This window comes from Notamacropus eugenii, chromosome 3 (genome assembly GCF_028372415.1).
Source record: "Notamacropus eugenii isolate mMacEug1 chromosome 3, mMacEug1.pri_v2, whole genome shotgun sequence".
Lineage (NCBI taxonomy): Eukaryota > Metazoa > Chordata > Mammalia > Diprotodontia > Macropodidae > Notamacropus > Notamacropus eugenii.
The window spans coordinates 303,031,373-303,175,551 of record NC_092874.1 but is presented as its reverse complement, the minus strand read 5'-3'; the positions used below and the strand labels follow the sequence as shown (position 1 = coordinate 303,175,551).

General features: G+C 44.5%; 2 protein-coding genes across 4 annotated transcripts; one reads left to right on the top strand and one right to left on the bottom strand.

The window, feature by feature from the left end:
* Window positions 1-56,302: 56,302 nt before the first annotated feature.
* Window positions 56,303-58,960, bottom strand: LOC140532113 (nonsense-mediated mRNA decay factor SMG5-like). The gene has a single exon (XM_072650658.1). It carries the CDS (start codon window positions 58,958-58,960, stop codon window positions 56,303-56,305), a length of 2,658 nt encoding a protein of 885 aa, XP_072506759.1.
* A 19,048-nt stretch (window positions 58,961-78,008) lies between these two features.
* Window positions 78,009-134,838, top strand: SHISAL1 (shisa like 1). Of its 3 annotated transcripts, none has more exons than XM_072596385.1 (5): window positions 78,009-78,206; window positions 85,792-85,891; window positions 92,890-93,103; window positions 108,193-108,519; window positions 134,439-134,838. In XM_072596385.1, coding segments are annotated over exons 2-5 (609 nt in total). In that variant the 5' UTR covers window positions 78,009-78,206; window positions 85,792-85,824; the 3' UTR covers window positions 134,440-134,838. The 3 variants fall into 3 exon arrangements, with proteins under 3 accessions (XP_072452486.1, XP_072452485.1, XP_072452487.1); XM_072596384.1 differs by lacking the exon at window positions 134,439-134,838 and adding an exon at window positions 108,680-108,783; XM_072596386.1 differs by lacking the exons at window positions 78,009-78,206; window positions 134,439-134,838 and adding an exon at window positions 108,680-108,784 and having other exon boundaries at window positions 85,805-85,891.
* The last annotated feature ends 9,341 nt before the right edge of the window (window positions 134,839-144,179 follow it).

Here is a 144,179-nt window from a genome sequence, read left to right as displayed (position 1 = left end):
AAATGGTCAGTGGGGGCCACTGGGTTGACTTTTGGGAGTTGGAACATTTCCACAGAACTTTACAGTCTACAAAGTCTATTCTTAACAACCCTGTGAGCTGTATATCATGCCTGTTTTGCAGGTGAACAAACTGAGACCCAGAGAAATTAAACATACGGAGTAAATCCCAGCCCAGGATTTGAGTCCTTGTGATGACTCCACCACATGGCTCTCTCCTCCCCTTAGAGTGGTCCCTCAATGAGCCACATTCACATCAAGTTTCCTGTCACCAAGAAGAAAGATTAGCTTAATTGTCATCCCACCAACAGGGTGGATATGACCATCCCTCCTGGGTAATTAGAGCCACAGCTGGTCCAGGGATCTGCAGTGTGGGGAGAATGCTTGGGGGTGGCTGCCTTTAGGAGGCCATTCTGGAAATACTGGGACCTGAAGATCAGAGGGAATTTGGATATGCAGAGAGGAGGGAGGGAGGCTTTCTAGAATGCGGAATGATAGGGGCTGTGGAGACATCCAGGCACTTTTTTAAAGGTCTACTAGGCTTTTTCACTTGAAGTTTTGAGTTCCAAATTCTATCCCTCCCTTCCTCCCTGCCCTGCCCCTCCCTGGGGCAGCAAGCAATCAGATACAGGTTACACATGTGCAATTATATAAAACATTCCACATTAGTCATTTTGTATAAGAAGACTAGAATAAAAGAAAAAAAAGAAAGAAAATGAAAAACAGTATGTTTCAGTCTGTCTTCAATCAAAACCAGTTCTTTCTCTGCAGGCAGATAGTCTGCTACACCATGAGTCCTTTGGGATTGTCTTGGGTCATTGCATTGCTGAGAATAACTAAGTAGTTTACAGTTCTTCATTGAACAATATTCCAACTGTTTTTAGAAATGGTTTTTAGCCTTGAGCCAGTGTGGCTGGAACATAGAGAACCTGGGGAAAGAGGCGTGGAAGAGAAGCCTGGAAGCCCCACATTGCAGTGCCAACTTGAGGTCTGAGACTCTGATTCTGGTGTAACAGGGAGCCATGTGAGGTTTTTGAGCAGGCGATGTCTGGAAATGTAGGGAAAGATGATTGGAGGAGGAGAGACTGGAAGCAGGCAGAGATTCCCCACCTGGTGGGAGTTAAGAACAAGCCAAAGATAGAATGGAAAAATAACTGCTCCTGCCTAGACTGGATAGCCATTGGAATTAGACTTCATTCCTTATTCTTTATCCAGAAGAGATGCCTTGATTCCCCAAACCCAAATTACCAGCTGTTACCCTTGGTTATGTTACGGGTTTTGACTATCATCCTACAGAGCCACAGGAATTGGGTTCAAATCCTACCTTTGTTACTGATTCTCTGGGTAACCGTGGGCAGGTTATTTTGCCCCTCCCCTCCAGCCTCAAAAAAAAAATGAGGGGATTGGGTCTCTGGAGTCCCGTCCAGGCCTACATCGGTGTTCCCAGGGGCAGAGAGGAGTGGGGATGGCATGCCAAGCATCAGGAAGAGGAGGACAAGGAATGATGGAATCCTAGCTCTACAGCTGAGATGAAGCCCATGGAGACTGAGTGACTTGCAAAAAGTCATAGAGATAGGAACTGAATTTAAACCCAGGTTCCCTGATGGGCTGCAAAAAGCAGCTCTCTGCGGCAGAGGAAGCAACTGTTTGGAGTCCAAGGTCAGGGAATCAAGGCTACATCCTAGAATGGCTCTATGCTGAAGCTACTGCATCTGTATCCCAAAGGGGAAGAATTCAGAGCAAGAGTTAAGTGACTTTCCCAAGGCCTCTGAGAATCATAGAACTATATCTGGAATAAGCTTCAGCTATCCAATCTGTATATTCCCCTGCCCCTTCCTATGAGAGAGAGGTCATACAGAAAGTGAGGGGAAAAGCAGGAAACCACAGTGCTTCTGGCCCTCTGGTTGCTTCTCAGCCTTTCCTTTTGCACCCACAAGTCTCTTGATCATCAACTTCCTCCATTCAGTAAATCTATCTGAATGACTATGTCCATCCTGGCCCCTCCAGCCCAAGGGTTACCAGTTACACTTACCAATAAACCCGGCAGATGCCTGCCCCATAAAGATGCTCCAGCCAGGGAGGTTGGCTCGACCCTGCACAAATTCCCCTAGTAACTCTGGCCTTGACCCTGGCTGGGGCCCAGCATGCAGTCGAGTTTTAGCTGACGCTAATCGAAGCTGAATTGGGGCAGATGGTTGGAATCCCACCACAACCCTGGCCTCTTTCAACGTCTGGGAAGAAACGTGAGACTGTAATAACAAAAAATGCTTTAGTCAGCCAGCCCAGGCTGATAACGTGAGGCTTCCAGGCCTTTATGGAGAAGAGAGAAGGGAATCATGGGAGAGCTGGTGACAACTTGTCAAAGCCACCATCTTGGAGGCAGTAGCTCCAGAGGCCACTGGATGGGACCAGCCTGGAGTGTTGACATGTCACTGGTGAGAGAAAAGACCTGGGAAGATAGGGCACAGACTCAGAGCAAAGAAGGACCTTAGAAAAGGAGATGTCAGAGATGAGAGGGAGCTTGGAATGTGAAATGTCAGAGCCTGGATAGGTCTGAAAACTTAGCGTATCAAAGCTGGGAGGGGCTTTAGAACAGAGAATATCAGAACTGGGAGAGGCAGAAGGGATCTTATAACAGAAAACCAGCTGGCAAACTGAAAAAACAGGCTGTGGTTCCTCCCAGCTCTAACCTCTCCTGTTCTAAGGCCCCTCCCTGCTCTAGGTCAGATGCAGATAGTCCTGTCTCCCTACTGGCCCTTGGGGTACCCAGACACCAGTTCTCCTGGTGCTCTCCCTGCCTATCCTCCGGTGGTTTTGGGTCCATGTTAAAAGTAATAAAGAAATCTCTAATGCATTCCCAAGCCTCCTGGTTCACCTTCTCAATTTGCATAATATTAATTTTCGTGCTTTTGCAAGTTGCACCCAGAGCTCAATGTGGGGAAACATCATTACAGCTTCAGTGCAGCCAACTGTGGGAGATCCTGACCTGTATTAAATGACCAGCAGGGAGGGAGCAGAGTTTTCAATCAGCTCCCTTGTCACACTCACCTGACTCGATTTAAGAGTGTCTTGGAAGAGAAGAACTCAGCTCCCTTACTTCCCCCCACCCCAGCATGGGCCCAGGGGAAGGAGAATCCCATGCCAAGACTCCACTCTCATCTCCCCCATCCATGTGGATGTGGGTTCTAGCAGCAGAGCGCTGGCACTGGCACTTCCTGAGTGTCCCGTCCCTTCCCTGTGCCTCAGTTTCCTCCTTGGTAAAAGGAGGGGGCTGGACTCAATTTCTGAGGTCCCTTCTAGATTGAGAATTACCAGTCCAAGAGCCGTCCTTCACATCCCCCAAAGGTAAGTTTCCTCAGACAGAGAACTGGCCACTCCATCCTTCCGTGCTCACATCTGTAGCTCCCTACGGCCTGTCATCTAAGGCCCTCATGACTTTGGGGGACACACCACCCTGCCTTTCTGGCCTTTTCTCATATTACTACCCTTTACATACATTATGTTTCAGTCATCCTGGACAGCTCCCCTTTCTCTTAACAACCCTCTGCTTTTCTTGCCCTGGCTCATTCTAGTCCCTCTGCCTAAAAGGTCTGCCCTGCCCTCATGCCAACCCAAAGAATTCCTCCTCATCTTGGAAAGGTCAAGTCTGATGTTATCACTTCCAGAAAACCTCCCCCATCCTTTCCTGCACCCCCCAAAGTCAGAAGTGTCCCATCCCCCTGAATCTTGCACAGTACTTTGTCAGCATTTCTCTAAGCGCTCATGCATCATTTCCTATTAAGTTCATCAAAACACATCCCTCATATCTCCAAGGAAAAATTTGTGAGGGCAGGTTCCTATCATAACTGAATTTTGTATCTTTGCCTAATATAGTGCTCTGCACACAGTAGTTACTTAATCATTATTTGTCAAATGGAATGGAATGGAATGGAATTGGTTATCTATTGATCATGTCATTTGCCAGAGGGTTGCTAGGATAAATTGAGAATTGATAACAGGTACTCATTCAACATCTGCTTGGAGAGCTCCAATAATGGGGAACTCATTACCTCCAAAGACAGGTGACAGCCCAGAAAATTAAAATGACATTGGACTGAATTGAGGGCCTAGCATCTAAGAATAAGGAGGCAAGAATTTCTTTGTCCTCTGCCCTAGTCACATCACACATGGTGTATGGCATTTAATTCTGGGCTCTACATTTTAGGAAGAATGTGAAATGTTGGAAAGTGAAGGTTCTACACAGGGGAGCCTGGTACATGGTAAAGGACCTCAAGTCTGGGCCCTGTGAAGATTGACTGAAGGCTCTGGAAATATTGAGCCTAGAGAAGGAAAGACAAGGGCACAAGAAAGCCTTCTTTGGGAATCTGGATGATTCCTAGAAGAGGGAACTAGCCTTGTTCTATTTGGACCCTGAATGCAGAACTAGGTAAAGTGAGGGGGACATTGCAGGTAGGCTGATTTGGGCTGGATATGAAGAAGATGTCCTTAGGATTAAAAAAATGATCAAGTAGAATAGCTCAAGCCAGGAAGTAATGAGTTCTCCACTCTTTGTAGAACTTCAAGCACAGCCTTTTGGCCCCTTGTTGGGAGAGGAGGTAATTCCTTATATGCATGGATTTGACCAATGGCCACAGAAGTCTCTTCCAGTTCTGAAATTCAGTGATTCCATAAGATCTTCTCTCATCCTCCCTCTCCAGAGCTAACATCCCCTTTCTTCTCCCCCATTGTATCCCCTTGTATCTCTTCTGTATACATGCATGTGTAAGCCCCAGGAAAATAGTAAACTCCTTGAAGACAGAGATTGTTCTTTCTTCCTCTTTTCCTTAAGATGCTTAAGGGAAGCTTGTTGATGGTTTGATTGAGTGAATGATTGATTCCCTCACTGAACTTTATTTATAAGGAGCCCAAAGCTACCTCCTTTTCCCAGTCTCAGACACCGCATCCCTCTGGAGCCAAGGAGATGATATATGGAGAAGATGTATGGATGAGGATCTGAGGGTCTTATCTGGGAAAATGACTGACCCACTGGGGAAGTGAAGGGACCTATCATATTGATGCACCAGTCCAAGGAATTCATTTGATAGGTGTCCAGGTGTCCCGACCTTGGCAACCCCCTTGAGTGTGGGAATTAGGGTTGGCCTTGAGCAGAGAGGCCCCAGCAAGCTTCCCTTCCTGATTGCAGGAGGCCTGGACCTCCAGGCATCTCAGAAGCAAACCCCTTTTCATAGCTTTCACAAATAAGGCAGCGGATTAGACCTAGGAAGGCCCCATAATCACAGATGGAGAATGGCCTAACAAAGGAGGAAAGGAGAGATTAAACAAACAGACAGCAGTGATTCATCTTCTTCTATGCCCTTCAACTGGATGGAAGCATTGAGGAATAGGCAGTCACTAGTCACCAACACTCTGGCTGTGTTCAGGTGATCAAGCTTCCAGCCACAAGCTACAGAGGAAGATAGGGTGGGGTTGGGGGGAGTCTGGGGCTGCCAGGACAGCAGCAAGAGCCAAGCGGGAGCAGCAGCAGGTCAGGAAGGAAGAACTAGACCAGGCACCTGGCTTCTGCAGGAATGTGATTGGTTGGGGAGAGGCAGACAGGTGCTTAGATAGGTATAGGGGAATGTAGATTGTAGTATAAGGGAATGTAGTCCACCAATGTAGAATGGCCCTCACTTTCCCCTTAAAGCCTTAGAGAGCTGCCACTCAGGGTCAATTTGTGTCAGAAATGGAGTTTGAAGCCAGATCTCTCTGACTCCAAGGGGAGCGTCCCATTGCCTGTTGGATGCTACCATGGGGAGAGGAGAAAGAATGAAGGTAGGGATCAGAAGACCTGGGGGCCAGCTGGCTCTAGTATGTACAAAGATTTGGGCAAGTTGCTAAACTGTATCAGCTTGCCCATCTATAATATGAAGTATTTGGATGTAACATTCTCTGTTCTGTGTTCTGATAGCTTTCAGTTCTGACCATCCATATGTTATATTTTATGTTCTAAGCCCCCAATTCTGATATTCCACATTCTATGTTCTAAGATCTTTTCCAGCTCTGACACGTTTTGTCCTAAGGTCTCCCCTAGGTCTAAAACTCCGTATTTTAAGATCCCTCCCAGTTCTTACATTCCATGTTCTAAGGCCCTTCCCACCTTGACATTCTATGTTTTGAGTCCTCTCTCAGCTCTAATGGTCCTTATTCTATGGCCCCTCCCAGCTCTGACATCCTCTGTTCTAAGGCCCTCCTAGCTCTCCATCTTTCAAGTATAAACCCTAACTCTGAAACATGCTCGGATCTGAAAGGAATCCAGATGTGTCTGAAGGCAACCCTTTCTAGTCAGGCTGTTAACCTCTCTAAGTTCGTTGCTCTTCTGGCTGGTCTTGAACTTGAATGTTAAGAGGGTTCATTGATTGATGCCTTAACCCAAGAAGGATGTGATGGGGCATCTCACAGGAACCTGGAGCCTTCACCACCCAAAGAAGCCCATGACTAATGGTTGAATGGAGATGGGAGTGGGGGACAGGAAGAAGGGAGTCTGTCTTGAATAAAGTCATCCATAGCTTGGGCAAGCAGAGGCTAAGGAGGATAAAAGACAATGGAATTTAAAGCCAGAGATCCTACCCCCACTCCCATCCTGGCTCTATCCTTGAAGAGCTAGGGGACTTGCATTTGGATTTGAGTCTTGCCCCTGATGCTTACTACCTGTGCAACCTGGGGGAAGTTGCTTTCCCTCACTGGGCCTTGTAGAATGAGGGGCTTGGAATTCACTTTTAGCTTTAGATCCAGGATCCTAAGTCACTCCATCTCCCTGGGCCTCCATTTTCTCCTGTGTAGAATGAAGGGGGTGGGATTAGATGACCTCTGAGCCTATGATCCTGGTGATTTCCTCTCTCTGGGGCCTCAGTTTCCCTACCTAAGCCTCTGAAGTCCCTTCCAGTTCTGACTCCAGAAGCCCATGACCTGCCATTCTTCCCAAGGCTGCATCTGTCACACCAAGCTTCTCCTCTGATGCGGACCCTGCCTCCCAGCTTCCAAAGCTCCTTCTCAGGAGCAGAGAAAAGAAGAGGCAAACAGAGCCTTGGAAGGCATTGTGATCATCAGCGCTGGAGCCCAGGAGGCAGTTGGCCAAGAGTGGAATTGACCTGCACCTTTCAGAGCTTCCCAGGGAGCAAAGGTGGCTCCAAGTTCTTTGAGCACAGCAGATGGTTAGAGGAAAGACCTCTGGTCTGGAAAGTGGCCAAGCAGAATGAAGCAAGTCACAAAAATCTGGGACTCCCAGGGAAATGAGTCCTAATCCACTTGGGCCAAAGCCTGAGCCACCCTTGAGTCCAAGTGGAATGGATGATAAAATGGAGGCTTCATGTCAGAAAGACCTGAGTTCAAATACTGCCTCAGACACTTACTGGCTGTGTGACTGAGGAAGTCATTCTCCTCTCTGAACTTCATGTTTCCCATCAGTAAAATGAGGATACTAATAATCCCTGCCTCACAGGGTTGTGTGAGCGTTAAGTGAAGAATGCGTGAAAACATGTCACTGGCCTGAAAGCCCTACAAAAAAATAAGTTATTATTTGGGGGGCTTTTTGGAAGCAACTGGGGTTTCTGAGATCAAATTTGAACTCAAGTCCTTCTGACTCCAGGACTGGGGCTCTATCCACCTAGATACCCTGTAAATTATTACTGTTATGCCTCCAGTTGCTGGATGTGAAAGAAGACGATGGGGAGGGAAAACTCAACTCTACCTCCTCCTCTCTGAGCCTCAGTTTCCTCATTTGTAAAATGGGAGCCATGCTACTGGCTCTGTGCACAGGGCTCTTGGGCAAACTGCAAACCTCCACAGAAGAGCTGCCATTTACCCCATAGAGCTTGGTAGTTTTCTTTACCAATATTCTCCCATCTGAGTCACCAAAGAGGCAGGGGCTATGGCCATATCCATCAGCCTCAGTTTTCTCCTGTGGCCTTTCTGGTTGGCCAGGCCCCCATCACACATTTAGAATCATGATGGCTCATGCTCTTCTTGGTGTTTTCTGGTTTCCAGGCTTCTCTCCTCCTAACCACCCCATGACACAAATGGAATTATTGTCCTCATTTTTCAGGTGAAAAAGCAGGCTCCAAAAGGCCAAATGACTTCCCAGTGTGGGGAAGAGAGAGAAAATAAGCATTTCTGTAGCACTTGCTGTATGTCAGACACTATTTATGCTAAGTGTTGAATAAATGGTATTTCATTTGATCAAGTAGCAGAGGCCTTTCTGAGTCAGTACTCAAAGAATCTCAGAAGTTCTCAGGGATATCAGAGGTCAGCTAGTCCAATCTGCACCTAAATTAGTCATCTCTGTAACACAAAAGGTAACTTGACACTTTGGAGAGAGAGCTGGAAGACCCAGGATCAAGTCTTATGTCAGGATATATACTGGCAAACTGTTTCACCTCTCAGTGACAGTGACTCAGGCAGCTCTTTTCACTCTAGGATAGGAGGGTGATGAATTACTATTGAGCTGTAAGAAATGATACAGGAGATGGTTTCAGTATATCCTGGGAAGACTTGTATGAACTGATGCAAAGAGCAGAACCCGAAGATCTTTCTACATAGTAACAGCTACACTGTAATGATGATCAACTGTGAAAGACTTAACTACTCTGATCAGTGCAATGAAACACCACATTTCCAAAGGATTTATGATGAAAAATGCTGTCCACCTTCAGCGAGAGAATTGATGGACTCAAAGTGCAGACTAAAATATATTTTTTCCTTTGCTTTTTCTTGCCCCCTCCCAAGAATATGACTAAAGTGGAAATATATTTTGCATCACACAATATGTAAAGAGAGTTTCATATTGCTTGCCTTTTCAATAGGTAAGGGAGGGGTAGAGAGAAGGAGAGATCGTGGAGCTGAAAATTTTTAAAATGTGTCAAAAAAATAAAAGAAAGAGCACTGGAGTCAGAAGATCTGAGCTCCAGTCCATATGCTGCTTCCTCCTAGCTGTGTGACCTTGGTTGGGCAAGTCACTTGACTTCTCTGAGACCCAGTTTCCTCCTTACTAAAATGAGGATATTATCAGAGACCACTGAGTCCAACCTCCCTCATTTTATAGATAGAGAAACTGAGGCCCATGTAAGGGATGCAACTCACACTGTAGAGATCCTTAGAGGCCATCCAAGCCCACTTTTTTCACTTTACACATAAGGAAACTGAAGCCTTGGGAGGTAAGGTGAGTTATTCTGTCAATTCTCATTTCTGGAAAGAGGTTCAAAGGAGAACCAAAGGATACTTGTGACACTGCCAAGGACAGGGATTGATACTAATGCACTGAATCTCATCCAGGGGCACTAAGAGTATCCAAAGCTCCAGGATCTGGTTCTCTTTGCCAGGAGCCTGAGGGGTGTCCTTGCCAAAGAGAATGTGCATCCGTTGTAGAAGCTGGCATTGCCATGATTGCTCCAAGTGGAGAAAACCTGTTCCCATCAGCCACAAAGCACTTATTAAGTGTTTACTAGGTGTTGGGCACTGTGCTAGGCAGCTGGGAATATGAAGGAAAAAACATGGTCCCTGCGATCAGAGTTCACAGTCCAATGGGGGAGACAACTTGTGAACAACTATGTACAAACATGATCCCAGCGGAGAAATGAACTGAGAAAGGTCTCAGGGTAAAAGGGCCCAAGCCTAAGAAGGGTTCTAAGACCCTGCTCAGCCACAAACCTATGACCTAAAGCAAATTACATCCCACCCCTCTGACCCAACGCTCCTTTTGTAAAAAGAGAGGAAATAACCCTTCTACTCTCCCACCTCATACCTTTGCTGGAAGGATCTAAACAGAAATCTAGAGCACCATTCCCCAGCCCTGAAGTCATCGTCCATGCTTTCCTCTCTCTCATTCCCACAGACAATCAGCTGCCAAGTCCTGTTGCTTCTTCACCTACTTCTGTCCCCTCTCCTTCATGTCCCTTCCCACAACCACTATCCTTGGCGTAACCCTGATCATCTCTCATTCGGACTCATCTTGCCCTTCTAATTGGTCCCCCTGCTTCCAGTATTTCCCTCTCTGATCCACTCTTCACTTAGCTACTAATCAGTCAGTCTATCTGTTAATCAATAAACATTTATTAACAACCTACTATGTACCAGATACTGTCTGGTACAGAGAGAAAGAAAGAAAGAAAGAAAGAAAGAAAGAAAGAAAGAAAGAAAGAAAGAAAGAAAGAAAGAAAGAAAGAAAGAAAGAAAGAAAGAAAGAAAGAAAGAAAGAAAGAAAGAAGGAAGAAGAAGGAAGGAAGGAAGGAAGGAAGGAAGGAAGGAAGGAAGGAAGGAAGGAAGGAAGGAAGAAAGGAAGAAAGGAAGGAAGGAAGGAAGAAAGAAAGAAAGAAAAAGAAAGAAAGAAAGAAAGAAGAAAAAGAAAGAAAGAAAGAAAAAGAAAGGAAGGAAGGAAGGAAGGAAGGAAGGAAGGAGCAATTTACTCTCAGTGAGCTTACATTCCAGTGGAGGAGGGGGGCAGTAAGTGCCTGCATAACAGAGACAGAATAAACACAAATAAACCAAGGCAGTTTGGGAGACAGGGTGCAGGCAGGAGTAGGGGGAGGGGATCAGGACAGGCTTCGCAGAGATATAAAATGGCATTTGAGTTGCTGTTGAAGAAAGACAAGGAATTCATGAGACAAAGGTGAGGAAGGAGGGCATTTCAGGCAGGGGTGGGGGGAAGGCCAGGACAAAGGCATAGAGACGGTGTTGTGTGAAGAACGGAGAAGAGCCAGTCTGGCTGGATCACAGAGATTGGGAGTAATGTCCAATTAGGCTTGGAAAATAGGCTAGAGAGCAAGGTCATAGAGGGTTTTAAAAGCCAAACGGATGAGTTTTATTTTAACCTGGAGACAATAGGGAGCCAATGGAGTTTATTGAATAGAACAGTGACGTAGATGGATCTATTCTTAAAGAAAATCCCTTTGGCAGCTCTGTGGAGGATAGACGGGAGTGAGGGAGAATATTTATTTATTCACTTATAAATATTATGCACACTCAGATGAGCTGAGGCAGGGTTTGCCAAAGGCACAGCGTAGATAAGCTAGGAGACCTCATCGCCAAGACACGGGCGGGTTTGACCAAATGTCACAAAGCTAGTACAACCAGAATTTTAAAAAGGCACACCCTGCACACACCTGTGCCTCATAACCCCCTCCCACCCCCACCTCCCACCCCCACCAGACACACATGTATACATATTCACAAGTACATACACACACACTCGAGTGTACACATGCACACACATATACATACTGACAAGTACATATACATGCTCACATATACATACATGTACACATACTCACATGTACATACACACTCATGTGTACACTCATATACACGCACACACACACACGCAGCCCAGCCTGTTACTTGATGTCAGGTTGTAAAGGGAGACAGAAAGAATGTTTGGCTATGTCCTTTACTTTTTGTTTGGCATTCGGTGCATTCACAGTTATTTCCTGGCTTCTAAGTTGAGAGTCATGAAATGTCAGAGTTGAAAGAGACTTTAGAACAAAGGGTGCCAGCACTGGCTAAAGAAGAGGGGTGATGGTGGAGGTGGGGATGCGACCAACTAGAATCCTAGCACCTCTAGGCTGGAAAGAATCTGGGCAGGGGCATAGTACGGTCCCTACCACCAGAAGCATCTATGACCCTGCCAAGTAGTTCCAGACCAAATATTCCAGGGAGCTCATCAACTAATGATGCAGTTCATTTGATTGTTGGGCAGTTCTAATTATTATGTGGGAAGCTCTTCCTTCTTTAACTATCCTGTGACCCAGAACCTCAGACTTTGAGTTTGCATGGACTAGATTCAATTTTGAGGACTTCTCTAAATAAAAAAAAAAGCAGCTTTTCCTAGGAAATTCAGACTATAACTCAGACTATGTAAACACAAATATGGGCTAGAGGGTGCTCAGCTCCCATGCAAGCACTCAAGCTAACAATGCAAATCGAACACAGGATAGCTTTTATTTCACCTTTTAGAAAAAATGCAAAGAACTACAAAGGACTAATCATAACAAGTAAGATGCTCTTACTCCCCACAGTCCTATATTCCATTCTAAAAATCTGCATAGCCCTCAAGCCTTATAATACTATGGGAACGAATTGGTCTACCTCAGAAAGGGAACAAAGTTGGGGTTGCTAGAAAGGCAAATTTCTCAGTCCAAATAAGTCAAGATCTCCAGGATGGGAGGAGGGATATGTGGAAGGGCTGTTTTCAGGTCTCTAGTCTGTCTCCCCCACATTTTCAGTTGCCTTTTATGCGTTATCTTCCCCATTGGAATGGAAGCTCTTGAGGACAGGGACTATATTTCTTTTTGCTTTTATTTGCATTCCCATCACTTAGTACAGCATCTGGCACATAGTAAGGACTTCACAAATGTTTATTGACTTGACTTGCTTTGTCTGTCTTGGATCATTCTGGATTTCCTCTTGATCCATCTACTCCTCCCTTCCCTTTTTTGGTTTCAGTACAAAAGAGCATCTCTGACCCATAATATCAGAAGCATTAAGGTTACCTAATGGTTAGAAGGTTAGACTTGGCATGAGAAAGACCTGAGCTAAAATTCAGTCTCTAACACTTATGATGTGACCCTGGACAAGTCACTTAACCTCTGTCTGCTTCAGTTTCCCCATCTGCCAATTGGGAATAATAATAGCACCTAGCTTGAAGGATTGCCATAAGGACAAAGTTACTTTCTAGCCTTGAAGTGCTGTGTCCATGTTATCTGTCATTACCAAATCTTGAACCAATTAAATCTGTTCCAAAAGCAAAACAGAAACACACTATGGGGATTCTTATTCATCAGGAAGCATGGAGTTCTTTACCCAAAATCAAATGGCCCTTTAACACCACTAAGTTGCTGAGCAACATCCCTTAGACCTAACAGGAGGGCTTTGTTAGGAGAGAAAGGATCTTAGGTACCATGGTCTATAGCAGGAAGTTGGGCTGTTGGATGTCTTCCTATGATATTATATGGAGGAAACGGTTTTGAAACCTCGTTTCTGTAAAGTTCAGAAAAGAATCAACAAGCCAGTTACCAAGCATTGATTAAGTGCCTACTATGTTGCAGGCACTATGCTAGGCACATTGGGAATGCAAAGGAAAAGCAAAAATAGTCCCTGACATAAGGAAGTTTACATTCTACTGGAGAAGAAAACAGCAATCAATTGACCAACATATATTTATTTGGCACCTACTTTGTGCTGGGGTCTAGGTTTACAAAGACAGCAATGAAACTGTCCCTGCAGGACCTCAAGGAGCTTACATTGTGTTGACCATAAACACTATTTGTTATTCAACAAAAGTGTTATTGATTAATTAAGAATTCAACGTGCATTTATTAGGTGCCTACTCTGTGCCAAGTATTATCCTAGGTGCCAGAAAACAAATTCACAAAATGAAACAATGTGTACTCTGAGGACCTTATATTCCAAGTTGGGAAGGGCCAGGAAGAACATGGAAAGGATAAGAATCATAAAAGAGATTACAGACAAAATATCTTTGATTTCATCAGCTGGGGACAACTCTTGACCCAGAGTAAACTGATCTCTGACTTAGGTGATAAGTGCTAGATAGTTACGGAAGCACAGAGAGGCTAGTGACTGATTTGCCCAGGATCACACAGGATCTGGTTCCTCTACAATGTTCTAAAGAGTTAAACATGAATATGTAGAGGATTTGACAGTACTGAGAGATTTAGTTGAATGTGGGTCATGTTAGAAGGTGGCCTCCTTAAAGGCAGGGACTATCTCACATGTTAATATTTGTGCTCTCACTGCTTAGTACGGAGCCTAGAACATAGCACTTAATGAATGCTCTTTATAATAGTTTATTAATAAATTTAAATAAATAAATTTAATAAATGCTATTTCTAACCCATCTATTTATTGCATTATTATTATGTATCCTTTTATCTCTCTATTCATCATCTATTTATCATCCACCTATCCCTTCATCTCCCCATCCATCCATCATCTATTTATTTATGCATTGGATCATCTATCCCCCTACCTACCTATCAAATAGAACTCATCCTATTTCACATGGATCCCCAAATCATCCCCTATTTCCTTCCAGTTTCTCCAGGTTCCTAATCTTTGAGTCTTCCTTATCTCTTCCCACTCCCATGCCCTATCCCCCATCCAATAATCTGCCAAGTCTTACTGATTCTACCTTCATGAAATCTCTCATGTCCATCTCCTTCTCTCCACTCCCATCCCCACCTCCTAGTTCAGCTCCTCAGAAGCTCTTCCAATAACTTCCTAATTGGCTCCTCCTTCCAATCTCTCCTTTCTGCAACATCTATCTTTTCTGAAGCTATCAAATGGATAATCCTATCACATAGATGGGACCACACTGCTGTGAGGAGACATTGGTGCAGCGGAAACTTTTTGGGCTCTAGAATCAGAGAATGTGGGTTCAAATGTCACTTCTGGAAGGACCCTTCCTACTTGTATTCCTGCAGGCAAGTCACTTCAATTTTTTGGACCTCAGTTTCCCAAACTGTAAAGTAAGTTTGAATGACCTCTGAGATCTCTTCCTTTTCTGGTCCGTAATTCCTATTCAGATAAAACACAAAATCTTCTGCCTAGTAATTGAAATCCCCAAAATGTGCCTCCCCTACCTACCTTTACAGTTTTCTTTTCTATTATTCCTTTTTACGCATTCTCCATGCTGGTTTGCTGGCTGTTCCTCATACAAAGCATGCCTTGGTGCAGGCAATGTTCCTCGTCAGGAATGCACTCCCTTCTCTCCCCCAGCTCAGAGATTCCCCTGCTTCCTCTGCACAACTCAGCCAGCATCTTTCACACTGAGGATTTTCCTGATATCTCTAGTCATTGATACTCCCTCTTTCCCAAAATCAATTAATCAATCAACAGACATTTACTAAGTACATACTTCATGTCAGTCACTGGAAATACAAAATCAAAACTGAAAATACTTTACATTTACTTATTAATCTACATGGGATACTGGATCTAGAGTTCAGAGACCATATTTTCTAATCCCATCATCTTACTGACGTGGACATCAAAGATGAGTGACATGCCCAAAGCCGCATAGGTAGGAAGCATCATGACACTTTTGATATGAAGCCAAAAGGGTCTGTTGGGCTCATCTGGTCCAACTCTCCCATTTTACAGAAGGAGAAAATTCAACTTCTCTATGAAAGGTTGCATTTAAACCTAGGTCCTCTGCCTTCACAACTAAGACTCTCTACTGGGTTCCCAGAGCCTCCTCCCCTCCCCCCCCCAATCCTCCATCCCATCCTTGATGGTCAGACTCATTTCTTTTTTTTTTTTGATCTCCCAGAACACAGTACCATGAACAAGGTAGGCATTTAATAAATATGTGTTAGGATGACTTATGTATGGGTTTATATATTCTTTGGTCATGCTATAAACTAAAGGGTTTGGAATATGATATTCCAGAAGTCAAAGGAATTAGGTTTAAAACCAAGAATCACCTATCCAGCAAAACTGAGTATAATACTTCAGGGGAAAAAAATGGTCATTCAATGAAATAGAGGACTTTCAAGCATTCTTGATGAAAAGACCAGAGCTGAATAGAAAATTTGGCTTTCAAACACAAGAATCAAGAAAAGCATGAAAAAGTAAACAGGAAAGAGAAACCCTATGGGACTTACTAAAGTTGAACTGTTTACATTCCTACATGGAAAGACAGAATTTGTAACTCTTGAGACTTTTCTCAGTATTTGGGTAGTTGGAGGGATTATATACAAATTGACAATGGGCACAGGGTGAGTTGAATAGGAAGGGATGATATTTAAAAAAATAAAATTTAGGGGTGAGAGAGGAATATGTTGGGAGGACAAAGGAAGAAATGGAATGGGGCAAATTATCTCTCACAAAACAGGCAAGAAAAAGCTTTTTCAATGGAGAGGGGAAGGGGGAGGTGAGAGGGAAAAAGTGAAGCTTACTCTCATCACATTTGGCTTAAGGAGGGAATAACATGCACACTCAATTTGGTATGAAAATCTACCTTACACCATAGGAAAGTAGGAAAGAAGGGGATAAGTGGGGTGTGCGGGGGAAAGATAGAAGGGAAGGCAAATGGGAAGAGGAGGTAATTAGAAGTAAACACTTTTGGGGAGGGACAAGGTCAAAAGAGAGAATAGAATAAATGGGGGGCAGGATGGATGGAGGGAAATATAGTCTTTCACAACAGTACTATTATGGAAGTCTTTTGCATAACTACACATGTTTAACCTATATTGAATTGCTTGCCTTCTCAGTGGGAATGGGTGGGGAGGGAGGAAGGGAGAGAAGTTGGAACTCAAAGTTTTAAAAACGAATGTTAAAAATTGTTTGTGCATGCAACTGGGAAATAGGAAATACAGGTAATGGGGTATAGAAATCCATCTTGCCCTACAAGAAAATAGAGGAGATGGGGATAAGGGAAGAGAGGGGTGTGATAAGAAGGAGGGCAGATTGGGGGAAGGAGTAATCAGAACGCATGATGTCTTGGGGTAAGGGGAGGGGAGAGATGGGGATAAAATTTGGAACTCAAAATCTTGTGGAAAGTAAAAATAAATAATTTTTTTTAAAAAAGAAAAAGATGGGCAGGAATGGAGGAGTCACTATCTGCTTGGCAGAGGAGTCGTTATTTGAAACTATGAGTGTGGTGGGTCTGACTTTGTGGGAAAGTCTTATAACAATGAATTTTATAGTAAACAACATAATAAATTGGATATTCATGCCCTTCTCTCCCACTTAACTAGAATTTTAAGAAGCTTGATTCTTCTAGTCAGGAAACAGTTACCAACAAGGTAACACTGTGTGGAGGCAATGACTTGCCCAGGGTCATAGAAGTACAATGTATGAACCCAGGCCCTCCAACTCCACATCCATTGCCCTTTCTACTAGACCACACTTTCTGCCATCCCACCACTGCATCACAAAGGGGAAAGGAGATAATTGAATAGCTTAGTAGTCACCCATGTTCAAAGACAGATAATACAAAAAGACTTTAATTTGCAGACTCCTTAGATGAAGGCACATAGACTGTGACAGAAGAAGCTAAACTCCTGCAAGGAGAAGACTGTTTTTATGCTGATACTGTTTTGTTTCTCTGTCTCTAGCATCTAGGACAAGGTTATCCCCAGATTAGGCACTTAGCTTTAATGAACAAATGAAAGAGCATTTATTAAACACTTACTGTTCTCTAGGTATTGTACTAAATGCTAGGGCTACAAATACATGCAGGTCAGACAGTATTTGCCCTCAAAAATATTCCATTTTAAAAGAGGGAGGCTACACACTGAGGAGATTGCATTAGGAGGAGTCATGTAACTTCTCGGAATCTCTGTCTACTCATCTGTCAAATGGGAAGTGTATAGAGTAGAACCTTGTCAGATCAGGCAGTCTCTAAGCTCCCTTCCTATTCCAGAGCCTAGGATAAGATGCATTCTCCCAATTCTGCCATTCCATGGCTCTTCCATCCCTGTACTCTCCCAGGAAAGTAGTCAGGGACAGGTATAATCATTCCCATTTGATGAAGATACTGAGACTCAAAGATGGAAGGAGAATTGCATCATCACTGACCTAGTCTGTTGCCAAGGTCAGATTAGAAACCAGAGGTGCTGTTGCCTGGGCTGGGCCTTCTCCATCCCAGACGTTGGGGCTAGGGTTGGGTTAGTCACAAAAGAGGGAAGGAGCCAGGAGGGGGGCCCAGGCTTATAATTATGTGGAAATAATTTTGACTTTGTAGATTATATTATTAGGAAGCCTCACTTTAAATTTAGCTCCCTCCCCAAACATTGACTGGAGACGTTCTCATAGCTTGTGGGTGACTCATCAAAGCTGTCCCAGCCAGCGGTGTTTGTGTGGGAGCTGGCCATGCAGATGGCAGGAGAAATAGTAAATATGAGGAGGGAGAGACCTGCCTGAGACTGATCTGTGAATGAGAGGATGGCGGCCTCCTTGATGGCCTCTCCATCTATTTGGAGAAGGGCCTGTTCCTTCCTGAGGGGGAACAGTGGCTGGGGCACATCATGCCTTGTGCTTCTTACCCAGCAGAATCATGGCAGAATAACACATTGTATGGAATGATTTCTCCCAGCCCTGACATCCCCTGTTCTCAGGCCCCTCCCAGCCCTGACATCCCCTGTTCTAATGTCCCTCCCAGTTCTGACATTCTCTCACATGACCTTCACCTCCATCTTGGGCTGCTCTGCCACCAGCAATCCTAGGCTATCTAACCCAACTCATTCCATTTAGAGGGAAATTTAAAATTCAGAGAATTTAAGGTCAAATGAATTGGTAGCAAAGCTGTCACTCGTTCCTCACTCTTGGTTTAGGGCTCTTTCCCCTAAGCCAAATACCTCTCTTCAGGAATAAATCACTTTTCCATCATTCAGGAAACTGTTTCCCCAAATGGAAGATACAACAGGAAGAGTCCTGGCTCATTAGCTACAAGATGTGGGTGCTTATCATCTGTCACTTCACCTCCTGGGCCTCAGTTTCTTCATCTGTAAAGTCAGGGTATTGAACCGACTCTGTGGCCTCCACAGTCTCTTCCAGCTCTAAATCAATGGTCCCTGGATACTTTTCAGGGATCATGGAGAAAGCATTTGAGTTCCAATCTCAGTTGGAATGAGATCAATGGTCCTTTCCAATTCTGGAAGTCTCATGATATATGATTGGATGACCCCTATCATTCATGATATTCAACCCCATTTTCCAGATACTCAGAGACTGGCCTTCTCTTTGGGCATTTTCTGCCCCCTTTCCAGCCTCACTGCCCTCACTTTACCTTGTGGTAAATTGACTCTGACACTCGACAGTATTCCACTAAAATACTGCATCTGTGTGACCTTGGGAAAATCACCTCTACCTCTTTGAGTCTCAATTTCCTTTTCTGTGTAACAAGGATAATCTTGTGCACTGACTGCCTCAGAGGGTTGTTGAGAAGAAGGCATTTTGTAAGTGTAAAGTGCTAAAGAAAAGCAAACCACCTTCTTTGTTTTGTTTAGCATTAAAACAGCATCTCCTGATCTTTGTCAGACCTTGACAAGCTTGTAAACTTGCAGGCATTGCCCCAATCCCATCTCTCTTTTCCTTTCCTCCCTACTGATCCAACCAGCAGCTAGCCACGTCCTTCTCTCTCTCTCTCTCTCTCTCTCTCTCTCTCTCTCTCTCTCTCTCTCTCTCTCTCTCTCTCTCTCTCTCTCTCTCTGTCTCTCTCTCTGTCTCTCTCTCTCTGTCTCTCTCTGTGTCTCTGTCTCTCTCTGTTTCTCTGTCTCTTTGTCTCTCTGTCTCTGTCTCTCTCTCTCTCCTTCTCTCTCTTCCCCCTCTCTCCTCTCTCCTCCTCTTCCTTTCCCTCCCCCCCCCCTTTCTCTTTCTCCCTCTTACATCTTCTACTTTCTCACGAACACACACTGCCCCTTGTGGTTACTCCATTCCCATGCATTCTCTATTCATTCTCTTTCTTTCTCCCAAAATCTGTCTTTCCTCTCGTCTCCCTCATCCAATGTGGTTATGTGTATCTCTATATTCTTTCTCTCTCTCTGTCTCTCTGTTTCTGTCTGTCTCTCTCTCCCCTCTCTCCTCTTTCTTCCTTTCCCTCCTCTATCTCTCCATCTTTCTCTCTCACACACAGATACAGACTCCACTGTGATCACTTAAGTTCTCCACCACTAGGTCACATAGTTCAGTGGTCAGAGTCAAAGTCAGAAGACCCACCTCTGACACTCACTACTCACGTGACCCCGGATTTCCCTTAATTTCAATAATTCTCAGTTTTTTTCTCTGTAAAAAGAGGAGATTGGATTAGATACTCTCTGAGGTCTCTTCTAGCTCTAAATCTAGGCTCCTATACTTCCCCTACCAGAGCTCTGTTTTTCCCCTGGGCCTCAATTTTCTCAGTAAAATGACGAGGTTGGGCTAGATGACTTCTGTAGTCCCTTCATTGTGGACCCATTGTGGATCCCATGATACTATCATCCTAACAGCAAGAAATGGGCAAAAAAGGAAAGATACCTCAAATACAGACCATAGGTCTCTTCAAAGAACTAGGGATATTTATAGCTCAGGGCAGAGAAAAAATTGAGGAGACCTGAACCTTGGCATCCTGTCTCTGAAGGATTGTCATGTGGAGGAGGAATTATGCTTCCTCTTCTTGGCCCCAGAGGGGCTTTCCTGAGTCTCAATTTTTTTACTCTAAAGTTAGGGGGATAAATTATATGGTTTTGAGGTCTTTTCTAGTACAAATCAATGACCCTAAGAAGCTACAAAGAAGGCAAATGAAGGCTTGACATTCAAACAAAATCTTCTAACACTTACTGTTCTCCCAAAGTATATCAGGCTGCTTTGGGGAGAGGAATTGGGATACAACCCATTGCTGAGTGTCTTGGTGAAGAGGCTGGATGAGCGCTTCACAGGTACATTGTAGACCACTTAACTTCACAAGTTTATCATGAGTTAATTATTATAAGAGGACATTGCTATTCAGGTATGTGCTGAACTAGACTCTTCTGAAGTTTCTTTCAGCTCTCAGACTGATTTCATGAGGAAATTCAGGAAGCTGCGTATACTAAAGGCCAAGTACAGCACCTCATTCTTCCTCAAATGGAACAGAAGAGACAGATTTCCATCCAGTCTGATCCTTCCTATCTAGGTAAGCATTTTTTGTAGAGTGTTTTCCAACAACTGGTACACTGGGGAGTAGGCAATGTGAAGAATGCCATTTCTTTTAGTGGATGAGAAAATTGAGGCTCACAGTTTGGAAATGACTTGTTCAAGGTCACACAGGTAATAAATAGCAAAGTTGGGATTCCCTCACAGGTTCTCTTTCTGGCTTTTCTACTATCTCCCGAAGGGCATAAGCTTCTCCATCAAGGGCAAGGCCTGTGATATATTTCCAATATATTTCCAGTTTCCAATATATCACTCCAATGATGCAGTACAGTTCAACAAATCTCTTTTTGTCAGTCAATAAACATTCATTACATGAAGTACCTACAATGTGCTGGCCATTGTGCTAAGTGCTGGAATGTCAGACCTGCCAGGAGGAGCCTTAGGAGAGAGAACATCAAGCAAAGTGGAAGGGGATCCAGAGAGCTGTCCCAAAACTGCTGGAAGAAGAGACCTTAGAATGTGTAATACCAGAGCTGGGAGGAGCCTCAGAACTTCGAATCACAAACTTACCAGCCTAAGTGATCTTGAAGCTCATGCCATGGAAACCCTTCTCTCTTTCTCTTTTCCAAGACAATATTTATTGGTGTCCTTTGTTTTTTCTATCACCTTCAGTTCTAAATATATCCCTCCCCCTCCTCCGAATTAGTGGGCCACTTCTTATAACAAATGACCAAAAAGAAAGGTGGCAAGGCAGTTCAGCAAAACTGAACAAGCGTCAGCTAGTAGGACGGTATGTGGGATGTTCCATGAACTCCACTTAAAAACCAGCAAAGGTGGAAGGCACCCAGCATTAGCGAGGAGCAGATGGAGATTTGAATGGCGTCGTCTCTGGCTCCTGAGCCAGGCCTCTGACCATTACAATACAACTGTCTCCCAGCCGAGAGCCTGGAATGACAGCGGTGAAAGGAACCTTAGAATACAGAATGTTAGAACAGATCGTAGAACCGCCGGATAAAGAATTTTTAAACGGAGACCACACAGTGGCACAGTTAAAAGGAACCTTGGAAGACAGAATGGTGTCAGAACAGATTGGAAGAAACCAGAGAAATCACCCCCTTCGCGGTGTGTGTGTGTGTGTGTGTGTGTGTGTGTGTGTGTGTGTGTGTGTGTGTGTGTGTGTGCGCGCGCGCGCGCATCTTTGTATCTCTTTCCTCAGGGCACTCCACACAGTCTGATATTCTCTGTTCTAAGACTCGTGCCTGGCACATGCGTAGTAGGTGCTTAATAAATGTTTAGTGACTGACAATACAATATTTGTTCACCTGAACTTGGAAAAGGGGGAAAGGAAGTGAGACAAGAAGGAAAAAAGGAAAGAGGCAAAGAAAAAGACTTGGAAGAGAAAGAAGGCGAAAGAAGAGAAAATGAGGTTTGAAGAGGGGATAAGAGAAAAGGAGTGAGAAGAGAGGAAGGAGAGCAGAGAGAAAGGAAAGAACTGGAGGCAGAGAGGGAGGGGGAAAAGGGGGAGGTAGGGAGAGAGAGAGAGAGAGAGAGAGAGAGCGGAAGCCGCTCACCGGCCACCCAGCAGCCCGCCGAGGACTTAACTGGAGAGCGAGCCAGCGAGCGCTAGAGCGCGGAGGGGCAGCGAGTCGGCGGGGAGCATGAGCGAGGCCCCGGGCAGCCAGCGCGGCTGCTGCGAGGAACAGCGGTGGCCGCAGTGCTCAGGAGTCCCAGCCTCAGTCAGTCGGCAGCGGCGTCCCACTCCCGGGGCTCTCTAGGCGCCCGGGGGCCGCCTGTCTCCCTGCCTCTCTCCCTCAGTGCCGGGCCAGACCGGCTGGCGGCGCCCCATGTGGGACCCCCGAAACCTGGGGGCTGCTGCCCGTCTCTCGTAACGGGGGCCGAGGAGAGTCCTCCTAGCCCGGTCCCTGCAGCCGGCGGCAGAGGAGGAGGAGCAGCAGCCCCGGGCATCTGGCCCCGCCAGGACAAGGCTGGGAGGGCAGGGGCTCTGAACCCCGGCTCAATCCTGGGCGTCCCTCCAGCCCCCGGGCGCACGCGCTGGGGAGTCCCCGGAACTCAGAGCTGCGGGCGCCTAACGCGAGCCCGCGGAGCCGGCACAACTGTTGCAGGCGGCGGCGGCGGCGGATGCGCCCTTGGAGAAGCCGGCTGCCGGCGGCGGCCGCTGGGGCTGCCTGGCCACAGAGAAGTCGGGGAGCTGCGCCCAGGTAAGGAAGCCGGCCGGGCAGCACCCTGCTTTTGGACAGCTGGGACAGGCTACTGGGGCCCCAGGGCAGAGAGGGGGTGCCATCTGGTCCCGGGAGCCGAGCTCTGGGCTCCGGGAGGGGCGCGAGCCAGGATAAGTGGGGGTGGGGGAGGCGCAAGCCTGCAGGTCTCAGGCTTTAGGCTCTGGGAGCTCGGGAAAGGAGATCCCAGCTCGCAGAGGGGGCGAGTTCCAGCTTGTCCCAAGAACATGGAGGTGGGGGGGGCATACCTGCTCCACCAGAGCGCACTTGAGGGGGAGGGGTCCTTGCCAGCGGGTCGGGGACACATCTGGGGAGGGGAGCTCTTACCAGCTTGACCCAGGCGCACCTGAAGGGAGGTGCATACCAGCGGATCGAGGATGCACTTGGGGAGGCGGGGTGCGTATGCCAGCTTGACCTGGACACCTGGGGGGAGGGGCGCGTGCCAGCAGGTCAGGGACACACCTGGGGAGGGGGGTTGGGGAAGCTGGTAGCAGGTTCAGGGCACAGCAGAAAAACAAGGCGCAGGCAAACAGGTCCGAGGCGCTAATGGGTGGGGACGGTGCCAGAAGGTCCCAGCCGCGCAGAAAGAGATTAGGGTGCTGGCAGGTCCCGGGAGGTGGCGGGACCCGATTGTGGGTAGAGGTGCCCGCTAAGGCTGTCTAAGGACTCTGGAATCCAAGTTGAGGAGGGGGTACCAGGGTGGAAAAGAGGAAGGTTTCTTTTTCTCACATCCCTATAGTCCCTAGAAAAGCCAGCAACCCCTTCTCCGCCCCCGCAGCTCCCACCTTCCGCGAGCTCCTCTACTCCTGAGTCTGGGGCGGCGGGTACGAGGTTTGCTTTCGATCCGCGGCCAAATCAATATTTATTCCTGGCACAGAGGGCATTAGTTTTTAGCACCTTCGGAAGCTCATTAGTGCTCGCTGTTGCCATGACAACTAGTCCCGCAGCTTCATCAGATTTTATATACGAGTATAAATATACATATATATATTCAAGTTATTATTATTTGTTATTGAGCAAGACTGGGGTGGGGGAACGGGTTGGGGTTGCCCCTACCAGCCAGTAAAGCTAGGAGCTCATTATGCTACCGCTTGTTTAAAACGCCAGCCACAAGGCTTCCCTGCCCACTTGGGGGAAGGAAGGCAGACAAGGGATGTGTAATAAAAAGAGCTCCGGGATATTTAATTCTGTGATAAGCGGCTGTGTGGGAGAGAGCGAGAGCGAGCGAGAGAAGCTGCGTGTCCTGGAGATACGGCAAGCTAGCATGGAAGGGTCTTTTATACCGAGTGGGGGGTGGGGGGGGAGGAGATCCCGGGAGATTGTCCTCTTCTCTTCTTCCTTGTCTTCCGCCGAGTTCTGCTGGTTGGGAGGGATAGCCCAAGTTCTAATTCTGCCCCCCTCGCTCCCCCAGATCCCCTCCAGGGCCAGTCCCAGGAAGAGGATCCCGGACGATCCTTGAGAATGGTTTCATCCTTAGAGAATCCTCGGGGAGGGGGAGGGGACGGTGGGTCCCCCTTCAGGCTGATGCCAGGCACACTCATTCCAATGACCAGGAAGCGCCTGCTCCTACCACTCCTGCCTTCCCTGAAGTAGAGGGTCAGGGCTTATCTTTGTCTAATATAGACATGAATGTCTAAGAAACAACGGTTGTTGCCTGAAATGTGATAATAGTATAGGGAGCCCATTTGCTGCTCGATAATGTCAGATAACGTTCTCAGATAAGCAAATACACCAGGAGTTGACTGAAGGCCACTGCTTTGCAAGCTCGGGGCAATTTCCCCGTGTGGTCGACTACCCATACGAAGGGGCAGTCCGTGGAGACTCTCCCTACTCCCATCCCCAACCTACCCTCCTTTTTTATTCTCTAGTCCCACACCGTTAAAGCTGAGAGAGGAGTCTTAGAAGAGGAGCCTAAACCAGGCTTTACTCAGGGGGAAACTGAGGCCCAGCATGCCAGTGGAAAGATCAGGGGATTTGGAGTCATAGAAGCTTGACTTGAATCCTGACCTTAACCTCTCCCAACTCCTACCTTTTAGTTGTAAGACCTTGGGCAAATGACTTCCAAACTCTGGGACTTAGTTTCCTCCTCCATAAGATAAGGAAATTGTACTTTTTATCTCTACAGTTCCCTGCCCCTGTGATCCTGTCCCTGGGACTCAGCTCTTGACTACTCCACCGGAGCTCTGACAGAAGGATAGGAAATGCCTTAGAAAAAGCTGACCAAATGGACAGGAATCCTTTAACTTTCTCAGTCCTTGAGATGGCATCATAGAAGGAGCTTTGAATCTGGAACACAGAGAACAGAATTTTGATTTCTTGAGGACAGGGACTGTTTCTGTTTCGTCTCTCTTCTCTCAGGCAGGACCTAATAGCTTCTTAATGAATTCTTGCTGAATTAAATTGATGTCACTACCAACCGAGGCTCATCTGTGAAAGGAGGGGTTTGAACTTGATGATTCCTAAGGTCTCTTTCAGAGAGATCTAGATAAGAAATGAGTCTTTCAGACCCAGAAGAGAGTCAAGCTTCTGACTTAAGAAGGGGGTGATTGGAGGAAAGGGGCTGAATTTTTAATTTCCATAGCCCAGACTAGATGGCAGCATTTCTGATAAGATGGGCTCTGGTTGAGTTTCTCTGGGCCAGGGAAAATTCCCAGGGAGAAAAATACCAGCAGTGCTCATCCAGTCAAAGAAGTGCCATGTTCAGAACCAAACCCCCAAAATCAATTCCTGTTTTTAAGGCTGAGAGCCTTTCTGAGGGGCAGAAGTTATCTGAGAAGGCCCCCATTCACCTGAGCCTCCATCCTGGCAGGTTGTTGAACTGGGAAGGAAGGGAGGAAGGAGAGAAAAGGATTGGATTTTTTCCTCTTTGGGGACCCTAAAGGCAATAGTAGCCCCTTTCCCTGTTCCCCAGGGAGAGCCTGATCTAGAAGTTTGGGAAGGATTGAAGAGAGAAGAAAGGGAATGAGTTAATACTTTCTAGTTTGGAATCTGGTCTGGGAGAGACTTTCAACAGTCTATTCAAGTCATTAAATCCCTGCTCCAGCAGCCCAGGAAGAAAAGGGTGCTGGGTTGGACTGGGAATCCTAAGCACTTATCTATGAGATGTTTGCCATTTACTGGCTATGGGCAGTCACTTAACTTCCACATGCCTCAGATGGTTTCCTAGTTCTACTAAATTTTGGTGAATTTCAACTAAACCCCAGCATGGTGTCATGGAGAGAATACTGCGCTTTTCAGGCAGTGAAAATGGCTTTAAATCTTACTTCTAACGTTTTACTATTCCTGTGACTTTGGACAAGTCACAAATTTCCTGAGCTTTGGTTGCTTATTTCTGTAAACGAGGGTGTTATCCTAGGCAGTCCTTCTGATGCTAGATCTATAATCCTGTACTGACTTCTGCATAGCAGGAAGGAGTACCCATGCTGAAGAAATCACAGATCCTCTGAAGTGAGGGGAGAGAGAGATACCAAAAGAATGAAGGCATTGTCCTGATCCTTGGGAAGCTGACAGATGGAAATGATAATAGTTCTTTCTGGTGTTTCAAGGTTTACAAGGTTTCTGTGATGCGGGAATGTGGGGTTTTGTATCCCCATTTTACAGATGGAGAAACTGAGGTTGGAATGGCATGATTTATCTAAGGTGACATGACTTGCACTTGACTTTGTTTTTTTTTTTAAATTAAATTTATTTATTTAACTTTTAACATTCATTTTCACAAAATTTTGGGTTACAAATTTTCTCCCCTTTTATCCCCTCCCCCCCCAAACACCAAGCATTCTAATTGCCCCTATGACCAATCTGCTCTCTCTTCTATCATCCCTCTCTGCCCTTGTCTCTGTCTTCTCTTTTGTCCTGTAGGGCCAGATAGCTTTCTATACCCCTTTACCTGTATTTCTTATTTCCTAGTGGCAAGAACATTACTCGACAGTTGATCCTAACACTTTGAGTTCCAACTTCTTTACCTCCCTCCCTCTCCACCCCTTCCCTTTGGAAGGCAAGTAATTCAATATAGGCCAAATCTGTGTAGTTTTGCAAATGACTTCCATAATAGTTGTGTTGTATAAGACTAACTATATTTCCCTCCATCCTATCCTGTTCCCCATTACTTCTATTCTCTTTTGATCCTATCCCTCCCCATGAGTGTCGACCTCAAATTGCACTCTCCTCCCCATACCCTCCCTTTGACTTTGTTTTAAGTGAGGGAGGGCTGTGCAGGTCACCAGCCTCATTTCTCCTCCAAAGTCATCTGAATCCAGTGACCAGATATTCATCAGGATGACTGGAGATGGCCCAGGATGAGGCAATTGGGGTTAAGTGACTTGTCCAAGGTCACACAGCTAGTGAGTGTCAAGTTAGTGAGAACCCAAGCTGAGACTTAACCTCTGGGAATTATGCTAGTAATTAAGTTATATAAGTATTCATTAATACCTCCTGATGAGGTAGACAATGAGTCTTTGTGCTGTGTACCTAGAATATCTTCCCTTTCCTTCTTCCCAGCTGATTTCCTTCCTACTGATACTTTGAAAGACAGACTCAGATGCTCCTTTTTCTGGAAGTTTTCCTCAATTCACTTTTGTCAATATGAAAATCTGCTCTTATTCCCCTTCATCTAGCCCTAAAAGGGACCTCAAAGGGCATCTAGTCTAACCCCTTCATTTTAAAGATGAAGAAACTGAGGCACAGAGGACAGTACCTTATACAAGATCTACTTTTAGTAATGGGTATTATCAGAACTTGAATCCAGGTCCTCTGACTCACAATCCAGAGCTCTTTTCTGCCACACCCAGTTCAGGTAATATTTGGGTGTATGTGTGTGTATGTATTTGTGTGTGTGTGTGTGTGTGTGTGTGTGTGTGTAAAACTCATACACTAATCATGTAATATTGTTCTCCTTCTCTGGGTGGTACCCTTTTTTCCTACTTCACTCTGACCTTCATTCAAGCAGAGACTGTACGGCTTCTTCTACAATTGGGGTCTTTCCCCAGTGCCAAGTATAGAGTTCTGCACACAGTAAGTGTTTGGGTTGACAACCTACGTTTTATCATTGAAAGTGCACAGCAGTTGGAATCAAAAACCCAGATCCTAGTTTGAGCTCTGGGCATCCACTAACTTAGTTGTATGGCCCTGAACAAATGTTTGCTTCTCTAGACTTGAGTTTCCTCCTCTAAAATGAAGGGGTGACAGTTGAAGGAGAGAATCTTTATGGCTGGATTGAATTGAGTGTAGTCTCTGTCTTCAGAGAGTTTTCATTTGACAGTGGATGGAAGACGTTTGTGAGACTGAGCCCTAAGAAGAAAGTAAGAAATGGAAACTATTTGTCCTTAGCCTCCTAGCCTTTCCTACTTCCCAATCCCACACCCCCTTCATCGCCACCTGGAGCTGTAACCTAACACCTCTGGAGCTCAGAAATGAATCAAAACACAGTTTCCCAGTTCTTACTACTATTTACTAGCTGAATGATTATAACAATGACAACCACAATAAAAATAATAGCTAGCATTTCCATGCTGTTTTAAGGCTTGCAAAACACTTGACACATTTATATCATTTGATCCAACAGTCCTGGGAGATAGATGTTATTATTACCATCCCATTTTACAGATGGGTAAACTGAGGCAGGTAAAGGGTTTTGTTGTTGTTGTTGTTGTTTTGTTTTGTTTTGTTTTTTTGTTTTTTTGTTTTTTTTAGTGTATTATCAAAGCTCATATAGCTAGCAAGTATCTGAGGTCAGATTTGAACTTCGGGCTTCCCGAGTCCAGGTGCAGTGTTCAACCCACTCTAGCACCTGGCTGAGTAACCTCGAACAAGACCCTTTCCCATCTCTGGGTCTCATTTTCCTCCTCATCAGATAGATTATCTTTCAAGCCCCTTCCAGTCCTAAATCCTCTGCTGAGGTCTTTCAGGTCCTAATATGTGACCGAACTTAATACGATAAATCACTTTCCACAAGGAATTCATGGATTTGACTTGGCACTAGGGGGCAGAGTGAGCAGTAATGGCAGGAAGACATCTTTAAGCTCAGTAAGGATGAAGGGTTTCTTAACAGACAAAGGAATAGATAACAAAGGAACAGCTGCCTTGGGCTGGGGCTGGGGTGGGGGGAGGGGGAGTGGCTGCCCTGTCCGAGGATGCTCACACCGAGCGGTGGATGCTGTTAGGCTCTTCTCTGCCCAGAGCTTAATTTATTCTTCTAGGAAAGTGCAGAAAAAACAGAGGAAGAAGAGAGGTACCCTGGTAGGTCCTAGGTCTGGAAGCAGAGGATGGGAATAGGAATCTGGGCTTTGCCACTTTCTACCTTTGAACCTTGGACACTAACCTCCCCTTTCCAGACCTCAGTCTCCTCATCTCTAAAATGAAGGAACCAGGTTAGAAGCTCTCCAAGGTTCCTTCCAGTTGTTCTGAAACACATCTGAATATATTTGAGTAGCCAAGATGGTGATGACTAAAGACCAATATGCCAGATGTTGAATGATGAGTGAAAGAGCCAGAGATATTTAAATGGAAAAGAGAAAGTTGGAGAGTGCAGAGCTCCCACATAAGAACTTTCCTTCATGTTTCTCAGGAGCCCATATACAGAAGAGAATTAGGTTAGTGCTTGGTCCCAGTAAGTAGTAGAAACAGTAGAATCTGAAAAGAGATAGGACATGCCTTAAAATAAGAATAAAATTGCCCACCCATTAGATTGTAGGATTGGAGATTCAGAGCTGGAAGTAACCTTAGAAGCCCTTGAGTTTAATCCCTTCATTTTACAAGAAAACTGAGACTCAGAAGTTAAGTGATTTGCCAAGGATCATATAGTTAGTAAATGTAGGGATCAGGATTTGAACCAGGATCTTTCTGACTCCAAGTCCAGTGCCCCTCTCCATTATTCTGTGCTGCCTCTCTGGTTCACAGTAAACATACTGCCTCTGGAGGTAATGAAACGCTTATCATTGGCAGTTTTCAGGGAAAAGTTGAATGACAACTTGGCAGGGAAGTGGAGAGTATATTTCTGGTCAGGTATGAGTTGGACTCCATGCCTTCGAGGTCCCTTTCATCTCAGGGATTCAGTGATGTTCCTGATTGGCTGGAGCTCTCTCTGCAATCTGACGAAAATAGCAAGGTGGGTTACAGATGAATTTTACTCCTGCTTTCAATTTTGGCCAATATTGAAGAACGTATGATGTTATTTTAGGTGTATCATGGGACTCCCACTTCAAGACTGGAGAAAGAGAGAAACACTTTCAAAACCCCATTTTTGAATGCAGCCCTTTGTAGGGATAACAGACTTCTGACCTGCCACTCTATCCCACCCATACCCCTCACCACAAATAGTCAGTTACTTTGCTTTCTCAGTACTGAACAATCAGATGTGATGGCATTGGACTCTAAATGATCACGGTTTGTCTCATTTTTCAGAGATGTGTGAATAATTTTTCCCAAGCCCTCTTAAGAGCTTCTAGGACTTAATGCAGTGTTAAATGAGTGTAATTTAGGAAACTCACAAATTATTTGTTAATTTCTGGAAGGCAGTTTTCACATCTGCCAAAGGAGGTGCAGACATATGGATATGAGTTCCTATGTATTTAAGATGGGGAAGAGGAAAAGGAAGCCATTGAAAAGACAGGAGATTTAAAAAAGAAAAATCTCTTTTCAAATTCAACATGAACAGAATAGGGACAATAAGACACCTGCATGGGGTAGTGAGGTGGACTCCCAAGAGGGAGAAACAGGCTCAAATCACTGTTTCCACATGTACTGTGTGATGATGAGCACTTCCATAGGGACCACAGAGCCAGGGCTGGAGGGGACCTTGGAGGCCAGCTGGTTGAAGTCTCTCATTTGACAGCAAAGGAAATTGAAGCTCAAAGAGGTTTTGATTTGCTCAGGCTCTCACAGGTAGTGAACTACTTAATAGTTTAACTTAATAGTTTCTACCTCAGTTTCCTCATTTGCAGAATAGTGTAAAAAGTCACATTAGATGTTGGTAAGGTGCTTTGTCAGTTCTATGGTGCTATAGCAATGTCAGATCTTACTGTGTTGGACAGATAGGGACAAATATTTAGAATATTTTATGTGGTGAAAACTAATAGGTTTTTGGCAACAACTTCAATCTCAAATATCCCTCCATCTCAATATGTAGATTTTGAGGAACCTAATAAAATATACATATGTCCAACAGACTTGTAACTCACTGGAGCCCCTCCAGGCAAGTTTGTAGCAGGGTGTGGTGTCTCCCCACAATAATGTCCCATTGAGACCCAAGCTGGTGTGTGTATTAGAAGTCCAAAGAAATCCCTACTGTGACAGCAGTTCTCTGTGAGCCTGGGCAAATCGGTGCCTCTCTATAAACCTCATCTGTAAAATGAAGCAGTGATGGGCACAATAGTCTCCAGGGTCTCCTCTTTGATCTTCTGATTGTCTCCGTGTTTCAACCTTCATCTGTACAATGGAGGTGACAGTTGTGAGAATCAGATGATTCAGAGAAAGGGAAGGTTGGAGCCTATGGTCTAAAATTCTGCAGTGGGAAGTCAACCCAGGAGAGATGGGAAGTTGTCAAGAATGTTCTGAAGACCGAAAGAAACACAGTTCCATTTAAGGAAGAAAGGGGGAGGGAATAAGAGATCCTCTCAATGCCCTCAGTGAGTTCAAGGTTCCAGGCACAGAAAAACTCCATCCCTGCTTCCAGGGCACCAAAAGAACTGATACTCCTGATTGCCAGTTTCTTCTCAACGATCTTTTCAACATTTTAGAGAAGAGGAGAGCTATAGGAATGGAGAATGTCCCTCTTTTTCAAGAAAAGGAATATGGAGTATGAAAACTATAAGCCAGTGAGCTTGTCTTGCATTCCTGGCAAAATTCTAGCATATGTTATCAAAGGGATGATTTGTGAGTATTTAGCAAAGTAGTGACATCTAGGAGCCAACATGGAATCATTAAGAGCAAGTCACAGTAGACTGGGTTCTTTTAATTTTTTAGTGGGGTTACTAAACTGGCAGATCAAGGGAGACCACAAACAGAATACACCCGGGTTTGCATAAAACATTTCACAAAGACCCCCATGATGTCCTTGTGGACAAGGCAAAGAAATCTGGGTTAGCTGATAACACAGATGGGATTGAGTGAATGAACTCAAAAAGTGGTCACTAATGAATTGATCTATAGCTACAGTGCACAGTGGACAGAGTGCCAGGCCTGGAGTCAGGAAGACTCATCTTCCTGAGTTCAAATCTGACCTCAGACACTTACCAGCTGTGTGACCCTAGGCAAGCCACTTAATTCTTCTTGCCTCAGGTTTCTCATCTGTAAAACGAGCTGGAGAAGGAAATGACAAATCATTTCAGTATCTTTGCCAAGAGAACCCCAAATGAAGTCACAAAAAGTCAGATATGACTGAAACAACTGAATAGCAACAATGCATTGATGTCACTTTGGTGGGGAGGGGGGGTCCAATGTAGAATACCCTAAGGATCCTTCCTTGGTTTTGTGCCATTTAATATTTTTGGCTAAAAAGTACAGAAGACATCAATCATAGAGAACATGTAGAGCTGAGATGGATACTTCACACAGTGGATGACAAAGTCAAGATCAAATAACATCTTGACAGGTTAGAAACCACTGGGCTGAATATAAGAAGATGGAATTTTAAAGGGATAAATATTCATTTGTTCACTTGGATTTAAGAAAATCAGTCTTACAACTGTAGAATAGATGAGGTGCAGTTGAAAAATTGCTCTTCTGAGAAGATCAATGGGGTTTTCTGCCTGTTCCATATAAGTCAATTGTATGAGATGGAGCCCAAAATAATAATAGAATTATATAAATGCGATCTTAGGCCACATTAAAGGCTCCATATGTGGAAAGAGGAAGGTACTCGTTTGGTATTCTGTCCTGCTCAGACACAATTGGAGAACAAGGACACATTTGAGAAAGGAGAGTCCATAGAAAAGCAACCAAGATGGCAGGGAGACTGTGCCACACAGAGACAGGAATGGGGATCAGAAATGGACTGGTGATATCATTGGTTTGGGAAACTCCATCCACCAATGCACATGGGCACTTCCTCTTCCACTTAGATTAGGCTAGGAGAGTTATCAGGAGCACCGAGAGTGATTTGCCCAGGGTCACCCAGTCAGTATGTGGTGGGATATGGACCAGGTCTTCCTAACTCTGAGACCAGCATTCTGCCTTCTATGACATACTACCTCTGTGCCCTATAGGGATCAATGGAAATGGTTAGCCTGCCGAAAGACTTAGGGAGGGGCATGGTAGGTCCTTATGTGGAAGAAGATTGGTCTTGTTTTCCTTGACCCTAGAGCAAGGAACAATGTGGGAAGGGAATGGAAGAGGGAGGGGGGAAATTGCTGGGAGATGTTGGTTCCATAAGATCATAAGATCCATAAGATCAACTTCCTATCCAAAAGTGGAACAAGCTACCACAGTAGGTAATGAGGTTCCCTTGTCTGTAGGTCTTCAAATAGAAGCTAGGTGACCATTACATGGAGAGTTTGCAGAGGGATTTCCTGTTTATATTCAAGTTAACCTCTTCCAACTCTGAGATTCTGTGAAGTGATCTTGTTTAGCCAAAGCAAAGGATATGTGAACTGGAGAGGTATGTTGCATGGGGGAAAGAACCCTGGTTTTGGATTCCAAAGATCTGGTTTTGAATTCCCACTCTATTTGTCAATGGTGTGGCTTTGGGCAAGTCCCTTTCCTCTCTGGGCCTTCTGTCTAAAATTAAGAGGAGACATGATGGTATTCTCAGGGGTCTTCCAGTTCTAGAGTCTATGAATACATTCTTCCTCTACCCCTAGCTATCCCCTCAACAATCTTCTCCTTCTCTCAAATTGTCTCATAAGCTTTAATGACAGTACCACCCTCACTCTTACCCAGATTCACAACTGCAAGCTCTTCCATCTCCCTCCACCTCCCAAATCAAATACTTGGCAAGGAGTGGCAGCGAGAGAATAAGGAGCCTGGATTTGGTAACCGCCAGGACCTCTCTAAATCTATGAATATTGAATCTCCTTCTATAATATTTCTCACATCTATCTCCTCCCCATCCCCATGGCCATCCTCCTTGCTCAGACCCTTATCACTCTCCTCCCTTGGACTATTTAGTTAGCCTCTAATTGGTTTCTCTGTTTCCATTATCTTTCCTTAACAGTCTGTCCTTCATACTGTCTAAAAATCTTCCTAAAGCACAGGTCAGACCATATAATTCTGCTACTTGAAATATAAATAATAATATACAGATACATAAATAATGCGAACACCCCTTAGCCTGGCACTTAAGGCCTTCCACAGTAGCTTCAACCTACCTTTCATCTTTATTCCACGTTATTCCCCTTCATTCATTCTATATTCCAGTCAAACAGTTCCACTGGCTAGCTGTTTTCTGATCTTTTCCTACTGTCAAGCTGTCTCCAAGCTGAGGAGAGTGCTAGAAATCTTTCTCTTACTTCAAAACTCACCTGAGGGATCTCCTCTTCCAGGAAGTCTTCCCTTACTTCCTGAATCCCCCTTGAATCTATACAGGTGAAAGTGAGCTCCATTTCCTTAAATTTCCCCAAAGCCTTTTTGTCTGGGCTTCTCTTTTGCCCCTCTTCCCCACGGTAACACTATAAGTGCCTTGAGGGCAAGGACTGTATCATTCCTCATGTGTGAACCTGGAGTCCCCAGTCCTATGTCTTTACACAGTGACTAGATGCCTATTATTGGACTGGGGATAAAACTCATTCTTTAGTTTGTCTCCCATCTCTTCAGAGTGATACAGTGTTACAACCAGAATCAAATAAGACTGCCAGGCTAGTGTCTTCTGAGGAGATAAGGGGGCCATCAATAACCTAACGGTCTGCCTCCTATCCTGGAACCCTCATCAGCGGTGTTTATGGCTTCATCACAACATCCTCAGTCTAGAGTTGGAAGGGATTTCAGAGGCCACCTAGTCCAATCTTCTCATTTTACAGGGAGATTACATAACTAGCAAAGTCACATGGGTGACTAAGTTTCTGAGGTGGTATTTGAATTCAGAATCAATATTCTTACCACTGCATCATAAAGTGAGGAGGACCCAAGCTGAGAGGGCACATAGCATCGCCTCAACTCTGGCCGTTACATTTCTGCCCCCGTGAAATACCAAGCCCCTGTCAGCTCTTTGGAACAAAATTTTCCCAAAGGATCAAAATTCCTTCCTGGCCTGGGCATCAGGATCCTTGCTTTTGATCCATATTAGGTATTTGATCTTGATTTCTTCATCTGTAAAATGGGGCTAAATGAACTTTATGTCCCTTCCAATGCTGAGGATCTTTGATGCTGCATTTTATCTGACTGGACCCATGATTTCATTAGAAGCTCCCACCATAAACAGAGATCAGCAACAGCTCTGTGATTTACAGTCTTTGAAAGCTTCCTGGGAACCTTGAGAGGGGAAGTGATTGACCCAGGGTCACCTACCCAATTTGTGCTTCAGGTAGATGAGTACAGGTCTTCTGATTCTCAATAAATCCTGTGCCCATATGCCTCTGCTTCTCCACCCTTCCCATCCCTTTTTTGTAGGCCAGAGAATCTGGCTTCATAACTGGTCTCTACACAGGTGGGTCATACTTTGATGGCCACAAAAGATTTAGCTTGCCCCTCGTGCCATCTAAACTACCTTATTAGAGGGTCTGAAGTGCTGACCCTGTGAGTCGTGCCTTGGGGGCACAGGGGTGCAGGGTTAGGCTGAATCTCAGAAGATCTGGGTTGGAGTCCTGTCAAAGAACTGGCTGTGTGACTTTGAGCAAGTTAATTACCCTCTCTGAGATGTCAGCTTCTTCCTCTTTAAAAAGAGGTCACTGGGGCCAGATAAGCTCTGAGACCCTTCCCACCTCCAAACATTTGTTTGGATTTGGGGGCAAAGGTTAGGCTGAATCTCAGAAGATCTGGGTTGGAGTCCTGTCAAAGAACTGGCTGTGTGACTTTGGGCAAGTTAATTACCCTCTCTGAGATGTCAGCTTCTTCCTCTTTAAAAAGAGGTCACTGGGGCCAGATAAGCTCTGAGACCCTTCCCACCTCCAAACATTTGTAATTCACTTAGTCAGTTAATGAGTGTTCAGTGCTATGTGTCCTGTGGTTAGGCCTCAATATACAAGGAAAAAGCAAAAATGTTTCTTGTCCTCAAAGAGCTTATAGTCTAACGAGACACATGAGTATTCATAATATTTACAAAATGAATGTAAAGTCATTTGGGGAAGGGGTGAGCTAACACCTGGAAGGAGCAGGATGGGCTCCACATATAAAGTGGTGTTTAGGATCCAGTAAAGCAAAAGTGAAGAGGGATTCCAGGCATGAAGGCAAGAGAGGGAGGAACACAAGAGGAACTTTGGAGTGAGCCAACTGGAATGGGGGTAAGAGGGAAGAGTGAAGGAAGTCTGGAAAGGGAGGCAGACACCAGTTGGGAAGGACATTAAAGAGACAACTTTGATTCTAGAGATGACTAGAGCTTTTCAGCTGAAAGTTGGGGGGAGTGGATTGACATGGTCAGAAAATTGCTTTGGTAGCTGGGGGTGCAGGAGCGGGCCATGATTATTTTGAGCATAATGAATCAGCCAGTTAGATGAAAGTCCTTCTTGGATTATGTAATTCATTGATAAAGACGGTGCTTCAGGTTGTACAAAGTAGTTTAATTTACAAGTGTTATCCCCATCTTACAGATGAGAAAAATGAGGCTCAGAGAGAGATGAAGGGTCATGGAATAGCAAAATTAGGAGTCAAGTCCTGAGGTCCTTTCCTTTTTCTTTCCCATTTCCAAGGCTCAATTCTACTATACCACACTGGAACTAAGAAGATTCGTCTTCATGAGTTCAAATCCGGCCTCAGATACATACTAGCTGAGTGATCCTGGGCAAGTCACTTAACCCTATTTACCTCAGTTCCTCCTCTGTAAAAATCAGCTGGAGAAGACAGTGGCAAACCACTCCAGTATCTTTGCCAAGAAAGGGGGTCATGAAGAGTTGGACGTAATTGAAAAACAACTAAACAAAACTATTGGCTCAGGGTCTGACACATAGTAAGCACTTTACAAAGGTTAGTTAATAAATTATTATTATTATTGATCCAACCTGACCTATTTCAACAAGCCATTGATGCTGGAAAATGGGAAATCAACAGAGGAATAGATATCAGCACAGGCTGTCATCATTACCTAAGGAAGCTGAGACATAAATCAAAAGCCACAAGGAAAAAACAAAAGATACTAAAAAAAAACAAAACACCTTAGCTATTAAATAAACACAGACAGAATCTGTTTTTATTCATTGGACAGACACTTTGCATGAACAATGAGTTGGACTTGAGAACTGAATAGGAAAAATCCAGTTTGCTTTGGGCAAATGACCCCAATCTTCTTTCTGAAACATTTCCTCATTTGATTATAGGCTCATAGATTTGAATCTGGGAGGGACCTTAGAGAGGATCTAGTCTAACCCTTTCCATTTTATAGATTGGGAACCTGAGACCTGAAGAGTGTGATAACTTACCAGGGTCACATAAATAGCAGATGTTGTATTTGAACCCAGGCTGCCAGACCCCAAGTCTATCTGGCATTGTTCCTGTTACTTCGTTTGGCTCTCCTATAATATTCTTAGAACAGCTCCAGGATGAACAAAGGGCAGGGATTGTTCCTCCAAGTTTGTTGTGAGGGAGCTAAAGCTCAGAGTGTGAAAATGACCCACAAAGATCCCATAGTAAGTGATGGAGCTGGGACCAGAACCCAGTTCTCCTGCTCCAAGCCAGGACTTTCTACAGAGCACTAGGTCACTTTTCTTTCAATGCTGGGGAACATCTGTCAAGTCTGATTCAGTTGAGCACCCCTTCTGGGTCAGGTGTGAGAGAAGTCCTGGAATAGACTCTAACTGGCCTGAAATCTTCACTTTTCTTCCCAGTGATTTAGTGAAACTAGGGACAGAGAAGAAGTTGAATAACTATTCTTTTGATGGTAATGGTGAATTCTCCAGTGTTTTATTAGCTAACATACCCCAAAGCTACGCATTAATTAGGCCTCTAAAATACTGTTTACTCAGGCATCATCCAATACTGTAAAATGGAACCTTTTTTCTCTCTCCATTATAAGATATTCTCATTAAAAATAAAAGCTGAAAATCTGCTTATCTCTTTGGCAAAAGATTGCATTAGTCCTAGGAAGTGTGAAAGATCATTTATCACAGATGAGTCTGTGTCTTAATGTGACTATATTTATCTGGACAGAACCTGGAGTTCGTTTAAGGCTAGAACTGAAAGTGACCCAGCCCAGAGCTGAACCTATTATTCAAGGACTGAACCTTCCCTCAAGAATCTTCATTTACTCCCTACTGGACCTAAGGTGAAATACAAATCCCTTAGCCTGGCACTGGATGCCCCATGCTGTCACTCAGTCAATCAACAAACATTTAATTAAATGTCTACTGTGTATTAGGTACTGTGCCAGCCTCATCTACCTACCTTATATATCACTTCCTTTCGTGCATTCTACATTCCAACCAAATGAGCTTTCTGGAGCATCTCCACCCTTGACTTCTGCTTTTGCAAAAGTGTATCCTCCATTTTTAGAAAGAATTCTCTCCGTGTTCACTTTTGCTTCTTATAAATCTTATTTTTAAGACTTAACTCTGGTGTCCTAGAGGTTAACTCCTAGAGGTAGTCTTTCCAGAGCCACATCCTTGCCCCCTCAAATTATTTTGCACTTTATTTGCTGTAGAGACATTGTAGAGTGTAAGTTTATTGTAGGCAGGGACTTTTCCTTTGGTGTGGATTCCCCAGAATTTAGCTCAGGGTCTTGCACATAGTGAGTTCCTAAAAAATGTTTGTTGACATCTGGGAGGAGGCTTAGAACTGGGGATGGCAAAACTGGGAGGGAGCTGAGAACAGAGAACATCAGAGCTGGGATATACCTTAAAAATCATCTGACTAAAACCTGTCATTGTATAAAGGAGAAAAATAGGCTGGGGTTGGGGCAGGGGTGGTAGTGACTTACCCATGACCACACGATTTGAGCCTCCATTGCCTGGTCTCTTCTGGGGGCTCCTCTGCCCTTGTAGCCCATAATTGAAGTGCAAATCCTTTGCCAAAGTTTCCCGATCCCTGAGAAGCAGGCTTCTGGTCCGGTGGTGGCCAGCCCGGTGCTCACCAAATGCTTTGCTCTCCCAGAAGGGAGAGGTGAGAGAGGATTCCCTCACCCCCTCCCTTCTCTTCCTTCATCCTTCCCTTTGTTCTGTCTCTTTAGTAGTATTTGCATAATTTCTGAAGTTGATTGGCCCAAAGGCAGCTCCATTTAATCACTCCTGACAATGTTCTGGTTGCAGCAGCAGCTGTCACCAATTAGTGGTGTTAGGAGTAACATTTCTTCAAAACTCATCTCTACAGAGCCCCCACCCCATGCCTGCCCTGGTGAAATAACTGTGCCTGACAGCTGAAGGAACATAGCATGGACCACCAAGTCCCAGGATTCCAGAGCTGGAAGGGTCCTTAGAAATCCTGCTTTTTCTTAGATGTTCTACTCAGATGGCACCTCCTCCAGGAAACCTCCCCTGATTTCCCCCTTGACTCTCAGATTTTTCATGGCACTTTGTACTTCCTCAACCTCCCATCTCAAACTATCTTATACTTATTTTGTATGTATCTTGAATACATTTATTTAACATTGACAACTGCACTTTGGACCAGGGAACTGGGGCACTAGGATCACTTTCTTTCCACTAAGGAGCTCCTCTGCACTAACAGTCTGGACCGGGTTCAGTTCTGGGGAACCCCAACCATTTTGAAGACAGGAGAGACTTCTTTGTTCTCATTCTCATAGATCATTGAATCTCTTCCCCCTCTACCCACTCCAAGTCTGGTGAAAAATTGCCAATGTTAAAGTTTCTGCGTGAGCATTAACACCTCAAAAGTGAGCAAACACTAAAAATCAGAGTTTAATTTGTTGTTTTGTTGGTTGTTTGTTGGTAGAGAAAATGTTAATAATGTAGAATCAATCTAAAAGTCTGCTGCCAGGGAACCTATTGTGAAACATTTATCAGCACATGTCTACTGTCTTCCCAAAGTAGAAAGGCACTTCATGAGTAACATGAATCAGGTATGGGACAGCTATTTGTTTCCTGTACACTAAAGAAGTATGTATCAGAGGTGGGACATGAGCCTAGGTCTTCCTTTTTCTGAGGCTGTCTATCCACTACACAGGTGCCTCTCATGTAGTAGGTGTTCAACAAATGTTTGTTGATTATCACCATCAAATTATTGCATTACAGTTATCTGATTCTTATCTGTCTCCTTTAAAGCCCTCAGCTCTGATCCTTCGTCTTTAGAGGAGGTGGTCCTGAGTTCTCCAATGGCGAATAACTGGTACAGACAGTCAACTAGGAAGTTTTGTGCCTGGGGCAAATTCTGTTTGGGGATGGGGTACAGTGGTGGTGGCAGAGAACAAGTCTGTCTACAGGTGAAGTCACACCATTTTCCAGAGAATCCATTCTTCCTTTCTTGGGGGTTGCATTGGTAGGGAAGGGGAGATCAGCTCCAGGGTGAAGACATGACCACATTGAAACTCTGAGAGTGTGGTGCATGCCCAATGAGGATCTTCCCAGATCTAAAATTCTGGCATGCTAGGCTCCTGGATGAAGTTCCATGATAGCTGTGGTCAAGCCTTGGAAGAACTGTCACTAAAAAGGACCCCTTTATTCTGCCTGATCCCAGAGGCCACATCCAAGAGTGATATGGGAAAGGTTCAGGGACAGATTTCAGATTAGTGGAAGGAGAAACATTTCCAAATAGTCAAGGCCTTCCAAAAGTGGAAAGGGCCATCTCAGGAGATAGTGGAATCTCCATCAATGGTGGTCTTTGAGCATAGGCTGGATAACCACTTGTTGGGAGTGGTTGGAAGGAATTCCTGTCTATGTGTGGGTTGAACTTGAGGTCCCTTTCAAATCTGAAAATCTGGGAGTCTGTGAGGTTGTTGAGAAGCAGGTTTTATTGAAACATATGGAAGGGTTTTTAACAATTTAAAAAGTTCAGTAGTGAGGGAAATGAGCTGTTTTGTGAGATAGAGAGCCTCTACCACTTAAAGTATTAAAGCAATGAATGGTGGGATGTGTGGGAAGGAATATTCTTGTATCAGGAAACAGGTTGAACTGGGAGACATTTAAAGTTCCTTCCAACTCTGCTTTTGACTAAGGACATCTTGGCTAGGCTTGGGGGCCTGACAACCCGGAACCATGGTCCAAAGGAGGAAGAGACTGGACCCTGTGTCTGCCCCTTTCCTTGACTTTCCTTGACTCCCTACTGTATAGTATCCTGATCTAGTCACAGGGTTTAGAGAAGGCAGGAAACTGTTCATCTGACAGATGAGGAAACTGAGGCACTTAGAGGAGAATGGACTTTTTCAAGGTGAAACATCTAATAAGTAGGAGTCAGGATTCAAAGCCAATTCCTCTGAATCCAAATCTCAAACTCTTTCCAACATACTACCCTTCAACCATACAAATATATATTAAGCACCTACTGTGTACAGTACCTTGTGCTTAATTCTGAGGCTACAAGGATGGATCCTTTTTTTTTTTTTTTTGCATTTTGGAACAATTATTATTTAATGGAGTATAGGTGAGGGTATCAGGATTGGGAAGGAGTGGGGAAGGGGAGCAGGGAGATCAAGATCATAGGATCAGCACTAGAAAGTACTTCAGAGACCATCCAGTACAACTCCCTCATTGTACAAATGGGGAAACTGAGGCCCAGAGAGGTTCAGTGACTTACCCAAGGTCACACAGGTAGGAAGGGAAAGAGCTGGAATTCAAAACCAGTTCACATCATAGGATCTTATGACTAGATATGAAAGGGACCCCAGAGGTCAAATAATCCAACCACATCATTTTTACACCAGGGGAAACTGAGGCCCGGGCCCAGAGAGGTCCTATCACATGTCCAAAGTCACAAGACAGTAAATGGGACCTAAATAAGTAAATGGCTCTAAATAAGGTGCTCTTTCCACCAGACCACTTTGCCTCCCCTAATTTGGGGATTAGGAGCCAGGGAACCTGAGTTTGGATCTTTTCTTCTCCCTGGGCCCTTCTCCATCCATGAGATGAGGGTGCTGGCCCAGACGCTATCTAAGTTTCCTTCTGGCTCCCCAGCCCTTTGAACCCAGGCATTTCAGTGCTTTGCTAGAGGCCAGACTGAACACCTACATTGAAATTCACAGTTTTTATTTTTGTACATAGGAATCGTGCAATGCTTGTCCTCCAAAGAGCACAGGAAAGACAAAAGGTTGTCCTATTTATACCCTCAGCTTGGCAGGAGGCCAGGCGGCTGCATTGATTTTGTGAATGGTCCTGGTGACTGGGAGGCAGTTGTGGTGGGGGCAGAGGGAGGGCTCTGGGGAAGGAGCCTTGCTTCCATCCAGGAGGGGCAATGCTGCCCCCTGGAGGGTTGTGATTCTGGGCAGGGTCTTCCCTGCCTCTATAAAACAAGGAGGTTGGCATGCTCTGGTCCACATTTCTTCTGTATATGCCTACATGTGTATATGGGGCATCTAGGAGTGCCATAGTGCAGAGAGCACTGGGACTGAGGTCAGGAAGACTCATCCTCAGATGTGCTAGCTGTGTGACCCTGGGCAAGTCACTTTATCCTGACTCCATTTCCTCATCTGTAAAATGGGCTGGAGAAGACAATGACAAACCACTCCAGTATCTTTGCTGAGAAAACCCCACATGGGGTCACAGAGAGTCGGACACGACTGAAAAATTACTTTAACAACAGTAATTGTATATGTGTGTGTACAAAACATGAGTATATATGTATGTGTATACACACACACACACACACACACACATTTCCTCTGATAGAATGGGAGGTCCCTGAAGGCAAGGGCTAGTCATTTTTATCTATGTACCCCCAGTGGCTAACCCAGTGCCTGCCACATAGTAGGTAATGAATCCTTGTTGACTGATTGTTACTGTCTCCTCTGATGGAATGTAAAGACAGGGATTGCCGGAGGGAAACAAGGAAAGAAGTAAGCATTTATTAAGCACCTGCTGTGTGCGAAGGGCTTCACCAATAATCTCATTTGACCCTCACAACAACCCCAGGATGCAGGCACTAATATTATTATTTCCATTTTGCTGCTGAGGAAACTGAGGCAGACAGAGGTTAAGAGACTTACCCAGGGTCACACAGTCCAAATTTACACTCAGGTTTTCTTGACTCCAAGCCCAGGCAGAGACTGTTCATTTTTGTCTTGGCAACCCTATAACCATTTATTATTAGTCCTAAAGAATGTGATTCGCTGTATGCAGAAGGGTCAGCAGACACTTGATAAATGTTTGGTGATTAACTGATTGATTAAGCACTTACTGTATGCAGAGCTTGGTACCCCTTAGGATTAGGGGCACAATTATAAACAATCTTGGAACCATGATTGACCTCAAGGAACCTGGAATCAAGGTGGAGAAGCCACAACCAAGGGATAATAAATACAACGTTGGCACAGAGAAGAGATCTCTGAGAGACACCAGGAGGAGAATGATTCCATGGAGGGAGTAAGCAGGGAAGGCTTCATGAAAGGGACAATGCCTTGAGGATGGCCAATCCTTGGCAGGGGACCCACTTTGCTGAAGGTGTGACATGAGCAAATTGTGCCAACGCAGACAAGGACTCTGGGAGGGGTGCAGAGGCTGCCATGGAGTCAGGAGGCAAGAAAACCAAATAGCCTCTTGCCCCTTAAAGGGCCAGCAGAGCCCACAAGGAGCCATTGTCAGAGGCCCTGACATCAGGCAAGATCTGCTGTAGCCTCTCAGCTTTGAAGAAGGTGAGTGATTGCAAGAGACAGAGAGGAGAAGGCTGGGCACTCCAGATGTAGGGAAACTCTTTGGGGATGATGCCCATTGGCTTTCCTCAGGGTGCAGAGGAATGGGGCTCTGTCCTGTCTCGGCCTCTGCCAATAATCCAGCTATTGGTTGGCTAACATGGCACCACGTCAGTTCTTTGGGATGCCCAACACCTTGGATTTGGCCTTGTTTTCCTGTTGACCCAACCTGGGCCTCTTCTTGGGCTCTGAGAACTTGTATTCCTCAGGGTATTTTTTTCTCCACTTCTTTCCTCCTCTCTCTTCCCTAACCTTCCAATTTTATGAACTGAAATTAAATTGATTTGGGGAAGAGAAGATCTGGTTGGACTATATCCCACATCTATTTGCTCAGGGAAAGTCTTGGGGATGGGTAAGGTTTGAGATGGAGAAAGACATAGAATCATAGAAAGTTAGAATTCACAAGGACCTTGGAACAGGGAATATCAGAGCTGGGAGGGGTCTTAGAACCTGGAATGCCAGGGTTGGGAGGAGCCTTAGAACATGGACTGTCAAGTCTAGGACCTTAGAACAGGCAACGTCAGACCTTGGAAGATGCTGAGATATCATGTAGCCTAATTCTCTTGTTGCACAGAGTGGGAGACTGAGGATCAGAGAATTTCAAAGTTTCTTCCCTGTTCTGCAGGTAAGAGATTATGAGGTAAAAAGTGGCTAAGCTTACCAAGGCAATTTTAGTTAAACAGAACTGGAAAATACAAAAACTAATCCATTTCCTGCTCCCCTAAATATAGGGCCATAGCCTCAGTATCTCTGAGATACTGGCTAGACACTTTATCCTCAGAGGAATATCTGCAATTTGTTGTGGTCATGAGGATAAGGAAGGACCTCAGAACCATCTTCCATGAAGAGTCTTTAAAGGAACTGAGGATATTTTGTCTAGATAAGAAAATGCCAAGACATGATTCCAGGGTCCCAATATTTTTGAAGGGCACCAGAAGGCACAGTGGGTTGTAGAATTCACATCAAATTGCTTGCCCTCTCAAGGTTGGAGGAGGGGCCAGGAGAGGGACAGAATTTGGAACTCAAAATTTTTTAAAATGATTGTTTTAAAAGTTTTTACTTGTAATTAGGATATATTTAGCAAAATAAGTAAAAATATTTTTAAAAGACCATTTAGAGTGGACAACGGCAGGCTTAAAGTCTGGAAAAACAGTTTCAATCTTGCCTCAGATAGTTACTAGCTATGGAGAAATTATTTAGCCTCTTTTGCCTCTGTTTCCCCACCTGTTAAGCAAAAAGTTTAGCTCAATGGTCTCTGAGGTCCCTTCCAGTTCTTAGTCTATGATTTTGTGTGAGACTGGCTTTAGAGGATGGATCTGAGGACAATGAGAAGCCCCTTCCCTCAGTTATTCCATCCTTCTCACTGTTGGGTATAGTTTCAATTCAATCTGTTTCGCTTCCAATTCAGTTTTGGACATCTTACATATTGTTGTTATTTCCAGCTCAGTTTTCTTGGCAAAGATATTGGAGTGTTGTGCCATTTTCTTTCCAGCTCATTTTATTAGATGAGGAAACTGAGGCAAACAGGGTGACTTGCCGAGGGTCACACTAGCTGGGAAGTGTCTGAGGCCGGGTTTGAACTCAGGTTTTCCCACCTCCAGGTCCACCAAACTACTTGACTGTCCCGTGTAGATGAGCAGCTGGGAACAAAAGTATGATGCCATCTGTGCCCTGAAGCCTTGTCCCTGCCCACACAGAGAAAGCGAAGTGATTTTATAAATGCCAAAGTTCTAGGGAAATGGAATTCATAGTTTAGGCCAATGCACCAGGCTGTTGGTCAGGAATGTTGTGAAGTCCGTAAGAGAAAACGTTAATGATAATTATAATTCATTTGCAGAATGCTTGCTAGAGGTGCTAGATGATACGATGGATAAAGAACAGGGGTTGGATGCAGGAAGACCTGAGTTCAGATCTGACCACAGGCACTTATCAGCTGTGTGACCTAAGGCAGGATACTTAATACCTGTTGGTCTCAGTTTCCCCACTGGTAAAATGGGGATGATAATAATAACACCTACCTCTCAGGGCTGATGCCATGATCAAGTAAGATAACAATTGTAAAGTCCTTAGCACAGTGCCGGGCACATAGTAGGTGCTATGTGAGTTAAAATTATTGTTATTATTATTAGGAGGATATAATAATAGCACCTACCTCACAAAGTTACCAGGATCAAATGAGATAGTATTTGGAAAAAAAACAGCAGCAGCCTGGCACATAGTAGGTATCATATAAAAGCTTATTCCCTTCCCTTTGTCTTTAAGACCTGACAAGTGTCTAGAGGTCCCAAGTGTCAAAGTTAGAAGCATTGTCTGTGAGAGGCTGAAGGGATGTCACAGGAAAAAGGGATCATACCCGTTCAGCTTGGCTCCAGAGGCCCAAACTAGGGCCGGTGAGTGGAAGGTAGAGAGAGGCCGGATCCTGCTGGAGATAAAACAGTACTGCCTCCCAAGACGAATGGTCTGACAGTGATGGGCACACATTTGAAGCTGTTTGTCCCCGTCTTGGGTTGGGGAGTTTCACAATCTTTTCAGTCTTGCCGATTACTGATTTCTGTGATTCACTGACCTTGACCCTCACTTTGGCTTTAAAGCACTGGGTCCTCCCAGATTGGTTAGAGTCTTCTTTCCAAACTGGCCACCAATGGTTGGCTCTCCAGGGACATCTCATGTCCCCATGCCACATAGATCACCCCTCACTTCCTCCATCTGTAATAACTTCTCTTACTCTCCCAGACAATAATAATGGCTAGTATGTCTATAGTGATGTAAGATTTGCAAAGCTATCTCATATAATCTTCACAAGAACCCTATGAGGTAGGTGCCATTATTATCCCCATTTTAGATATGAGAAAATTGAGGGAGAGAAAGAAGTTAGATGATATATGCCTAGTGACTACCTGAGACAAGATTTGAACTCAGGTCTCTTAACACTCTGTCTGTTGTCCCACCTAGCTGCCTCAGAATTGGCACAGAAGGACCAAGGAATACAGCATCTTGAGGAAGGTCTCTGAGACAGCTGCTCTGCATGGCCCTGTGTTAATGTGCTAATCATGTCTCAGGTAGGATTTGTTAGTGGCTATAGCAAAAGGAGAGACAAAGATTGAGTTAAACAGAGAAATGAGGACTGAGAAGGTCCAGGGCTGGAGGGAGGACACCCTGACACAAGCTGGGTATGTTGAATTTCCATTCTGCTCTCATTAGGGCTGGTTCACTCACCTAGGGAGACAAGAAGAAACCTTATCCAAAAATCCACATCCCATCAGCATCTGTCTGGTAACTATTTGGGATGACTTCCTGTCATAGTAAATGAGAAAATGAGAGGGTTTAAGACCTTAGAACTTAGAACATTCTAGCTGTGGCATTCCATGTTTTAAAGTTACTCCCAATTCCCCATCTGTTAAACGAGGGTATGGGCTAAAAGATCTTCATGGACCTTCCATAGCTATTTTATAATCTCTGAAAATGAGCCCTGGAAGGGATAGTGACTGACCCAAAGTCACTGAGTAAATGAAAAGCAGAGCCAGCACTGGAAGCCTGGTCTCCTGACTCCCAGTCCAAGGTTCCATTGCTGCTCCCCTACCACACACACACACACACACACACACACACACACACACACACAGAGTTTACAGTTTCCATGAATATTTGAGATTCAGCCCTTCTAGAGATACACATTACCTTGGAAGAGACCTATTGTTGATACAGAGAACATTTTTTCTTCCTGATTTTTTTCTCCTTCCCTACCTTCTGTTTCCTATTGCCAGTCTCTGAATGAAAGGTCATTATCATCTATTAATACCACCTTGGTATTTAGATTTGGTCTTCAAAGAAAGAATATATTTTGGCAGGAACATTAAGGATCTCATGCTGCAAACGAGGTGGTAATTTAGGGCTCGCTTGTGAGATAATTAAACTTACCTTTCTATTATGATACACCAAGGCTTTGCTCTTTGAGTAGATTTCAGCCAGTTCTCAGAATGTTGCCTCCTCCTATCTCCCTCTTGGGGAAATTAGCCTCATTCTTTGTGCTTTTGGGAAGTTTATTTGACAAAGGGTTCTCTCCCCGTTGACAAAATCACTTTTTAATACAAGAAATAATCATGGAAAGAACATGGACCTGACTTCAGAGAAAGTGATACTTAATAAATTCGTTCATCCAGCGGACTAATATTTATTAAGGGCCTACTTAGGTACCAGGCCTACCTTCTGGGAGTTTCCATTTATTGGGGAAGGCAATGAGTATATGCCTCTGTCTATACAAAGGGAATACAAGGTGATTTAGGAAAGGGGAAGAGGAAAGGAAGCTGGTTGAGAAGAAAGGACTTTGTAAACTGTGAACTGCTGTGGAAATTAGGGCTCGTGTCCTGGCAGGAGAACTGGATTAGAGTTAGGATTGACCTGGATTCCATTCTATCCTCAGACAATTCCTAGCCTCAGACAAGTCATTTTCCCCACTGATCCTCAGTTTCCTCATCTGTAAAATGGAAATAATACTCACTCCCAAGGTTTCTGTAGGAAAGGAGATGGGGATAGGCTTGTCACTTTACAGTCAGTAAGGAGCAGTAGAAACGATGGTAATAATGTTCGTGGTTGCTGTGTCCAAGATGAAGTAAGTCAGGCTTGGGGAAAGTATCCCAGTGAATTTCCTTTGGCTTTCCTGACGCCCACAGCTCCTGGTGATAAGAATGCTCAGGATCCCCAAGACAGGAGAAGCCCCTGAGAATCCCTCCAAGCCGCATCTGTCTTGCTGTGTGTGCCTGGAAAGCAAAGCATCTATTTCCAATCCCATGTGCTACTCTCGCCCCCATCTTTCCTGTCTGTGGGGGCTGGTCCCTTCAGGCTGGCTCATATCGAAACCAGTTCAGGCTGGTTTGGTGCCCAGCAGTTCCTTGGAATTATCTGTTTGAGGGTGTTAGCTGAAGAGTAGTTGAGGGAAGTTTATTCTGAAAGCCAGGAGACTGGACGACTCTGGAGTACCAGTTTGACCACTAGTATGACCTTGGGCAAGTCCCTTCCCTTCTCTGAACCTCAGTTTCCTCCTCTGCAAAATGAGATGGTTGGGCTAGATGATCTCCTATGTCACTTCTTCCTAAACCTATGGCTTAATTGAGAGACAGTTGTTAAGGGAAAGGGAATAGTCAAAAATGATGGGGTTTTGAGAGAGAGGAGAGCCTTGAGAGGCATCTAAAGATGTGATTGAAAAATCTTTGAAAAAGGGAGAGGCACTGGAGATGAGTAGAGGTCTAAGAACAGAGATCTTGGAGAGATCTATGTTGGGGGGATGGGAGAGACAAGAGAAATAACAGTGTTTTGGGAGAGGCAGGGAAATCAAGTAGTCAACAGAGCCCAACATTGTTTCAGCTACTGAAAAGGGAGATAAAAGAAGACACAGGCCCTGTCCCCATGAAGCTTCCTGCTTATTTGGACACAGGAGATCAACAGACCTCATGTCATAGCAAACTGTATCAAGATGTAGTCCAAAAGGGTGACTTGCGAGATCATCCCAGCCAAATCCCAGGTGATAGAGAAGTCCAAGGCAGAGATCAGGGGCTCTGGGGGAGTATCAGAGAAGGCTTCTTGGAGGCATGATCAGATGCCAAAAGACCTTAAACTGTGGAAGGATAGAAGAGCCTGGCAGGAGATTAGGGTTGGCATCTTGGCTCCAACACATGCTTTCCTACTTTGGGCAAATCACTGACTCTCTGGGCCCCAGTTTCCCCAGGTGTGAAACGGTGCCAGTCATACTTGGATTCCTTGCTTCACAGGATGGTTGGGAGTGGACCATTTAGTGAGTTTTAAAGCTCTATGCTAAACGGGACAGGAGAGAGAATTTTTCTGATTTATGAGTTAGGCACTGAAAGATACATCTGGCTGCAGTGGAGGAAAGGAGCATTCCAGGGCTGAATTATATCTTCAAGAGTAAAAAGGACAAACTCCTAACATCAAACAGAAACTCTGGCAGACAAGCAAGGATGGTCAAGCTTGTCCTGATCTCCTTCCTTCCCTCTATCTCTTTCTCTATTATTTCTTACTCTTACCCCTTAGACAACTCATATTCCCTCTCTGGGACTCAGTTTCCCTTGCTTAAAATGAGGGCGTTGGATTAGATGATCTCTAAGGACCCTTTCTTTTCCTCATCCTACCCTCATTTTATTCCTTATTTTTTTCTTTTTCTCCTTTTCTGTTTACTTTCCCACCTTGGCCCTCTGTCTCCTTGATTCTTTCCTAGGTTGAGAATTTCAGCCACTCTTAGAAATCCTTAGCCTGGTGGAACCAGCTACACACACACATACACATACACACACACGTTAACATGTTCTTTGTTCTAATTCCCTCTGCCTCCACAGTTGTGACATTCCATGTTCTAAGCTCCATTCCAGGTCTAAATATGTCCTGGCTCACCAAGTTTCTAGCTCTTCCTTTCAGGGGGCTCCCAGATATCAGAAGAATCAAACCAGTGGATTTTCTCCGTTTTCTTTTATGGACCCTTCCTATCTCCAGGCAGTCTTCCTAGATCAGGCTCCTCCTGGCATCCTTGGAAGGTGTGTTCTCTTTTCTCTCCACACCACCAGCTTGGCAAATCCTAATAACAAAAATGAGGAAGTAAGTATGTCATAGCAATGCCAGATGCTCAGAATGAATTCTGAATCAGAGGGGAAGCACACTTTAGTGGGTGAAGGGCTGGCACTGAGGTTGGGAATCCCTGGGTTCAAGCTCTGTCTCTGATATATACTGACTGAGTGACCCAAAGCAAATCACTTAATCCCTCAGTGCTCTAATCCCTCAATATACCCAAGTTGCAAAGCATTTGATGATCTTCCCTTATGGAGAGAATGCTAGAAGTACCCTAGTTCAATAAAATCACAGGCCTGAACCAAAGAAAGACCCCTCAAGAGTCCCTCTTGGACTCATCCACTTCTGCTTTCATTAATAATAATTAAGAATAGCAGCTTATTAATTTAAGGGTTCCAAACCCCTCTTCTCATAACCACTCTATGATTCAGGTAATGCCAGGTATTATCTCCATTTCACAGGTGAGGAAACTAAGGTTCAGAGAGGGAAAAGGGGCTAACCAGAGCCTGCAGGAGTCAAGTTAAGGTGTCCTCATTCCAACTCCATTATGGACTTTCCACCAGGGTACTCTGTCTCCTCTTTCACTCACTGAATCACTGAATTCAGAGCTCAAACCAATTTAGAGATCACCCAGTCCTACTCCCCTGTCTTCCCTCTCTGGATCTCACTGACTTCTTTCTCTATAAAGCCTTTGACCCAATGTCACCCAAATCAGAATTCACCTAAAACTCACTGACTCCATATCTAGGACCATAGTTTTGGAATCACCTTATCTCTGGAAATGTTCAAGCACAGAGTGTATGATGAGCAGCCAGGCAACTTGTGAGGATTATTGTAGGAGGGAATTTGTGCATTAGGTATAATTTAGGCCAGCTTCCCTCATGGGGCTAGTGTCAGATTTGATGAGATAAGAAAGGATAAACTCCAGTTATTGGAGGAACAGTTGGCCAGGTGCTACAGAGTTACAAAGACTTGGCATATGGACCAGAGATACAACTACACATCTGACATCTAGGACTGGCCTAAATCCAGAGTCAAGCCAACAGACATTTATTAAGTGCCGCCTGTGTGCCAGGCACTGTGATAAATACTAGGTTATGAAGACAGGAAAAAACACAGTCCCTACCATTAAAGAGGCTACTTTGGCCACCAGTGAGTAGACTTTTTTTCCTTCTAGTTTATTTTCCATAGGGGAGAAACCTCTATGAAGATGGGATCTCACCATCCCTGCCTCCACCACTACCAATCACTGTTACCCTAATGGAGCAGACAAACCAAAATAGCTGAATAAGTAATGTACCCTGGGGGAGGGAAAGGAAGTAGCATAGGCTAGGAAAGTCAAAATACTACCACCACTTTAACCATCACCTCCCTTCCAATTCTAATGGAGATATCCCAGAAACCCAAGAGGTTTCCAGGGCTCACAAGCTCTGAAAATAGCAGCGTCCTTACAGATTGACCCTGTCTCCACCCTAGCCCCAGGAGCCACAATTGAAGGGAACAACCCTTATTGGGAAGTGTGATCTAGAAACTGTCCCTGCCAGTGCTATAGCCCCTACTCAGTAGCCTCAGGTCCCAGAAAAGAAGCTCATGCCACCAAAATCTTCAGCATTATACAGTGGTTCAACATCAGAAACTGATTTAATTTTATCAGTGGAAATGGCATTACAGAAGAGACATGACCATCTGCCTGCTACTGTACCCTAAGGATCTCTGGGCTGTTGTGTCTGCCTGGCAACTGCACCCTCCCTGGTTGTCTCCCCCATTCAAATGAGAGCTCCCTAAGAGCGGCAACTAGGCTTTCCATTTGTATTCTCAGGGCTTTCTTGTGCCATTCTTGGCACATAATAAATGTTTAATAAATGTTTTTTTCATTCATCCATTCATTCAACTGAAGATAGGAAAAACCTTCTAGCATGATAGGCATTATACCATAATTGAATTAGAGCTTTCCCAAAGTATCAAGCATCTTCTTTGGGAGACAGAAACTCCCCAACCCCGAAAGCTGTCAAGTACAAGCTAGATGGCCACCAGTCGAGGTTATTCTAGAGAGTACTCATGCATACATAAAATTTGGACTAGGAGGCCTCAGCTATCCCACAGATTCTGAGATATTCTGAAGCCAGAAGGGCCTCAGATCTTCATTAGCAGGAGCGCCCTCTTGAATGAAGTCAAGGATAATGGGGTAATTCGTTATTGTTTGTTGTTATTCTGCATGCTCTGGGGATTATTGACTCACAAAAGGACTTTTTCCAATAAAGTCAAGACCCTCTTTACCCACACACCAATGGGACTTTAATGACCAACAGCCATATTTAAAGAATTAACCAACAGATCTTCCAAATGCAGTCAGTGGAGGAAGACTGTCAAAGAAAGATGTTTGCTTTCTTATCTTGGCCAATATCCTGGAAATCATAGAAAAGGGGATGTGGTAGTTTTTTTGAAGGGAGGATGGTTAAGTAGCTCTGTTCATCCATAGGGTGTTTGGCATTCACTATATTGATAAAATAATTTCATGGAAATATAGGTAGTATCTTTTTTCTTCTCTCTCCCTCCTTCCCTCCCCACCCCCTCTTTATTTCTTGAAAAAAATATCTCAAGAATGTTACAAAGAAAGGACCAAGGAAGGATTATTTCAGTGTTCAACCCTCCTATCACGATTTATTCCAAGCTGTCCAAGGAGCTGTTCTACATAATGCGCTCTCTGACTCCTCCAATTCATCCAATACCGACTTTTTATTGTTGTTGTTCAGTCATGTGTGATTCTTCATGTCCCATGAACCATAGCGTCCACAGGGTTTTCTTGCCAAAGATACCAGAGAGGTTTGACATTTTCTCTAGTGGATTAAGGCAAGCAGGGTAAGTGACTTGAGCAGGGTTACAAAGCTATTAAGTGTCTGAGGCTGGATTTGAATTCAGGTCTTCTTGATTTCTATTAACTTGTTGTATATTTTGTTTCTGCTCTGATTCTACATGGAGGTGTTATTTCCCTCCACTCAAATGTAAGTTTCCTGATGGGAGGTTCATTTTTGCTGTTTTGGCCTTCTACATCCTACAACTCTCACAGAGCCTGGCACACAGCACTACATAATAAAGGTTGGTTGGTTGACTGCTTGATCCACTCTTGGATAGCTCCTTTTATTAGATAGTTCTTCCCTAAAAGGAATTGAAATTGATTTCAACCTCCTCTTATGTCCCTGCTAATCTGCTTGCTACCCCAGTGCCCTGAGTTCTGCCCTCTAGGACCACACAGAACAGGTCTAACTCTCCTCTGAATAAATCAATAAGTAATACTAGCTGGGCAAATCATTTAACCCCTATTTTCTCCAAAAAAAAAAAAATCAATAAGCGTTTAATAAGTGTGTAACATGTACCAGGTACTCTGCTTAGGGGAAACCAAAGAGAAAAGTAAAATGGGACCTGCTCTCAGAGAGCATGTATTCTGTCCTGGGAAACAACCCCTTTAGGGGTTGGTCATTTTAAGATTATTATCATGTCTCCTCGTAGCTTCCTTTCTTTTCTTGAGAGGGTTGCTAGTGAGCAGTTATTGTTACAGTTAGGGGCAGCTATAGGGCACTGGAACTGGAGTCAGGAAAATCTGAGTTCAAATCCTGCCTCACACTTTTATTAGCTGTTCTGACCCTGGGCAAGTTTGTCTCTGTTTGCCTTGGTTTCTTCATCTATAAAATGAGCTGGAGAAAAAAGGTCATGAAAAGTCAGAAATAACAGCAGTGACAACATGGCACCCTACTTAACATCTGGTTGCACTGTCAACCAGTTGCTTCATCCTGATTAATTCACCTTCTCCTGGCTTCCATGTCCCTTGCTCTCCTAGCTATCTGAGCCCTTCTTCTCTATCTCTTTGGCTGGACCTCCACCTTCTCATGGATTCTTCCTTGAGGTTTTAGCCTTTGCCCCTTCTCTTGTTTATGCACCCTCTCCTTTAACCATCTCATCAGTTCCCAAAGGTTCAATTATCATTTGTATACAAAGAATTCCCAGAGCTGGAAATACATCCCTAGTTTCTCTTCTAAACTTCAGCGTTGCATGACTATCTGCCTCTGGACCTGTGCCTTTCCTACCTCAAGCTCAGAATGCTCCAAACCTGACATATGATCTGCAGGGAGACCCACCTTCATGACAGGAAGATTGCCAGTTTGGAGTCAAACTAACTGGGTTGAAATTCTGACCCTGCTACTTGCTGCTTTTACTGTGTGACCTTTGGCAATCACTTAATCTCTCTGAGCTTCAGTTTACCAATGTATGAAATGAGTAGATTGAGCTAGCTGACACCTGCAGGCTCAACTTTAAATTCAGTTGTGCTGCCTCACTAACACCCTGTCTAAATCAAACTGCTACTGCTGAGGCAGACTGAAGGTACCACTATCCATCCAGTGACTCAGATTCACGGTCTTAGAGCTACTCTTGGTTCGTCCCTCTCTCTCACTTCTTTTTGCCCAGTTCAATTTTCTTGACTTTATCCACACAATGTCTCTGTTGACCATCTCAAAGGTGAATTGTAAGGCAAGTACTTTAAAAACAGATGCCCTCAGTGCCATGGGAATAGGAGATGGTGGCATGCCCAAAACTTGGCTCAGATGTTAAATCAGGAATTCAATCCTGGGAAAGACACTGAGCTGATTGTGGAATACGCACAACACGGGGAACCCATCTCTTCATCAGCCATATGGTCATGGGGAGTAATGGTTGACTTGGGGGCCAGTGGAACAGAATGGGGAAGAAGCTCATTTTCTCACCTGCTTGCTTATGGGCGAGAGGGATGGTTGTCTATACTTTACCCAAAATTGAGCATATATGTGCATAGGATGATAATGGTGGGAGCTGGAAAGAACCACAGAGATCATTATTATGCATAGAAAGAAATGGAGGTCCAGAGTCAAGAGTAGACTTGCCCATGATCAAACAGTAATGATCATGCTAGGTGCTGGCTGTTCTGCCAAGCTCACCTCAGTGTAGGAAAGTTCTTTAAGTAGATACTTGATAACTAAGTAGGTGCTTAAGAAATGCTTGTTTACTGACAGGCTGTTGGTTTGAACTCTGGTCTCTGCCCTCTCTCTAGCACCCCACATCAGCACCCAAGTTGTTGTTGTTCAGCCATTTCAATGGTGTCCCATTTGAGGAAATAAATAAAGAGTTTCTGACCTTCCTGACTTTCTTTAGTCTAAACTAAAATCTCACCTTCTACAGGAAGCCTTCCCCAACCCCTCCTAATTCCAGAACTTTCCCTCTTGTAATTATTTCCTGTTTAACTTGTTTATAGCTTGCTGTTCAAATGCTGTCTCCCTTATTAGATTTTAGGTTCCTTGGGGGAAAGGACTGTCTTTGGCATCTTTTTGAATCCCCAGTGCTTAGCACACTGCCTGTTGGTAGAGTTTTGGACTACTCCAACCATGCTGGAGAGCAACCACACCCAAAGGGCCATAAAACTATGCATACCCTTTGACGAAGCAATACCTACTAGGGCTGTAGCCCAAAGAGATAAAAAAACAAAGGCAGTGAAAGAAAATCTGTTTGTACAAAAGCACTTATAGCAGCTCTTTTGTGGTGGCAAAGAATTGGAAATGGACATGCCCGTGCACTGGGGAATGGTTGAACAGTTGTGGAGTATGATTGTGATGGAATGCCATGGTGCTATAAGACATGACAAACAGGATGATTTCAGAAAAACCTGGGAAGACTTGTATGAATTGATGCAAAGTGAAGTGAGCAGAACCAGGAGAATATTAGACACAGTAAACAGCAACTTTGTGGAATGATCAGCTGTGAATGGCTTAGCTCTTCTCAGCAATACAATGATCCAGGATAATTCCAAAGGACTCATGAAGAAAGATGCTGGGAAAGACTCATGACGAAAGAACTGATGGAATCTGAATGAGGATCACAACATATTTTAAAAACATTTTATTTATTTTATCTTGGGATTTGGGGGGTTGTGTTTTCTTTCACAACGAGAAGAGTTTCCATTGAATGAAATCTTGACACCCAAGGGGGAAAAGGGATATCAGTTTCAGCTAAGTGCCTTCCACTGACTGTAGAATGTCAGGATATGGTTAATGTCTACTCCTGCACTGCAAGCAGCTGAAAAAGCCAATTTCAGGGGAAATGAGAAAGCCCTGGGATCGACCACGCTGAGGGCAGTGAGGAGGGTCACCATGCCTTTGGCATCTTCCATTTCAGTCCCAGCAACATGCACCACATCTTCATAACCAAAGAGAATCCCATAGAGGTTCCAGGCCGGCGCATCTTCTCCTTGTATCACTGGTCTCATAAACTTGTGGCCCACTTCTACCTGGCACCGAAAGCACCTGTTCCTTTTCTTCAGTTCATCTTCCATGAACCTCAGGGCATGGCGGACAGGGGGTTCCCCCTTCATTCTGTCTAACTCATCAATCACAATCCTGGGGATAATGATGATGAACCTACCACTCTGGGCCATCTCCCTTATGAGAGAAAGGTATTGGCAGAGGGCCAGACTGTCTATGATAAGATAGGGGGAAAGTGCTGTCTGCGCCTGGAGCAGCTGGAGGTTTCTCTCCATTAATTCCAATTCCTTTTGCAGCAGCTGCTGAACCCTGTATTCCTTGATGGATCTCTGTGCCCCTTCCTCCCGAGTCTGCTGTGAAGGGGTCTTGCCATCCCGGATGGTCTTGATGAAGAGGCCCAGTCTGGAATCAAACAGGATGCGGCTTTTAGGCAGCTGGGCAGCAAAATGACCAAATGTGCGCAGGAGGCAGGCCCGGAGGGCAACTTCTTCTCTGGAGAAAGGAGGGGGCATGTTCAGTTCAAAGTCTAAGCTCCGGTGGGCAGCCCGCAGGGGCAAGAGGGTGTGCAGAATGACATCCTCTGGGAGAGGCCTGGAGATGGGAGGAGCTGGCTGCTCAAAGTGTGGCAGCAACTCCTGGAACCAAGGGGCCAAGCCAAGGTCGGGATCTCCAAGTTCTTCTGCCCTGGGCATGTGGTTCAGGACCACTAGCAGGTTGCTCCACAGGCCTGGACAAATGTGCATGCTAAGGACGGTGAGGGCCGGATCAGTGCCTAGCCACTGCAGGAAGACTTTCACAGTGGGGAGCAGTTCTTCCCCAGAGACAACCTCTAGCCTCTCTTGCAGGGTCTGGAGCTTGGGCTGGGTCCCACAGCTGGAAACCTCTTTTTCCCCAGTGGATCTCTCATCTCCCTTTGCTTCTGAGAGCAGGGCACTCAAGCTGCCATCCGAGTCAAGGAGGGAAGAGAAAGAAACGTCCCCCCAATCGTCACTGTCATCTAAGACATCGTACGAGTCCCAGGCCATCTCTAAGTCAGAGACTTCTTTTGGGTTGCTCTCCTCACAGGAATCTTCAGGGCGATGAGGCAGAGTGGAGAAAGGGAGCTTCTGGACCCTCCCTGACAACCTGCTCTGGCCTGAGTCAGGGCCGGGCGTGGGGAGCTCCACTCCTAGCCCCCTGTCTTCAGGCCAGGGCTTTGCAGTCTTTGGCTCGTGGGGCTCATCCCTCCCTGGAACCAGCTCGCTCTGCAGTCCTGCCTGGATGTGTCCACTCACAAGGTGAACAATGTGGGAGAAGAAGGCCAAGGTGAAGGTGGTGGCTGCCTGGCGGAGCTCCACATTGGCCGTTTTTAAGCTGTTCACGGTCAAGAGGCAGAGAACGACCATCTGAAAAATGAGTTGGGCTGGCAAGAGGGAGTCAGGCTTCTGCTCCCCTCCCAGTCCTCTGGCCCTCCTTTGGCCATCTCTGGCTCGCACGTAGGACAGGCAGAGCTGAAAGTCCTCCAGGACAACCTCACACAGTCTCTCCAGCCTAACGTCCTTTCTGCCACTTGGTTTCAGGAGGCTCTGAAGGTACAAGAAGCCCACCAGCAGCCTCTTCACGTATTCACATTGCTTCTTCTCTGCAGTTACTTTCCCTATCAGACTGCCTGTCAGGTGTCTGTATATTTTCTCAATTTTGAGATAGATTTGCTCAAGACCTAAGGATGCTCCAACGTGGGGTACTTTGGAGTAGACACAACACTGATAAAAGTACGTAGCCTCGACATAAGAATACTTAGTGCCAGACAGGGTTGCCAGGTGTATGAAGGGCACCCCCATGTCAGGAATCAGCGCCAGCGCTTTGTAGTAATATTTTTCAGCTTGCTTCTCTGCATAGGAATCCATGAACTCCGTCAGATACTGGTACAAGTTTCCAATGCGCAGCAGACAACAGTGACAGAACTTGCGGGCCCATTCCTTTTCTTCCCTGGAGGGACATTTTGCCTTCCTCGCATGACTCGCAGGAGAGCTTGGAGTCCAGTCCAGGTACTTATCTAACTTCAGCTGAAAATAAGCTTGCACAGAAAAGAAAATGCGATGATACACACGGATTCCCTTTTTCAAGTGGACCCGGTAAGCCCCTTCTGGGTTACAGAGAGTCACCAGGGTCCTTTTGGTCTTCCTTAGCTTTTGGATATCGGAATAGGCTTTTCTCCACAGCAGGTCTTCTGCCTCCACACCGTGATCTCTCGGGCTCAGGAGGATCAGTTGAATGGCGAGTTGTTCAATTTGGGTCCGTAGGGCTGTGCTCTCAGACTGGAAGGCTTCTCGGGGGACTGTCTCTCTCGTAAGGATGGTGTCAAGCTGCTGAGCTGCTTCCATAATCTTCAGGAGAAGCTGCTTGGGTTGGTTTGGTCCCATGGTTCCAAATCACTCTTCACCTTCTCTCTGGTAACTGGTGCTGCCAAGTCCAAGTTCACTCTTTCCAGAAAATTGCAGGTTTCTGGTAATGTCCTCCAGAGGAAGGGAGAGGGGGAGAGCACAAGTCTCCAGGTCTGTCAGGTAACAGGTGCTGTGAAGGTATGGGTCTCTGGCAGCAGGAAGACCTGGTTTATATACAGTCCCCTGCACAAAGTAGGTGCTTAACACGTAAGCAGGTACTGGAGAAAAGAGCCCTCTGGGTGGAGGTGTGAACTCATTCTACCCTCCTGGAGAGCAGCCTGGATGCTCTTCTATGCCCCCAAACATGGAAAACCTTAATTAAACCTTCAATTAAATAGAGGACTTTTAAGCATTCCTGATGAAGAGATACAGAACTGAACAGAAACTTCACATTCAAATTCGTCACATTAATGTATCACAACTTGTTCAGCCATTCCCCAGGGGTGGGCATCCCCTTCATTTCTAGTATTTTGCCACCACAAAGAAGCTGCTATAAAAGTTTTTGTACAAGCAGGTCATTTTCCTTTTTATTTCTTGGCTCTTCAGGATGGAGACAGTGGTGGTATTACTGGGTGAAAGGATATGTATGCAAGGTTTTCCATGTTTGGGGGCCTGCCTCCTGCGCACATTTGGTCATTTTGCTGCCCAGCTGCCTAAAAGCCGCATCCTGTTTGATTCCAGACTGGGCCTCTTCATCAAGACCATCCGGGATGGCAAGACCCCTTCACAGCAGACTCGGGAGGAAGGGGCACAGAGATCCATCAAGGAATACAGGGTTCAGCAGCTGCTGCAAAAGGAATTGGAATTAATGGAGAGAAACCTCCAGCTGCTCCAGGCGCAGACAGCACTTTCCCCCTATCTTATCATAGACAGTCTGGCCCTCTGCCAATACCTTTCTCTCATAAGGGAGATGGCCCAGAGTGGTAGGTTCATCATCATTATCCCCAGGATTGTGATTGATGAGTTAGACAGAATGAAGGGGGAACCCCCTGTCCGCCATGCCCTGAGGTTCATGGAAGATGAACTGAAGAAAAGGAACAGGTGCTTTCGGTGCCAGGTAGAAGTGGGCCACAAGTTTATGAGACCAGTGATACAAGGAGAAGATGCGCCGGCCTGGAACCTCTATGGGATTCTCTTTGGTTATGAAGATGTGGTGCATGTTGCTGGGACTGAAATGGAAGATGCCAAAGGCATGGTGACCCTCCTCACTGCCCTCAGCGTGGTCGATCCCAGGGCTTTCTCATTTCCCCTGAAATTGGCTTTTTCAGCTGCTTGCAGTGCAGGAGTAGACATTAACCATATCCTGACATTCTACAGTCAGTGGAAGGCACTTAGCTGAAACTGATATCCCTTTTCCCCCTTGGGTGTCAAGATTTCATTCAATGGAAACTCTTCTCGTTGTGAAAGAAAACACAACCCCCCAAATCCCAAGATAAAATAAATAAAATGTTTTTAAAATATGTTGTGATCCTCATTCAGATTCCATCAGTTCTTTCGTCATGAGTCTTTCCCAGCATCTTTCTTCATGAGTCCTTTGGAATTATCCTGGATCATTGTATTGCTGAGAAGAGCTAAGCCATTCACAGCTGATCATTCCACAAAGTTGCTGTTTACTGTGTCTAATATTCTCCTGGTTCTGCTCACTTCACTTTGCATCAATTCATACAAGTCTTCCCAGGTTTTTCTGAAATCATCCTGTTTGTCATGTCTTATAGCACCATGGCATTCCATCACAATCATACTCCACAACTGTTCAACCATTCCCCAGTGCACGGGCATGTCCATTTCCAATTCTTTGCCACCACAAAAGAGCTGCTATAAGTGCTTTTGTACAAACAGATTTTCTTTCACTGCCTTTGTTTTTTTATCTCTTTGGGCTACAGCCCTAGTAGGTATTGCTTCGTCAAAGGGTATGCATAGTTTTATGGCCCTTTGGGTGTGGTTGCTCTCCAGCATGGTTGGAGTAGTCCAAAACTCTACCAACAGGCAGTGTGCTAAGCACTGGGGATTCAAAAAGATGCCAAAGACAGTCCTTTCCCCCAAGGAACCTAAAATCTAATAAGGGAGACAGCATTTGAACAGCAAGCTATAAACAAGTTAAACAGGAAATAATTACAAGAGGGAAAGTTCTGGAATTAGGAGGGGTTGGGGAAGGCTTCCTGTAGAAGGTGAGATTTTAGTTTAGACTAAAGAAAGTCAGGAAGGTCAGAAACTCTTTATTTATTTCCTCAAATGGGACACCATTGAAATGGCTGAACAACAACAACTTGGGTGCTGATGTGGGGTGCTAGAGAGAGGGCAGAGACCAGAGTTCAAACCAACAGCCTGTCAGTAAACAAGCATTTCTTAAGCACCTACTTAGTTATCAAGTATCTACTTAAAGAACTTTCCTACACTGAGGTGAGCTTGGCAGAACAGCCAGCACCTAGCATGATCATTACTGTTTGATCATGGGCAAGTCTACTCTTGACTCTGGACCTCCATTTCTTTCTATGCATAATAATGATCTCTGTGGTTCTTTCCAGCTCCCACCATTATCATCCTATGCACATATATGCTCAATTTTGGGTAAAGTATAGACAACCATCCCTCTCGCCCATAAGCAAGCAGGTGAGAAAATGAGCTTCTTCCCCATTCTGTTCCACTGGCCCCCAAGTCAACCATTACTCCCCATGACCATATGGCTGATGAAGAGATGGGTTCCCCGTGTTGTGCGTATTCCACAATCAGCTCAGTGTCTTTCCCAGGATTGAATTCCTGATTTAACATCTGAGCCAAGTTTTGGGCATGCCACCATCTCCTATTCCCATGGCACTTAGGGCACCATTTTACTAAACATTTTCCTTACCATCCATCCGAAGGTAGGGTATGCAAGTGTTGCCTTTGAAGAGGTGTAGAGATGAGAGAGCTTGATGCTACCCACTGGTGAATTAATTCCATCCCCACACCACTGCTCCCTGTGTTATCCCCATGGCCATCCCCACCCCAGGCAGGAAGATCTCCTGATACTGGTCCTCAGCAGCACAAGCATAGTTGAAATTTGCCCAGGGCCACAAGAAAGAGGTCTTGAGTTTTCCCTTCTTGACCGGACTGCTATTGTTTTAGAATTGGCCTCCATTCCAGGCCAGACAAACAGTATCATCTTACCTTAAGTTCTGCCTTCCTTTATTCCAGTTCTTGCTGTGGGATATGACTTGTATTCAGAAGCCCAGTTACTCCACAGATATATTCCTCTATGTGGCAACTACCTTCTCCTTTCCTAGGATTGTAACAAGGTATGGGATAAACTTTTCACCAACCTGCATTCTTGGCTGGAAGAAAAAAACCTGAGCTTTCTGGTCATCTTTGTTCCTGAGGGTTTGTGACAATGTGTGTAAAGAGTAGCATGGAAAGAACATGTAGGAAACAGAGGGTGGATGGAGGGTTAGTTAGGGGTGGGAGCCAACTGTTGTGAAATAGAGCAAAAAGTGCTCTGTTAGGATCACACTATGTTCAGATTGAAGAAGTATGAGTAACTTACACAAACTGTGTGTGTATGTGGGGTAAGGTGGGGAATCAGATGTAGGTGCTCCAGGATTTGAGGGTGACTTTTCACAAGACTTTCAGGAAAGAATCCTTGAAGATTTGGCATTACCCTCCCTTTAAAGAGTATGAGCACAATGGAAAATTAAGGCAGTATTTGGAAGCAGGTACCTTCCATTTTAACTGATGAGACTGGGGCACAGTGGGTCCCATACCATCCATACAAAATGATTCTAGTATGGTGAGAGTTTTGTTGACTGAACTCTGGCAGATTATGATAACTGATTAGCCCTGTTTTTATCCCCCAGAAGGAGCGGCATGGTGCAGTGGTACGACTACCACACTTTGGAATCAGAGGATTTAGGTTCAAATCCACACTCTGCCCTCTCATTACCTATGTGCTCTTGGCTCAAGTCACTTAGAGTTTTCAGACTTTGGTTCCTCATCTGTAAAATAAAGGGGTTAAACCAGACTCAATGACTCCCAAGGTTCTTTCCTCTCTCTACCTGTGTTCCTTGGATGACTCACTGGAGAAGAGAAACACCCGAGAAATAATGCCAGGATGAACACCACTTCCCCACACTCATATGGACTGAACCACATTCCTTCACCTTGCACACAATAGTAACACTAATCACTGTAACTCACACTATGTGTCACTGCAAGTCTGACACACACTCCATTCTTAACACAGCATCACAAACACTCAGGGGATGACTTCCAACTTCATGTACTCTACCAACTGCTAACATCAGGAAAACACTCTGACATTCTCTTTTATAACATATGGGGGAATTTGTAGCACAGGCAGTGACAAACCTTCTTCACCTTGTCACAAAGATGTCATCTCTTCAAAGTCTAATAACAAGTATTTTTATTTCCATTTACAGATGAGGGAACTGAGGCTGGGGAAGGTACATAACATTAGCCAAGGTCATCCAGCAAGACATCATATGATGTCAGAGCTGGAAGGCAACTTTAGAAATTCTTTAGTCTGACCCTGTCATTCTAAGGAGGAGAAGGAAACTGAGTTAATGAGAGGAGTAGATCCTTGTCAGTTACTGGCAGACCTCTGACTCCAATCCAATTCTAGCTATTTTGAGGTGGGCAATGGAATTCTCATATACACAGAAATGAAAACCGAAGCTGAACAAGTGCCCAGGAGCACCTGCCTGCCATAATTGTGTTTGACATGTGACTTCCCAATGCCTGGTACTTGCAGATAATACACTTGGAAATGGAGTTTATAAAGCCCACAGAGTGCCAAGGATGGTAGTAACCTTAGCAAAGGAGAACTGGACATTCCGAGGAAGTCAGCATTGATGAGAGTTGTTCTGCTAAATGGAAACAGATTTATTGTCATTTTCATTCTGGGTCTAATTCATCTTGCTGGTCCCTTTCTTCCTTCTCTGTCTCTTAATTTTTCCTGGGTGCAGTCAGATTAGATGTTTAAAAAATACTTCTAAAATCAAGCAAGGTACACTTCTTACCTGACCCATGAAATTGGTGTGAAGATCACAGGGTTTGGTCTCCAAATTCTAACTTAGGACTCTGGACTCTGTGTTCCCAAATATTAGGATGGTTGAGTCTCATTTATCCTACAGTGCTCTGAGGAGTGGGTGGCTCATTTATCTAATGCGCTGTTTTATTGGGAGATTTTAAAATATTCTCAGAATATTTATTACTTGCCTTCACAATTGAAGGAAATACTAAATTTCCATTAAAGGTTAGTGTAAATAAAGATGTCTTTTTTCTCTTTCCATGTTCACAGACCCCCTTGAATCTACTCATAGATCCCTGGTGTGTGTGGGAGGATGTGGTTGGGAAGGGGTGGTCCATGGATACCAGGTTAAGAACCCCTGATCTAGATGAATTGTAGACATCCAGGTTTTTAAATAAATACAATAGAGTTAATTGTAGTAGGTGTAGTCAGGGAGGAAGTGATTTGAGATTGGAATCAGAAAACCTGAGTCTGAGTTACAGCTGTCCCCTTTTACCACCTGAGTGTTTTCTGTTTTCTGTTTGTTCATATACAAATGAGAGGTTTGGGCAGCCACCAGCACATAGTGTTTGTGATTTACATCTAGGGTCCCTTTCAAATCAACCTTTTAGGGTTCCAATATTCTAGAAATTAATCTTTCTTGGATAATTTAGAAAGTATTTCAGTCACTCATTTGTTCAATCAATTCATCCATGTAGTCACTAATTCAATTATTCTGTGGCTTACTCATCTCCTTCTTTGCTTATTTATTCACTTATTCATTTATTTGTAATTCACTCAATCCCTTGTTCTTTCATTCACTCATCATTTTTCACTTCTGCATTTGTCCTGTCACTTCTTCGTTTGCTCACTCATCCACTTTTTCATTCATTTCTTCATCCACTCACTCACTCATCCATGCATTCATTTATCTTTTCATTCTCAATCACTTGTTCATTCTTCATTTATTCGTTTACTCATTCATTTGCTAATTCCACCAAAGCAGAAAGGCAGGCTGATTAAAAATGTTTGGCATTGCCCTGGGAGACATCGAATGCACGTTACCAATGGATGAAGCATTCCTTGTAAAGCTAGACGCCCTCCTGATGTTCTTCTTTGCAGAGGATGATGAAATCAATGTTGATTTTTTTCAATGAGTTGGAACACCCCAGTATCTCTTCAATAAAATTTGTAGCCACTCAAATGAGATCATATTAACAATCCATACAAATAATAATAATGTCATTCACTTGGATGGATCATCAAGCTTATCCAGCAACACATATATCTTGGACAGAAGCTGCATATGGGTGATCAGTTGGAGTCATATTGGTCTCCTGCCTCTTTGACCAAGGTTCACTCTATTTCATTCCAATATTTATTAGGAATGGATTTTGGAAGCTCTAGAGGGCCTCCCAGATGGAAGGGATGGGTTTTCATAATGGTCATTGACCTAGTCAGCTCATTTCTCCACCTCTAAACATAACAGTGAGCACAGTAGCTAAGTCTCTGTTTGTCTCTGCTCCCATCTGGTTTTTATTATTTTAAGAAGTCATTTAGATAACCAGGAATAGCTTCTACAAGCTTGATTGTCCCTGTCTTGAGAAAATAGATAAGGACGTTTAAGGGTGCTGGGAAGCCTCCATTTAGATGACCTTAAGGCCTGCTATTGAAGCCTTAGACGGAGGCAGGCAAGGCCATAGCTCTTAAACAGAGCCTGGATCATCCCAGATCCGGGGCAAAGTTCCATAGGGAGCTAGCCTTTCCCTAATGCAAGTTATTCCATGGCAGAGATGATGACTCCCCTGAGTCCTAAATAAGTGACTTCTAGGTAAGCACAGTACATGCAGCTGCCCATTTTCAAAAAATCAAAAAACTTTGTAGAAGCTTTCTTCTGTTAGGGGGTCTACTAGCTGAGAGATTCTAACAAGATCCTGACAGTTACTGTTGCTGCAGCCCCTAAAGTTTGGAGGCTCACCAACAACTCTGTGAGATGGATCGTGCAAGCATAATTGACCCCTTCAACCCATCTTATAGATCAGGAAACTGAGGTGTAGAGGAGAGGAAATTTTGTGTCCAAGGTCACAGAGCTAATGGTGTTTCGAACAGGGACTTCAATCCAAGGCTTTCAGCTCTAAAACCAGGGCTCTTTCCACTGGACCATACTCTCTTTCAAAAGACAGCTTTTCTGGGAAAAGCAATATCAAGAAGGTTTTCTTAGAGACAGCATGTGCAGAGGGGAGAAATCAGAAGGCTTGGATTTGAGTTACCTCAGTTATTAAACTCCACAGAGATTTATTAGGCACAGATCTGTGCAGGGAGCTGGGCTCAGCCCTGAGGAGTGTAGGTCCTGGAAGATCAGGGAGGTCAGAGGTTATTTCAAAAGACTTTTGCCTTTGGTCAGCTAGGTGGCACAGTTGACAGAGTTCTGGGTCTGCAATCAGAAAGGTCTGAGTTCAAATTCAGTCTCAGATACTTACTAGCTGTGTGATCTTAAGCAAGTCACTTAGCCTCTGGGGAGTCTGGAGTTGTTGTGAGGATCAAGTGATATGACATTGGTAAGTGCAAGCCCTGGCACATAGTAGGTGCTAGATAAATGGTAGTAGTAGTTGTATCCCCAACACCCAGCACAGTATTTGAAGCATAGTAAGCACTATAAAATATTCATTGCTGTTGTTGTTGGTAGTAGTAGTAGTAGTAGTAGTAGTAGTAGTAGTAGTAGTAGTAGTAGGACTAGCACCAAGTACAGTGCACATAGTAGGCACTATATAAATGTTAATTGTTAGTGGTAATAGTAACGGTAATATCATAACACCCAACAAACAGTAGGTGTTATGTAAATGTTCATTGTCAACCTCAATAGTGTTGTTTTATTGTTTTTTGTAAATCTAGCATCCAGCAAGTAACTGGCACATTTTTTGTTGTTGTTGACTCATTTCAGTCACATCCAGTTCTTCATGACCCCATTTAGGGATTTCTTGGCAAGCATTCTGGAGTGACTTGCCATCTTCTTTTCCAACTCATTTTATGGATGAAGAACCAAGGCAAGCAAAGTTAAGTAACTTGCCCTAGAGGCTTAATAAATTCTTGTTGACTGATTGACTATCAGTGATATGACAATAAGAGGGGCTGACACTTCCCCCCTCCATTAAAGCCTTAGGAAGCATCCCCAGTCCATTATTTCACTGCATCCCCACAACAATCTGCCACAGTATAGTTTTTGCAAGTATTGTCTCCATTTTACTGGGAAATTAATGGAAGCTTGAGAAAAGTAGTGACTTACCCAGGTCATACAGCCAATACTCATCACAGCCAGGATGCATCCTAGGGTGGGTATTTGACTCACAAACAAATGTTCTTACGATGGTAAGCCTCCTTTACAGTGAACATGGTTCAAAGTGACTGTATGGATGTGGGTCACCTGGGGGTTATTGTTAACCTGTAGATTGTCTGTTGGGTGGGAGAGGTGAGTTAGGACATCTTCATTGTAATTAGAGCCTTACAAATATGACAGTTGTTTTTTTTTTCTTCCTGGAAGAAGTTAAAGCTACTTTTATAGTGAAAAGAATACTAGTATTGAGTCAGAGGACTTGAGTTCAAATCACTCTTCTGACACTAATTACATGATCAGAAACAAGTCCTATAACTCCTATGGGACTCAGGGTCTATGAAATAGAGATAAACCTTGAGACCTGTGATCCTATCATTCTATAAATTTGTCATCGAGCAGCTTCCAATGAGGAGCTTTCTCCACCCAAGCAGAATAACGCTTGCTCTGGATTTGAGAGTTGCCTGGGACCACTGAGAGGCCCCTTGGTGAATTGTCTCAGGTCTCCCAGTCAAGATGGATTTAGCCTCAGAGTCCTATTCTGAGCACTGGAGGAGACAGAGGTCAATAAGGCCCTGCCTCCCAAGGCCACACAGTCTAGTTGGAAGGAATAAGGTCTCCCTGAGTCCTGATCTGTTCTCTCTTAGCTGTGCTATGTAGTCTGTGCTGGTAGAGTAGTAATCTTAAGTTCCATGGTGGTCTAGGATGTGAGGAGTGGTTGTTGTAAACCTTAAAAGTGCTTCAGAAGATGGGATTTGGGATTATTCTCTGGACTCTCACTACAACACTGATGAGCCCAATTATTAGCAAGTGCAGCGGTGCAGGGTCAGCGGGATGCCTGAAGGTCCAACCTTCATCTCTGATGTCTCAAACTGGCCCATCTCTATTTGGGGATCTGCATCTTTTTTCCTTCCCCCTTGTACTCGGCGCCCACATTCACTCCCTGTCATCGCACAAAAGGCTCAGTAGGGCTGGTTTATTTTTGCAACTGTGAACTCATTTGGGAAAAGAACCTGAAATTCCACACTTCTCGGGAGAAACTCAGACTGCCTGGGAATCAAGGGTCTCTGGAAACTGACATTTAAAGTACTCTTGCAGAAAATTGCTGGCAATACTTTGGGTCCAGTACTTGCATTCAGCAAGTGACCTTCAGCACCTTGGCCAGCACTTGCCATCCTCAGAGACCTTACCTCTTTGGGCAGGAGTTAGAGATGTAGTTGTGGGGCTGAGAGCTGACTGTTATAGGGTTTCAGCTTTTGTTTTGTTTTGTTTTGTTTTGTTTTGTTTTGTTTTGTGGGGGTGGAATATCTTTTACTAACATTTTTTCTCACCTACATCCTGATTCCTTTTATCTCCCCTTCTGATGGGCACAATTCTCTGTACATGGTAGATATCTCATACATGTTGAATGAATAATTGACTCCCAGTGATTTCCCTACCTCCAGTCTCTTTCCCCTGTAATACATCTTTCATTCCCCTTCTAGATTAATCTTCCTAAGATGTCTCTTCTATCCTGCCTTTTTTCCTTAAACAAGTGTAATTTGAGAACCTACCAAGTTCAGAATGCAAAGCTAGGTGCTGAAGAAGACAATGACACAAAGTAAAGATAAATTAGACTCAGTTCCTGTCTTCAAGGAATTTGTAGTTTTAAAAGAACACACATACACATAAACACATACATTCACAGAGTACAAAATTATATTATGTGCTTGAAAAGAAGTACAAACAAAAAGCTGTATTTTTAGAGTTTAGAAAGATCCCTTCTGACTGGGAGAGGCAAGGGGAGGTGGGATCAGGAAAGGCTCCCTGGTAGAAGAGGCTTGGGATCTAGAACTTGAAGCATAGGAGATATATCAACAGTCAGGAGAGTGGAACACTAGGCCCAGGGAATGATAGAAGCAAACACATGTTAATGGGAAATTGTTGTCTGTATACCAAGAACAACAAGTTGTATTTTTGCCTGGAGAGTCACACATATAGAGAGGATTAATATGACCACATCAAAGCCTTTTCTCACTGCTCCCAATGCCTAGAATGCCCTCCCTCCTTCTTCTTTCAAAGCATAATTCAAATAACACTTAAATGAGGTGATGAAATGTGAAATCAGTGGCAGCAGAAATGTGTGCACAGAGAATAACTACATGTTTGTAGATACATTGTCTCTGGTGTGTGTGTGTGTGTGTGTGTGTGTGTGTGTGTGTGTGTGTGTGATGAAAACAGGTCCTAATGTAGCAGAGCTTCCAAAAGACTCGAGAAAAGAATAAAAGCATCTTTTGTTTGTAGTCTCTTAACTGACTTGATCCTATTTTACTAAATGTTGAGAGTTTAGGTAATATTTTATTTCTTAGTTTGTGTCTTTGATTATTTCATTTGGATATAGTTATTGAGTTCATAGTAAAGAATATTTTAAGCCTAACTCAAATGTTATCTGAGAGGTTCTCATCAAAATGGCTGAATAAAAAAGAAGAAGGGGGAGGGGGTGGAGCCAAGATGGCAGAGTAGAAGGACAGATCTGCTGTAGCTCCCCCACCAAAGCCCATAAAAGACCTGTAAAAAATAACTCTACAAATTCGAGAGAAACAGCAGCCACAAAACAACAGAGTGAAAGATTTCCAGTCCAAGACAGCCTACAAGGCAGACAGAAAAGATTTATCACACTGGGCACAGAGCGCAGCCCAGCTTCAGCCATGCAGTGCAGCAGGGACAAGACTGGAACAGACCTCAGGGGACAGAATTCCTAGCAGCAGCTGTGGTTCCCAGATTGCTCAACCCACAAATGCCAAAGAGAGCTTCAAAGATCAGTGACAAAGCTCTTTTACCTGGGTGAGAAGGATACATGGTCTGGTCCCACCAGCAGCAGCCACTGCAGCTGCAGCAGCAGCATCCATTTTTGGAGCCCTCAGCCTAAAGACCCTGGGGAAACTGAGCAGTTGATCTGTATTTTCAGCCCTGAGTGGCTGTCCTGGGCTGAGGAAGAGTGCTGATTTGGTGGAGCTGGTGGAGGCTCTGGATAGGAAATTCTACTTGCAGATCCTGGACAGAAAAGCTTGCAGTAGCTCCCAGACCAGAGCACATGCCAGGAGGGGAGTAAACTCCTCTCTGTTGATTGTGCCACCTTGGAGTAACTGAGAACTTATAGATCCCTAGAGTATACATTCCTCTGGACAAATGACTCAAAAGTCAAGTAATTGACTAGAAAAATGCCCAAAAAAGGGAAAAAATAAGACTATAGAAGGTTACTTTCTTGGTGAACAGGTATTTTCATCCATCCTTTCAGATAAGGAAGAATAATTCATACCATTAGAGGAAGACATAAAAGTCAAGGCTTCTGCATCCAAAATCTTCAAAATAAATATGCAGTGATCTCAGGCCATGGAAGAACTCAAAAAGAATTTTGAAAATCAAGCAAGAAAGGTGGATTAAAAATTGAGAAGAGAAATGAGAATGATGAAAGAAATTCATGAAAAGCGAGTCAAGAGCTTGCTAAAGGAGACCCCAAAAACGCTAAAGAAAATCTCACCCTTTAAAATAGACTAACTTGGGAGGCGGAGCCAAGATGGTGGAGTAGAAAGACGCACATACACACAGCTCCGAACCCACAACCCACAGAATGGCTAGAGGGGAGTAACACCCAGAGGCCACGGAATATTGGAGCGAGGGAGATTTCTGTTCCGGAGAGACCTGCAAACCTCTCGCGGGGGGGTCCTTCGCGCTGTGGACTGGGCGCCGGGACTGGGAGCAGAGGGCAGCCCTGCAGTGGCCGCGACACCGTGAGGAAAAGATCTCAGCGGGCTACTGAGACGGGATCTCCAGCGGCCACGCGGGTCCCTCCACCCACAGAGGGACCTGCAAACCTCTCGCAAAAGGTCCGTCGCGCTGCAGATGGGGAGCCCAGTCCAGACCTGTGGCAGCTGGGGTTCCGAGAGGTACAGATCCAAGCAGGCTTCAGGGACGGGATATCCAGCGGCGGCACAAGCCCCCCCACCCACAGGTGATGAGGGTCAGTGAGAGAGTCTCTTTGGTGGATCGAGAGGGGAGTGGGGTGTCCCCATGGCTCGAGCCCTCCCAGGAGATAGAAGCTGAGAGGCGGCTGCAGACAGGGGCTCCCCAAGTGGGCGGGAGCCTGGATCCATTGTGGAAGGTCTGTGCATAAACCCCCTGAGGGAACGGTGACTGAGAGGGGGCCCTGCCCCGACCTGACCATCTGAACTTAATTCTCACACTGAATAGCAGCCCTGCCCCCACCAAAAGCCCTAAGGCGGGAAGCAGCATTTGAATCCCAGTCCCCAAACGCTGGCTGGGAGGATCAGGAGGTGAGGTGGGTGTGAGGAGAATATTCAGAGGTCAAGCCACTGGCTGGGGAGAATGCCCAGAAAAGGGAAAAGAAATAAAACTATTGAAGGGTACTTTCTCAGAGAAAAGACACTTCCTCCCTTCCTTTCTGATGAGGAAGAACAATGCTTACCATCAGGCAAAGACACAGAAATCAAGGATTCTGTGTCCCAGCCCACCCAATGGGCTCAGGCCATGGAAGAGCTCAAAAAGAATTTTGAAAATCAAGTTAGAGAGGTGGAGGAAAAACTGGGAAGAGAAATGAGAGGGATGAAAGAGAAGCATGAAAAGCAGATCAGCTCCCTGCTAAAGGAGAACCAAAAAAATGGTGAAGAAATTAACACCTTGAAAACTAGCCTAACTCAATTGGCAAAAGAGGTTCAAAAAGCCAATGAGGAGAAGAATGCTTTCAAAAGCAGAATTAGCCAAATGGAAAAGGAGATTCAAAAGCTCACTGAAGAAAATAGATCTTTCAAAACTGGAATGGTACAGATGGACGCTAAGGACTTTATGAGAAAGACAGATATCACAGAACATAGTGAGAAGATTCGAAAAATGGAAGATAATGTGAAATATCTTATTGGAAAAACAACTGACCTGGAAAATAGAATCAGGAGAGACAATGTAAAAATTCTGGGACTACCTGAAAACCATGATCAAAAGAAGAGCCTAGACATCATCTTCCATGAAATTATCAAGGAAAACTGCCCTGAGATTCTAGAACCAGAGGGCAAAATAAATATTCAAGGAATCCGCAGAACACCGCATGAAAGAGATCCAAAAAGAGAAACTCCTAGGAGCATTGTGGCCAAATTCCAGAATTCCCAGGTGAAAGAGAAAATATTGCAAGCAGCTAGAAAGAAACAATTCAAGTATTGTGGAAATACAATCAGGATAACACAAGATCTAGCACCCTCGACATTAAGGGATTGAAGGGAATGGAATAGGATATTCCAGAAGTCAAAGGAACTAGGACTAAAACCAAGAATCACCTACCCAGCAAAACTGAGTATAATACTTCAGGAGAAAAAATGGTCTTTCAATGAAATAGAGGATTTTCAAATTTTCTTGATGAAAAGACCAGAGCTGGAAAGAAAATTTGACTTTCTAACACAAGAATGAAGAGAACCATGAAAAGGTGAACAGCAAAGAGAAGTCATAAGGGACTTACTAAAGTTGAACTGTTTACATTCCTACATGGAAAGACAATATTTGTAACTCTTGAAACATTTCAGTATCTGGCTACTGGGTGGGAGTACATGCACACACATGCACACACCCACACATACATAGAGACAGAGTGCACAGAGTGATTTGAAGAGGATGGGATCATATCTTAAAAAAAAAATGAAATCAAGCAGTGAGAGAGAAATATTGGGAGGAGAAAGGGAGAAGTTGAATGGGGCAAATTATCTCTCATAAAAGAGGCAAGCAAAAGACTTATTAGTGGAGGGATAAAGAGGGGAGGCAAGAGAAAAGCATGAGGTCTACTCTCATCACATTCCACTAAAGGAAAGAATAAAATGCACACTCACTTTGATAGGAAAACCTATCTCATAATACAGGAGAGTGGGGGACAGGGGCACAAGCAGGGTGGGGGGGGAGGATGGAGGGGAGGGCATGGGGAGGAGAATGCAATCCGAGGCTGACACTCATGGGGAGGGAAAGGATCTTAAGAGAATAGAAGTAATGGGGGACAGGATAGGATGGAGGGAAATATAGTTAGTCCCATACAACACAACTAGTATGGAAATCATTTGCAAAACTACACAGATTTGGCCTCTATTGAATTGCTTGTCTTCCAAGGGGAAGGGGTGGAGAGGGAGGGAGCTAAAGAAGTTGGAACTCAAAGTGTTAGGATCAAATGTAATGTTCTTACCACTGGGAAATAAGAAATACAGGTTAAGGGGTATAGAAAGCTATCTGGCCCTACAGGACAAAAGAGAAGATGGAGACAAGGGCAGGGAGGGAGGATAGAGGAGAGAGCAGATTGGTCACAGGGGCAACTAGAATGCTTGGGTATGGGGGGGAGGGGATAAAAGGGGAGAAAATTTGTAACCCAAAATTGTGTGAAAATAAATGTTAAAAGTTAAAAAAAATAAAATAAAATAAAATAAAATATAATAGACTAACTCAAATGGCAAAAGAGGTCCAAATAGTCACTGAGGAGAAGAATGCTTTAAAAAACAGAGTTAGCCAAATGGAAAAGGAGGCTCAAAAGCTCACTGAAGAAAAATAGTTCTTTAAAAATGAGAATAGGGCAGATGGAAGCTAATGACTTTATGAGAAACCAAGAAATTACAAAACAAAACCAAAAAGATGAAAAAAAATAGAAGACAATGTGAAATAGCTCGTTGGAAAAACAACTGACCTGGAAAATAGATCCAGGAGGGACAATTTAAAAATTATGGGACTACCTGAAAGTCAGGATCAAAAAAGAACCTAGACATCATCTTTCATGAAATTATCAACCAGAGGGTAAAGTAAATATTGAAAGAATCCACTGATCACCTCCTGAAAGAGATTTAAAAAAAAACTCCTAAGTATATTGTAGTCAAATTCCAGAGTCCTCAGGTCAAGGAGAAAATATTTTTGATGAAAAGACAAGAACTGAAGAGAAAATTTGACTTTCAAACACAAGAGTCAAGGGAAGCATGAAAAGGTAAACAGGAAAGAGAAATCCTAAGGGACTTACTGAAGTTGAACTGTTTACATTCCTACATGGAAAGATCATATTTGTAACTTCTGAAACTTTTCTCAGTATTTGGGTAGTTGGAGGGATTATACACACACACACACACACACACACACACACATACATATATACATACATACATACATATATATATATATAGACAGAGGGCGCAGGGTGAGTTGAATAGGAAGGGATAATATATAAAAAAATAACATTAAGGGGTGAGAGAGGAATATATTGGAAGGAGAAAGGGAGAAATGGAATGGGGCAAACTATCACTCATAAAAGAGGCAAGAAAAAGCTTTTTCAATGGAGGGGTAAAGGGGGAAGTGAGAGGGGAAAGTGAAGTTTACTCTCATCACATTTGGCTTAAGGGGGGAAAAACATGCACACTCAATTTGGTATGAAAATCTGTCTTACACTACAGGAAAGTAGGGGAGAAGGGAAGAAATGGAGTGGGGATGATAGAAGGGAGGGGAAATAGGAGGAGGGAGTAATTAGAAGTAAACACTTTTGGGGAGGGACAAGGTCAAAAGAGAGAATAGAATTAATGGAGGGCAGAATAAGATGGAGGGAAATATAGTTAGTCTTACACAACGTGACTATTATGGAAGTCTTTTGCAAAGGTACACATGTATAGCCTATATTGAATTGCTTGCCTTCTCGGTGGGGATGAGTGGGGAGGGAGGAAGGGAGAAAAGTTGGAACTCAAAGTTTTAGGAACAAATATTGAGAATTATTCTTGCATGCAACAGGGAAATAAGAAATACAGGTAATGGGGTATAGAAATCTATCTTACCCTACAAGAAAAGAGAGAAGATGGGATTAAGGGAAGGGAGGGGTGTGATAGAAGGGAGGGCAGATTAGGGGAAGGGATCATCAGAATATACGGTGTTTTGTGTCAGAGAGAGAGGAGAGATGGGGAGAAAATTTGGAACTCAAAATTTTGTGGAAATGAATGTTGAAAACTAAAAGTAAATAAATAAATATTTTAAAAAAGAAGCAGAAAGGGCCAATTCTTTCCAAACTCGCACAGTAAGATTTTTTAAAGACCACTGGATTGAGAAATGATCAAGAAATCAAATCAAGTGCATTTTGCCAGACTAGTACCAAACAAAGACATAGCCAGGAACCTACAGACTCCCAGTTTGGGAGCATAGCATATGGAAGCCTTCCAATGCAAGGACCAGAGATGAGCCAGGGAAACCTAAAACCTGAAGTTGTAGGCTGGGGGCAGGGAGATGGAAGTCTGACCCAAGGATACCTGAATGGGAGGTCCATCTAAGGGTACCTGGAGTCAGTAGTTGTTTCCCTAACCCTAGATGAGGGTTCAGAATTCTGGGAGAAGAGAATAAAACTTCAGGGAAATGATCAAGGGGTGTCCTGGATCAAACTATGCTTCATGGATGGCCTCCAGTGCAGAATACTCCTCAGACTCTTCTGAAGTCCTTGAAGAATGCAATGTTCATTACTTTGACTCCAGATAATATGGATAAGTAGCAAAGAAGTTTTTGTCATTCTTTCCAAAAATCTACAGTGACTGGCCCCAATACAAAATCCCAATTCAGGAAGTAAAGCTGGAGAAATAAGAAAACAACTGAGAAATGAGTAAAAAGAAGATAATATCAATTGTAAAGAAATATTATGGCACTAAGGGCCTTCATGAAATAAACACAGAAGAAGAAAATAACTTCACATCATCTATAAGCAAAGCCTTAAAGAAATTTATAAATGTACCAAGGTTGTGAAAGAAACAAAGCAAGAGTTTTTTAGTGGTTGTCTAAATGAAATTAGAGCTCTAGAGAAAAGAATGGGAAAGGAAATGAGAGTTCTAGAAGAATGAGGAGAAAATAAACAGCTTAGTACCAGTGGTGCAAAACCTTCCTCAAGGAGCTCACTCAAACATCACTTTCTCTAGCAATTCTGTCCCTTTGCTGGACCTTCTTTCTCAGCTCTCACATAACATGTAGTTTTTGCCCTTTTTTCGATGCAGTTCTCATATAATACAGGGTAGTAAAGTTAATTATCTGTGCCTTATCCCCCTAATAAGCAGCAAACCTTCTACAGGCAAGGGTTAGGTCATATCCACACCTTTTCTCTCCCCCCAGTACCCAACACAGGGCTCTGTACACATCAAAGAAATGTTTAATAGATGGATGGATGTTCATTTTCCAAGCTTATTCAAGAGCTCTTGTGCTTGAGGTTTCTTCTAAAATGATACCTGACTCCCCTAGATTTATTCAAGGACTAAATTGACCTCAGCAAACATTCATTAGGCACCTACTGTGTACAGTCCTATTCTGAGACTGGAGGAGACGGAGATCAGTAAGGCTCTGCCTTCCAAGACCTTGCCATCTGTTGGGAGAAATAAGGCACATGCACCAATAATTCAGAAACAAAGCAAAGCATGCTGAATGAATGGGAGCTGTTGGTAAGGGGTCCAGATAACTTCTGATAATGAAGGAAGAGTTCTGGGGGTGGCAGGATGGAGCTGGATAGCCAACATTGTATACAACTTTTAAAAATTGGAGGATGGGAGGCATGCTGGAATGAGGAATACAGTAAATGAAAACAGAAGCAGGTAATGGGGGATTGCCTCAGGAATGATAGTCCAGTTTTCTGGAGCCTAGAGCACATGGATGGGTATGGGATATAGAGATGAAGTGGAAAGGCAGGCTTTGTTGTTATTGTTTCAGATGGTCTAACTTTCTGTGACCCCATCTGGGGTTTTCTTGGTAAAGATATTGGAATGGTTTGCTATTTCCTTCTCCAGCTCATTTTACAGATGAGGAAATCAAGATAAAGCGGGTTAAGTGACTTGTCTAGGATCACATCACTAAGTCAGATTTGAACTCAGGTCTTCCTGACTGCAGGCCCAGCTCTCTGTCCACTATATCACCTAGCTGCCACAAGGTAGGCTTCAGCTTGATCATAGGAAGTCTTGAATGCCAGGCTAAGGGGTTCAGATGATTTCTTATAGCTTTCATTTCTACAGCACTTTATAGTTTACAAAGTGTTTGCCTCAAAACCTCTTTGTCAGAAAGTTCCAGTTTTATTTATTTTGCAAATGAGAAAATGAGGCAGAGAGAGGTTGCCCTTACCCAAGACCACACAGCTAGTAAAGAGCAAAGTCGACTCAAATCCAAGGTTCTTGATTTGGTGAAAAGTGTGTGAGATTTGGTGTCAGGACAACCCAGGTTAAAATCCTAGCTCTGCCTTCTACTGTGTGGTCTTGGCTGAGACAGTATAGTGTCATGAGTAGACACTGGACTTGAAGTGAGGAAGACTCAAGTTCATCTACCTCAAACATTTACTAGCTATGTGAACCTGGACAAGTTAACTTTTCAGAGCCTCAGTTTCCTTATCTGTAAAATGAGGGAGTGGGCCTTTGGCCTCTGAGGTTCTCTTCCCAGCTCTAGACAGATGTTCATGAGCCCATTCAAAAGCAAAGGTTCATTAACTGCTCTGGGCTGGAGTCTAGGGGAGACAATGGTTAACAGGAGCTGGCCCCAAGGAACCCCAGGATTGCATGGAAGCCTCAATTTCTTAGCTTATAAAATGAACAAGTGGGACTAGAACTCCAAGGATCCCCTCTCTAGTCCCTAGAAAGAGTTCTATAGAGATCAGGCCTTATTATGACCTGTCTGCTGATGGGGTTCTCTGATGTCTCATTGTGAGGTGATGCTGCCCCCGGGCCCTCTAGGCAGTGCCCCCAGGGCACGAGGTGGGGTGAATCCTATCAAGCTAGATGGGCATCAGGCCCAGGCCAAGTGACAGACTGCATGGCTGTTGTCTGGAGACTGTCCCGGCTTACCAGAAGGCCACCAGATTTGCTTGGCCACAACCATGTGTGAATCCACCTACTAAGGTATGAGGAGGCTGGGAGCTGTGCCAACACATGAGAGGGACACTTACTGGGCAAATCCTGGCTCCTGAAGCCTATGGCGAGGTTTACATTCAGCTCTTGGGTCAAATTTGATCAGCAGCTGCTACAGGAGAGGGTAGGGGCACCTGTCCAGTCCTACTCTGCTGCCACCACTGAGAGATGTGACTTAACTAGCTCTCCTGAGGCAGAGATGCATTGCCACCTCCCCATGGCTCTGATGCTGTGCATGCTTAAAATATATCCATCGAAAGATCCAATTATAAAACCAAACACCATCCTCAGAACTGCCTCCTCAGCTCCCGCTGCCGGGCTTCCTCCTCACCTGCTGTTCTCTGCCTCTTCCCTCGCCCCACGCCACAGGACAACCTGAGCACGCGCTGGCTCAGCACCAAGCACCCTGGTGTCCCCTGTCATTTTAGAGTCTTAATAAAGATACCCACTGCCAGCTCTCCAGTGCCCAGGTCCCAGGTTTCTCTTTCAGGCTTTCCTATGGAAAGTTCAAAAGTGAGGCACCTACAGGGAATCTTATCTCAGAATGACCTGACCAGGTGAGGCAGTGATATTGTCAACTTCCTTTCATAAAATGAGAGCATTGATAGGGTGGGGCATCTACTATGTACCCTCATAGAGATTTTGTCTAATGGCTGTAGGAGGGGATATATAATGCACAAAAATTACCATCCAATTCTATGTTCCTTTACTAAATGCCTCCCTTGTGCACCTTTCTAAGCAGGAGCTCTTGACCTGGTTTGTAGTGGCCCCATTGGACAGTTAGTCTGGTAAAGCCCATGGACCTCATCTCACAATCATGTTGGGAAATGCACAAAACAAATGACATTACAAGGGAAGCCAATTTCATTGGACTATAACTATCCCTTTTTTAACCTGAGTTCACAGAGCCCAGATAAAGCACACCTGTTCTAAGACTAAACTGCTGAGCAGACATAGCTCTGTCTGAGAAAGGTTTCTCAAGAGGAGTTCTCTATACCAACGAAGCCCCAAAGTTGACCTCAAATAAAAATGGGCAAGACATGATGACAGATGCTGGGAGTCCAAGAATCCCAGGTTTAGAGCAAAAGGACCTTAGAAACTGTGGAGCCCAACCCTCTATTTTTACAAAGGAGGAAAGTGAGGCCCAAGGAGACTGAGTGACTTTCCCAAAGTCACTTTCTTTAAAAGAACTTCCCTATGAGGGGAACTCCTCATTCTTCATTAATACATTTCACAGGCATTTATTAAACACCATTGTGTACAGGCTCTGGGTTCAGCCCTGAGTATATGAAGAGGAAGAAAAAATAATTCCTACCTTCAAGGAATGAATGAATGAGTGTAGCATTTTAAGTGTTTATTATGTGCCAAGCACTGTTGAAAGTAATAGAATTAGAGACAGAAAAGTAAGATGGTAGGGTGCCCTCAGGAGCTTGCATTACAATGGACAATGCATAGGGAAGGTTTCAGCTTCAAGTCACATGGGAAGGTCCCCTAGTCCTTAGGGGGCAGAGGCAAAGCAGATGGTCAGGCCTCATCTTTTTTTCACTTAATAGTGTTTTATTTTTTCCAATTATATGCAAAGATAGGTTTCAACATTTTTTATAAGATTTTGAGTTCCAAATTTTTCTCCCTCCCTCCCTTCCCCTTTCCCTTCTCTCCTCCCTCCCCAAGATAGCAAACAATATGCTATAGGTTATACATGTACAATCATGTTAAACATTTTCACATTAATCATGTCGTGAAAGAAGAATCAGAACAAAAGGGAAAAACCACAAGAAAGAAAGAAAAAAGTGAAAACAGAATACTACAACTTGCATTCAAATTCCAGAGTTCTGTCTCTGGATGTGGATAGCATTTTCCACATTGGGTCTTTTGGAATTGTCCTGCATCATTGTATTGCTTTGAAGAGCTAAGTCTATCATAGCTAATCATCACATAGTGTTGTTGATCTCCTGGTTCTACTCACTTCACTCAGCATCAGTTCATATAATTCTTTTCAGGTTTTTCTGAAATCCGCCTGCTCATCATTTCTCATAGCACAATAGTATTCCATTACAATCATATACCACAACTGCTCAGTTATTCCCCAGTTGATAGGCATCCCCTCAATTTTCAATTCTTTGCTGCCACAAAAAGAGCTGCTATAAATATTTTTGTACATGTGAGTTCTTCTCCCTTTTTATGATCTCTTTGGGATACAGACCTAGCAGCAGTATTGCTAGATCAAAAGGTATGAACATTTTTGTAGTCCTTTGGGCATAGTTCCTAATTGCTCTCCAGAATGGCTGGATCAGTTCACAACTCTACCAACAGTACTTTAGTGTTTTAATTTTTCCACATCTTCTTCAACATTTATCATTTTCTTTTTCTGCCATATTAGCCAATCTGATAGGAGTGAGGTGGTACCTCAAAGTTGTTTTAATTTGCATTTCTCTAGTCAATAGTGATTTAGATCATTTTTATATGACTATAGATAGCTATAATTTCTCCATCTGAAAACTGCCTGTTCATACCCTTTGACCATTTATCAATTAGGAAATGACTTGTATTCTTATAAATTTGCCTCAGTCCTCCATATATTTGAGAAGGCATATATATGCCTTTATCAGAAATACTGCCTTTAAAAATTATTTCTCAGTTTTCTATTTTTCTTCTAACTTTGGTTGCATTGGTTTTGCTTGGGTAAAGCCTTTTAATGTAATCAAAATTATCCATTTTGTATTTCATTATGTTCTTTACTTCCTGTTTGGTCATAAATTCTTCTCTTCCACAGAGATCTGACAAGTAAACTATTCCTTGTTCTCCTAATTTACTTATAGTATCACCCTTTATGTCTAAACCATGTACCCATTTTAACTTTATCTTTATCTTGGTATATGGTGTTAGAGATTGGTCTATGCCTAGTTTCTGCCATACTGTTTTCCAGTTTTCCCAGAGGTTTTGTCAAATAGTGAGTTCTTATCCAAGAAACTGGAGTCTTTAGGTTTACTGTTTGACAGTAGATTACTGTAGTCATTGACTACTGTGTCTTATGTACCTAACCTATTCCACTCATCCACCATTTTATTTCTTAACCAGTACCAAATAGTGTTGATGATTGCTGCTTTATAATATAGTTTTAGATATGGCACAGCTAGACCACCTTCCCTTAGATTTCTTTTCATTAATTCCTTTGATATTCTTGGCTTTTTAATCTTCCAGATGAATTTTATTGTTGTTATTATTTTATAGCTCTATAAAATAATTTTTGATAATTTTATTGGTATGGCACTGAATAAATAAATTAATTTAGATATAATTGTCATTTTATTATATTACTTTGACCTACCCATGAGCAACTGATGTTTTTCCAATCACTTATGTCTGACTTTATTTGTGTGAAAAGTGTTTTGTAATTGTGTTCATGTAAGTTCCTGTCTTTGTTTTGGCAGGTAGACTCCCTAATATTGTATATTGTCTACAGTTATTTTAAATGGAATTTCTTTTTCGATCTCTTGCTTCTGGGCTTTGTTAGTAATATGTAGAAATGCTAATGATTCATGTAGGTTTATTTTATATCCTGCAACTTTGTTAAAGTTGTTAATTATTTCAAATAGTTTTTAATGATTCTCTAGCACTCTTTATACCATCATATCATCTGGAAAGAAAGATAGTTTTTTTTTCCCTTGTTGTCTATTCTGATTCCCTCAGTTTCTTTTTCTTCTCTTATTGTTAAAGCTAATGTTTCTAGTACCATACTGAATAATAGTGGTGATAATGGGCACCCTTGTTTCCCCTTGATCTTACTGGGAAAGCTTCTAGCTTGTCCCTATCACATAAAATGCTTGCTGGTGGCTTTAGATAAATGCTGCTTATCATTTTAAGGAAAACTCCATTTATTCCTATCTGCTCTAGTGTTTTTAATAGGAATGAGTGCTGTATTTTGTCAAAACTTTTTTCTGCATCTATTGAGATAATCATGTGATTTCTATTAGTTTTATTATTGATATGGTCAATTATGCTGATAGTTTTCCTAATATTGAACCAGTTCTGCATTCCTGGTATAAATCATAAGTTGTTGTAACCACTTTGCTAATGTTTATTTACAATTTTTATGTCAATATCCATTAGGGAAATTGAGCTATAATTTTCTTTCTCTGTTTTGGCTCTTCCATTTAGGTAGCAGCACCATATTTGTACCCTAAAAGGAATTTAGTAGGACTCCTTCTTTACCTATTTTTCCAAATCTTTTATGTAGTACTGAAATTAATTGTTCTTTGAATGTTTGGTAGAATTCACTTGTAAGTTCATCTGGCCCTGGAGATTTTTTCTTAGGGAGTCCATTAATGACTTGTTCAATTTCTTTTTTCTAAAGTGGGGTTAAGTATTTTATTTCCTCTTGTGTTAATCTGAACAATTCATATTTTTTTGAATATTCATCCATTTCACTTAGACTGTCAGATTTATTAGCATATAGCTGGGCAAAATAGCTCCCAACTGGTGTTTTAATTTCCTCTTCTTTGGTGGTGAATATGCCCTTTTAGTTTTTATACTGGTAATTTGGTTTTCTTCTTTCTTTTTTAAATCAAATTAACCAGAGGTTTATCTATTTTGCTGTTGTTGTTGTTTTCATAAAATCTTAACTTTATTAGTTCAGTAGTTTTCTTACATTTAATTTTATTAATCTCTCCATCAGCCACACAAAAAGAGCTACTATAAATACTTTTGCACAAATAATCTCTTCCCCTTCCCCCTACCCTTTTTGGATGTCTTTAGGATACAGACCTAACAGTGGTATTGCTGCACAGTTTTATATCCCTTTGGGCATAGCAGCTATTCATTCTGTAATGTTCTGTGCTCTAGCCTTCCCTGTTTTAAGTCCCCTCTCAGCTCTGACATCTCCTGTTCTAAGGCCTCTCCCAGCCCTGGTATCTCCTCTTCTAAGGCCCCTCCCAGCTTTTGCATTCCTGTTCTGTGATGTTTCTGGGAGGCAAAGGTAGTGGATGGGAGACTTCAGAGTTATAATGACCTGGGTACAAGTCTCACCTCTGATACCATAGGGTGTGACCCTGGGTGAGTCACTTAACCTTTCAGGGCTCCAAGCACCTCCCTAGGTCCCTATATTGCAGAACAGCCTCTTCTCTGCTGTATAAAAGGGAGTTTCCTTAACAAAAACTCCACACCCGTGAAATCACACTTTTGGACTTCAAAAAATAACTTGTTCCAGCCAACTCCATTCTGAAAGGACCAACAAGGCTTTCTCCTCTCTTTTAAAATGGAGTCCACATCAGAAGCAGAATGCTGTGAATCAGAGGCTCTCTCCTAAGAGCTGCTCTGGCCGCCACCCAAGCCAGCTAAAGACATTCCCAGCACATGTCAAGTCCCTACTGAACCTGGGTCCAGACCAGACTTTCGACGAAGGGTAGAAGGCAGTGATGTCATGACTTCTGGGCCCAGGATCAGTGCCTGAGGGAGGCTGCCAGGAGGAACCGAGGTGGGCAGATTCCACCTCAGGCACATCTTGTTCCAGGAGTTATAAAGGATAGAAACTCCATGGGCAGAAAGGAGTTTCCTTTCAGAAATGGTTGATCAGATTATAGGGTCTCTAAGTGAAAGGAATCTCAGGGGCCATCTATCCAACAACAACAATATTTAATATATTGTTTAATATATTAAAATATAGTGCTTGCTATGTACCAGGCATGGAGACTGGAGATTGAGGAACATAGGAAGTGGGTCACATTTGGCAGCTAGTCAACTTTGTTCTTCTCAGTCCTGGAGCATGGGGTAAGTAGAAGAGAAGCAGAGTTCAGCTTCATAGAAAGAAAACTACTTAATAGTGAGAGTCATAGGAAAATACAGGAGGGCATGTGTCAGGAGATAGTCAAGAGTCTACAGGAGAAGGAGAAGTATCCTAGAAGCCAGAGCAAGGGTTGGAGTAGATGCCATCCGGTTTCCCTTTCTTCTTTCAGATTCTGTGAACTCCATTTCCATCTCTGAGCCTCAGTCTTCTTATCTGTAAAATGGCTGTGATAATGCTTGTACTGCCTTCCTCCCAGGGGATTAGGGAGCAAAGGGCTTTGTAAATCATAATATCCCATAGAAAGGGGAGCTATCCATTTTTGACGATAGAAATTTACAAAGCAACTAGAACCAAGCTTCTGAAAACTATGGACAAATCAGTTCCCAGCGCATAGTAGGAATTTAATAAATATTTATTGGTTGATGGATTCCCCTTTTGGAGCTTCAGTTTCCAGCTATTTAAAAAGCTTGGATCACAGACTAAAAGATCTAGAACATAAAATGACCTCTCAGGGATCATCCTGTTCAGTCTCCTCATTTTACAGATGAGGAAACTGAGGCTCAGAGAGGATGAGTGACTTGCCCAGGAGCCACACACAGTTCATGAATGTCAGAGGCAGTATTTGAACCCAAGTCCACCAGGGGCAGCTATTACATCACCCCGGTGCTCCCCAGGGAATGTGGAGACCATCTTCTCCAGAGTCTTCATTTTTCAGAAGCAATAACTGATATCTTGACCTTGCATCTAAGCCCAGGCTTTGCACACAGTAGGTAACGAATGAATGCTGAAGAGAATGTAATAGAATCATCATGCCCTCACAAGGTTTTGTTTTGACAATTCCACTGCCTTAAAACTCACTGATCCAGAAACAGTTCCAGACCAAGCAATGGCTAGGACAGATGGTTCTTGGAAACAATGTTCATAAATCTTAATACAATTCAACAAACATTTATCCAGTGCCTAATATGTGTGAGGTGGTATGCTGGGTGTTAGGGATAGAAGGAGTTCATGTTCTACCCAGGGAGACAACATGGACGCGTAAGAGGAAGTATGAGGTAATTTGAGTATCTGGGGAAACCAGGGAAAGAGATGGCACCTTGGGAGGAAGATAAGAATTCAAAACATGTGGAGTGTGGACAGCCTACATAAATGCTTCGAGGTAGGAGATGGAATACTAAGTTGGGGGAACAGATAGCAGATCAGTTTGCCTGGAACAACTCATTGAGCATCATTCCTTTATTCAACAGATATTTATTTAGTCAGACTCAATCCCTCTATATATGAGAACTTGAGTTCCTACAGCACTGATAAGGTATAGCTTCTGCTTTGAGAAAGCCTCCAGTCTAGTGGGGGGATACAAGGCAGTTGCTATCATGCTTATCAGTATATGTTAAATCCATGGGTACAAGGTGTAATGATATGAAAGGAGGGAGAAATGACTTCTAACTATAGGCAGGGACCAGCAAAGGCTTCCTGGAGAAGTTGACATTGGTATGGGGCCTTGAAGGGCAGGCAAGAAGTCAGGTAGACATTTACATGAACACATCCCCTAATCCAGGTGAACCGTGGGGATGTTTCGCCTCTACTTCCTCTCCTGTGGCTTGCAGAATCTAAGCAAGTCTCAGGGACATCCTCTGGTCCTTTCCTGTGGCCTGGAGGTGACTCTGGGTTTTTAAGTCTCTCCATCAGCCCACTCTGCTACTCAGCCAAGGCTCCATGTGGCTGCCCCCAGAGTCCTCAGGACCCATGGTACAGAGGCTCCTCCCTAATGGTTCACTGCCTCTCTTTGTTCAGGTAATTCCCTGACGGATCGATGACAGCCAAACGATGACAAGTTGTGGCCAACAGTCCTTGAATGTGCTCACGGTCCTTCTCTCATTGCTGTTCTCGGCAGGTAAGAAAGTCTCGGCTAAATTTGTTCTGTTGGGATGGGGGCTGGAACTGCTGGAGGAAGCCCAGGGAGGAGACAACAGCAGCCACTGTACATGGCTGGGAAGAGCCAGAGGGTCGAGTGGGGGCCACCCAGGAGGGGGTGTGTTCGTCCTTCGTTGCCAAAGAAGACCATGCCATCAGAGAAATAATGATATGACTTGCACTTGACTTTGTTTTGAGTGAGGGAGGGCTGTGCAGGTCACCAGCCTTACTTCTCCTCCAGAGCCATCTGAATCCAGTGACCCATTCATCAGAATTACTAGAGATGACCCAGGATGAGGCAATTGGAGTTAAGTGACTTGCCCAAGGTCACACAGCTAGTGAGTGTCAAGTGTGTGAGGTGAGATTTGAACTCAGGTCCTCCTGACACCTGCACTGGTGCACTGCACCACCTAGCTGCCAGGAGGGGGTGAACACCTGAGAGAACACAAGGAATTCTATTCATGTCTCTAGGAAGAGCCTTAGGGGTCAGGAGAATCAGAGTCAGAAGAGGTGGATGTGAGACCTCAGCAAGCAGGAAGGATAGAGGAAAGAGGGCTGGATTTAAAGTCATAAGTCATGAGTTCAGATTCTGATTCTCCCCCTACAGCCTTAGGCAAGTCATTTCCCCATATCTGGGCTTCAGTTTTCTCAAGGATGATGAGGCTGGACCAGAAAGATGACCTCTCTCCCTAGACCTTGGATGCCAAGAGCTCACTTCTATGAGAACAAGGACTGTCTTTCTGCCCCATAACCCTGCCTCAGTGGTGGGAGAATGGGCTCCAGCCTCAGCATCTGTGAAGCAGAAAAGCTTGGAACAGGTGGCCAGCTCTCTTCAAGCAATGGCACCAAGGAGAGGCCAAGATTATGGAGCAGCTTCTATTTTATTTTGTTTTGTTTTATTAATATTTATTTATTTTTAGTTTTCAACATTCATTTCCACAAAATTTTGAGTTCCAAATTTTCTCCCATCTCTCCACTCCCCCCACCCCAAAATGCCATGCATTCTGATTACCCCTTCCCCCAATCTACCCTCCCTTCTATCACACCCCTCCCTTCCCTTATCCCCATCTTCTGTCTTGTCTTATAGGGCGAGATAAATTTTTGTATCCCATTTCCTATATTTCTTATTTCCCAGTTGCATGCAAGAACAATTCTCAATATTCATTCCTAAAACTTTGAGTTCCAACTCCTTTCCCTTCCTCCCTCCCCACCCATTCCCATTTATAGAAGACAAGCAACTCAATATAGGCTGTATATGTGTGTAGCTTTGCAAAAGACTTCCATAATAGTCATGTTGTACAAGATTAACTATATTTCCCTTCATCTTATCCTGCCCCCCCATTAATCCTATTCTCTCTTTTGACCTTGTCCCTCCCCAGAAGTGTTTACTTCTAATTACTCCCTCCTCCCATTTGCCCTCCCTTCTATCAGCCCCCCCACCCCACTTTTCCCCTTCTTCCCTACTTTCCTGTAGTGTAAGATAGATTTTCATACCAAATTAAGTGTGCATGTTATTCCCTCCTTAAGCCAAATGTGATGAGAGTAAGCTTCACTTTTTCCCTCTCACCTCTCCCCTTTTCCCCTCCATTGAAAAAGCTTTTTCTTGCCTCTTTATGAGTGATAGTTTGCCCCATTCCATTTCTCCCTTCCTCTTTCCAGTATATTTCTCTCTCACCTCTTAATGTTATTTTTTTTAGATATCATCCCTCCCTATTCAACTCACCCTGTGCCCTCTGTCTATATACTACCCAAATACTGAGAAAAATTTCAAGAGTTACAAATATAATCTTTCCTTGTAGGAATGTAAACAGTTCAACTTAATAAGTCCCTTAGGATTTCTCTTTCTTATTTGCTTTTTCATGCTTCTCTTGACTCTTGTGTTTGAAAGTCAAATTTTCTCTTCAGTTCTTTTCATCAAGAATGCTTGAAAGTCCACTGAATGACCATTTTTTTCCCCCTGAAGTATTATACTCAGTTTTGCTGGGTAGGTGATTCTTGGTTTTAAACCTAATTCCTTTGACTTCTGGAATATCATATTCCAAACCCTTTAATCCCTTAATGTAGAAGTTGCTAGATCTTGTGTTATCCTGATTGTATTTCCACAATACTCAAATTGTTTCTTTCTAACTACTTGCTAGAAAGCTTGACCCGGAAACTCTGGAATTTGGCTACAATATTCTTAGGAGTTTCTCTTTTTGGATCTCTTTCAGGAGATGATCAGTGACTTCTTTCAGTATTTGTTTTATCCTCTGGTTCTAGAATATCAGGACAATTTTCTTTGGCAATTTCATGAAAGATGATGTCTAGGCTCTTTTTTTGATCATGGCTTTCAGGTAGTCCCATAATTTTAAATTGTCTCTCCTGGGATCTATTTTCCAGGTCACTTGTTTTTCCAATGAGATATTTCACATTGTCTTCAATTTTTTCATTCTTTTGATTTTGCTTTGTAATTTCTTGGTTTCTCATAAAATCATTAATGCCATCTGCTCCATTTTAATTTTTAAAGAACTATTTTTCTTCAGTTAGATTTTGAACCTCCTTTTCCATTTGGCTAATTCTACTTTTTAAAACATTCTTTACCTATGACTATTTGGACTTCTTTTGCCATCTTTATTAGTCTATTTTTAAGGGTATCTTTTTCCTCAGCATTTTTGGGTCTCCTTTAGCAAGCTGTTGACTTGCTTTTCATGAATTTCTTGCATCATTCTCATTTCTCTTCCCAATTTTTCCTCCACCTCTCTTACTTGATTTTCAAAATCCTTTTTGAGCTCTTCCATGGCCTAAGACCATTGCATATTTATTTTGGAGGTTTTGGATGCAGAAGCCTTGACTTTTATGTCTTCGTCTAATGGTATGCATTGTTCTTCTTCATCTGAAAGAATGGACAAAAATATCTGTTCACCAAGAAAGTAACCTTCTATAGTCTTATTTTTTCCATTTTTTGGACATTTCCCAGCCAGTTACTTAACTTTTGAGCATACTCTAAGGGACCTGTAAGTTCTCAGTTACTCCAAAGTGAGACAATCAAGGGAGAGGAGTTTACTCTGGCATGTGCTCTGGTCTGGGAGCTACTGCAAGCTTTTCTGTCCAGGATCTGCAAGTAGAATTCCCTGTCCAGAGCCTCCACTAGCTCCACCACATCAGCACTCTTCCTCACCCTAGACTACCACTCAGGGCTGAGATTCAGATCAGCTGCTCAGTTCCCCCAGAATCTTTAGGCTGAGGGCTCCAAAAATGGACGCTGCTGCTGCTGGTAGGGCCAGACCACATTCCCTTCTCACCCAGGTGGAAGAGCTTTCTCACTAACCTTTGAAGCTGTCTTTGGCATTTGTGGGTTGAGCAATCTGGGAATCGCTGGGGATTCCACCCCCGAGGCCTGCTCTGGTCCTTTCCTTGCCACACTTGAGGCCAAGGCTAGGCTGGGCTCCACAGACTGCTCTCTAGTCCGTGCCCCATGTGATAGACCTTTTCTGTCAGTCTTCCAGGCTGTCTTGGGCTGTAAATCTCTTTCACTCTGTCGTTTTGTGGCTTCTGTTGCTCTGGAATTTGTTTAGAGTAATTTTTTACAGGTATTTTATGGGCTATGGGGAGAGTTTTTACAGATTCATTCTTCTACTCCACCATCTTGGCTCCATCCCCTGAGCAGCCTCTATTTTAAATAGCCACTTTGAGAGTGGTTTATCTATTTAGGCCAGGAAGCCATTTTGGCTCCTTGGAATCCCAGCTCAATGTCCAAGGGGCAGCTATTCTTCACCACTATCAAACACCACTGACCTTTTAAAAATGTATTCTAGGCCTCTCATCTCATTTTCCTGGTGCTGAGAATCAGGTACTTATGAGGCAGTTTGGATATCTCTTCAATGTTTTCTTTTCCTGAAGTGTCTCTCACAAAGAATGAGCTGGGACCCTGGCTCTGACACTCTATGTCCTATGACCTTGGACAGATCCCTTCCCCAACACTCTGTAAAATAACAGGGATGGGGTCTACATGGCCCCAGAGGTCCCTTCTACCTCTAGTATTCAAGTCCAGAGACCCATGTTCGAATCTAGTTTTCACACCTTGTTGGCCATGCAGCCTTGGGGGAGACTCTTCCCTTGTCTGGGCCTGACTTTCCTTATCTGTAAGTAAAAGATTTGGCCTAAGTAACATCAAAAGCTGCTACCAGCTCTAAATGTCTGATTCTATCATCCAGATTCACTTCAGCTCTGTGGACCGGTGAACTTTTCTATGAACTACAAGGTTGAAGTAGGTGTCCTCTGAGGTACCTTATAGACCTGACCTTCTGGAATGTGGAGACTAATTAAAGTGACACTAATTATAATTCTCATTCCCATGGTCCCTGAAGATTTATAAAACCCTTCCTCTCAATGACATTGGAAGGCAGGTAATACAGGTACCATTTTCCTCACATCCTACAAATAAGGCAGGTGAGCCCCCAGAGAGGGTGAATGATCTGCCCAAGGTCACACAGCTAGTAAAAGCCAGACTGGACTTAGAATTCAGGTCTCCTGACACCAGATCCCTAATGCTACCCACTGAAGGACTTCCTGATTTTTCAAAATTTGTGGCACTTCTAGCATTTTGCCAAAAACAAAACAGAACAAAAACTTCTCATTGGGAAAAATCTGAGCATTTAACTGGAACTCATTGAATATGACAGAGTAACTGCCCATGTGGATGCCTGCCCATTGCTTAAAGATAGTTATTAGGAGGCTGAAAAATTTCTTTATTTCTCTTCTGTCTCCATCTTCCTTATTCCCGTAGCGGATCCTGCCTGTGGTGGAGGTAGGATTCTGTCTGCCAAGTTCACCTTTCATCAGCTATAGAACTAGGGGGCCTGAGAGATTAAAGCTAACCCCTTCAGTTTAGAGAAGAAGAACTCTGGACCTAAATTTTCTTCACCTGCAAATCGAAATCCATAGAAGGGCCTGTCTATCTCTGTCTAGTAGAGTATCATAGGTTCAGAACTAGAAGGGACATTTTCCAACCCAATCACTGCACTTTACAGATGAAGAAACTGATGCCCAGGTGGGAATTGTATAGGTCACCCAGGAGCTAATTTGAGAGACAGCATGGTCCCAGGGTAGGGAGATTGGTTCTGATGTAAGAGATCCAAAGCTACTTCTGATATTTACAATCCATGTGACCCTTAAGATCAGCAGAGATTGGACTCAGTGACCTCTGAGGTCTCTTCAAGGTCAAAGTCTGTGATCCTAAGCCAGGATTCACACCCTGGCTTCTCACTGAAAACCCACTGATTTCTCCATTGCACTGATCTTAGCCAAATGCCCAAAAGAGGGCTACAGCTTGCCCAGGTCACAGAGCTATTAAGTACAGCACCTTGAAGCTGAGTTTTGTACAGTGCTTTTCTGCACAAAGTCAGATGTATTTAGTCAGTCCACCTCATCCACTCAAAGTCCAGATGTCCATCCAGCTATTTTGCCTACACCAGCCACTCAGTGTATACTAAACACCTATCACGTGCCAGATTAGCATGGAGCGCACGCAATGAATAAATTGTGGTCTCCAAATCAGGACTTTGGGCTGGAAGAGACTTTAGAAATGATCTAATCTAATCCTCTCATTTGACAGAAAGGGAAACTGAGGCTCAGGGAGGGGAAGTGTGTCACCCCAAGGCTACTCATGTACCAAGCAGTGTAGGGACTCAGAGGGAGGTTTTCTGACTCCAATGAGAGTGCTCTAAAGAAGTTCAGCCTCAGCCTGGTTGGAGAGAGAAATCTTCACCCATCTCCAATGCCTCCTCTTCCATAAAGTATTATCTGGTTACTCCCAAGTCATGAGTAATATCTCCCTTCTACAACCTCTCTTGTGTTTGGGGATCGTAGAATTGGAACTGGAAGCTCCTCTAATCCAATTCCTTTATTTTACAGTTGAGGAAACTGAGGTCCACAGGGTGACTTGCTCAGAGCTACACAGTCATTAAATATCTGAATTAGGATCTGAATACAAATGTGACTGCAAATGTAGTAAGGGATCAGGGAAAGGGGTAAGATAAGCATCAGCTCATCTCCAACAACTGGTCAGCTCCAGCATCAATTGGATAAAGATGGTAGGACTTAGGTGAGCCTTGCAGGATGGTTATGGTCCATTGGAGGAGAGAGGAGAGAGTTCACAGGGTTCTGGATCTAGTGCAAGGAGAAACCTTAGAGGATATCAAGTTCAACCCTCCCGTTTTTCAGAGGAGGATATTGAGGCTCAGAGAGGTGAGGATGTGACTTGCCCAAGAATCTAAATCCAGATCTTCATTACTCCAAGTTCAGAGCCCTCTCCACTACATCAAGCTACTTTCAAGAGGAGTAAGGGGATGAGCCTCAATACTCAGAATCACAAGGTCAGGATTCTGAAATTCTGCAGACAGGGATTAAGCACTTACTGTGTGCACACTCGGGTGAGACTTGCAGGGATTCAAGGATGCAGAACACATGATCCCAGCCCCCATGGAACTCATAAACTGGGGGGAGGGGCACGGAAGGTGTAGAAATAGCTAATATGTAAAATGGGAGATGATAAGTAGGAAAGAGAAGTCAAAATGAAACCGGAGTCCAGATGAGGGTGAGATCCCTACTTCCCAGGGATCTGGGGAATCAAGGAAGGTTTCATGGAGGAGGTAGCATTTGATAAGACAGAGAAAAGGGATGGGCAGGGAATCCCGGGCATGGGGGACAGCACGGACAAAGGAGGCAGGAACTAACTATATGTTTAAGAAGAGTGAATCACCCGTTTTGTGTAAAATATAGAAGATGTGGTGGGGGATAATGGGAGATGAGGTTGGTTCAGCAAGGCGCCTTTTACCCGGCTGGTGGTTCGGAGCCCCGAGAGCACCAGCAGGTGAGTGTTCGGGTCCCAGCTGAGCGTAGGCAGATGAATTCGAGCAGGGAGGGAAAGCCTGACTGGGTGGCCCAAGGCGCCCGAGCCATGCCCCGTCCCAAGTGCTTCAAGGCTTCTTTGTTTTGCAGCGCTGTCCGCACACTTCAGAGTCTGTGAGCCCTACACCGACCACAAGGGTCACTACCACTTTGGCTTCCATTGCCCCCGGCTTTCCGACAACAAAACATTCATCTTGTGCTGTCACCATAACAACACGGTCTTTAAATACTGTTGCAACGAGACGGAGTTCCAGGCGGTGATGCAGTTGAATCTCACCAGGCAATCCGAAGGCTACATGCATAAGTAAGTAGGTTCATTCAGACCCGGTTGACCCTTATCTTTAAAGGACCTCTTTGCAGTATGAAGACCAAGGGATTTGGAGTCAGGCTTGATCTGGGTGCAAAACCCTCCTCTGACTCTGCGCAAGTGAGGGTGACTCTCTGACTTTCACTTTCTCCATCTGTAAAATGGAAGTAATAATCCGCAAAATACCTATTGTTGCCATCCAATATTGTTATAAAGCAAGGTGCCAGAGAAAGGAGAATTACTGTTTGGGCATCTTTCCTTCCTCTGGCACCAGTGCCTGCCCCCTCCACACACGCATACACCCAGGAGAAACATCAGCCCCTTATATTGTTAGCTTATAAGACTAATCACCCAATACTGTCTGGCATCCAGTCCCCAAAGCTCACATAACCTTCCGCCCAACATAACTCGAGACGACACAGAACAATAACAGTGCTCTCAGAATTCCAAATGCTTTATAAACATTAACAAGCCCTAGCTGGGCTGCTAAGGACGTGAGGCAAATGTGATCGTCACCTTGCTCCAGATGGGGAACACAGTCCCTGAGGGAGGCAACTGGTGCCAGAATGAGAATTCAAGCGAAGGAATTTAACATGAAGAAGCAGAGGGCCTGCTGGAGGCTTGGCAGGCAGAGGGCTCCAACTTTTCAAATGGAGTGGAGAGGGGATTTTTTTTTTAATCCTTATTTTTAAAACCATGTGTTTCTATAATCTGCATATTTGCATGTGATTTCACACTTAAGCTGCTGAATGTTTCAGTGTTTGGTTCCTGAAACTCATTGAGCAAATTTCAAATGAACCATTTGTCTCTAAGAAGAGAGAATCATTGAGTCTTAGGATCATGAGCTCTTCAAATCAGAGCATCCTAGAATCTTAAAATCTTAAACTACAGTACCCTTGAATCTTAAAACTGGAATATCCTACAATCTTAGAGTCTTAGAATTAAAGTATCCTGGAGTCTTAGAACTGGAGTCTCCTAGAATCTTATAATTAGAATATCCTAAATTCTTAGAACTGGAGTCTCCTAAAATCTTAGAATTAAAATATTCTAGAATCTTAGAACTGGATTGTTCTAGAGTCTTATAACTGGAATATTCAGTTAAATGGATAAATTAATAGAATCTTAGAATTCAAGTATGCTAGAATCTTAGAACTTGATTATCCTAGAGTCTTAGAGTTGTGCTATTCTAGAATCTTAGAACTGGAGCATCCCAGAATCTTAGAACTGGAATATCCTAGAATCTTGGAATTGGAGTTTCACAGACTCTTAGAATTGGGATATCCTAGAATCTTAGAAGTAGAATATCATAAGATCTTAGAACTATATTATCTTAGAGTCTTAGAACTAGAATATCCTAGAATCTTAGAATTGGAGTGTCCCAGAATCTTAGAACTGAAATATTCTAGAATCTTGGAACTTGAGTCTCATAGACTCTTAGAACTGGGGTATTCTAGAATCTCAGAACTTGGATATCCTAAAATTTTAGAAGTGGGGTATCCTAGAATCTTATATTATAGTATCATATAACCTTACATTACAGTTTCATAGAATCTTAGAGTTGAATTATCCAACTCTTAGACTACAGCATCATAAAATTTTAGACTCAGGTATATAGTAAATATACTATATCTGATATAGTATATCTTATCCTGTTATCATAGAATTTTAGAAGCTTAATATCTGAGTATTTGGAGATCTTGGAATCACAGAATACAAACTAACAAATCCAAATCAGCAAAAATTTGAGCAGCTACCAGGTATAAAGTACTATGCTAGAGGTACCTGGGATACAAAGACAAAACCAAACTATTCCTGAGCTCTCTACTCTGATCACAGAATGAGAGTATTTAAGTTTAAGAATTTGCAGGTTTAACCTTTAAGCTTTCCTCCAAGGCCCAGTTTGAGAGAACTACTTTGTAAGCATAGTATAGAATGTCAGAGCTGGGAGGGGCCTTAGAACAGGGGAGGTCAGAGGTAGGAGGAGCCTTGCAGAGTTGGAGGTGACTTTAGAGGTCATTTAGTAAGACCCCCTCATCTTACAGATGAGGAAACTGAAGCCCAGGGTAAGAAAGTGACTTGTCCTACAGATAATACAAGTAAGTAGAAAGCTAGCATTCACACCTTGCCCCCTCCCCAATTCCTCACTGCCTCCATGAATGTGAGTCACTCTTGTCTTTCATGTTATTAACTGTTGGAAATAATCCTTTTAAGAGAGGACAGCTGGAGGAGTAGAGCTTAGAATGAGCTGAGCTGAGCCAGTCTCCACTCAGCCTCACTAAGCCTCTCTGCTTCTCCCTGGCACATGAATCAGCCCCAGAGGCGGAGCTGGTGGCAGCCAAAAGGGTAACAAGCTTGGTGATGGATGCCTGGTTTATTTGTGTTTTCTGAAAGAACAGAATGGCTTGTTTGGGTTGGGGCTGTTTGGCAGATGGAAAGCCAGGCCAGGCTACAGAACACTGTCTGATGGGGAACTCACCAAAACAGAAACCAGGCTCCTTTGGGGGTCAGGTGGGTGGCATGCAGGGCATTGAGGAAGGGAAAAGAGGATCAGGAGCACCTAATTCAAGCACTGTCTCTAGTGTGTACCCTGGACAGACACTTAACTTTTCTGTGCCTCGGTTTCTAAATTTGTAAAATGTAAATTTGTAAAATGGGGAGAATCAATCAACAAACATTTACCAAAACCTTATTGTGACCCAGCCATCCTACTAAGTGCTGGAAATACAAAAACAAAAGAAAAACAGTTCCTGTCCTCAAGAAGCTTATATTCTAACCAGGGAGACAACATTGTAATGGGAGAAATACCTCTTTTTTTGAGTTCATGTAGTACATAAGGCTGCTAGTCAGTGCAGTGGATGGAGCACCAGTGCAGGAGTCAGGAGGACCTGAGTTCAAATCTCACCTCAGACACTTGACACTCACTAGCTCTGTGACCTTGGGCAAGTCACTTAACCCCAATTGCCTCATCCTGAGTCATCTCTAGTCATTCTGATGAATATCTGGTCACTGGATTCAGATGGCTCTGGAGGAGAAGTGAGGCTGGTGACCTGCACAGCCCTCCCTCACTCAAAACAAAGTCAAGTACAAGTCATGTCATTATTTCTCTGATGGCATGATCTTCTTCGACAACGAAGGACAAACACACACACACACACACACGTAACTGCTGTCTAAATAAATCTACCACAAGTCAGAAAGTACAGACATAAGAACCTGGGCTTTATTATGCTTAAGCATGAGTTAAAAGAGGTAGAAAAATTGCCCTTGAACAGAGACTTGGATTTTTGGATAAGCTTTTGTAGAGAAGATTGTATCTTAGAAATAGAGAACTAATTCTTTTACATATTGCAATCATGTATTTTTTAGGCTAAAGAACTTAAGAAAAAAGACAGATTCCCAGCTTGTTCCCCTCAATGCCTTCACTCCTCCATCCTCAGCTTGAATATCTCTAAGTAACAAGAAACTTAATTTTGCACCTTAAGCCTAAATCTATCACCCTGTGATTTCTCCAAGTTCTGCCCTCTAGGACCAAGCAGGACAAGGTTAATCCCTCATCTATGTGGCAACCCTTCAAATACTTGAAAATAGATGTTGTTCCCCATCCCCCAAAATATTCTCTGTCTCCAGTTTCCTCGACAGTCCTCCTGTGATGTGGTCTCTTTTCTCATACTATTCTGGTCCCCTTCTCTTGTTCCCCAGCTCATTAATGATCTTCCTAAAAGGGGGTGCTTAGAACTGTTATCATGTGACTTCTGGATGGAAAGACTGGGTTTGGATGAGCCCAGCTTCAGTCGGGCTGTTTTTGGTCAGCTCATCAGCACCTCTTCTGCTGGAAGGCTTATAGTTCACAAATTGCTTTTGGACACCTATTTGTTTATTGCTTGGGAAGCACTGAAAGCATTTTCGGTCAATAAATAACCCCCATAAGCACTAGAAAGTCACATCTGTGCCTTCTAGTGCCCATGATGGTGTTCAGTTGAAAAGGGTCTCCAGAGAGAGAGACAGAGACAGAGAGATAAACAGAGACAGAGACAAAGAGAGAGAAATGGGGAGAGGGAGGGAGAGAGAGGTAAAGAGAGAGAAGGAGAGAGAGAGAAGCATCTGGATAGGATTAATTTTCCAGATCACATTTTTCAAGCAAAAATTTAGCTGTCTTAAATGATTCTACCATGTAGGATCCCAAGACCTGTGCCATATTTCAGAAGGAATACTGCCAAACTGGAGGTTGTCCCAAGGAAGGTGACCAAGATGAGATGACAGAGACTGTAGGAGGATTTATTGAAGAAACAGGGGATATTTATCAAATCTCTAAGTGAGAAAACTTAGGTGGGATCCCCTTTGCTGATAGTCTTCACCTAGCTAAGAAATTGTCCTGGAGCAGACAGACTTGATTGATTCTGAATGCATCCAAAGGATAGAACTAGGGCTTGACCACTTTTTAAGAATACCATAGAGTGGATTTGTGTTTTGTGGAGATGTTGTCCTACATGACATGCTAGAATGTAAATTCAAAGAAGTAGGGGTTAGGTCCTGCTTTACAACCAAAGGTTTTGTACATTTTAAAAAATGTCCTTTTCTATTACAAACTTAATAGATGTCAATAAATATAAACACTTTAATGTGCAAAGAAAGAAGAGAAAAGGAGGAATTTGGTGGGGGTAGGGAGTTATAGATGAAACTGTGATGTAGGAGAAGGGCTGGACCTCTGATTTGACTGATGTGAGAAACACCCAGTGAGGAAACTCTCTCTTTACCGGTGCATATTGGCAACTTTTCAGTAAATTCTAGTTAGACATTTAAAGCTGAACAGCATCTTAGAAGTCATTGAGTTCCTTCCCCTCCTTTTACAGATGAAGAAACTGAGGCCCAGAGAGGCTGAGTGCTCAAAGTCAAAGAAGTGAAAGATGACAAGGCTAGGGTTTGAACCAGGGCTCTCCGAACCCAAATCCAGCATCCTTCCTCCTACACCTATGCCATGTTGACTTCCCTTAGGGAGTTGTCCAGGATCACACAGCTAGTAAGGATCAGGAGAAATTTATTGTGTTAAAAACAGTAAAATATTAAATTAGCATCAAAATATTGATTAATCTTTTATTCTCATATTATTTATTAATATTAAAATTTTTATTAATAAGCACCATTTATTAAATGCTTGCTATGTGCTGGGCACTGTGCTAAGCACCAGGGATAGAAATACAAGCAGAAAGATGGAATCTGCCCTCAAGGAGCCTATATTCTAATGGATTTGAGGCAAAGGCAGGATTTGAACTCATGTCATTCCAATTCTAAGATTTTCCTCTGTCCATTGTACCACAATGTATTTAGTACATAGAAGCATTTGCTGTGTTGTTGTTGTTCAGTCTTTTTTCTATCATGTTTAACTGTATGTGACCCCATTTGGGGTTTTCTAGGCAAAGATACTGGAGTGGTTGGCCATTTGCTTCTCCAGCTCATTTTACAGATGAGGAGAAGGAGGCTGAAGTGACTTGCCCAGGGTCACATTGCTAGTGAGTGTCTGAGGCTGGATTTGAACTCAGGAAGATAAGTCTTCTGACTCCTGAGTTGTTGCTCTGTGCACCATGACACAGCCTAGCTGCCGTCATATTCCCTGTACATAGTAGGTATTTTATGTAGGTTCCCTTTCACTTGAAGTTTGATAATATATGCTTTGTAAGGATTCCGTAATAGGATGAATGAATACATTGATATATCAATAACAATATTAAGACCTAACATTTATATGGAACTTTTAAAGACCCTTTGTATATATTATGTCATTTGGTCCTCATAACAACCCCTTGAGATAGGTGCTGTTAATATTCACATTTTACAAAAGAGGAAAGTGAGGCCTGGAGTTGTCTCGTCATGGGTCAGAACTACTAGTAAATGACAGTTTTAAAACTGACACCTGACCCCAAGCCCAACACTCTCTGTATTAGCTGCCACCTGGGCATTGGTTTTTCATGCGGGAACTCCACCAAACTAGGTTGTGCCTCAAGAATCACATATTCTAAGATTGTTGCCTGAGGCACTGAGAGGTTGACTTGTTCATACTCACACAAAGGCAGGATTTGAACCCAGGCGTTTTTGAGTCCAAACCCTGCTTTCACAGCATTATTTATGAGCAGACAGGAACCCACTGAGTAAGGTCAGAATGCCCCTCTCAGGCCCTCTCTCCCCTCTGCTCTCCCCAAGCACCAATCACTCCTGGATGCTGACGTGCAGATTAAAACAAACCCTGACAGCCCAGCCAGGGAGGCTGCACACGCGATTCAACCAGAAAACATTTATATTCAGGAAACTATAAAAACAAGCTCTCCAGGAAGGGAAAATTGGAAGCAGGCCTGGATGTAGGGAGAAAGGATTCCGTGCAGGACTAGGCCTCTGACAGAGAGGACACTTAAACCCTTTTTGGGGTGCCTTTGGGAATGAGCCCAGGTGGAGGAAGGATTATGGAGGGAGAGGCCAGTGCACGGGTCCCAGAAAGGCTGCAGAGGGCCCAGGGAGTCCCATAGCACCCTCTCAATCAGCCCAGACACAGCCAACCTGCACCCATGTTTTCTCATCAACTGGGTTTTGCTGGGTTTTTTCAAAGCAGGATTCTACAGAGGAAAGTAGAAAAAATAGCTCACATTTCTAAAGTGTTTTAAGGTTTGCAGAGTAGTTTTTGAGTTAAATTTTATTTTATTTTCAGACCTGTTTTCCATCCCTCCCAACTCCCCCCTTTCCCATTAAGAAAATAAGAAAAACAAACCCTGTTATAACTCTGTATACTCAGGCAAAATGAATTCCCACATTGGCCATGTCCAAAAACAATGTGTCTTTGCACTCCAAGTATTTAGCCTCTCTGGCAGGATTGGGCAGCATGTTTCATCATGAGTCCTCCAGAACTGTGGTTGGTGATTACGCTGATCAGATTTCCAAATTCTTTCAAATCTCTTGGTCCATACAATATTGTTGTTACTGTATTCTGCTTGCTTTCCTCTGCATCAGTTCAAACAAGTCCTCCCAAACTTCTCTGAAACCATCACCATCATCACTTCTTACAGCCCAATAGTATCTATCACATTCATATACCATAGTGTGTTCAGCCATTGTATGACTGATGGGCAGCACTCCCTTCGGTTTCCAGTTCTTGCAAAGTACTTTCTAACTCTCAGCTCCTTTGACCAGATCGGTTCAGGTCTAGAATGCCAAAACGAGGTTCCTGGAAGCCACTGAATATTTTTGAACTTAAGAGTGACATACAGGAAAACTATTATTGCCTAGAATTCGTGGCTCAGTTCACTGATAAGCTGGAGAGTATCCAGAATGGGGATCAATGAGGTTTTAAGCAGACTAGAAACCAAGGCTGAGCAGAGTCAGCTAAAAGAATCCTAGGTCTAGAACCAAAGGGGAACTTTGAGAATAGAGAGACCAATCTCCCTTAACTTTGAAGATAAGAAAATTGAGACTAAAATAAGGTTAAGTGACTTAAGTTAGGATGATGAATTTAAACCTGGAGGTGACTTTAGAGGTCATTGAGTCTAACCTCTCCCATTTAACAAATAAGGAAATCAAGGACCAGAGGGGCTAAGGGATGGAATGGTAGAAAGGTCGTTAATGATGACCTAGTCTTCCTTCTTTTTATACAGAGAAAGATGGGTGTTACCTCACCCATAGACCTTGGCCTAAAGGAGCCAAGGTCTCCCAGTGTATCCTGGGTCATCTCCAGTCATCCTGATAAATAATCTGGTCACTGGATTTAGATGACTCTGGAGGAGGAGTGAGGCTGGTGACCTGCACAGCCCTCCCTTACTCAAAACAAAGCCAAGTACAAGTTATGTCATCATTTCTCTGATGGCATGGTCTTCTTTGGCAACAAAGGACGAACACAACACCACAACAGAGAAGGAAGGGAGAGGAGGTGACTTTGCCCAAACAGGTTGCAAGTGTTATGAACAGGATTTGAACTAGACTCTGGAGCCGGTGTTCTTTCCATCCTGTCATGGAAACTCCTGTCTTAGTTTCTTCCTCTGTAAAACGACCTCAAATTCCCCTTCTGGGTCTGAATCCATAGCAGTTCACACAGCTAGTCAGCAGCAGAAGTGGGGATTCATGGGGTCCTAGAGCTCAAAGGGACCTCTCATTCAGGAAACTGAGGCAGCCAGGTAACTAAGCAGCTTGCTCAGGGTTACACAGCTGGTGAGTATAGGAGAGCAAGAATCAAATCCCAGACTCCCTGATCACCCCAACAAAGAAAGAGAGGCAGGAGCTGACCATGGTCCTAAAGTTCTCATGTGGAAGAGGGATGACTTTTTTCTGCTTGACCCCAGAGGGTAGAACAGGAACAAAGAGAAGATGGTAATGGGTGACTTTGGGCATGTTGTCAACTAGGCTAAGTGGACTTAAATAGTCATTGCCTTCATTTCCAGCTTGATGGTCCTAAAGTTCATGAGAGCCAAATTTTCTAGGTGGCTGCTCGAATCCAGAAGGGGTCGTCCTGTGCTATGCTTCCCCCATCAGGGGAGGGCTATGAGCAGAGGCTGGGGGATTATGCTTTGGACTAAGTGCCCTTGGGAATCCCATCCAAATGATCCCATCCCATCCTAGAGCCCAAGAGCCTTGGCTTCTGACGCTTCTAACCTGAAGAGCATCAAACCTTCGAATCTTAGTTGGAGACACTGCATGGACACTCAGGGGAACATTCCCCCCCTTGTCCCCTGGAGGTCAGTTCTGAGGTGCCAGGAACAGAAATGTGGCATTGGAGTAAAGTTCTCAGTAGACAGTAATAGGGAGCCATGGAAGTTCTTTGAGCACTAATGTGTCATGACCGCAGGTAGCATAAGAAAGATTTTTCTGACATGGCAGTGAAAGATGAATCAGAGCAAGAAGAGGTGAGGTGGGAGGACCTGAAGGGACTATTGCTTCTATTGAGGCAGGCACTAGGGTGGAGAAAGGACAGAAATGTGGAGTCACAGGACCTGGATTAGAATCCTGGCTCTTCTCCTGGTCCTTGAATGTAGATTCTCGATGTCTCTGCACAGGCAACAGATTAAAGCCATCTTTTGAGCCTTTGGATTTTAAAATTGCAGAGCATTTGGATAAGTCTATGGAACTTGTCAGAACATACCCAACAACAGCCATGACACACACCCACTGCCCGACCTTGCTAAGGCTCTGCAAACTTGTTTCCCCAGTCCTAGCACCCTCCCCAACCTCTGTTTGACTGGATTTCTGTCCTTAAGCCACCAGCTGCCTCCCTGCCCAGCCTGGTCTTCCCATCCACAAAGATCGGGGCAGTCTGACACAAGCTCCCCAGAACTCCCTGCTCCCATCCATAAACATCCTCAGTGCCATCCCTGAAGAAAGTGGACCTGGACTCAAATCCTGCCTCTGACATCTATTTGATATGTGACTTTGGTGAAGTCATTTGCCCTCAGAGTTTCCATTCTTTTCAGCCACAAAAACAAGGGATTGAGCCAGAAGACCTCAGAGCCGCTTCTAGCTCCAGTTCTATGATTCTAGAATGTACTCTGGGCCTCGATGTCCTCAGTTAGAAAGTGAGCAGCTTGAAGGAGACGGTCTCTAAGACCCTTCCAGAAGCCAACCTGTGATTCTGGGATTGTTGGAGAGTCTACTCCTCCCCTGGGCTCCTCTCTCTCCACTCATCTCCCCTCCATTCCCCTTCTTTCCCCTTCTCTCTCTCTCTCTCTCTCTCTCTCTCTCTCTCTCTCTCTCTCTCTCTCTCTCTCTCTCTCTCTCTCTCTCTCTCCTATCTCTTACCCTATCTCTTCCCCCCTCTCTTCTCTCTCTTCTTCCTTTCTCTTTCTTTCCTTCCCTCTTTCTCCATTTTTTCTCTCTCTGTCTCTGTCTCTATCTTGTCTCTCTATATCTCTCCTACCTCATTCCCTCCTTCTCCTTCTAGGACACTGCTCAGCAGTCAGATCCCCTCTTCTCACATATCTTCAGTCTCTCTCTCTACTGATGCTTCCCCATCTGCCTACAAATGTGTTTAAGTCTCTGCAAACCTTTTAAAAAAAGCCTTCCCTTGACTGTTCTAGTTCATTGGACTGTGGTCTCTTCTCTCCTTTTTTCTGTACTAGACTTCTTGTCAAAGGTGGCTCCACCTAAGGGTTCTATTACCTCAGTCCCACTCCCCACTCTCCCCTTCATCCCTTGCCATCTGGCTTCCACCCCCACCCCCAGCCCCACTCCATAGAAATTGCTCTCTCAAAGGTCGCCAACCACCTTCTAATCATCAAATCTCCAGCCTTTTAAAAGATCCTCATCCTCTTTATCTTTTCTGTGTGTTTGGATGCTGTCGGCACCCCCCATAGTGTTTCCTCCCTCTATTTTAGAAACCCCACAGTTTCTGGGTTCTCACCTGACTACCCAAGCAGCCTTCTCTGTTCCCATCCAATGAAAGCATTCTCTAAACCTTTGTCCTTGGGTCCTCTTGCCTTCTGTCTACCTTTTTTCCCCCACTCCCTTTCCTCTCCTCTTTTCTATGTTCTCTTTCTTCAGTCTCTCCCTTGAATGACAGAAAGAAAGGAATGAGGAGAGAGCCTGGGGGGAAGCCTATGAAAAAGTGTGGAGGCTGGAGATAGATTATAGAGTACAAGGAATAGCCCCATTTGGCCAGAACATGGAAAATTTGTGATGGGAGAAAACGTGGAGTCATTTCAAAATGACATAGTGAGGCCAGACTGGAGGAGTTTTAAATGAGCAGGGGGAAGTCACTAAGGCTTCTGAAACCAGGAGGATGGCCACTCGGTGAGCTCTGGGAAGACTTTCTGGACTTTCTCTCCCCTCCCTACACCCCGCAGGCACATACATAGCATTTGGGCCTCAGCTGAACAGGCCAGACAATGTAAGGGGATCTATGCTGTCACACGTGGGACATGTATGACCTTCTCACTCCATCCTTCAAGTACATCACTGTCCTTCAAACACTCTCTTTCCTTCTCTACACACACACACACACACACACAGTTACACATGCACACAGTCATACTCATATACATAATTACCCATGCTTGCAAACATATACACATACACATATACACATATACAAAGAGATAAATACACACATGTATACACACAATTGCACCCACAGAGTTGCCACTTCTCTCCTAGGTGGGCACAACATCCCAGAACAGTCACCAGAGGGTCGGCTAGAGGTGGTTCAGACCCACCCTGCTTTGCTTCTCAAACAGGTCTAGGCTAAGAAGTCACAAATTGTAGTCTCATTAGCTCCCTCCCGAAACCAAACGTTTCTTGTGGAACACTAACTCCGACCACCAAGTGTCTTTCTATCACCCTTTGGGTTACGTAACTGTGGGAAAAAATCAGAACCCTGTGGGGATGAGATGAAGTAGATGGCATGCCTGTCATCCTGTCTGCTCCTGTGGTTGTCCCAAAGATGCTTTCATTTCGCCTACAGATGAGTCCCAATTCCAATACTTTCACCCAATAATGAAACAAAAGTCTGCAATACCCCCTCAGAGGTTTCTCCCCCAACCTGGCACTCTCCCTTGCCTTGGAACAGCATAGAGTGGCTGCTGCCATGGGTTCTGGGATAACCCTCTGAGGCTGCATTCAGAACACTAGCTCATGAGCCCCCACCAGGAGTAGCCTTGCCATATACATTCAGCCAAGTAGAAACAATTAGCTCTTTGAAAAAAACATTTACTGAGATAGTATAATAAAAACAAGTGTTACCCAATAACCTCCCCCACCCCCGGCTCTGCCACCATAAACCTGAGGTAAATTCTCCCACTAAGATGCACAGGGAGAGTGAGCAAAAGCTTAAGTACAGTGGTAGTGCCACATCCAGCTGTGGCAAATTACAAATCCTATTAGTGCAGGGACTTTCTCCTTCCACTGAGTCTTCCTGCTCCTCCCCAAAGTGTCCAAACGTCCTGTTGTGGGGGTTCCTCACTTGGGCTCCCAGGGTCTGCTCTTTACAGCCAGCCTCTGCTGCCTCTGTCTCTTGAAGCTGTTGTCCACCCTGAGTGACATTTCTGTAGCCACATCTGCTTCAAATATGATGAGGGAGTCTCTGAGCGTCCCTCAATTTGGGCTTTGGACTCTCTCAAACTGCTGAAGAAGGTGTCTCCTGGGCAAGTGGCTGCCAGATATGATTAGAGGGAGAAAAGGAGACAGAAATCTTTCCTCTGATCCTTGACTACTTCCCTCTCCCTGGGACTATTTAAAGCCCCCAAAGTGCACGACTAATTTGCTTCCTTGAATTCCACTGTAGAAAGGTGTTCCCACATCATGAAGGGATCAGCCTATCTGATCACCTTGCGACCACCAGTTATCTATTTTTGCTTTCTGGGATTATGACAAGTGAGGGGTATTGGAAAATCACCTTCCTTACAAGTCCCTTTATCCACCTGTAGGATAGTTGTCTGAACACTAAACCAAAAAGAATAATGTCAGCAATTTAACCTAGAACCATTCCTGTCTGAGCTCTGTTGAATATAAAGACGAGAAGAATAAAAAGAAGGCAACCATGGACAACAGATGATCAATCTCTTATTCTGTAGAAACAGACCTGAAATCTCCTTGAAAATATGACACATAAACGTTCCTGGGACCAGAACACCATCACAGATTGAACTGTGGCCCACCATCACTTGGATGGAGCATCAACCCACAGACACCTAAGAACAACATTTTAAATGGCATTCACTGTAGCAAAGACTTCCCAATTCCACGCTACTTAGTGGGATGTGGAGATAGTGGGGAGTGAGAATGACATTCCAAATAAGGGAAGAATCAAACCACCTGGGAATAGGATGAGGTCCGATCTAATCCAATAAATATTTATTAAGCACCTACTGCATGCCAGGCATTGTGCTGAGCACTGAGGATCCAATTAATAAAAAGACAGTCCCTACTCTTCAAAGAGCTTATAACCTAATGGGGAGGGGGAAGACCACACACAAAAGGGGGCAGACAAGAGCAAGCTGGAGGGCACCCATTCCCCCCAGCAATTCATACTTTGGAGTTAAAGCCAGGAACAGCAGCAGATACAGAGTAAATCAAGTCAAATGACTGGTTCCTGCCCTCTATAAAGGAAGGCATTTGGAGGAATTTGGGATTCCACCCTCCCAGCCCTCCAATCAGAGGGCAAAGGAAGCTGAGGGAGGTGGTGTCGATCAAGGCTTGCATTAGCAGCATAAAGATGAGGTTAGAGGTGATGAACCTAACCTGGGACCGGGGCATCTTATTCCCTGGAGCTGAAAGCAGGCAGATTGGCAATATGGTCCCCACTGTCTTTTCTGGTTGAGTTGTCTCACAAGGATGCTTTCCGTGAGTCTACCAACCCTTAAATCCTAATGCTTCTAGTCAATTATGAAAAAGAGCCATTTTCTCCACTGGCAAAATAACCCACAGAACATTAAATATAAATGAATCATAACAACTTGGTCAGGAACTATAATTATCCAAACTCAATCAAAAAAAGAATAATATTAATAGGAATGTTATGAATAATAACTGGTATTTATCTGTATATCAGGGACTGATAAGCCCTTTATTTACCTCATCTCACTTGATCTATTATTGAGTCATGCCTCTACTAATGTACACTTATGAAATCTTTTTTTTGACCCTAAGTGTAGAACTTTACATTTATTCCTTCTAAATGCTACTTCATTTGATTTGGTCCAACATACAGGAATGGGGAACCTGAGATCCTGAAACCACATGTGGCCCTCTAGGTCCTCAAGTTTGGCCCTTTGACTGAATCCAAATTTCTCAAAACAAATAAATAATAATGAAAGAATTTGTTCTGCAATGATGGTGCCATCTATGCCTTCCTCTGAGTCTTTGATAAAGATGCTGTCCATCACAGGGAACAGGGACAGATCCCTGAAGCACTTTTCTGGAGACCTCCTTCCACATTGACATCAGTCCATCATTCCAGACTCTTTCAGCCAAGCCCCTGTCCCTTGGTGGATTCCACCATGAAGGCCAACATGTCTTCTCGCTGACTCAGCTCCCCAATTCTATATTAATTAACACAAAGAGGTGCCTCATTCTTCTGTGTGTCAGAAACAGATGCTATTTACAAGGAGCAGATGGGAAACCCACATTCAGAGCGGTTAATAAATCCATGCCTGAAAGTCACCACATTCTAAAATAACCCTGGTTCAGTCTGAGCAATGCTGAAAGTAGCCCACCCTGCACTGAATATGCCATGATTTCCATCCATTCAGTTAACCCCCTGCTCATTGAGCTCTCTGTCCACTGCTCTGCTAACAAGGGAAAGATTCGTGAAGGTGGCCAGGAAGGATGTCAGAGGGCATCTCACCCAGCTCCCTCATGAGCCAGGAATTCCCTCTTCAATGTAGATCACAGATCCTGGGAAAGAAGATACACCTTTGAAATCATTGAATCCAACCCTCTTGTTTTACATGTGGGGAGACTAGCTGAGGCTTAGGGAGTGTCCCTCCAACAAGCACAGAGGTGGTGAGGTCAGACTTGAACCCAGGTCTCCTGATTCCTGACCCAGAGCTCTTTTAGTACACCATCTACTTCTTAAGTAACAGAAAGCTCACTGCCTCTCAAGGTATTTGGAATATTTTTGGATCACTCCAATGGTCACTTCTTGAGTGAGATCTTGGAGGACAGAAAGAAAGATCATTCCATGTAAGGGGCTCAGCATCAGCAAAGGAACAGACACAGCTGAGCATGGCACATGAAGGGGGTATTATGTGATGTTGGGTAAGTGACTTACCCAGGATCACACAGCCAGGATGTGTCAGAGGAGGGCCTTGACTCCCAGGCCAACTGCTTCTCCACTTCACCACGTTGATCCTCACCCCCACTGTCAGCTGTTTCTCTGACCCCTGAAATAACCATTGATGATTTACAAAGGGCTTTACATACTTGATCTCGTTGGATTCGCCCCCTCCCTGAGCCTCAGTTTCCCCTTCTGTAAATATGAAAGAGCTCAATCAGACTAGCTAAAGAGGAAAGTAAGGCAAAGGGCAGTGTTGGATGACCGCCCAAGTCCCTTCTCACTCCAGAGATCTATGGTACGCTTCGATCTTCTGCCCCATAAATGTTCATTTTCCTCTTTCTCTCGGCAGCAATTACACAGCCTTGCTGGGCGTCTGGATCTACGGCTTCTTTGTGCTCATCTTGCTGGTCCTGGACCTTTTGTATTACTCGGCCATGAACTACAATATCTGCCGGGTTTACCTGGCGCGCTGGGGGATCCAGGGGGCTTGGATGAAGCAGGGCCCCGGCCGCTGGAGTAAGCCGGCTCAGGGTCCGAGTCCTGCTCAGCCTCATTCCCCGGGGCCAGAGCCGGCGCCCCCAGCCCCTGCCGCCTCTGCCTCCCAGGCAACACAAACTCTCAGAGGAGACGCCCTAAGCCCACCGCCGCTGATGTCCTTCCCGAGCTCTTCTGCCTGGTAAGTGCGCAAAAGACCTTGACGTTTCAGCTGCTGTTTGGAGAGGGGTGAACCCCAGGGCCCCCTTTCGTGAACTGGTGTGGTTCCAAGAGGGAGGGTCCTCGTGGGTCCGCCCCTGGGTTCCACCCTGGTCAGGACGCTCCTGCTTTCTCCCATTTAGGATCATGGAGTTAGGGATGAAGCGACCTTCGAGGTCATGGAGGCCAACCCCCTCATTTTGCAGAGGGGGAAACTGAGGCACACAGAGAAGTAAGGTACCCAAGATCACACAGGAACTAAGTAATTGAGAAGAATTTGAAAGAGTCTTTTGATGCCAAATTCAGCCCTCTTTCATTTCTAGCATATTTGGAGTTTTACAAATCAGCAATTTATACCTAACATTAATATAGTGTTTGAATGTCTTCAAAACACTTAGGAACTCATTGGCATCTGAGGTAGGTATGACAGTTGTTATGCCCATTTTACAGATGAGGAGACTGAGACACAGAAAGATTAAGTGATTTGCCCAGGGTCACACAGCTATTTAAACTCATTGGCAGGATTTGAACCCAGGTCTTCTGGACTTAAGGCCAACACTACATCTGCTATGGCATCCTGTAGGTAGACTCCATTCATTACGCAACCTCTCAGAGGAAGAACTAATCTATACCTCCTAATAATGTTTAATAATGAGAATAATTCTCCCAGTTGCCATTTTTTTCTAGCATTTCTGGCCACTGTGTGAGGGCTGTAGTTAGAGATGATGTTTCTCATTTTAGAGATGGCAACACCACACAAGCACAAGGCCAAGGTCTCCCAGAGAATCATCCCAGACCCAGAGCTCACACCTTGATCTCCTGACCTACCCACTGAGCCTCACTGCCTCTCCATGCTGGTGTTAGAAAGTCCACAATGTCTTCTTCCTTGAGGTCTTTAATGGACTTGTACATTCACCCAAACTCTTCTTAAAATAGGTGAAATGTCTAAATGCCTAATTCTAAGGCCCCTTCCAGCTCTAACATTCCATGATCTAAGGTTCCCTCCCAGTTCTGACATTTCCTGTTTTAAGGCTTCTCTCAGATCTAATTATTCCATGTTCTAAGTCTCCTCCCACCTTGGACAATCCAGAATAAATAGAAACAGAGACATCAAGCCATAAATAAGGAATCCTGCAGGCCATATATTGACTTAGTTTTAAAATGTAATTTCATTTATGTTTTATTGTATTTTTTATTTTGTTAAATATTTCCCAATTATATTTTAATCTAATTGGGGCCACACTCAGGAAGGAGGGGTGGTATGTTTGACATGTCTTGTCTAGAATGTCAAAAAGTACTATTCCAGAATTCATACCGATTATTTTTAGAATCTTTTCCAATATTCCTGTATCATTCATAATCCCTAATGAAAATAATAGTAGCTTGTCTTTTTCTAGCATCTTAAAGTTTACTTTAAGTAAGTAAAGTAAGTTTTGAGCAGTTGCTTTGCTCAAAACAAATCTGTGAAATGGGTTTTACAGTGCTCATTATCCCTGTTTTCTAGGTATGCAAACAGAGACTAGAGATGGTCAGTGGCTTGCCTTGGGTCCCAGGGTGGGATTCAAGGACTAGCTCCTGATTTCAGATCCAGGGGACTTCCCAGTCACTCTGTGTCCCCTTCCCCTGCTTAGAGAGAGTTTAGACCTAAGTCTCATCATGGAAAGAGCACTGTCTCAGAAGATATTCTGACACTAATACTAACCAATTTATTTGTGTTCGTGTCCTGTTGAGATTGGAATGTTTCTTGAGAGCCTGACGCTGACCACTGGGCACAGCTTATCATAAGCACTTAGTAAATGCTGAACATTTACACTGAAGCATCTCTTAAAGGCAGAGGGTGAAGGGGAAGGGACCCTGGAAGCAGGGTAGGAGTCTTTGGGCTAGTTAAGTAGGAATGATTAAAAAAAAAATGTAAGTTCTCTAGCTAGCAAGGTATGACTGACAAAGCTGTTTCCTTCCTGAGTGATCTGTGTATGCCTAGCTGTATGACCCTAGGCAAGGTTCTTCCACTCTGTGGAACAGTTTTTTCATCTGAAAGATCAATTAATCAATTAGTATTCATTAAGAACCTACTATGTACCAGCCACTGTGCTAAACCCTGGGGATACAAAAAGAGGCAAGAAATAGCCTTCAGGAATTTATAATCTAATAGGGGAGGCAACAAACAAGCGATCATAAGAAAGCAACCTAAATACAGAATAAATGGGAAGTAATTAACAGACAGACAACACTCAGATTAGGAGGGGTTGGGGAAGGCTTCCTGGAGAAGGTATGAAAAGGATGGGTTGCACTGGTGCAGGACTAGGGGCCCTGCGGCCTCGAGGCCCCATGTGGCCCTCTAGGTCCTCAAGTACGGCAGTTTCCTCACCCCAGGACTAGACTCTAGTCCCTGGAGGGTGGCTGAGGCCCCTTCCAGCTCCTATGATAAGGTCTCACAGCTAGTAAAGGTCAAGAGCTGGCTTCATAGTGAGACCCCAAGATTCTAAATCCAACCCTCCTTCCAAATTCTTTTGCCAACTCCAAGCAAGTTTCTTGGAGGGAAGTTAAGTGACATCTGTCCCATCTCCGGAGAAACCAGGAAAAGCAACGGGGCTGCCATTTGTCAGAAATCCTCTGTAATCAATCTGAGGGTCATATGTGTCTGTGTGTCTATTGTGTGTGTCTGTGTGTGTGTCTGTATGTGTCTCTGTGTGAGTGTGTGTGTGTGTGTATGTGTGTGTTGGGAGAGTACTGTGAGGCACTGGGATGGAGTGGAGGAGGCAGGAAGTGTGTCGGCTAGAATTGTTTTGTTTATAACTCACAACCTACAAAACAGGAGAGTTGAGGTGGCTCAGGCCCCATCAGTGAGCTGGCGGGGGAGGTGTCCTTATGCCTCCCCAGGCACGTGGCACATTAAGTCCCAAACCCAGCTCCACTGTTTCTATTCCCCGATGCAGAGGGGAAATGCCAAATTATATTAGGATGTAGATGGCAGTCGAATCCCCATATCTGATTCCCCAGTAACCAAGTTAAGTAACATTCTCCGGGAAAATGAAAGCAAATATAATTGGGGAGAAATGCTGGCTGGCTGCACTTGATCCAGAGGAGACTCCATTGGGCTTTTTTTTTGTCATTGTTTAATACGTAATGAAGGCAGACAACAAACTTCTTCCTGAACCCCCTGGCTCATTTCCCTTCCAGCGTCTGCGTTCCCTTCCACTCTCCCGTTGGGGTCCTTTGGGGAGACGGAGATCTCTCAGCTCTCTGGGCTGCTAAGCTTAGCAATATGATGAACCCTGCATTGAAGGTTTCCTTATTATTATCTCTTATTATTAGTTCACTTTTCCACTCAATAACTTTACTCTTGCTTAAAAAAATAAAAAGATAAATTCACTTTGGAGTGAATTAAAACCATTTGGAACCTAGGTAAATTTCCCTGTAGGGGAGGTAGAGGGCTCTGCTTGGCTACCCCACCCCTTCCCATAATACTCCTCTCAGCCCCATCAAGGGTGGGGTCAAAGACCCTGGCCTGCCTTGGGCCAGGAACAGAGATACTTGAGGTTATGTCTGAGACTTTTCGATACAAGGAAAACAAAAGCCGTAGCCATCAGACCCATAATGCAGATTTCACATGGTGGAAATGATGCGGTACAGTCTCTGGGAACCCCCTTGAATCTTCATAGGGCAGAAAACCTCAGCTCACTTCCAAGCAGTTCTGCTTCCTTGCTGTGTGACCTTAAGCAGATCACCTAAGCACTCTGGGCCTACCTCAGTTTCCTTACCTATAAAACTAGAGGGTTAGATGAGATTAGACCTTGGTGTGGTCCCTTCCAGCTACAATTCTAAAACCTTCCCTCCCTTCTGAGCCTCAGTTTGGCTCATCTGTAAATGAGGGGATTTGTACAAGAAGACCTATAAGTAAGATCCCTCCCACTTCTGAGATTCATTCTATGGCTCTAGGCAGGAGACAGCCATGCTGGAACATGGCACCAGTGTCCAGAAGCATGGGGGTCACAGTTAGGAGCTGAGGTCCACAGAGTAGGTAGAAGCAGCTTTGTCTGGGGTGGGGTCAAGTTTCAGATAAACCAAGAAAACAAGGGGGGATATGAGTTAACAAAGAGTTAGAAATGATTTGCCACACTCAACATCTACATGTGTGTTGTTGAGGCCAGTTCCATCTTCCTGATTGTCCCCCAGTGACCTTCAGCTAGACTACTCCCTGCTCCTGCTCCTGGCCCCACCTCCAACAGGACTGATTGGGAAAGAAACTGCCTGTAAGAAGCATTGGCCAGCAGAGCCCTTTGAGAAAATACACAACCTTGCCACTCCTGTGCACAGGCTGCCTGTTCCTGCCACTATTATGGCTTTAGAGCAAAAAATGGGAAAGCCCCAGAACCACACTTCTGACTAGACAGGAGAGTGCTGAATCTGGGGCCATTTATCACCAGGGGTTATGTACAACCCCCAGATACCCAACCAGCCGGCCAATTCCCAATTGCCCAACCTCTACAGATACATATGGACTAGTGGACTCTTTCCCACAGGTTGCTACTTTCCCAAGAGAACATGGAAAGGACATGCAAAAGCACTGTCTCTTGGCTCATCTCAGATAGAATGCCAGAACTGGGAGGGCCCTTAGAACTGGGAAAGTAAGAGCTGGAGGGGGAGGGCTTAGAATAGAGGATGTCAGAGCTTGGGGGGACCTTAGAACGGGGGATGTCAGAGCTGGGAGGGGCCTGAGAAGACAAAATATAGAATGTCAGAGAGGGATGAAGTCTTAGAATGTTCTGTATGGAACATTAGAGTTTATCGAGCCCAAGGTTTCTTAACCAAGGTCCATGAAGCATTTTTTTTGATAATTGTATTTCAGCATAACTGGTTTCCTTTTTAGTCCTATGTGTTTTGCTTTGTGCATTCAAGCCATTCTTCTGAGAAGGGGTCCATAGGCTTGCCCAGAAGGGTGAGTTGGTCAGTGATACCAAAAAGGTCAGGATTTGATAATCTGGTCAAACCCTTTCAATTTACATTCTCTGGGAAAATGAAAGCAAATATAATTGGGGAGAAATTCTGGCTGGCTGCACTTGATCCAGAGGAGACTTCATTGGGCTTTTTTTGTCAGCGTTTAATACATAATGAAGGCAGACAACAAACCAAAGCAGAGAGAGAGAGAGAGAGAGAGAGAGAGAGAGAGAGAGAGAGAGAGAGAGAGAGAGAGAGAGAGAGAGAGACTGACTTTTTCTAGGTTCCACAGTGAGACCTAGAACCCAGATTCCTATTTCCTAGTCCAGTGCTCCGTTCCTTAAACTGATATGACTTAGAGCTGCCTGTCCCAAGGTATGCTGCCCTGGTCAGGCCACATATAGAGCATTATGTTCAGTCCTGGGCATTGCATTGTACAAGCTGAAAGGTGGAGGAGGGGGAAGGATGAGAAGCCATGACTTAACAGGATTATTAGAAAGAACCATGGATACTCAGACTGGAAAAGAGGCAGCTTAGAATAGGGACTCATCACCTTATATCCTGGTCCCCTTGGGCAGTCAGCCCAGTGGCTAATTTTATACTACTTCACCAAGATTTATAAAGTAGCCACTGTCCGTGTGCTTGTTTTATAATATTGTCTTTCCTGGATAGTCTGCTAGCTTCTCATAGGCAAGAATTGTTTCAGTTTTCTCTCTGTATCCCCAGCACATAGTGGGAGTTTAATCAAGGCTGGCTGATTGGTTGGTAGAAGGGTTGATTGGCTGATTAATTGGAAAGCTATTGAAGGCATTTGGGCTTGCGGGGGTCATCAATCAGGAACAGTTCTAGGTCCATGAGCAGGTGATGTGATGTAGATGGCAGATCCTTCCCAGAATGCATTATAAAGAGAAGCACACTGGGCCTCTTTCCTTCCAACTCAGCAAACTACATTTGAACCTTCCTTCTCTACCACCCCAGAAGGCTCCTCTCCAGCTAATGTGGCTTAGAGGGGTTTTATTTTTCATCTTTTCATCTGAATAGCCTGCTGTTTTCCAACAAACTTGTATTCAAACAGGCCTTATTAAACACGCACACACTCACTCCTCTTTCAGAGAAATGCAGACGAAGCAATTTCTAAATGATGAAAGGAAACAGGTTTTCAATGGGGAGATTAAAGCTTAGTTTCAGCAATGTCTGGAGGGACCGGGTGGGGAAACAGCAGTCTATTCATCCTCAGAGTGACTTCTTCCATTCTTAATGACTCCCATTCCTCAAGTTCTGTGAGATTAACAGTCAGGGACAGACACTGGCCCTGCAATCAGGGACCTGGGTTCTGAGCCTGTCTCTGATACCCACTGCCCTTGTGTCCTTGAATAAGCCTGTCATAACCTTGGACTCGGTTTCTTCCTACGTAAAATGGCTCTGATGGCTTCTAAGGTCCTTTCCAGAGCAAGCTGGGTGATCTCATTTCTTACAATAGCATGTAACATAGGGAATACAGGTGTTGCAGACTTGGATGAACACTTTTCCTGCCTCCAGAGGTCTGTCTCAAAGCCCAGCATATGAGGATAGCATATCCCTATTTTCCAAATAGAGAAATTGAGGCCCAGGGTGGTGAAGTGATGCTTTTTTCTCAATCAAAAACAAACAACACCCCCTCTTAACAGATGTATACTGTCTGAAAGTGGGAACGAGGACTCCATTTTCCTATGTGAAAAGCCCCACAATGGGCACTATGGTGGGTGAGATGATGTTTGGGCACAATCCCTGCCCCCTTAGAGCTTCCAATCTAAAGGAAAGGATAGGACACAGGCACAAGTAACTACAGAACAGAAGTCAATGGTAAGAGGATGAGAGAGAGGTCCGGACCCAGTGAAGGGAGGGAATCAAATCCATTCTAGCCAGCAGAGTGGCTCAAGAAGGGGAGGGGGCGCTCCTTTTCATTTGGGGGGCTGCGGAGAACCCTTCCAGCCTCAACATTCTGTGATCCTCTGAGGTGGCTCCTGTGGGGTTAGTTCTCCAAAAGGTGTTTCCGTTCTCCAAGGATCCATGACTGCATTTCATCTCTGCCTTCACCAACTCAGGTCCTGACCTTTAGGACCTCTTGGACTCTGTACAGCTTCAAATCCATGACCATAGGAACCCTTTATGGTTCAGTAGAAAAGAGGATGAGATACATCAATCCTTGTGTAGCCTTGAAGACCACAGGAACCTAGGTCTAGAAAGTTTGAAAGCCTCTGAGTCCAAACCTCTCATTTTATAGAGGGGGAAGCTGAGGTCCAGGAAGGGGAAATGATTTATAGGGCTATAGACCTGGAGATAAAAAGGAGCTTAAAAGGCTATCTAGTCTGACCCCTTTGTTTTATAGATGAGGAAACTCAGATCTAGAAGAAAGGAAATGACTTGCCCAAGGTCACCCAAGTATTAAATGGCATCCCCCAGATTTGAACCCTGTTCCTCTGTTTGACTCCAAATCCAGCCCTCTTCCCCCTGTGGTACAGTGGAAAGATGCAGACCAGAGACACCCCAGAGACATACGTAGTGAGAGGGGTAAATAAGCTGTGATCTACACCAGGGAAAGGGAGTAGGTGCATCAGATTCCAGATCCCAGCATCCAAATTCTTAATAAATGATTGTTGTTTAATTAATTAATTCATCAGTCGCAGATTTAGGGCTTGAAAGAAACTCACAAGGCTAGTTAGTCCGTCCTCCTCATTTCACAAGTGAGGAAACTGAGTCCCAGGGAGGTTAAACAACTTCAATAAGTCAGCAGGCATTTATCAAGCTTCTACTGTATTCCAGGAAGTGTCTGGGGCATGGGATACAGAAAGACAAAACACAAAACATTCTTGCCCTCAAAAACTTACTTTCAGTTGAGGGAAAGAAGTATGTATGTATATGGTCCTATTTGAAACAGATACAAGGTAACTTTAGAGGGAACCAGCTCTAATAGCTGGGACCATAAGGAAAGGTGAACTGGGATTCGAGCCTTCCTTCCCAATGATCTTGAAGACACTTCTTTTTTTCTGGGAATGAGTTAGTCCTAAGGACAAAGATTGGAAATCCAAGACCTTGGCCTAGTTCTCCATTTCTGCTTGTCTGACTTTGTCATTTTCCCTTTCACAATCTCAGATTCCTCTTCTGTGAATAAAGGATTTGGTTTAGCTGGTTTCTTCAGTCTGCTCAGCTCTAAATCTTACTATTCTCTCACCGGCTCAAAGCTGGGGGATGGCCACACCTGTAGCTTTACTATAGAGTTCTGTCCTTCTCTCACCCACACCCCCAGTTCAGCTTTCCCCAGATGGAGCCCCAGGAGCACCTGCTCATTGCATCTTTCCAAGGTAATTGGAACAGCTGCGTCATCTTCCTCCTCCTCACTCCTGAAAATAAGCCAGGGTCCTGAGAAGGGTAGGAAGAGCAAAGAGTTGGGGGTCAAAGGATCTGAATCCAAATCTATTTGCCCTTAACAAGTTGTGTGCCCTGTAAGAATTCAAGAAAGGCGGTTTATCCAATAAACAATCTTTGGACAGTTTTCCCCTCACTTCCCTGGATTCCAGGACAAGGATTCTCCCCATGGATGGATGGATAAATCATCCATATGGATAAATCTGACACTTTGAGAGATACCTTCTCCAGAGCCTAGAAGAAGCTAATGTTTGCTAATTAATTCTAATTAATTAATTAATTAATTTTGTTAATTAGTATTATTTTATGTTCCTTCTTTTTTATGTAAGAGTTCAGAGGCTGGGTAAAGTAATGGATAGATCACTGGCCTTGGAGTCAGGAAGACGTTGAGTAGGTCCCTTCCCTTGGCTGGGCCTCAGTTTCCTGATCTACATATTAAGAGAGTTGGACAAAGTGCTCTCTGAGGTGCCTTCCAAGCTCAACAAATGTAGGGTCCTCTCATTTTCCCTGGATCACACAGTGACTCAAACCCTCCTCTCCACTTAGTGCCACGCTCTCTGGCAAAGAAACATTGCTCCTCCTCCCACACCAGCTTGCCTTAGAATATGATCCCAGTGATGAAAAGACAAGCAGGCTCAGCCTTCCTGGGGCTGGGGCCGGGTGGAGGAGTAGGGGAGGTTGCAGCCCATTCCTTCTTGATCCCTGGCCCGGTCACCCTCCGCCGCCCTTCTTTTCCCCTCCCTATAGCCAGAAACATCAATGCCTGTGGCTTCAGAAGTTACAGGCCAAAACAGCGAGATTCCAGGAAATAAGAAATAGAGAAGAGTCGGGTCAATATCTTGTTTCCTTGGCCTGAAAATCAGACAAAATCAGAGGCTCCGTGGGTGGAATTTATGAGATATTTCACATCCCTGCGCAGGGCCTGAGGTTTCCAATCCCCCCTCAGCTCAGCTTGATCAGGGAATTTTCTGCCTGTCCCCTCCAATTGACCTCTTCCCCAGCTGAGGCCCAGGGCGCTCTTCCCTCCCCAGCCCCTTCCTTCCTTTGCTTTACACAAAAAGGAAACGTGTGAGCAGAAAGTCTGGCGGGCTTTACATTTTTAAAGAGGAATGTCTTCTGCTCTGCCCCAACCTAACTGGGAGAGCTTGAACATTGGTGCATAGGATTGTAAACCTGAGAGCTGGCAGGGCCCTTAGAACATAGGATGGCAGAATTGGGAGGAACCTTGGAAGAGAAAATGGAAGAGTTGGGCAGGACCTTAAATATGAAATGTCAGAGCCTGAGAACAGGCTGCTATGTAGCAGAGAGGTTGGCTTTGTTCTGTTTGGGCCAGGAGATCAGAGCTGGTGGCAATATGGGGAAGATGCCAAGTGGCCAGTTTGGGTGAGGGAATAGTTAAGATTGACCTCCCCACCATGACATCTGTCCCACCCATAGTGAAAAAACAGACTGCCTGAGGAGGGAGCGGGTTCTCCTTCCCTGAATGCCGTCTGGCCAAAGCTAGATAATCATTTGTTGGTTCTGTTGTGTGCATATGGAGGGAAGAATGAAAAAAAAAAATTTCTTGTGTCCAAATGTCTCAGGCTTGAAACTCTGAGGAACAAGCTATGTGAGCAAACATGGTTTGAATCCCCTGTTCCCTTGGAAGCACACAGGGAACCTGCCTGACCCTGCCCTGACCCACAGAGATACCACCGTTCCCTCTCCTCTCCCCAAAGGTCATTCAGATGTAGCCCTTATTGTCCTTCCTTTGTGCTGACTACCCTGGTTGGGATTTCTCTGGCAGCATTGACCACTTTTGCACAGGCTCAGTCCACGCTCCCCAAGGAGCTTCCTCTGTGGGTGATGGAGTCACTCCTGAGGCATCGGTTAAGTCCTGCCCCCCCACTCCAGCCCCGTCGTCCCTGACAAGGGCCCTCCTCAAGACGGTCCGTTCCTGCTATGAGTTAGAAAGATTCTGATGTTTTTGTTTGTACTAGGTCTTTCCCTGTGACTTCTTCCCCTTCCTTGGTCTGGCTGCAGCCATTTCAGACCAAGCAGAATACATCTCACTGTGGTCTCTGCTGATTTTGCATTCCTGCGGCCTTCTTGTGGCTCTTTCCTTCCTCTTAGTGTCTGGCAAATCCGCTGTCTTGGCCTGGAGGCCCAAGGCCCCTGTCCATCCTCTCAGCCCCATCTCCCCCTGTCTCCCAGAGATGGCAAGCAGATAAGAGCACATCCTTGAAATGAAACTGGATAGTTCACTGGGGTTGCCCTCTAACATCCTGGAGCCTGACCCAACCTCTGCCTCAAAACCCCCACCAAAGACCCCCACCCTGTGGCTCTGAGCACCCAAACTAGAGTTGAAAGCTTGGGGTAGAATGTTCAGAAATCTACTGAGTGACCTTATTCAAGTCCCTTAATTTCTCCTGATCTTAGATTCTTCTCTAAGAAATAAAGATTTGGCCTGAAAAAATCACTGGGTTAGAGAGGACCTCAAAGAATGTCTAGGACTATGCCCACCTGAACAAGGCTTTCCCTGTGAGACACAAGTCCTTGACCTGGGGTCTATGAACTTGTGTTGTGTTCCCCAGTATTTGGATAACAGTGCTCCAACAGAAGCGATTTCCTATGTGAGCCTGTCTATTTTATTGCTCTGAAAACATCATTCTGAGAAGGGCTCCCTAATGCTCACTAGACTGCCTAGAGTGGGAGGGGCAGAGCTGTTTTGGGGCACCCTGACCAAAGCAGAGGGTTCCAAGGATTCCTTTGGGAGCTGCCCAGAAAGTCTCGCCATGGCCTCTGGCAGAGGTTCCCTCAGAGCCCATTTGGACATTTCTGGCAATGGTCCATGAGCTAGTGCCTACCCCAGAGAGTTCTGCCCAATGACAGATCCAGAAAAGTTAGGGGTTGTTTTTTGTTTAGTTTTCAAAGTAGCCTCATTTATAGAGAAAGTTCTGCAGGAGGCCAGGAGTTGGATTCCAAAATGTCAAGTGAAACAGACTTTGTGATGAAGGAGGCCTGCCAGGCCCTGCCCTCTTCTGGTAACCGCCCTCCCCCAAACCACCCCTCAATCCCTTGCTCCCTGTAAAATCCTGAACAAAAGGCTTAATTTAACTCATGAGCTTTTCTAGGCCAAATTAGAAAAGACAATAATGCAATTTAGTCTGGGCACACTCCCAAAGGGACCCTCCCCATCTCATGTTGCACGTAGCCACAATCAGATGGTTTATGAGGACTGACCAGGGCTTTCTAAGATATATTCCCAAACGCCAATCTAATAGGGGAATGTTGCCCAGAGATCACTTGCACAGTGTGATTATTTAGTAGGATGACCTTGTCCTTGGGGAGGGGAGAAAGGTTAGCCTCATGGATGATTTGTTGGCTACTTTGGTCTTAGGGACTTTCCTGGAGATTTGCCTGTGGTCACAGAGCAAAGTATGTATCTAAGGTGGGATTTGAATTCAGGACTCCCTGAATCCAAGGCTGCCTTTCTATCCATTATACCAAGCTACTTCCCAATGTTTGGTATCTGTTTTATGGGTCCTCCTTTGGGCCTCAACTTCCCTGTCTTATAAAGAGTTTGGAATAGAGCAGATTGGAATCAGAAGACCTGGGCTCAAATCCTACCTTCGGAGACTTACTAGGTATGTGACCCTGAGTAAGTAACTTAACCTGTTTACTTCAGTTTTCTTATCTGTAAAATAAAAGGTTTGGATGTAATGGCTTTTAAAGTCCTTTCTCTCTAAACCTATGACCCTGAGACTAGAACCTCTTCCAGGCTCTGACATTCTATGACATAAGATCTCTTCTGGCTTGCTTGAATAATACTTATTACAATGTCCCTCTCAGCTTTAGCATCCTGTGTCCATCCATAAAATGTGTTTAGGAACAGAGATAATATTGCAATCCCTGTTTTACAGATGAAGAAACTGAGGTTCAAAGAAGGCAATTGCTTTTGCCACAGTCTCAGGGAAAGTAAGTATCAGATCTTGGAGTCAAACCTAGGCCTCATAAGGATCACAGGTTTGTCTCTGGAAGAAACCTTAGACATTATGTTGTTGACTTGAATGTCACACTGATCTTCAATTAGCAACTGCAAAAAGCAGTCTCTAAAACTAGAATCCAGGTCCCCAGGGTCCAGCTCCAGGGCCCTTTCCCCAGCTGCCTCTCTTTAGAGAACTCAGAATAGCTCTCATCCAATGACAGATTCAGGGAAGGCTTCTGGTCAGCCATGGTGGATGAGCCGGATGCTGCAGGCAAAGATCATGTGGGCAGGGGCTGGGGAGGAGGAAAGACCAGGGAGCAGAAAAGCTTGGTGTGTGTCCGAGGGAATCATTCAACCGACTACTGGGCATGTGCAGAGACTTACTATGTGCCAGGCACTGTGCTGGGCATTGGGGTCACAAGGACAAGAAGGGAAGAGTCTCTACCCTCAGAGGGCTTACTCTGTAGCAGAAGTTGTTTGTATGGTAGATAAGTTCTGCTAGAAATTCATCAATTCTATATCTCCCTGTTAGCAACAGAGTGCCATAGTGGGGAAAGAAAAGGACATCTAGCCACATGACCAGCTGCCGGACTTCTCATCTGTGTGACCCTGGGGGGATCCTCTGAGAACAATCCAGGAAGAAGCAGGGACAGTGAAGAGACAGGTCCCTGCATAGTCATTTTCTTCCTTGAGTCTCAGTTTCTCCACCTGTAAAATGGGGGTAGTGCAGTAGTTCTCTCTCCCTCACTAGTGAGGAAAGGACTCTGTAAACTTTGAAGAGCCATAGAAACAGGAATCAGGAGTTATTTCTCAGGTACTGCCTACTGCATCCCCAGCTGTGTATGTAATATGGCGGGGTGGGTGGTGGTGGGGGAAGTTGGGGAGGGACTGGAAGGGAGGCAGAAAATACAGAGATGTAGAACACCTGCTCCTCCTCCCAGGAGCGGACTTCTCCTTGGAAGGACATGACAGATGCATGTAAAATGATAATTAACAGCACCAGCCTTCTGGGCACAGGGCCCAATGAGCGGGGTCACCAATGGAGGGAGGGAGGCTTCCAGAAAGGTTTCTCTTCCAATGCACTCTCTCAGCAAAATCATTTCCTCCTAAGAGCTCAAGGAAGGAGGAAGGAGAGCCAGTGCTAATGGGACTGATTCTACTTGGTCTGGAAACCATAAAATGTCAAGGAACATTTGGAAAAGGGGCCAAGCTCAGCCCCTTGTGGGTCCTGGACCTACCCCTACCCCCTTCTCAGAATCCCACTGTTATACACATACAACAAAATACATTGGATGACAAAGGAAATCCATTCTATTGAAATACAGTCTGAGGACAGGAAGCCTTGGACATAGCCAGGTCTACTAACTCTAGGCATTTCAAAGGCTCATGGGAGCAGCGCACAAGATTTTGAGATGTTCACAACCATGATGTGATTTCTATCGGTGCCAAAGTCACAGGTACCAGCAATAACTGGCTTGATGCTTGCCTTCAGAAAAGTTAGAGTAGGATGTGAACGTTTCCCCATCCCTGATGTTTGTCCATGAGATTGTTGGATCCAGAGGCCCCAGATGAAAAACCTCTGAGTTACGACCAGAACACAGAATAAAGACATGAAGTGTGAGAACTGGAAGGGGACTTAGAACATAAAATGTAACACCTAAAATGTGAAAGCTGAGAGGGTCCATCTCTGACATTCCATATTCTAAGGTCCCTCTGAGTTCTCACACTCTCTATTCTAAGGCCCCTCCTGTAACTGACTTCTCTAATCTAATATCCTTCCCACCTCTGACATTCCACGTTCTAGGATTCCTCTCACCTCTGACAGTCTAGGTTCTAGGTCTTGGCCCAGTGTTAGTCCAGGGGTGGGGAACCTGTTGCCTCAAGGCCACATGTGATCCTCTCGGTCTTCAAGTGCCTAGACTGAATCCAAACTTCCCAAAACAAATTCTTTTATTAAGGGAACTGAACTTTAGTCCATAAATTGGCCTTTCACAAATACTTGTTGGCTGATTGATTGGCTCCTGGGTCCCTTTTAACTCTGACATTCCATGTTCTATGACTCAAAGATTTTCTGATTTTCTTCTCCAAACACCTCTTCTCTGTCTCCAGGAAGGCCTCATTTTGTCTCCTACCATTCCTTAATTGGGGGGCCACTGACAATGACCTCCTGGCCTTTGGAAACTTGATAATTCTAATCTTTTACTTATTTTCAGTTTACCTTTAATTCTTGTGTGTGTGCACGTATGTCTGTGTGTGTGCCTCAGTTGAATTAAGGTAAAAAGAGTTCTTGGCCACACTCACTAGTAATCCTCTTCATATGTTCAAACAAATTTTTCAAGGCAACTTCAGATCCATGAATCAAAGGATCCTCATGACTGCTGAGCAGGTCACATGACACAGAGGAGTAAACTGTGGTCCAGAGAGTTTAAGCAACTTGCCCAGGGTCCCAAAGCCAGGTCTTCTGGCATCTAATCGGGAGCAGTTTCCTTGGCCAAGAAATTGGAGGGTGGGGGGGAGGAGTCCTCTGGGAACAATCCAGGAAGAGGCAGGGCCCCCCCCCCCCCAGCTCCTAAGGTTATCCCCTTAGAGAAGGAAGCAGTCATCTAGGTCTCATCCAGAATGTCACCCCACTCCCAGCCTGAGAATTCCTTACTCAGCAGTCACCCGAGACTTCTTCCCAGACGATGCTTTTCTCCTCAAAAAACTCACCTACTCTTATTGCTCAGACTGTCCCACTCATGGGGATTGAGGTCTCAGGAGCCTTAGAACTGGGAGGGGCCTTAGAGATCATCCGGTTTACTCCCTCACTTTATAGAAATATCATTTACAGAGGAGGAAACTGAGACCCACAGGGGTAAGTGGCTTAGGTCCCAGGTCCCAAACAGGGAGTAAGTAGTAGAGGGAGGATGTAGGTGAGTCAAAGGACTGGGGTTTATTCCCCAGCTCTTCCCATTTCTATCTGCGTGCCCTTGGGTAAAGGTTGAAGCAGAGAAGCTCTAAGGCCCCCATCCCTATCTTCTCATCCTGATAGTGGGAGTGGTGGCTTCTTTTGTTTTGTCTTTTTATATGCCAAGAAATTGGGACTTGGATGGGATGAGGATTCATTCTGAGCTATGGGCTCAACGACCTTAGCCAAGGGTGCACTCGCACATACATACACTGCACACCTTCTTGTGCTAATGGTCTTCCAAATGTCAGAGAAAAGCGGACGCTGTACAGAAAATGTCCCTGACTGCAGTTCTCGTCATCTTGGCCCAATTCCATCGCACAGCAGATGTTTTAATGATTCAAAATCAAACGGGTGAAAAACTTGACATTTGAGCATGATGGAGACAGAATGGGCCCCATGGATGGACGCAGGTCAGAGACTCTTCACAGAGTGCCTCTCAAACCTCAGATGTCCAGGGCAGGAGAGATTCTAGGAGACATGAAAACCAGCTCCTAACTTGGCATTCAAGATCCCCCCTCCCTTTTTAACCAGTTCATCCATAGTTATAGGCTGGGAATCAAGACACTTGGGTTCACAGTCTCTCTCAACCACTAATTTAACCTTGCAGACCTCAGTTTCCCCCACTGGAATGACTCCAGGCCTGGGCTTGAAATCAGAAGGCATAGCTCAGAGACCTAGTTCTGCTGTTCTCCAGAGCGGGCACCGAAGCACCATTTGGTGGTTTCCTTCATTGAATGAAATCACAAGCTCTGTGACCCTGGGCAAGTCTCTACCCATCTCTGAGCTTCATTTCCCCCTTTATAAAATGGGGGTCCTTGTCCCCGCACAATCTCCTCCCGTGATGTTGTAGGACTGAAGTAATAACAGAATAAATGATAATAACAAATAACAACAGAAATCATTCCTCCAGCGAGGTTTGCCAAACAACATCTGCTGTCTTGTTTTGTCCTTCTAACAGTCTTGTGAGGGCAAAGCTATTATTACGTCCATTTTACAGAAAATTATCCACGCATTATGGCCAGGCACGGATCACAAAGAGTCACACACGACTGAACAACACAATGTGCTTCTATAATAAGGTAGCTTTGGTTTGCCTCACCTCCCGACTAGTGTAGAAGCTGCCTGAGGGCAGACACTGGGTCTTAATTACACTTTCCTTCTCTCCATAGGCCTTTAAGAGTGCTTGATCTGTAGCAGATACTTAACTTATGTTTGATGAATAAATATCCTTAAAGCCTATGGAAAGTGAGTTTAAAGGCAAGGAGAAAAGAATCATTTCCCTCATTTCCTTTTGAAAACATTTTAAAAATCTTTTTAAAGATCAACTTCTAGGTTTCAGCAACACAACAACCTGAGGGCCCTGGCCCTGAGGCCTCCTTAGATTAGAGCTGTTACTCTCCTTTTGATTCTACTGAGTAGCAGCAGGCTCTGAGACCGCTACTCCAGGCTGCTCTCCTCTAGGTGTGTCTCAGCCCCAGGCCAGCTCCCAGAGGAGGTGTCAAGTAGGGCCAGGCTCTTCAAAGAGGGCACAGCAGCCCAAGCTGGCCCAGATTCCAGCCTGGCCTCTGGGTTCTCAGCTTAGGTCCCTGGGAATCCAGGCAGGAGCTTGGGAAGACTGGCCAGTGTTTAGATCAAAAAATACTGCTAAGGTAGCCCGAGGGACTAGGTGTTGCCCGTTAGTGGATGGAACCTTTTGTAAATAATCCTGCCTAATGTCATAGTTAATGCATCAGTTTAAAGCTGAGAGGTGTTTCAGAAGCTATCTGGTACAGCCCCCTCATTTTACAGAGGAGGAAATAAAGGTCTCGGGAGCCTAAGAGATTTCTAGGTAACAATGATCAGAAACAGGATTTGAACCCAATTCCTTCACCTCGAGAGCCATCAATTTTCCTCTAGGTCAGCAATTGATACCATACTATCTTATCTCTTCTCTCTTATTTGACCTTTGACAACAGTGCAGTTTTCTAGACAGGATGAGGATTGTTACCTCCATTTCACTGGAGGTGGGGAATTGAACTCCAGAGAGGCTAGACATCTTATTGTGAAGGAAGGAAAGCTAGATTTTTAGTCCCAGCTCCTCCATCAGCTTCCTGTTGAAGATCTGTTGCTGGATGTACTATAAACGTCTCAGACTCAGCAGATTCAAAACAGAAGTCACCATCTTCCCCACCTCCAAATATCCCTGTTTCTGTTGAGGGCACCGCCATCCTTCCAGGGCCCAAGCGACACAGTTATTCTTGGTTTCGTGCTCTGCCCCATCCCTTGTTCTCATTCAGTTGCCCAGTCTGGTCCGTTCCATTTCCACACTTTTCCCATCTGGCCCTTTCTCTCCACTTATCATCACTCTAACTCAAACCCTAATCACCTTTTACCTGGACTACTGTAATAGAATCCTAATTGGTTTCCCTCTTCATATCTCTCATCTTCCCAGTTCACCTTCCACAAAGCCACCAAAATAATCTTCTTAAGGAAGGAGTCCCGAGCACCTCATTCCCCTGCTCAAAAACCTTCAATATTTCTCATTACCAACCAGATAAAATACATATACACATGCCATGAGGCCTTCCCCAATCTAGTGCCATCTTTAATTCATACTGCTCCTCTTCAGAAAGTTCACAGTACATCCAGCTGAACTGGACACTGCCTAACTTTGATACTCTGACTTCTCAACTTTGCTCATTCATACAATCCATTTCCCTGGTAACTTCTCCTCACTTCCGCCCCTCAGGACACTTCTTTTCCTCCCAGGCTCAATCCATGTGCCATCTCCTCCATGGAGCCTACCTTGGTTTTTCCAGTTTTTGGTGCTTTCCCACCTCGGTTTTCCCTGCATGGTACATGTATTGGAGTATATGCTGTAGTCCCTCAGTAGAGGGTAGGGACTATTTCATAGGACCATTGACCTAGAGCTAGAAGAGAGAGACTTATGAGGTTATGGGGGAAACTGGGATTGACTTGCCCAATGCTGTAGGATCATTGATCTGGAGCTGAGACACAGCCAGGAAGGCATGACCAGGTTTTTAACTTTGTCTGGTCAGACTCTCTCTGCTTGGTCATGGGCCAGTAGAACCCACTGTGACTAGGTTCCGAGTTCTAGCATTCCAACGATCTATGTCCTTTACTAACTAGTCTGAGGTTCTGTAACTCTCTATTTCTGTGGTCCTGAGATGCCCTCAGGTTCCTTTTGGTATAAAACTAGCTTAAATCCCTGACATCATTCTAGCTTTTCTTCCCTAAGTGATATTTGAAACCTCAGCATTTTTCAGAAAAGGCTGAATTCACTGTAAGGAATTAACCTTTTGAAGAATCTGAAAGAAACTCTCTGAGGATGGTTTGGGCATATTGGGCTCAGATCAGGTCCCAAGTCTGGGTTTTTACCTTTTTTTCAGACACTGTCCCATGATCAGATCTGAGAGAGGGACTGCCTTTGAGGTAATTCTTTAAATCCAGACTCTTCCTTCCCCCCCCCCCAACCCCATCTTCTGTGGGGGAGGGAACAAGGACCTACTATGTGCCAGGCATTGGGCACTTGGCTAATTTTCTCTCATTTGATGCAGGTTACAGGGCATCATATCACCACTGCCATTGGAAATCCCGCTTTCAAATCTTAATTAGAATTTCCAGTTACAGTACCCTTGGCTAATAACTTCACAAAGATGAGATGAGCTCTCTAATTAAATGGAGTAGAGCCTCCCCAAAAGAATCCAGGAGATGTTTCTGTGAAGGCTGCAGGAAAATCTTTGGATCCATTAACTTCCCCCGAGCAAGGGAGGGTATTTCTCTTTGTAGGTTTGACAAGAATCAAATGTAATTATCCTCTGGGCCCTCACAAGGTTAATATTGGAGAAGTTAGATAACCAGGAAAAAAAGAAACAGGTCAGCAGAGATGGCGGGGATGTGCCCAGGGAGAGATTGGTGTCCATTTTGCTTAATAAGGCCCACTCAGAGTGTCCAGGCTGCAGGAAGCCAGGGGAAAGCATCTGTCTTAGCCACCTTAGGTTTAGAAGCTTCTTCTTGCGTCTTCTGCCATCAAAGTTCCAGCTTTAACTGCCAAAATATTTGCTTCTGGGAATGGATGGTGGCTAGAAGAGTAAACGATTCTCAGTTTTGACGTCATGGGTCCTGTCAGAAAGATGGAAACAAACATTTTCTTTGGGGTTGTTAAGAAAGTCCACTCTTCAAAAAAATTTTTGACTGTTAATGGGCATCCTAGTGGGAAGGTAGGAAATAGAACTGTGGAGGATTAGAGGGACCTCAAAGGCCATGAAGCTCAGCCTGGTGCCAGACAAGAATTCCCTCTCCTACATTACAGACAGATCCTTTATTTTCTTGTTGAATAACTCCAGTGACAGGGAGCTTACTACCTCCTGCGATGTTCTGGTTTTTTAGCATCTTTCCACCAAACTTAAAGCTGCCTCCCAGTAGCTTCATCCCATTGACCCTCACTCTGTTCTCTGGAGACAGTTGGCATTTTAGTTCAAATTAGGTACATAACCTGAATATTAAAGCCTGTACTATTTTAAAAAAGAAAAGGTTTGAAGAAAACCAGATCAAATGCCTTCCATTGCTATAGCTAGTAAGAAAATCCTCAGCCAGGAAACGAAGAGGCAATCACAAAGGAGAAAATCAATAATTTTGCTTAGGTGGAATTGAAAAATATTTGTGTGAGCATTTTAATCAATAATCCTGGAAACATTGCCTTTATACAACATATACAGGCACTGAAAAAGGTTTGCAGAGGGTTTACAAAAAGGGTTTTGTCTGCAATTCCTGGGACCTTGAGGGCTATAAGTTGTAGATGCAGAGCCAAAGATTTCCTTTTTAAAAATCCAAAGCATAAATAAAGGATGAGGAAGGCTAGATGACAGTAACTATGGGAGGGGAAATGACCTGGGGGTCTTAATGGACTGCAAGCTCAGTACAAATCAAAATCATGGCCAGAAAATGCAAAAATGCAGCTTCACTTCTATGAAGAGAGGCTGAGGGCCTAGAAGCAGGGAGGTGGTGGTAGACTTCTGATCTCTGACAAAGGGGCGACTTTATGTTTATTCTGTCCATGCCCCTGAGCTAAGCGATAGGGATACAGAGTCTGAAAAGAGAGAGCCACTAACCTCAAGGATTTTACATTCTAAGGATGGGGGGGAGGGGGTTCAGTAGACAGTCTATGCCTAGGGACAGTTTGGTGGCACTGCCATGCATAGAACCTCAGGAAGTCCTGAGTTCAAATTTGACCTCACATACTAGCTGTGTGACCTTGAGCAGGTCACTGCCAGCCTCAGTTTCCTCAATTATAAAATGGGGATCATAATAGCACCTATCTCCCAGGGTTGTGAGGATCAGATGAAATATTTGTAAAGTGCTTAGCACAGTGGCTGTCTTGTAGTAGGCTCTCTAGAAATATTAGCTATTATTGTTATTCATGGATAAGTAAATAAACCGTGAAGGGAGAGAGAGTGAAAAAGAGAAGGAGGGGAGACAGAGAAAGGAGAAGAAAAAAACAAAGGGAGAAACTGAGTGAAAAAGAGATTAAATACACAATTATAAATATACATGAGCGAAGGCGAGAGAGAAAGGAGAGAGAGAGAGAGAGAGAGAGAGAGAGAGAGAGAGAGAGAGAGAGAGAGTATGCGGAGAGAAAGGAGAGAGAGAGGCAGAGGAGGGTATGGGAGCACCTGATCCAGTGCTTGAAGAAAGCTACGGATCTGGCAGCACCAAAGGAGGGGAGAGGAGCTGAGATGGCAGGGGACTCCCAGTGTGAGGGACAGCCCATAGGCCTTCTTGGCTCAGCTTGTCATAAAGAGGATTCTTGTGAAATAAACCTGGAAAGAGAGACTGCAGCCAGATTGCGAAGCACTTGAAATTCTGGCCTGGGATTTCCCATTGAGGAGGCTGTGTGGTTTAGTGAGAAGAGCCCTGAATCTGGAGTCCGTGGACTTTGGGTCCAGTTTCAGAGTGAACAGAGTTGAGTCCAAGGCAGCTGGAGGGGGTTGCTCTCTGAGAATGACTGAAGTGGCAAAGCTGGGAGCCAGAAGGAAGGCACCAACCTCTACAGAAATAGCTAAGTTAGGACGAGGAGCCAGGTTGATGAGGCAGATAACAAGCTTTGTTGAGTTTGGTGGAATAATAATCATGAACATTTATAAAAAGCTTTAAGGTTTGAACAGCACTTTCTATGTGTTAACTCATTTAAGCCTCAGGAAGAGAGGTGTTATTACTGCCCCCTTTTACTAGAGGAGGAAACTGAGGCTTTGGAGCTAAGGGTCAAAAGCTAGTTTGTGTCTGAGGCTCCCCTGAGCTGCTCCTGAGGGCCTTGAGGAGAGGAGAGAAGGTTGGCAATGATCAGAGAGAACTATAGAAGAGTCAGTCATAGAAGAAGGGAAGCTTGCCTTCTGTGAGGTCAAGTAACAGATGTGGAGTATGGCAGGCGGCTGGCACATTCATCGAGCTTAGTTGAATACAAAAGCCAAGGGGAATTGCTGACACTCTGGATGAGAGTTGGGCTTCAAAAGGACCATGACAGCCCAGAATCTCGGGACATGATCACGTGAAATTTCCCAAGGACAAATGAGCCCTTGGACGTGTGACCCTGGACAGGTCTCTTCACTTCCCTAGGTAGTTATCCAGGACATTGATGACCTCATTGGTGGAATGAGCTTCCCCATTGAGTGTTCCCTAAATCAATGGTAAATCACAGGTTCAGTCCAAAATAAAAGAAAAATAAAGATAACTGTCAAGCTGACACAAGGCTGAATGCTCTCTTGGGTGGCACTGAGGAAGGCTCAGTGGTCAGGCTTTGGAAGGGGATGACTCCTCCATGCTCTGCCCTCTCTGGGCTTCAAGTATGAGGAAGGGCATTGACAAATTTGAGAGGAGGATGGCTTTAGGATTGGGTGGAGGAGCTGGAGGAGGCTTAGGGAGGACAGAGGGCACTTGGCAGTGCCCCCTCCACATGCATCACTTGCCCCTAGTTCGCTCATTTGTTCAGCCAACATTTTTGTGTTCAACCACTGGGTCCCAAGTACTGGTGTTACCAAGGTAGATGAGATTTGAGGTTTCTCACTAACTTTATGACTTAGGCCAAGCTATCCCCCCTCTCTGAGCCTCAGTTTGCTTTTCTATAAAATGGGCATACTTACCTCACAGAGGTGATGGGAGCTATGAAGATCATAGGGACAAGGTCCGTGGTGTTAAGAAGTCCACTGTTCAGTAGAAAATATGTGTGTGTGTGTGTGTGTGTGTGTGTGTGTGTGTTCATCCTGGAGCAATGGAAAATATTCAATTAATATGAAATTAGAGGATCCATGTACAAATCTCAGCTCTGCTCCTTACTACTGGGCGACCTTAGGCAAGTCACTTGTCCTCTGGGCCTCCGATGGACTCAGGGCCTCTGTGGTGTCTCAGCTCTTACTCTGAGATCCTGTGGCACAGTCCTAGGGAGGAACCCTCTCTGCTGAGACAAGAGGGCACATACTCTTCCCTGTGAAGGATCACAAGATGGGATAGGTCAGAGGCAGGCCTGGAACCTAGGTCTTTGTCACTCTCTGCCCACTAGGTCACACAGAATCTCAGCCAAAAAATACAAATTAAAAGCAGAGGGTGGCAGTCAAAGGCACCAGAAATCCACATTTTACTTGTTGTCGGAGCTGAAAGAGACTACTGGGTGTGTCTAATTCAGATCCCCTTGTTGTACAGAGGAGACAGGCAAGGCTAGAGAGGAGGAGGAGCCCCATGCCCCAGTCACATGAAGTAAATGCCCAGCAGAGCTGGGTTCTGATCCTGCTCTCCTCACTCTGGGCTCCATCCTCAGCCTCCTTCTGTGAGCAGCAGCTGGCCTCAGCAGCCCAGAACATGGTATCTCAGGGAGGCAGGAGGGGAAGGGGAAGAAGGCCATGTCTGAAGGCAGAGAGTAAATATTTGCAAAATATTCCTTTAGTGAAAGCTGTATCAATTTCATGCTTGGGTGATAATCCAGCACGATTATTCCCCTTGAGTTCACCCAGTAATAGGAAATGGTAACGGCTTCTGGTGCCAGAGTTCTGTGAAGGGATCCTTCTGGAGGCTTCAGCCCATGAGTGCTACAGACATAGCACCCCACTCAATTCAACAAACATGCATTAAGCACCTAATGTTTTTGAGACACCCAGGGATTTGTGCTGGGGACATAAACACAGATCATAGGAATCCTAAGCATTCCAGAGCTAGGAGGGCCCTGGAACCAGCGATGTCAGAGCTGGGAGGGGCCTCAGAACATGGAATGTCAGGGCTGGGAGGGGCCTGAGAACAGGGAATGTCAGGGCTGGGAGGGGCCTAAGAACAGGGAATGTTAGACCTGAAAAGGGTCTTAGAACAAGAACACCAGATCGGGGAGAGACGTTAGGATAGGGGATATCAGAGCTGGGAAGACTCTTAGAACATGTAATGTCAGAGCCTAGAAGGAGCTCTGAGGGCATCTAGATCATCACTCCACAGAGGAGGAAGCTTGATCAAGGTCTCCAGTCAAGGCCTGTGATCACTGGGTTTGGATCTGGATTCAGGACACAAAGCAGTGATCTCTCTGGGCCTCAGTTTTCTCTTTTGGAAGGCACGATGACCTCTAAAGTCTCTCCCAGCTCTAATGGGCAGGAGGAGAGGGGGCTGCTGCTCTTTTCACAAGAAGCTACTGTCCTCTCCCCACTCCCCCTCAAAGCATAGAATTCGAGATTCCTGGAATAAGAAGGAGCCTCCAGTGCAATCTGCTTCAACCCACTCATTTTAGAGATGAAGAAAGGGAGATTCAGGGAGGTGAAGGCACTTCCCCAAGGCCACATGGCTGCTAAGAGCCTGCATTCACACCAATATTCTTTCCACCATCCCATAGCTCTGCCTTGGTAGGCCATGTGACCCCCATAAAGTCTCTCCCCGGAATTAAATTGCTTTGCTGTGAGCACCTCCTGTCCTTACCTGCCACTGCGAACAAATATAATAGATCGGGCACCGTTTAATCACCACATCCACAATACTGCTGCTGTTGCTGGAAATGAATGGGCAAGGCAGGCGGGGATCCATCACCCACGAGGCGCCTGTCATGGCTGGCAGCCAGGTTACCCTGACACTTCTGAAGTTAACTTTCCAGCTCAGCAAATGGCTTGGACTCAACAGAACTCAGTTCAACAAACATTTACTGAGTTATGTCCAAGTATAGGGCTCACAACAGGCCGTCCCTGATGGAGATGCAGAGCTCAGGAAATATGGTGCCTGTGCTCAGGGAGATTCCAGTCTTCCGGGACATGACACAAGATCACAGAACTGTATCATTGCCCTGGAGTGCCCATTGGAGGCAGACAAAGGGAAGGTCTTCTCTACTTTGGGGTCATAGAATAAAGTCAGAGAAGTCTTCCTGAAAGAGGTGGCATTTCCTCTGGGCCGTGGATGGCAGGAGCCAGGAGGAAGGCACATGCTATTCCAATATGGCATGAGACAAATCCCAGTTCTTCCACCTATCACCTGTGTGGCCTCCCTTGGCCTCAGTTTCCTCATCTATAAAATGAGGTAGTTGGACTCATGGTTCCTGATAATCTACATTCTTTCTGCCCTATAATGTAACTAACTAGCTTTGCGGGCACCTAGCTGGTCAGAAGGATTGGAGTTTAATGGACAGCCTCTTCATTCCCCTGTACAGGCTCCATTTGGCCAGCAACTTAAATTGGTCTGAAGTTGTCAAACTTGGAAGGAAAGAAGGAAGTCTTACGATGAAGTTTCTATGTTTCCTGGGGTTCTGTTGTACAATTAAAGGACTGTGCTTACCAGCAAGGGAATCTTTACTTGGGCAGTGGTTAGCATTCCTTGATGGATAAATTTGGAGCAGAACAGTGGATGTTAGGGCTAGGAGAGACTAGTTGAGTCTGGGGTCCTTTCTGGTACTAGGTGTATAATCCTAGGATTTCACCACCAAAAATCCAGATTTAGGTCTAGAAAGGCCCTAACATGCTATCCAGTCCACCCCTACTCCCATTTTATAGCTGAGGAAACTCAGCCCCAGAAAGGTGTACCACTTGTCCAGGGTCACACAGGGACAGAGCTGAGATTCAAACCTAGAGCCTGGGACACTGCATCCGCTGCAGGTGGCAGCTTTCTCCATTTGTGTTTGGCATTTGTTTCTTCATGTCCAGGATAAGAAGATGTAGAAAAATCACATGGCAGGAATTATCATCCTCGTTCTCTGATTACCAGAGGATTATCTGTTCAGCTCATTAATAACCCAGGGCCTCCGAGGAGATTTTTATTTAATTCTCTGTGAGAATTCGATGGCTATTCAGCCCTGTTTCATCTCTCTTCTTGAGATCTTTCCACTGCCCTCCTTTCCCTTCACCCTCAAAGGCTCTGCCCTCTCCTCTGACCCTCCTCCAATCGTCTCCATCCTTCAAGGCCCAGCTCGAGTGGGGGAGGATGATGAGAGCCCTCAAAGCTTTGGCTGAAGGAGCCCAGCTCAGGACTGTAATGGACTCATTCAATATACATTCATTAAGCACCTTCTGTATGCCAAGCCCTGTACTTGGCACTGGGGGCTAAAGACAAAAACCAAACAACTCCTGCCCTCAGGGAGCTCGCCATCCTTCAAAGATGGCAGTGGCATTTTCACATGTTTATTTGTTTGCTTCCTCAGAATTTCCTGCCGTGCCTCAGGATGGGAGAGGGGAGATTACAAAAACACAGGCAGCATCCAGAAGGACAGACATCCAAGGGGACAGAAGGAGCAGCCAGGCGGGCGGCCAGTGGCACGGAGCTGGCTTCTCTGTGACCCTTCAGCTGACTTAGGAAATGATGCTGGGCAGCGAAGAAGGGTGTCCAGGACAGCAGTCCATAAGCAATATTCCCACATAGACCGAGGGCCCTGGAAAGGTGATGGCATATTTACCAAGGGACCGTTGGCAGCACCCGGGGCAGCGCTGCTCTGATCAGACTCAAGGGATGAAGGATTACAAGTGGTCTGAGTCGCCCTCCTCTGCCTTCCCCATCTCCAGTAGTCGCCAAATCAAGCTTAATGTAAATGTCAGAATATTGAATGTGAGTTGTTGTTTTTTAACCCAAAGTTCTCCAGTGAATGGCTCTCTGAAAATGAGAGGGGTTAGCCAGCTGGTGATCAGCCATGGTGTCTGACCTTCACTCCATGGATGGGGAGGACGGGGTGTCTCACAATAGTACCACAGCCAGGAGCCAGGTCCATTGTCTCACTTTCTGGGGTGCTTGAATTCCAAAGGACAAAAAAGGATGAATCCCAATGGCACCCCCCCTTAATCCAGAAAATAGCCAGTCTGTGGTAGTCCTTGCAAATGCCCAGCTCAAGCATTGATCATAGGGGCTTGCTGGTGACCTTGTTGCAGAATAATCCAATCACATCATTCCTAATTCTTTGGCTTCCTGGATTGCCACAACATAGAATGTTTGAGCTAGAAGGTACCTTATGGATAGCCTAGTCTGACTCCTGTGTCATACAGAAGGGGAAACTGAGGCTCAAAAGGGAAACGCAACTTTTCAAGGTCATAGAAGCAAGTCTTCAATGAGTGATGTTAACTCACGTCTCTATGACACATTAAGGTTTACAAAATGTTTCCCTCTCAACAGCCCTGGGAGGTGGGTTATTGGTTATGGATTATTAGTCTCCATTTTACAGAGGAGTAAAATGAGACTCAAAGAGCTCAAGTAGTTTGTAGCTGGTCACACAAGTAGTAAGGGTTGGAGTCAGGATCCAAACCCAAATTTCCTGACTTCAGCGCAGTTCTCCCTCCATGCTGCTTCCAAATGTTTTTCTTTTTTTTTTTTTTAATTGAATTGAGTTAAATCTCCCAATTGTGGGATACCAAATTCTGGCCTTCAATTTCCGGAAAGAACTCTGCTTCAAAAAGGAGTGTGTGTGTAAATGTCTGTGAAAAAAAATAGATGCAATTAGAGTCAATTCCACAAATGCTTAAGTGTGTTAGAATAATAACAGTGTGTATTTTATCATTGAAAAATGTTTCACATCCATTTTCTCACAAATCCCCCTACCACCTCCATGAAGAAGCCAGGACTGCCCTATTAGCTCCATTTTGCAGATGAAGAAATCAAGGCTCAAATAGGGGAAATTGTTGCTCCCCAAGCCTTCCCTCCTCCACCATGGTCTTCTGAGATGTAAGTACTTTATCAAGTCTGTATGATCATGGCTAAAACCTCCAGTGACAGGGTCAGCTGGGCATGACTCACTGGAGCCCCCACCCTTAGCATCTGAGCATGGGAAGTCCCATAGTCCACTCTCCTCCACCCCTATTGCCCTTAGAGGGGTTGCTCCCCTCCAGTGTCTGTCAGCCCCCACCACTCAGTCACCAACCCATATGGCCCACCTTGTTTATTGTTCATTTGTATTTTGTGTCCTTGGGCCTCCTGACCTGGTCTCTGGGCAAAGTTTAACGCCCTACACTCACTTCCCATCTTTGTCTCTTAACAGGAGGTATAATTCTGCCTCATTATCCCCTTTTTCCTTCTTTCTCTGCTATTCCTACCCAGAGAAATAGTCAACATTCCTTAGAATCTAGTTTTATTTCCTACCAAGCAAAGAGTAGGTACAGAAACAGGGGTTGGGGAAACAGCATTCAGGGCTTCCCTTAACACTCCTCCAGGTCCATTACAGGACATTCAAGGCCTTAGTAAGATACCCCTGAGACCCCTTAGAGAAGTGGCTCCATCACTCCCTTACTCAAAAATGAATGACTTCCCTTTGCCCACCTTAACAAGGTAGAAAAACTTGTATCTGATTTTTCATGCTCATTGCAGTTTTTCATTGGTCTGTCTTACTGGCTTTCTCTCTCATTCTCCCATTTCAAGGCCCAAAACCTATCTTATTTCATACCCATCACCCTAGGATCTAGCCAAAGTGGACAAAATTTACCTTTCCCTGAGCTAGGTCTTGGAGGTTGGGTAAGATTTGGACAGGTAGAGAGAGAAGGAAACAAGAAAGGTCTGGAGGCCAGAAAGGACAGCATAGCTGAAATCAAAAGACTTGGCTTATATCCCTCGTTCTGTGAACTGCCCCCCCCTTGGGGACTCAGTGTCCCCATCTGTAAACTTGCAGTGTTAGACTGGCTAGCTAGTCCTGGATCCCCTTCTCATATTCTAGGCTTCTCAATGCCAATCACCACAAGAAAATGAATTCCCTAACCAAAGGATGAAACATGTGACTTTGCTAATCACAGTTCTAAAGTTGGCCCCAGGATTATTTTCAAACATATACCGTAAATTCTGGGAATCCAGCATGATCAGGGAATGGGGACTTTCCAAAGAATCCAAAGTTCTGGTTAATAGTGAGTCACCAGACAGACCCCACCCACTTTATCAGACTTCAGAGCTCCAGTACAGTGTCTTAAAACACACTGGCCACCAAACTGATATCATTGCAAATATGGGTGCTGGAAGGTGCGGAAGGTGCTAGAAGACAAGGTCATAGATTTAAGGCTGGAAAGAACCTGAGTGGTCATCCAAGTCTTCAGTACTATCTTTCCATCTCATCAAATTGTCCTAAATCCCTGACACTCCTCCTCAATGGATGTGAAACATCCTCAGCTCTCTCCAGGATGGTGTTGCTGGGCATAGCCATGCCCTCTCCAGCGGGAGTGGTCATCAAAATCCCAAAGAAAGGCTTACTTCCCAGTGAGCACATTAAGCTGGTCTGGTCCTCCTAATACGCTGTCTGGATACAAATGGGGAAACTGAGTCTCATAGAAGTTACATGACTAACTCACAGGTAGCCTTGAACCTATAATGTTAGATATGGAAGGAATCTTAGAACTGAACCTGGTTTAGGGAATAAAGACCCAGGCTCAGAGTCAGGTTTCAAGTCTTGCTTCTCACACATGTTATCTATATCACCCTAGGCAGGTTACTTAACCTGCCCTGACCCCTGTCCCCCCAAAACCAGATCGCTACTGTTTGAAAAGCTGGCTCTGAATCACTACCTGTGTGACAACTCCCTGTGGAAAGTCACCTAATCTCTGCAGATCTCAGTTTTCCCCGAATCCCTCCCTCCCAGCTCTAGACCTGTGATGTCATCAGCATCGAATGTCAGAGCTGGGAGAGACCTGAGAGTGCCCTGATTGATTTTGACTCCATCTTGTTGGACCTTTACAAAGTGCATTAAACAGATCACCATGTCTTTTTTCCTTAAAACAACCCTATCTAAGGTAGGTAGTTCAAAGACTGTTATTCTCATTTCACAGAGGAGAAAATTGAGGGTCAGACTACTGGGTGTCTCAAGTGGTCCCAGCCAGGACTTGGACCCAAGATCTTCTGACTCCAAGTTCCAGGCTTTGCCAACAATGACCATAATCCTATCTTTCTTCACTTGGTAAGGCCCTTCCTGCTCTCACAATCTGTGGCAATTCAGGAAGCATTTTGAGAACTTCCCATAGCTCAGGGTCACCACGAAGAACACCAGTTACTGGCTGCAGAGATGTGGGATGTGTGGATGGACACAGGCTTCCAGGCACTGCCAGAGCCAGGTAATGGAGGGCTGACCCTCACATTACCTGTTGTCTTTTCCACAGCTCCCCAAGCGACCCTCACTCTGGTCTCATCCTACAGTGAGCTCCTGCCCCATCACCCAGTCCTACGTCAAAAGAAAAAATGGTAACGCCACCAACAAAGCTTATGTTCAAAAAGGAATTTGTATCCAAACCTGATATGTGTGACTTACTGTATTTTGTACGGTTCTTTTCCCTCTGGGAATTGTGTGTTATTAATGAGCAGTTCTATGCTTTTTTCCTAAGCTCCCCCACCCTATGTATACTGTACTTGGTGCGTGTTTTGGACTCTCTATACTGAGCCAATAGTTGGTAGGTGCCCACTGGCTTGTTTAGTCTTACACTCTAGCTACACCCACCTGTACAGCCCTCACCCATCCCCAAGGTAGGGGACCAGGTCTTCAGCTGCTTCCATAACAATACATCTGAAAACCTAGTCGTTTGGTTATGAGCATTTGCTATTGACTAAGATCAACCTTAGGCCGTTAGTTTAAAAATACATGTATCTTACAGGTAGATTCTTATACCCATTCCAAGTCCCCACCACCATGATGCTCTGGAGCAGCAACAAGAGGTAAATGGTATTCTTTCCCTCAGGACTTTGAGGTCTCAGCTTAACCAGTGAATGCAGACAATTTAGAAAACCAAATACAGATGTTGGGCTGGAAATGAGAGTCATCCAATCTCAGCTTGGGACCCTGTCCCTCAGTGTCCCCTACAGGCTGAGGTACAGCCTCTCCCCCACCTAGGGGGCTGACTGAGATAGAATCATCAACCCCATGATGACCTGGCATCTTTGGGCTACAAAAAGCATTTCACAGGCATCGTTTCACTGGATCCTTGCAGTAGCCCGCAGAGATAAAGGGTACAGTGATCCTTCTACCCATTTTCAGGGGAGGAAACAGAGGGAAGGTCTTGAGAGTGATAAGTGATGGAGCCAGAGCTCGAAACCAGGTCTTTGGACTTGCAGGTCAAGACTCTCCTGCTGTTGCACTGGCTTTGTTGACTGTCCAGCTGCTGCTGCCTGTTTTCTCCCCCCATAGTCATGTTCCATCTCTCATGGAGGAGATGGGACCCAAATTCTTTGAGATGAGGTGTTTTCGGGACCCCTCCACCACCGTGCCCCCTCCCTCACAGATAATCAGGAAATGTGCATTGAAAACATTTCACCCCTGACAATCCAGACAAACTTCCCACTCTTGGTGGTGCTATTTCCAGCTTACTCCTCACACATTAATTAACAGCGTACTTTAAAGCAGCACAGTTTTCCTGATTGACTAATGAAGAGCTGATTCCTAATGATTTGGGGTATTGAGGATCCAGGAACCTCAGAAGATCATGAGCAAATGGCTGAGCTAGGACTGACAACTCTCAAAACTTCCTGTCAGACAGCTAGATGTTTGGGCAATACCACACCAAACATTGTGTCATGGAACTGAAAAATCAGAGAGTTTGAAGAGGCTTCAGAGATCCCTTAGTCCAGCCCAAACTGAACCATGAACCTGTTCTTTAATGCCCCTTACAAGGGATTACCTAGCTGCTACGTGGATACACCCAGTGATGGGGAGCTCACTACCTGTTCAGGTAGCTAATTGGAAAGTTCTAATTGTTCTTTCTTCTCTCAAGCCAAAATTTGCTTCCTAGAACTTTCTGCTGTTATTACCAGTTCTACCCTCTGGGGCTAAGCACAAGTCAAATCCCTCTTTCCCCTAACAATCCTTTAGATACTTATATCAGCCCTCCATCACTCAAATCAAAGTCAACTGCAAGTTATGTTATTATTTTCTGATGTCATGGTCCTCTTCAAAACTGAAGGACAAACACAACAATCATCTCCCTACTAAGTCTTCTCTTTTCTAGACTAAATACCGCCGCCCCCCAGTTTTTCTAACTGATCCCCATATGACATGGATTCAAGCTTCTTCACAATACTGGTCGCCCTCCTGTGGGCACCTCAAAGATGCCAATGTCTTTCTCAAACTAATGTGCCCTGAACTATCCAAATGTATCAACCAAGGAAAAGGAGAGCTTGGACCTCCCTAATCCTATAATCTCTCTTGAAACAGCCTAAAATTTCATTAGTTTTCTTGTCTGCCATGTCACTTTGTTGAGTCATACTGTTTGTGTGGTCCACTAAGAAACTCCAATTGTTTTCACTCCAACTATCATCTGGCCACAACTATATCTGAATCAGCTGCACTTCAGGGCATGACATAAATGTTATGTTCTACATTACATTGATTAGACATGTGCCCTTCATTGTAACATACACCTCTACAACAGAATCCCTTCAATATTATGATCAAATTTTCCCCTCTGGACTAGATCATATCTGAGGACCCCAAGAAGAAAGGTTAGGGAAAGTACAAATTTATTACCTGCAATCTGTTGCACAGGAGGTCCCTGAAATGTCTCTGGCACAAAGCAGCAATCACAGAATGTCACTGCCTACCCATAAGAGCTTTGGGGGAAAGGTAGGAGAAAGGTATTCCTGAGACAACAGAGCACTTATCTTGAGAAAAAATGAGTAAAAAGCTTAGTTCTAGAATAAAGGAGGCTATTCCTGGGTCCCATAGGCCATGTTCGTTTTATACATTTACCAGGGAGAGGTCTACACAGGTCAAAATTAATGAATCAAGTACTTTCCCCACAATCTAGCACTCATAGAATGTCAGAGCTGTAAGAGACCTGGGAACATAGAGCTGGGACAGATCTAGGACAAGGATTCTGCCTAAAGCATTACATAAATCCAAACGATGAGTGAAATTCCTGAGGCTGGGGATATGGTCTGACCTGTAGTGGGTGGACCCACACAAGCCGTATCTCCATTTTCCAAAAAAACAAACAAAAAAAAATAATTCCAGTATCAAGCCTAGATGCATAACTCTGATAAGTCATTGGACAAAGGTAAATGGCTGGAAAGGGTCATGAGCAAATGGTGCCTGGAGCCCATTGTTTTCCCACTGGCTCATTACACCACTCAAAAAGTCACTATCACTGCAACCTCCTAAATGTGGGAGACACTGTGATGCAATGGAAAGAACCCAGGCTTAGGAGTCGGGAGACCTGGGTTCTAATTCTGACTCTGCCCCTAACTCCCTGTGTGGAGCTTCCTCTCCCTTATCCTTTGCCTCATCTATACAAGGAGGGCTTTGAGAACAAACACACCATAGAATTTTAGGTCTTACCAAAACCCTCCTAATTTGGTTCTGCAGACAGTGTGGAAACCCTTCAGTCCCTGGTGTGGAGGGTACATTTATACCCAGTGTCAAGAAGAATGAGGTTGTAGCAAAGAAGGCAACTTCATTCTTTGTTGAGAAAGAGTGGCATTATCATAGCCTCTATGCTCTGGGATTCCCATTCCTGGCCATAAGTGGGCTACGAAACAGTCAAGAATTCTTAACCAATCCAAGGCCAGAGTGCCCAATAGGAAGATCTCGAACCAGCTGCCACAAGCCACAAACAGGACACTGAACCCCAAATATGTTAGTAGAATCCCTTGTCAGAATCATACAACATTGATTGGTGAAGTTTTACATTACCCTCTGCACCATGTTAGTTACTGGGTCCTCAGCCAAAATAGATGCACAATGCAAGAACTTATTACCCTTCTCCCATAGAATGTAAGCTCCTTGGGGTCGTATTGTAGTTTTAATCTTTACATCTCCCATTCCTCCCACAGTGCCTGACACAGAGCAGGCATTTAATTAACGTTAGTTGCATCAAATTGAGTTAAACATCAAAGATTTCAGTTATTTCTGACATCCATCAATAACGAGCTTCTGGCATCACGTCATTTCTTTTAAGACTTATAACACTGTGCCAATCCCTGCATGGATGTATACCCAACCATGGGTTGGTAGCCTTGTAGCAGCTCCTCTCCACAAATTTGGATTCACCTTCAATACGAATATTGCTTAAAAGTCAAAGGGTAGCAACTTATGTGTAGGCAGCAATGTTTGGAACAAAAAAGGATGCACAGAACAGGGTGCAGATGGTGCCACTGTGCTCCCTTGCCACCATTGGCAATATGGTGCCAGTCAAGAACGCAGATTCCAACACAGCTAGCAGTGAATGTTTGGAAGGTTTGAATTCTTTGGTGCAAATAGACATGCCACTGCTATTAAAATTTCTCCTTGGGCTGTATCTCAATCCGGTTATGGCATCAAACCCGTGGCAAAGAAGGCACACTCAAGCCTGCACTGGGCACACTGTCCCTCTGAAAATGGCAGACATGACCATGACAGGAGCTTTCGTGGAAGCTGCATCACCTTGCTGTGTCCACACACCCAACACTTGACGAACAAATATAGTGTTGAATGAGGTCATCACTGACTCCAGAACTGGACAGAAGTGTGGTGGTCATCCAGTCCTTCCTCTCATTCTAGCCCAGAGAGGGGAGGGGACTTGTCCAGAGTTGCACAGGCTGTAAGCGAGCTGAGATCAGAGCCTGAGGTTCTCCTGACCCCAGTCTTGTTATTCCAACGTGTCTCCTCCACTCTGAGACTCTACAATTCCTGTTCCATGTATCATCATTTCCAAACCTGGCCCATTCTTGAGCAAATTTATTCAGGTTGTTGAAATAAATGTAAATAAGAATTTGATCCTTATAAATTGGATCATACCAAGACAAAGATTTCCCACTTAGAGACTTTTTAAAAAGTCAGGTTACGTACTAAACTCTTGAAATTAAATGAAATTGGATCTTAGAACCAATTGCATTTCTTTGGCAGTTGGTTGATCACATTAGGGATTAGACAGAAATAATTCTTTTGTGTCCTCGCTAACTCCTATGGTGTCATTCTGTTCATCATTTCCCCCTGAAGTTCCTATTTCAGAGCTAAGGAAATGTCTCACAACCCAACAAAATAATTGTTGGAGTCCAAGGTGAGGTTACTTGCAATAACTGAGAGAGTATTAAAGTCAAGGAGTTGATCCATCTTCTTTAGTTGGAAATATCGCTGTCCCAAAGCAGCCTGTGCTTTCCTCTGTCCCCTCTACTGACCAGAAGTGGGCTGGTTGGCTGCCTCTCTCTTATCAACCCTGGATGGGCTCAGTCGTGAAGGGTTTCTAAGAAACGGTGTCCAGGAAAACCAAATACTAATAAATAGGAATAATTATGTAAACAATAATAACCACAAGGTGTTTTACACTGAGCGTTACTGCGCTGCTTTTGTCTTTCTATACTGTAGTTTTTATAAAGATGTCTTTTGGTTTTAATAAATGAGTGTGATGTCAAATACTCCCTCTATTAAAATTGGCTTTAATGTTTCAACATGGCTCTGGAAATTTAAAGGTGTTTTCTTTGTCAACGTTGGGAAGACATGAAAGAGCAGGTCATCTTCACAACCTGCTTCAAAGGGTCAGCTTGCACTGGATGGAGAGAATGCTATTGGGGCAGGAATGGGAGCCCATATGAAGGCATGTGTTCAGACAGATGGATCCGGGAAAATGCACTGTCCTCATAACATGCCATGAACTGGAACAGGTCCCAGTATGACCAAGAGAACCACAGTCACTGAGGCACGGACAGAACATCTACCAGAGTTGGATTGGGGGTGTTAGGGCTTTCCTTGTCACACTTTTATGCATGTCTAGGACTAAGGGACCCCATTCTACTGGCCAAGGCATAGAAGCAGAAGCAACTGAAACAAGAGTAGAAGTCCATTAAAAAAAAGAGACCAGGTTTATCCCATACATCCCCTTCCCTTCCTATCCTTCCATCCTATCATCGAAAGTCTATAGACCCTAACCACACATGCATTCAACCTTAAGATTATTATAATGTGTGTGTGTCTTCCTAATCCCTCTGAATTCCAACTTCCCTTCATCTTGGAGTAGTAGTATGTCTTCTT

Excerpts from the sequence above, each read along its gene's own strand:
- SHISAL1 (XM_072596386.1), top strand. The coding sequence starts at position 85,825 with ATGACAAGTTGTGGCCAACAGTCCTTGAATGTGCTCACGGTCCTTCTC. Across the intron at positions 85,892-92,889 it reads CTCATTGCTGTTCTCGGCAG|CGCTGTCCGCACACTTCAGA; the intron begins GTAAGAAAGTCT and ends TTTGTTTTGCAG. Across the intron at positions 93,104-108,192 it reads TCCGAAGGCTACATGCATAA|CAATTACACAGCCTTGCTGG; the intron begins GTAAGTAGGTTC and ends TTCTCTCGGCAG.
- LOC140532113 (XM_072650658.1), bottom strand. The coding sequence starts at position 58,960 with ATGGGACCAAACCAACCCAAGCAGCTTCTCCTGAAGATTATGGAAGCA.